The following is a 132,405-nucleotide window of genomic DNA, read 5'->3' on the forward strand; positions in this document are numbered from 1 at the left end:
ATTATATTATATTATATTATATTATATTATATTATATTATATTATATTATATTATATTATATTATATTATATTATATTATATTCTGGGCAGTACGGTGGCACACTGGGTAGCACAATCGCCTCAAAGCAAGCAGGTCGTTGGTTCGAGCCCCAGGTGGGTCAGTTGGCATTTCTGTGTGGAGTTAAGATAAATAAGGGACTGAGCCGAATGAATGAATATTTAGTGGTGGGCGATTCATTCTAAAATGAAACTTTGTTTTGACGTAATATATGTATAAACACACACAGAAAAAAAAAAACTTTTATTTTAATAATTTATCTTTAAATACATAATGAATTATTATATTTACTTCATACTTATCAAAATTCTATCAGAAAGGTTTGAGTTTAAGCTGAAATTCTTTAGAAACTGAGAAAAACCTTTGCTCATCATTTAATCTCACTCACTCTGAGCAGATTTAGCATCTTATGGTGATGTATGCTGAATCAAAGCTAAAGTATTCTTCTACAAACGCATGAATGGCGGTGCACATGAAGCACTACATCCCGTCTGAGGAAATCAGTGAACACTTTGATTCAAAGGCAAAATACAGCCTTTCATCTGCTGGTACAAGTGTATAAAGCGTGTTCACTTTTCACCCAATCTACTTTTTACTGACAAGTGATTTTTATAAGCGTCTGTCAATGTTTTAATCTGGGCATTTCATAAATTTTTTTTTCCAGCTCTATTTCAGAGGGTGCCACAGCGGAATGAACCACCAACTATTCCAGCATATGTTTTACGCAGCGGATGCGCTTCCAGGTTTATGTACAGTAAGTGACGCTGAAGTGAAGATTCATGGTTCAGTGCTGAAAAAGAAACGATACAAATTGATAAAGTGCAACAAATAAGGTGCATTTCAGTATTAGTGTTTGAAGTGTATTCAATATGACACTTTTTGAAAAGAACAAACAACATGGTGGCAAATTGGTTAGTACTGTTGCCTCACGGCATGAAGGTCACTGGTTCGAGTCCCGGCTGGGCCAGTTGTGGAGTTTGCATGTTCTCCCTGTGTTGGCATGGGTTTCTTCCTGGTGCTCCGGTTTCCCCCACAATCCAAAAACATGTGCTATAGGTGAATTGAATAAACTAAATTGGCCATAAATTGTGTGTGAATGAGAAAAAGTGTATGGGTGTTTTCCAGTACTGCGTAAAACATATGCTAGAATAGTTGGTGGTTTATTCCGCTGTGGCGACCACTGATAAATATGGGACTAAGATGAAGTAAAATGAATAACAGTGCATAAATAATGATGAAACTAAAAGATTCCAATTTATATTTTGGTGCTAAAAATATACATTGCATCCGCACTGGTATTGTAGAGTTATTTTACTGTTCACCTGCACAGGAAAAATGCGGAGTTCCACACAATTCATTCATGTTGTCCCAACACAAATCGATTAAGTTAACTTAAATTACATATTAAGATAAATTGATTGATTTATACATTAACCTTTCACCGTTAATTGTCGGTTTAATTTGTTATAGTTCTTTCTTACACTCCTTTGATTGGTCAAGCGCTCAACAGAAAGGGCTGCGAATGGCTCTTGTGCGATGCGCTCTCCATAGATGAGTGATAAACGGCAGCGGCGATCACAACTGATCCATGATATACACGGTGGAGAAAACTCTGCAGACAAGCGCTCGTGTCTGTATCCAGGAGTATCACTGTAACAGCCAAGAGGAGAGGAAAAGCACCAGCTGGTCAAACGGCTACAATGGGAGAGAGAGAGAGAGAGAGAGAGAGAGAGAAATTTACTTTCATTCTCTCAATTGCAGTGAAATAGGGGCTTCTGCTGTAAGTGTCAGTGAAAGACTGTCCAGCAAACACACACGCAGTGAAATTGTGCACAGTTTCTGCGTTTTTAAGAAGTTGGAGCGCTCGCCTCCCTCGCCATAGTAAGCTACGGTGATATATCGCTTATGAGATAATTGACGTCAGTACATAATAACCGGTTATGATTATTACTGAACTGATACCGAATTGTTCGCGTCTGCATCGCGCTGCACCGAAGAAACAAATCATTTTGACACCCCTGTGGCCGTTTAAGCTGAGAGACATCAAAAGCAGGATGAAAACTTTGTGAACCGATCGCTTCCTTTCTCTCTCTCACCAAACTCTTAAAGGGGAATGTCACCCCGTCACTTTCAGCTCAAAACTCTTAAAGGGGAAGAACAACAAGAACAACTTGTGAATTCTGTCATATGTATGAATGTATGCGCCACACCCCTTGTGTTTTCTATTTGTGTTTGTGAGGATTTGCAACACATTTGCTGTCAAACCGATGATGATGTTTTCTTAATTTGCTGCTGATTTTCTATTTGCATGTGTTTTCTTAAGTTATGGTGCATTGGGCTCTCTCAGCCACTGTAGTTCGTTCTGGATAATTACATGATTTTTAAAGACTTTTTTCTCACTTGATTAATTACTTAATGTGTATGAATTTGTAAGAACTCATTTGTATTTAAATTTGTACAAATTAAGGTGTATTGAACAGAAAACAGGTGGCGCAGTGGGTAGCACGATCGCCTTACAGCAAGAAGGTCGCTGGTTCGGGCCTTGGCTTAGTCAGTTGGCATTTCTGTGTGGAGTTTGCATGTTCTCCCCATGTTCGCGTGGGTTTCCTCTGAGTTCTTTGGTTTCCCCCAGAAGTCTAAAGACATGTGGTATAAGTGAAAGGGGTAGGCTAAATTGTCTGTAGTGTATGTGTGCGAATGTGTGTGGATGCTTCCCAGTGATGGGTTGCAGCTGGAAGGGCATCCACTGCATAAAACAAATGCTGGATTAGTTGGCAGTTCATTCCACTGTTGCGACCCCTGATTAATAAAGGCACTAAGCTGAAAAAGGCAAGGCAGTGGCGCAGTAGGTAGTGCTGTCGCCTCACAGCAAAAAGGTCGCTGGGTTGCTGGTTCGAACCTCGGCTCAGTTGCCGTTTCTGTGTGGAGTTTGCCTTCGTGTGGGTTTCCTGCGGGTGCTCCGGTTTCCCCCACAGTCCAAAGACATGCGGTACAGGTGAATCGGGTAGGCTAAATTGTTCGTAGTGTGTGAATGTGTGTGTGGATGTTTCCCAGAGATGGGTTGTGGCTGTAAGGGGCATGCGCTGCGTAAAAACTTGCTGGATAAGTTGGCGGTTCATTCCGCTGTGGCGACCCCGGATTAATAAAGGGACTTAACCGACAAGAAAATGAATGAATGAATGAATGAATAAGCTGAAAAAAAGAGTGATTAAACATAAAACAATTAAGTTGTTCCCAAAAACACTAATGAATTGTGTCGTTTCGATTCATTTTAAATAAGTAGTTTGAACAAGTCATTATTAGAGTCTGCAAAGTCTTGTCTTAAAGATGAACCGAGAAAGACAGAAGAAATAAAGGATGAAATGCTCTTCCCCTCAAAGCCCCTCCACCCGCTTTTCCTGTCATTAAAGTGAATTGATCAGCAGTGCAGGCACATCCAATCCGTAAGTGCTTGTGTGACGGAGACCGCCGCTTTCGGCCAGAGCAGCATCTTTCTGCTAAAACATCTCTGTGCAAGTCAAAGGCTCAGCACTTCCACCCTAAATCTTGTCAGAGAAATGCAGCGCTTTCGGGGCTTGGAAGTGCTGATGGTGTCGATGCACGTCCGCGGATGTGACCGCTCTATCTCTTCCTCCAACACCACGCCATCCATCTGCTTCTGCAGGCTGAAACTGGGATTCATTCGAATTTTCAACTCCATCCATTTATGAAATGACATTCACTATGCTAAATTACATCACTCAGTATTGATTCTCACGTCTCTTTGGTGTGGGGGTGAATTGAGTGCTTCTGCGCACTTAGTCAAGGACAAACTCAATCTGTTTTTACATGTGTGGCGGAAGAGTGACGGTATATTTGCTCTCGTCAAAATCAAGTAACATTTGAAGATTCCTTCTTGTTTTAAAGCAGTCAGTTTAGCATCCATATATTCACATTAGCACTGTCACCTCACAGCAAGAAATTTGCTGGTTCCAGTCCCGGCTGTGCCAGTTGCCTTTTCTGTGTGGGGTTTCCATGTTCTCCCCGCGTTGGCGTGGGTTTATTGGGTTAACTCAGGGGTGTCCAAAGTTTTTGGTCCGAGGGCCAGATAATAAAAAAAAAATGTTGTCCCGGGCCAAATTTTACACACATCACACAGACACGCATATATATATATATATATATATATATATATATATATGGATGGATGGATGAATGTATGGATGGATGGATGGATGGATGGATGGATAGATGGATGGATGGATAGATGGATAGATGTGTGTGTGTATATTATTATGGAATTATTTTATTTCATCATCCAACTGTGTTTCTAAAAAGACTTAAGTTTTTAAAAAACTTGAATCTTCTCTGGGCAAATTACAGTTGCAACACTCATCCTTTATAAATTCTCCTTCAGTGAAGGGTTTCCTGTGCTGTGTGATTAGCTGAGCTACCTCATAACTAGCCCACTGCAAAAAATGCTTTTCTTACTTGGATTTTTTTTGTCTTGTTTCGAGTCCAAATCTAAAAATTCTCAAATCAAGAAAAATTTTCTAGTCAAGCAAAACATATAGTCTTGTTTTGAGAAATAATATGCTTATATTAAGAGAGTTTTTCCTTAAAACAAGCAAATTAATCTGCCAATGGGGTAAACAAAATAATCTTAAGTCAAAAGGAAAAACAAGATTATTTTGCTTACCCCATTGGCAGATTAATTTGCTTGTTTTAAGGAAAAACTCTCTTAATATTAGCATATTATTTCTCAAAACAAATTAGAAAATTTTCCTTTATTTAAGATTTTTTAGATATTTGGACTTGAAACAAGACAAAAAATATAAATAAAAAAAGCATTTTTTGCAGTGCAGTTTAGAATTTTCTTGCACTTTATTAGCACAAAAAAACTGCTGTTGTTGAGCTGATAGGGCAGCTGCTAATTGTTTTACTTTTTGATCTCATTCGCCAAAATGTGATTATCAATTATGTTTCCTTCAGTTTGGTCGGTTAGTTTTACATCATAACAAGAAGTGCTGCCTAATTGAAGGCATGTAATACCGACACCCGGTGGTTATTTATTGAATTACGTTCATTTTTGTATAGCGGGCCAGTTTCTATTAATATTTATAAAAAGCCTCGCGGGCCACCACAAAACTAAATGCGGGCCACAGATGGCCCGCGGGCCGTAGTTTGGACACCCCTGGGTTAACTAAATTGGCCTTGGTGTATAAGTGTGTGCGTGAATGGGTGTGTATGGGTGTTTCCCAGTACTGGGTTGCAGCTGAAAGGCCATCCGCTGCTTAAAACATATGCTGGAATAGTTGGCAGTTCATTCCGCTGTGGCGACCCCTGATTATTAAAGGGACTAAGCTGAAAAGAAAATGAATGAATGAATAAACATCCTAAGTAGGTAGTTTTATGATGTTTTGAGCTTATATTTGAGATTGTTCTGATTATTTCTATTGTCACTATTGTTGAGAAACATATGCTGATGAATTGTATTAAATGACTGCTGTAAACAACACAACATTAATAAATTGGAAACAATTATGGAAACTAGCTGTTAACCAGGTTACAGTTTGTTACTGTAACAGAGTTACTGTAACATTTAATGTTACCATTAAAATCACAGACATTTCTCTCTCTCTCTCTCTCTCTCTCTCTCTCTCTCTCTCTCAATTCAATTCAATTCAATAATTGCTTTATTGGCATGACAAATGTATAGCCAAAGCATTTATAAAGTTTACATTAAAAAGAGCATAATTATACGGTACATCCAGAAAGTATTCATAGAGCTTCTCTTTTTCCACATTGTTATGTTACAGACTTATTCCAAAATGGATTTAATTTCCACAAAATTCTACACACAATACCCCATAATGACAATGTAAAAAAATATCTTTTGTAAATAGTTGCAAATTTATTAAAAATAAAAAAAGCTGAAAATCACATGTACAGAAGTATTCACAACCTTTACCGTGAAGCTCTAAATTGAGCTCAGGTACGTTCTATTTCCACGAATCATTCATGAGATGTTTCAGCAGCTTCATTGAAGTTCACCCGTGGTCAATTCAGTTGATTGGACAAAATTTAAAAGGCATACACCTGTCTATATAAGGTCCCAGGGTTGACAGTGCATGTCAAAGCACAAACCAAGCATGAAGACAAAGGAATTGTCTGAAGACCTCTGAGACAGGATTGTCTCGAAGCACAAGGTTGGGGAAGGTTACAGAAAAATTTCTGCTGCTCTGAAAGTTTCAATGAGCACAGTGGCCTCCATCATCTGTAAGTGGAAGATGTTTGGAATAACCAGGACTTTTTCTAGTGCTGGCCGACCATCTAAGCTGAGTTATCGGGGGAGAAGGGCCTTAGTTAGGGAGGTGATCCATAACCCAACAGTCACTCTGTCTGAGCTCCAGCGTTCTTCTGTGAAGAGAGGAGAACCTTACAGAAGGACAACCATCTATGCAGCAATCCACCAATCAGGCCTGTATGATAGAGTGGCCAGACGGAAGCCACTCCTCACCTGGAATTTGCCAAAAGGCATCTGAAGGACTCTCAGACCATAAGAAAATAAATTCTCTGGTCTAATGAGACTAAAATTAAAAGCATTGGAGAGAATGCCAGGCGTTACGTTTGAAGAAAACCAGGCACCGCTCATCACCAGGCTAACACCATCCCTACAGTGAAGCATGGTGGTGGCAGCATCATGTTGTGGGGATGTTTTTCAGCAGCAGAAACTGGAAGGATAGAGTCAGGAAGACTAGTCAGGATAGAGGGAAAGATGAACGCAGCAATGTACAGAGACATCCTGAATGAAAACCTGCTTCAGAGTGCTCTTGAACTCAGCCTGGGGCGACGGTCATCTTTAAGCAGGACAATGACCAAAAGCGCACCGCCAAAATATCAATGGAGTGGCTTCACAACAACTCGGTGAATGTCCTTAAGTGGCCCAGCTAGAGCCCAGACCTAAATCCTATTGAATATCTCTGGAGAGATCTGAAAATGGCTGTACACCGTCGCTTCCCATTCAACCTGATAGAGCTTGAGAGGTACTGCAAAGAGGAATGGGTAAAAATTCCCAAAGACAGATGTGCCAAGCTTATGGCATCATATTCAAAAAGACTTGAGGCTGTAATTTCTGCCAAAGGTGCATCAACAAAGTATTGAGCAAAGGCTGTGACTAATTGATTTTTCAGGTTGTTTATTTTTAATAAATTTGCAACTATTTCAAGAACTCTTTTTGTCTCATTGTCATTATGGGGTATTGTGTGAAGAATTCTGAGGAAATACATGAATTTAATCCATTATGGAATAAGACTGTAGCATAAAAACATGTGGTAAAAGTGAAGCGCTTTAAATACTTTCCGGATGCATGTATGTATATATTTTTAAAAAACACAGTAAATAGTAGTATAGTATTATAATATATAGTATAATAATAATAATAATAATAATAATAATAATAATAATAATAATAATTTTCTGTCTCTCTCTCTTTCTCTCTCTCTCCTCTCTCAGTGTATTGTTGGCAAAGGCACTTCCAAATGAGGAGAGGTGGTTCCACTGGTGACGTGGGTCAGTCCAGCACTGCATTGCACCCAGACACACCCCACACAGAGCGAGACGCCGGACCACTGTGAGCCAGCTGTGCTGCAATGCCGCTTCAGAAAGGACTGGCACCGTCTGCTGCTTTAAAGTTCAGCAAGTTCATCCGCTTCATTCTGCCAAGCTCTTGATCTATGTGCTGAAATGCTCAATAATGCACTAAAGGAAACGGCTGAATAAAGGCATCATTTGTAGAGTGGCGTTAAAAGCAGTAAAATGCATTAAAGTAACAATGAGCTACAGTACGACTTGGAAAGTGTTGATGAAGAATAATATTATTGCACAGTATAACGGATAGAGCTTATGCATGCATAAACTGCTAACTGATTTGCTGAGAGTACAATTAATTACTTTTTTGGATTGCAAACGATCACAAGTGTGTTTGTTCTGCGCCATTTATTTTATAAACACTGTAAAATTGTTTGTACTTTTAACCCTCTGGTGAAATTCATACATTTTTGGCCTCCAATATAATCAAGTGAATTTTTTTACCTCATCAGAATAATGCAAAACTAAGTAAAGGTTTTGGAACATGGCATGTAAATATACACAGACACAAAATATTACATGCGATTTAAAAAGATTAAATGGCCCTAAAAAATAAATATTAATAATATTTTGTGTTATCAATTCATACTAATTTTGTCCAGCATAAAATGTTTGCACTCAGTTTGAGACTTGTTTAGATTTAAACTTGTTTGTGGCTCTGAAATTTTATTCCACAGTGATCACATTTCATATCACGTTTCAAAATAGCCTATTTGTGACTTTATTCATATTAAGAAACTTCTACAGCAACAACAAACACTTCTCTTCTCCCGAACATTCGACATTTACAATCATTAAAATGTGATATTCCTTTTTAATCAAAAAAGGGCTTATTGATATATTTTTTAGGACATTCAGGATGTCATTTAATCCTGTAAACTGATCCGAATTCATCAGCATATGTACACTCGCCGGCCACTTTATTAGGTACACCTGTCCAACTCCTTGTTTGATTTCTAATCACATCACAGCAACTCAATGCATTTAGGCATGTAGACATGGTCAAGACAAGTTCTGTGGGCAAAAAAGCCATGTGATGTTAGAGGTCAGAGGAGAATGGCCAGACTGGTTTGAGCTGATAGAAAGGCAACAGGAACTCAAATAAGCACTCGTTACAACCGAGGTCTGCAGAAGAGCATCTCTGCACGCACAACACGTCCAACCTTGAGACGGATGAGCTACAGTAGCAAAAGACCACACCGGGTGGCACTCCTGTCAGCAAAGAACTGGAAATTAAGGCTACAATTCACACAGGTTTACCAAAATTGTACAATAGAAGATTGGAGAAACGTTGCCTGGTCTGATGAGTCTCGAATTTTGCTGCGACATTTGGATGGTGGGGTCAAAATTTGGCATCAACAACATGAAAGCATGGATCCATCCTGCCTTGTATCAACGGTTCCAGTTGGTGGAGGTGATGTAATGGTGTGGGGGATATTTTCTTGGCACTCTTTGGGCTCATTAGTGCCAATTGAGTATTGTGTCAACACCACAGCCTACCTGAGTATTGTTGCTGACCATGTCCATCCCTTTATGTGGATATGAAAATATGATCATATCACCCCAATTTTATCCTCCTTACACTGGCTTACTGTTAAGTTTCGTATTGAATTTAAAATATTGTTTCTTACCTAAAAAGCTTTAAATATTCTAGCTCCTGTTTATCTAACCAACCTTCTGTCTCGCAACAATCCAACTCGCTCTTTAAGATCTCAAAACTCAGGGCTTCTGGTAGTAACTAGAATAGCAAAGTCGAGTAAAGGAGGTCGAGCCTTCTCATTTATGGCTCCTACACTCTGGAATAGCCTTTCTGATAACGTCTGAAGCTCAAACACACTCTCCCAATTCAAAACTAAATTAAAGACCTATCTGTGTAGTAGAGCAAAGATTCAGTGCATCACTTAGCGGGTTTCCACACAGGTTTCCTTCACAATTTATGTAAAGCTGCTTTGACACAATCTACATTGTAAAAGCACCATACAAATAAAGGGGAATTGAATTGAATTGAATATGTCCAAAGTGTGTCCATCTTCTGATGGCTACTTTCAGCAAGATAGCGCACCATGTCATAAAGTGTGAACCATCTCAGACTGATTTCTTGAACATGACAATGAGTTCCCTTTACTCAAATGGCCTCCATAGTCACCAGATCTCAATTCAATAAAGAACCTTTGGGATGTGATGGAATGGGGGTTCGCATCATGGATGTGCAGCCCACAAATCTCCAGCAACTGCGTGATGCTATCATGTCAATATGGACCAAAATCTCTGAGAAATATTTACAGTGCCTTGTTGAATCTATGCCATGAAGGATCAAGGCAACTCTAAAGGCAAAAGGGGATCCAACCCAGTACTAGTAAGGCGTACCTAATAAAGTGGCCGGTGAGTGTACATACATTGTGATTCACAAGTGTTTCCTGTTTATTTCTGGTTGAGAATTACATTATGGGATGTTGATTTCTGCTCTGTCAACTTTTGCTATTGAAAATGCAACTCTACAGTTTAACACTATGACTTTTATTGACATTTTAATTTGATATAATATAATGTATAAGAAATAATCTATAGAGAAATTAGTCTGTAAAATAACAGAAAATGTGCTGCCAGTTTATTACAAGGTGTTTGTTGTGTAATATACAACACCAACCCAGACAGTGTATCATTTTAACCTATTAAAAATGTTAATAAAAGTCACTTTTTTAAGCTTTTCAAGGTTAAAAGTTGTTGAAAGAAAGATCAAGATCCCATAATGCAATTAAAAACATATTAAAAGCATATCTTAATCAATCAAAATCACAAAATATGGAAAACTGTTAATTTGTGTAATGTATTTTATACATAAATGCATAAATAAAATAAATATAAAATCAAAAATAACCAATAAAGAGACAAAGCAAATCATGTAGTAAAGCAACAATCACTCAGAAACGAAAAACCAAAGTCGTCTTCAGCAATTGTACACAACACTGTCCATGACTGCACCATTTCATTTCAAACGTGAATAAGTCTTTCAGGGCATTTTAAAAATACTAATAAATTAATATTCAGGCTTTGTGTAACCACCTAAAAGCCGAAACCGCACCATCAATGCCTTATTGTACCCTTGCACTATTTTAACAGAGAAAGAGAGAAAGACTGCATATTCTGGGTGTTGCCTTTCAGGTCCTGTAGAGAGGCTAAAGGTCAGGTGACAGTGACGGTTTCTAGACAGAATGCAGCATCTATTGCACCAAATGCATGGTAAATTATTCACATGCAACCCAAGACTGGGCTGTTTAGTGGTTGCAGTGAAAGTCGTTGTAATATGGCGAGAGTGAGACAGCTGTCCTGATAGAGTATAATGAATATGATAATATAAGCTGCTGCATATGTTAAGGTTCTTCATCATTTTGGCTAAATAGTGTATATGTGTGTGTGAGAGAGTGTGTGTGTGTGGCCGCATGCACATTTGTGAGAGATTTATGTCCACTGCAGTAATGAAGTTACACTCGCTTCGTTCCTCAGCAGAAGCATTAAACACCTATAAGCTCTGCAGCAGCGGATGATACGCCTCACATGCACACACTCACAATGATCTTTAGTTTACTGCCATATTTGTGAATCTTTACTGTGATAAAATTGCCCATGTACATTATTGAGCTCACGCATGCTTTGCTGGTGGAAAAAATGGTAAGATATGAATGAATTATTGTGTAAGTAAACACATGATTGATGGCATTAATTTTCTAAAATATGTCCTAAATGTAGTTAATAAATAATATTAATAATAAAAATCATAGTTCTAATAATTATTAGTAATAATATTAGTAATTAGTAATATCTATATTATATATATATATATATATATATATATATATATATATATATATATATATATATATATATATTATAATATATATATATATTATAATATATATATATATATATATATATATATATATATATATATATATATATATATATATATATATATATATATATATATATGTATATATTATTATTATATATATATATATATATATATATATATATATATATATATATATATATATATATATATATATATATATATATATATATATATTCCAGTTTTATTATTGCTTTATTTAACGATTCAAAAAGTATAACAATACTTAAAAATAAATTGACACATATACTGTATCAAATATTATTATTATTATTATTATTATTCATTTAGATATAATTGTGAAATGAACTAAAGAAATAATAAATAAATATATCGAAATAAATATATAATTAATTTAATATTGATCATGTTTATAATTTTGAAAAAAAAATGTTTTTTAAGTATTTTTAAATAATTTCTGATAATAACAATTATTTAATAATTATCATGTTTATAATTTTTTAATTATAACATATTTTAATCATTTGTAATGATTATTCAAATTAGTTTAATAATTATGCTTATAATTAAAAAAATTATATATTTAAAATATTTGTTATCATTTTAATAATAACAACAATAAACATATTCATTTTTTATTTCATGTAATTTAAATAAATTGTAAAAATTATCATGTTTATAAATTAAATGAACTAAAAACATATATATTTTTATTTATTATTCAAATTATTATTATTATTCAAATTATATTATTATTATTCAAATAATAATAATTATTATTATTATTTTTATTATTATTATTATTATTATCATTCATTTTTATAATTATGTTAGTTTTCCAGAGGAAAACACACAAAAACAAAAATAATATAAACTAATGCTTACATTTTTTTCATGCATTATGAAATTTACATAAAAATAAATATGAAAACATATTTATATATAATTCACTTAATAATTATCATGTTTATAATTTTTACTTTTATACAAATATTTTTAAAAAGATTTGATAATTATTAAAATTAATTAATTATCCTGTTTATAAATGATAAAAAAACATCTAACCAATGACCTAAATATAAATATAATATATATATCATATATAATCATTATTAATTTCATGATTATTTTATTTTATATTTCTTTTTATAATTTTATTATTATAATTATTATTGTATTAGTACACACACAAAAATATTTATATATATATATATTATTTACATGAACTATGAAATTTAAGTAAGTAAATATGTACACAAATACATATATAATTCATATAATTTTAGTAAAAATATTTGTTATAATTTTTAAATAATTATTAAATAAATTTAATAATTATGTTTATAAATTAAATGAGCTAAAAATACTAATTTATATTTATTATTATTGATTTTATAATTTTTTTTAGTTTTTCATAAAGGCCCAGATCTTAAAACCATAAAAAACACAAACAAAAATAAATTATATAAATTAATGTAAATATAAATATTCATAGAAAAAGTGATCTTACATATTTAGCCACAGTACTAAAATAAATATTATACATTCTGCACATAAAAGACACTAAACTGCTTTCAAAAACATCCCTAGCTTTGTGAGCCCTCACTATTATGATGAGTCTTGCTATGACACCAATAGGTGGCGCTGTATGCAAACACACAGCAGATGGACAGCGGGACCCTGAGGACAGACATTGATTATCAGCAAACATTCCAGCATCATCTCTTCAAATGCTTGCTTCAGGGTCTGTGGATCGACAGAACTGCGATCAGATGATCAGCTATTGATTTGGTCTCCTGTTAGTGCTGCTGTGTACTGTTAGTGATGCTGTTAATAGTTCATTAGGGTGCAGATGTAGCCATCTGACTTTGCATCTCAAACTGATCAATACTACAGCAGTCATGTCACAAAAAAAGTAACATACCAATCAACATTAAGATGTGAAAATAAGAGTTAATCTAAAAAAAGTCAAAAGTCAACAGAGCAGAGATCAACATCCCATAATACAGTTTACAACCGTAAATAAACAAATAACATCTGCGAATCACAAAAAAACGGAAACATTATGCATTACCAGATATTTTTTACGGTCTACATAAAAGCATAACCTCTTTACTTTCATCTTTTTATATACAATTATTAGTGTGAAGAATATTTTGCTTGATTATTTTATATTATAAAGAACATTTTGCTGAAGGGAGAGATTTCATGGATGCTAAAAGTTCTTCATAGGAAAAGCATACATGTTGTGCAATATAAGATTTTTTTAACATAATATTCAGAATTAATATTCCGTTCTGCCTTCATTACTTTATTACATAGCAAATCTTCCCATAAGGCCAGTAAAATGTAAGTGCTGAGCAGTTAACGCTCCTCGTGAGAAATAAGGCTTTATTAAACAGACTTAACAATGTGCTGACGACATAATACAAATTCTGAAAGTTTATATGACTATGACTATGAAATCACATCTGAAAGAGAACGTTCTGGCAAGGTTGTCTTAAAGTTCTCTGGTCTTTATTGATGTTCCCGTGAACACAAGACCAACATATTCACTAACATTTTAGTTGGCCATTTATTAATGTTTCAAAACAATATCAAATGTTCCCTTAACAACAGGAAAACAGAAATCAGGGGAAAACGTTTCAAGTGTTGGTCCCACTTTATATTAAGTGTCCTTAACTACTATGTACTTACATAAAAAAATAAATACAATGTACTTACTGTGTTTATGATGTATTTGAGAACACTTGTGGTGCTTTTGAGTTGGGATAGAGGTTGGGTTATGGACAGGTTTGGTGGTATGGGTAGGTTTAAGGTGTAAGGGATGGTCAACAGTGTATTTATAAATGTAATTACAAAAGTTAATTAAAGATGTAAATACATACATGTATTTAATCAAGCATAAGTACACAATAAGTACATTGTAACAAACTATTAACTCCTGTGTAAGTACATACTAGTTAAGGCCACTTAATATAAAGTGGGACCCAAGAGTTAAAACAAAACTATTTTGTTGCTCTGTCTTTAGTCTTGAGAAATTATGGTTTTATGACAAATGTTTTGTGATCTATATCCCTCATTTCTGTGATTTATTCATTTTTTTAAATGGATTTATGTTCTTATATGTAATTTGTAACGTAACCTTTTTCAATTATTTTTCTGTTTGTTCATTGTCATAAGCAGTGGTGTAAAGAAACAAATTACAAATACTCAAATCACAGTGTGTAGTTTTTCTCAGGAATTATAATTTACCAAGTAGCTTTAAAAATGTGTACTTTTACTTTCCCTTGGGTACATTTTCAGCGCTGTATCGTCACTTTTACTTCACTACTTTCCTTCTAACTGCAGTCACTACTTAATTTTTTTCTTGTCATTGAAGTTTAGAAAAATCAGTCCTGTGATTCCTGTCCCATCAAATTGCATCATAATGTATTTCCTCAAGACATGTGCACTTTACACTGCAGCAGTTTGGAAGCATTAAAAGTGTCCAAAAGACGATGTTCAAAATCTTTACAGGCATTGACTTAGAGACTGTTTAGATGCATGTCACTGATGAGAAGATGACAGATGTTTACTGTATGATGACCGAAATGGCCTTAAACACCCAGCAGACACAAGACGTCAACAAGACATCAGATTAACATTGTAGCCCATTGTTATGAGAACGTTGCGTTTTGTTTGTAAGTGAAAATCGGGTTTACATCAGAACTCAACATCAGGCCAACGTCAATATCCAACGTCCAACCTAAAACCAACCAAATATCAACGTTTAATGATGTCACAGCTTGACGTTGTGTGGACGTTACCACTATGACGTCTATCAGACGTTGGATTTTGGTTGCCATTCCTGACAAATAAATGTCAGTATTTGATGTCAATATGACGCTGGTTTGCTCGACATTGGACTTTGGTCACTTTCTAACAACCTAAAATTAAACAAAATATCAACATCATTTGACATCAAAATTACATTGTCCTTAGACGCTGGCTAGCAATTTGGTCACCTGACATCACAACCTAAATCTAACCTAATATTAACATCATATGACATTGTGTGCCTGCTGGGCAATAACTAAATGCACTACAGAATGTTACGTTTACACACACATGCACAAATTACATGTAAATGCGTCAGCTTTTCACAGAGTATACTCACTACTCTTGAGTACTTTTGAAAGGTCTATACTTTGAGTAATTTTTACAACAGATACTTCTACTCTACTTGCAATACATTTTTGGGCAAGTAATAGTATGTTTAAGAGTACTTTTTTTAGTATGATTTTTCAGTACTCTTTCCACCACTGCATATAGCCCAAGTCTGATGCGGCCGAAAGCAGCAACACTTTCATTATGCCACAGTCTACCGCTTCCAGTACTTGATCACGCAGAAAAGAAGCAGCATTGTTTTATCAATAAATACATTGTAGTTTTCTGTTCAAATTCTGCTTTATGCAGTCTAAGTCTGTAACGTTTCGAATGAGAGTCAGAGAGGATCCAAATGCAAGTGACAATGTTTATTTGAATCTGACAATAAAACAAATAGTGCCAGGCTAGATGAACGCAGAACACAGGACAGGAACAGAACGGGGAAACCAGATCCAGACAAACTCCTCAGGGCCTGAGCACAGACAGCACAAACATAAGTGATAGTAACGAACTGACACAGACACACAAAAGCGTCGCACAGATATAGGCACCATGATGAGCCTCAGCTGGCGAACTAATCAGACCAACTGAGTGTCGTCATAACACGTGAGCATAACAAATCCACATGGACAACCAAAACAAAACAAACCCACGTGATCAAACATACACTCCGGAGAAGCGCACAAACCTGCAACCGTGACAAAGTCTAATAAAACACACAACATATTAAAGCGTATTTGGTGTTTCCCGGAAATGTTCTATAAAACCAAATCGAGGATGTGTTTCGTCATCAGCACATGCTCCATCTCACACTCTAAAAAAATAACTCAAGAGGTCTGTAACCACTACATAGTTTAATACATTATTGTAACTTAAAAATTCCAAAATGCTGATGGGAATAAAACTTGTAAGGTGCCAGAATAATTTTATTAACTGTTCAAAACATGAAAACATTGATAATTACATAAATTAAAAAATGCGGCTAATTTAAAGGTAAATATATCTGTCAGTTACTTTAATATTAATAATAATAATAATACATTTTATTTAAAGGCGCCTTTCTAGCAACTCAAGGACACCGTACAATCAAAGAGAATAGTAAAACAACAAGAGAAATAATAAAATATACACAGCAATAGAGCAAATAAAATCAAGTATTAAAAGCCATCTTAAATAATTGGGTTTTGAGTCTTGATTTGAACAGTGTGAGGGAGTCAATGTTTCTGATGGCAGGTGGTAGTGAGTTCCAAAGTCTCGGAGCAGAGCGGCTGAATGCTCTGTTGCCCATAGTTGAAAGGCGAGAAGAGGGAACAGACAAGTGGAGGGAGTAAGAAGATCGCAGGGTGAGAGAAGGAACAGAAATGTGGATGAGGGCAGACTAATATGGAGGGGCAAGATTGTGGATGGCTTTGAATGTTAACATCAAGATTTTAAAGTCGATTCGAAAATGAACAGGTGACCAATGAAGCTGCTGCAGGACAGGGGTGATGTGATGAGAAGAAGGGGTCCTGGTGATGATACCGGCAGCTGAGTTCTGGACCAACTGAAGCTTACAGAGAGATTTATGAGTGAGACCAAAGAGAAGAGAGTTGCAGTAATCTAAACGAGATGTGACAAGGCTATGAACGAGAACAGCAGTGGCATGAGGGGTAAGAGAAGGGCGGAGACGGTTAATGTTGAATAGGTGGAAGTAAGCAGAACGGGTGATGTTATTGATGTGAGAATCAAAGGATAGGGTGCTATCAAGGATGACACCCAGACTCTTAACCTGTTTAGAGGGATAAATGGAACTTTAAAACAATATTTAACTTGTGGCAACCCAAAGAAATTTTTCCACACTAATGGGGTTGTTTTGTATTTTTAAGTCCACACACTGATGTTTTTTACTATTTTTTATACTGATAATATGGGACAGTACATGTTTTTGTTTTGTATAACAATAAAAACCTGTGGTTTAATACAAAAAAAATGTACCGAAAAACAAAAATGTTGTTGTTAAATGGGTTTCTTACAAGCATGAACAGTAAATTTGAAAACAAACAAAAATGTATTCATTTACTTAAGGTTCTAAACTTTAAAAAATCCATGTAATTAAGTACATGGCTGTTTCTCAATACCAAGTACGCAAAGTTCGGACTTGCGTCCTTGGAAGTTCAGACTTGCCAAGTTCAGACTTGGAAGAACGAACTCCCGAGGACGCGAGGACACAAATCAGGTTTATTTAAGAAAATGTACATATATATTCATATAAATGTTAATTCAAATGAGTTATTATACACGTGTCTTTGATTATAAGATTTTTTCAACCCAAGCTCATTCTGGAAACGTAGCCCCGCGGACGTTTCTGGAGACCGCGATTTACGTGGCCGGAGGTACGTAAAGGCCTCGTTTGTTTTTTTTCGAGCGAACGCTGCGGGGCGGTGTGGCGCCGCTCCGCCCCTCCTCTTCGCGCTCGCCAGGCGACGGCTCGCCTCCGAGTGGAGGGCTTTCCCGATGCAATCAGTTTGTCCGCTTAGCTCACAGCGTTGCGTCGGCGGAGCGGAGGCCCCGGAGGAGGAGCCGGAGCCGGCCGCAGTGGACGACGACCGGGATTGAGTCTGGGGAACAGCAGGTTCCGGAAATCAGGTAAGACGAAAAACGGAATCCGAAAAATAAGGGCGAGAACGCGGCGGGATCCGAAAACGCGGTCAAAATCGAAGACAAGGGCTTTTGCTTTTTTTTTCCGATCCGGCGGCTTTTCGCGCGAGAACAACACGGGCACGGGCGCGAACGCCGCGCGATCCCGAGAGTTGCCCGCCCGAGACGCGAAAAAGCGCGCACACCGGCATCTTGCGGATCCGCGAAAACAAAAAACGCTCGAATACGTACCTCCCGGCACGTAAAACGCTGTCCGCAGAAACGTCTGCGGGGCTACGTTTCCACAATGAGCCAGGGTTGGATTTATTAAACTACAATAATAATACACACAATAAGAAATAAATACATACACGATAAGAAATAAAGATTACGTCAAACAATTTGGTAAAAGACAAACAGCGAACAACACGGTAACATAATTAAAGACAATTATAAACGGTAACAAAATAACAATGCCAAAATAATACACCTGAGAACAAATAATAGATTTATAAGACAAAAAACTGTCCGTTAGATATTCACAAGATGTATTAAATATCATGTTTTAACTACAATGGAGTGATGAGGTCCAGCGGTATGTCCGAGATGGCCTAGCCGAAGTAAAGCTGCTCTGGCGGGGGAGCTGACGACGAAGCTCCCGCTGGCAGGCTGGGAGTCAGAGTCCGCATAAGTTGAGCCACATCGTTAAAGAAGCGCTATCTTTGTGAATAAACTGCCGATTCGAGTTTAAAACAACTACATTCTCGCCTGAAAAACTCGTAGAACTTTATTTTGTGACACAGTAAAGGAATATTTTTAAAACTGTGCGGGTTTCCTCCTCCGCCATTAGCGCTAGCTGGTTACGCTGCAATGCATTTTGGGATACCTGAGCTTCACAAAATGCACAAGTCACCTCTCGAAGCATCTTTTGTGAAAACCGCAGAGCAAGTACACATCCAGGAATTTCATCTGTACTTGGCAAGATGTGAACTTTGAATTGGAACAGTACTTTGGCGACGGTTGATGGCGTTTCACGAGGACACAAGAACGCAAGTACAGACAAGAACGCATATTGAGAAACAGCCCATAACACAGGATTTGTTTTCAATTTTAATAAAAAAAATTGAAACAACTTACTTTTTTTGAGTACTCAACTCAAATTTGAGGTTTTTGCTATGTAAAAATGCCTCTGAAGAGGTAAAGATTTGGCTAACATAACAAGTTTGTTGTCTGACTTCATTTTGTTAGATGTTGTCGTAATTTGAATATATTAATGCAAGCTGTTGCGTCAATTTTAATTATTTATTTTTTTGTATAACAATATTTTTTAGAGTGCACTAAATAAAATTGCTTATTTCTCTGGATTTGAACATTCTTCTAAACATTTGGAATAATGCAAGTCAGCTAAATATTTAACAGTGTTCTGGTGATTAGTGGATATGTTCATTTTAAAAATCATACTTATTGTGCCTTTAAAACACACACACACACACACACACACACACACACACACAGGCTCTGTAAATGACACACGGACATCCCGTCTGATTTTGAGTATTAATCCTCCTTTAGTTAGCCGGTCAGTCGTGTGCTGCAAAAGGGCGGAGCTCCTGATTTACACCCAGCATTGTGTGAACGACCAGAGGGAAGACTGCGTGTGAGTCTGCAGGAAAAACAGTGCTGGAGAGCAAAAAAAAACAGTGCTGTAGAGCTGCTGACAGGCTGATCCTGAGAGCCTGCTGGGTTTTCCAGTGAGAAATGCAAAACTCAGAACACCTCAAAGTGTGTCTTTACCCTGACGAGCACCCGTCAAGCAAACCTACTATAAATAGACGACATCTAACATTAAAATGATCCACATATATTATTATCTAGCAGCACTTTGTTTTCTCTGCTCCAGTGCACACATATCGTGTACTACTCTCTGTCTTACATTCCCGTTTGTTTGCTACAGTAATCGAGCTCGGTGCCTGTCTCTCTGGATCTGACTCAGCATCTCTGCATCCCGCTATTGGCACTCGGCCTGGGTTGAAACATCAACCGGCGCACTGTCTAAGCACCCAAAAGCATGACTGTGCAATTTTATAACCGGCAAAAAGCAACTTTGTTAGGCCTTACAATTACATTGGAGCGTCTAATGTTCCACTGCGGCAGGCGATTCCCTATCACGCAATCTGAGAGCACAGTTACTAGAGATGATGCAAAAACAATAATACACAAGGACTGAATACAATTTATAATTACGTGTAATTTTGAAGCAGCATAACCACAGCAAAGCATTCAATTCATTTAAATGTGATTTTAATACAACAACAAAAATGCAGTGTCAAAATTAAAGTGAAACATTCCCAGCAGGCACAGGACGTCAACTTGACATCAGATTATTGTGGGATGTTGCATTGTGTGTGAAAAGAAAAATCGGTCGGACATTAGAACCCAATGTTAGGCTGAAGTCAATGTCCAACATCGGACATATGTTGCATTTTGGTCACTTTCCAACGCAACCTAAAAACAACCAAATATTAACATCTAATGATGTTACAGCTTGACGTTGAGTGAACGTTATCAATATGACGTCTATCAGAACTTGGATTTCGGTTGCCATACCTGATGAATAAATGTAAGTATTTGATGTCGATAAAATGTTGGATTAGGATGTTGGCTTGCACAAGACTTTTGTCACTTTCCAACGCAACCTAAAAACAACCAAATATCAACGTCTAATGATGTTACAGCTTGACATTACCACTATGACGTCTATCAGACATTGGATTTTAGTTGCCATACCTGACGAATAAATGTCCAGTATTTGACGTCAATATGACAATGGTTTAAGATGTTGGCTCGACATTGGATTTTGGTCACTTTCCAACGCAATCTAAAAACAACTAAATATCAATATCTTATGATGTTACATCTTGACGTTGTGTAGATAATACCACTATGACGTCTATCAGACATTGGATTTTAGTTGCCATATCTGATGAATAAATGTCAGTATTTGACGTGAAATATGACGTTGGTTTAAGATGTTGGCTGGACGTTGGACTTCGGTCACTTTCCAACGCAACCTAAAACAACCAAATATCAACGTCTAATGATAATACAGCTTGACGTTGAGTGAACGTTTTCAATATGACATCTATCAGACATTGGATTTTGGTTGCCATACCTGACGAATAAATGTAATATTTGACGTCAATATAACGTTTGATTAAGATGCTGGCTCGACGTTAGACTTTTGACACTTTTCAACACAACCTAAAAACAACCAAATATCAACGTCTAATGATGTTACAGCTTGACATTGAGTGGACATAACCACTATGACGTCTATCAGACATTGGATTTTAGTTGCCATGCCTGACGAATAAATGTCCAGTATTTGACGTCAATATGACAATGGTTTAAGATGTTGGCTCGACATTGGACTTTGGTCACTTTCCAACACAACTTAAAATCAAACAAATATCAATGTCTAATGATGTTATAGCTTGACGTTGAGTGAACGTTTTCAATATGACGTCTATCAGACATTGGATTTTGGTTGCCATACCTGACGAATAAATGTCAGTATTTCACGTCAAAATGACATTGGTTTAAGATGTTGGCTCGACATTGGATTTTGGTCACTTTCCAACGCAACCTAAAAACAACCAAATATCAACGTCTAATGATATTACAGCTTCACATTGAGTGGATGTTACCACTATGACTTCTATTAGATGTTATATTTTGGTTACCATACCTGACAATTAAATGTCCAGAATTTGACGTCAATATGATGTTGGTTTAAGATGTTGGCCCGATGTTGGACTTTGGTCACTTTCCAATGCAACCTAAAAACAATCAAATATCAACGTCTAATGATGTCACAGCTTGACTTTGTGTAGACGTTACCACTATGATGTCAATCAGACATTGGATTTTGGTTGCCATACCTGACGAATAAATGTCAGTATTTGATGTCAATATGACGTTGGTTTAAGATGTTGGCTCGACAATGGATTTTGGTCACTTTCCAACATAACAAAATATCAACATCATTTCACGTCATTATTGGATGTCAAAATAAAATTGTCCTTAGACTCTGATGACCTAAATCTAACCTAATATTACCATATTATGTGTGGTGCCTGCTGGGTTTATCGAAGGGGAGGATATTTTTAAAATACACTTATTCGACATGTCCTTATTAAAGTAATGCAAATAAGGATCATTCATTCATTCATTTTCCTTTAGCTTAGCCTAAAGTACATTTTGAGGAGTAAAAACGGCCCGTGAATTTTAAAGCTTCTTTCTGGACATTCAATGCCAATAAATCACCTTTATTTTTAAGTGATAAATTCCGTTTTTTAATATGTCATCAAATGATTACAACATTGGCTCATTCTGAAAAATTACCCCTATATACATTTCTGGAGATCGAGAATTATGTAGCCAGAAGTACGTATGGCTGCATTTAGTCTTTAAAACAGACATTACAGGGCGGTATGATGCTGTTACTTCCAGCGCTTACCAGCTGACCGCTTACCTCCGTACGGACGGCTTTCCCGCTGTTACCAGTTTGTCCAGTTGCTCGACATATAAGCCTGAGGACTTGAGACACAGAAAGGAGCTGACCATGACGACGGGGATCGAGTCCGTTGAAGAACGATTCTAGAAAGCAGTTAAGACAAAACAGAAGCCAAAAAATAAGTAAATATCAGAAATAACAAAATATAAAACAACAGAAATAACAAAAATCAGATGAGGGCTTTTCTTTTTCTGGATTGCTTTATAAAACACTGTCAGCTGGGTTTAGGAAAGTGGGTGGGCAGGTCAATTTGTGCTTTTAAAACACTATTGGTTGGGTTTAGGGAAAAAGGAGGGTGGGGGTATCAGTCAGTTGGTCAGTCAGTAGATCAGTCAGTTGACAGCGGCTTCTAGTGGATCTACATGAGAATAGCAGGTGTGAATGCCACTCGCGAGAGATATTCGAGATCTCAAAAAGCGTACACAGCGACCTCTGGTGTATTCGCAAAAATAAAAACTGCAAAAAAAGTAGCTTTTGGGATGTATTTTGCGCTCTCCAGAAATGCATATAGGGATACGTAATCAAAATGAGCCTGAGTTGAATGCACTGAATAGATCTACCACTAGTTTGGCCATCTGTAATTTAATTGAACAAATGATTGTCAACACTTCTACTTAATGTTAACAGACCTGTCATGATAAGGATTTTTTGTTGTTATATATTGTCACAGAAATTGTTGTGATAAGTGATATTATTGTAATTTTGAGATCAATTTATGTCACTGATTATATATAATGACTATATAACAGGATAATAATACAAATACCCATACACACATTAAAATACTTATCATTCTTAAAGTTATTTAGATTCAATAATTTGATGTTAAAGGGTAAATTTCCTATTATAAATAGTATTAAAAGTCCTATTAGGTAAATGCCCAATTATAAACTTTGACACCAGTGAGGTAGAATGTAAATGTCATTGTAAAATGGCTTCAGCGTTACTTGTGAATTTGTAAAATATATATTGCAACAACAAAAATGATTGAGGTCATTTCCAAGTATTGTACGATAAGTCAATATAGTGATTATTGTGACAGACCTAAATGTACAGTCGGTTTTTTTTTTGGTATTGTTTTGATGTCTCATTGAATATCCTCAAATCTAGATTTAAGCGTCACTTTCCTCTCCTGATGGTCAGATTTATTTTTTCTATTGATTATCTATGATTTGTATTGATCTAGCCTTTCTGAAAAAGCTTCTCGTAACCTCTAACATGCACAGTAGCTCATTTCCCATAATGCATCCCTCATGATGGCTAATATATGGTTAAATATTTAAAATGAGTTTCTGAGGTATTATTAAACACCAGCTTTACTTTCATAATCATATTACTATAACATCTTAAGAGATCTGCACCCAGCTGACCTTCTTTTGAGATACATTTGCATTAGTATTCAAGATACATTTAAAAGTCCTTTGGGTGCATCCTTATGGAGAATTAATTATTATTTTAAGACTTTTATTATGCCTCAAACCAAAATGGCTCCCGTGTGATCTGTAAAATTAATTAGAAAACTTCTTATAACCTTGGTACTTTGCTGCATTATTGAACCTTCCTGACAACAGTGGCCAGATCCTCACTGCATCAGCTGAAGCTGACAGCCGATTGGCTGCTTCATCTTGGCATGTGCACAAATACAATATTGTCCACTTCTAGAAAAGCTAAACATTGTCTTCCTTCCCATATAAAGTGATCAGTTGCATATAGTGGAGATAATTTAATTTTCATATTTGTATATACACTGTTATAATCTAGCAATGATATCTGTGTCCAGCTTTTCTATAACTCATTTGATCATAAGCCATTTTATTCAATCAAATATAAAATCATAGCACTCATAGAAAGATTTGCTGCTGCTGTGATCAAATATCTTAAGACAAATAAAGTTGGTTGGTATCACTTTATTTTGATGGTCCCTTTAACATTAAATTTAAATTACACTGCATCTACATGCTAACTAATTGTCATTAGAATATACGTAGACTGTTAGGCTGGGTTTAGGGTTTGGGTTAGTGTACTTGTAAAGTTTTTTATAGTCATTTAAAGGAGCAACATGAGTAGATATTAGGCAGACAGTCTGTCTAGTAGTCAGTCTAGTAATTACCATGCAACTTAAAATCAAGAAAAAGTGCAGCAGGGACCATCAAAATAAAGTCGTACTACACTGAAAAAAAATTGTTCAAAGATGATTCCTTGGATTGACTCAATTTTTTTTTACATTAACTGTTTGTAAACAATTTATTTGTGTTGAATTTAAACAAACAAATTTAGTTGAACAATATTAAACTTAATTTGTTTGTTTAAATTCAACACAAATAAATTGTTTGCAACAGTTCTGCATGCAACACTTTTTTCAGTGATAGCTGCAGTTGAGGATGGGTAGATGGTAGTGTTCATGTGTCCTACATGCTTTAAAAATGTGTCTTTGCACTGTAAAATCCAAAAGGATAAGCCATTTGAGGAAACTGATTGAAATAAACCATTTAAATTCAAAAACGAATCCTAATGAGTTCTGTGAACTTAATCCATATGAGTATATGAAGCAATTTAAGCACAGTAAAACCCAATAAATGAAGAGAACTCAAATCAACTGAGTACTGTAAACCCCAATAAGTTAAGGCAACTCAAACCATTTGAGGAAACCAATGGCTACAAACCATTTGAAAATCTGATCTATATGAGTATTGAGAACTTACACAGAGTTCAAAACTCTTTTCAAATGAGTAGAATTAACCTTCAGTATATTTTAGTTAACTACACTCGTTTCAGTTGATAAAGTTGACTGTTGGGTTTTACAGTGTGGTTGAGTTTTAATCATACAATATTTATTCTGATGCTTTTGAATCTTGCACCTAACAAAAATCCTTATTTACAGCTAAAGAAAATTAAAATACTGAACTAATAAAAACATACAGTTGAAGTCAAATAATATTAGCCCCCCTGAATTATTAGTCCCCTGTTTATTTTTTCCCCAATTTCTGTTCAACAGAGAACAGATTTTTTCTTAACTTAATAGTTTTAAGAACTCATCTCTAATAACCGGTTTATTTTATCTTTGCCATGATGACAGTAAATAATATTTGACTAGATATTTTTCAAGACACTTCTATACAGCTTAAAGTGACTTTTAAAAACTTAACTAGGTTAATTAGGTTAAATAGGCAGGTTAGGGTAATTAGGCAAGATATTGTATAAGGATGGTTTGTTCTGTAGACTATCAAAAAAATAATTAGCTTAAAGGGGCTATTAATTTTGTCCCTAAAATGGCTTTTAAAAAAAATAAAAACTGCTTTCATTCTAGCCAAAATAAAACAAACAAGACTTTCTTCAAAAGAAAACTGTGAAAATGTCCTTGCTCTGTTCAACATCGTTTGGGAAATATATTAAAAAAAAAGGAGAGAAAAAAAATCAAAGGGGAGGCTAATAATTCTGACTTCAACTGTATAAATTATTAATAAAAATGAACATAAACTAGCAAATTTCTCTCTAAAAACTAAATAAAACTCACTGAATTGGAAAACAAAAAGTCAAAACGAAATAAGAACTAAAACTGCGCTCAATAATTGATTAAATAAACACTCACTCACTTTCATTTAGATTATTCCCAGCTTTATCCGGGGTCACCACAGTGGAATAAACCATCAATTACTCTGGCATAGGGTCTAAACAGCGGATGCCCTTATAGCCGCAACCCAGAACTGAGAGGACAACCATCAGTGCTGAGAAACACTCACACACTCTCACAAACATACACTGCATCCAATTTAGTTTATTCAATTCACCTATAGCGCATGTCATTGCACTATGAGGGGAAACTACAGGACACCGGATATCTGGGGGCCCCAAATAAATATCTAGAAGTATAAACTATACCTTCCCAGTGATGGGTTGCAGAAGGAAGGGCATCCGCTGCGTAAAACATATGCTGGCTAAGTTGGCGGTTCATTCTGCTGTGGCGACCCCAGATTAATAAAGGGACTAAGCCAAAAAGAAAATGAATGAATGAATAAATTATACCTCTAAACTATATATAACATCGTTTTCTACCATATTTTGTATGGTGAGAGTTAAATAAATACAATTTTAACATGATTAAATATTATTTAATAAGCAATCAAAAATAATAATATTATAATAATGTAATGTTATGTAATAATAATAATAATAATACAAAATAAAATATCCATCATGGAGCAGTACAGCAGTCAAATTTACAACAACAAAAAAAATCATTATTTTTAGTTGTAAATTTATTTTAAGAAAACTAATCATTTAAAATGTAGATTAGTTTAAAAGAAGATTTAGTGATATATAAAACAGCAATATAAATAGAATATAAATAAAAATAGAAAGGGTGCATTTCAGGAATTGGCCCATATGGCTGGAATTGCTCAGGGCCCCAAAACTACTAAATCTGCCCCTGCACTTAAATCCCCAGCATGGACCGTGCCACACTTTAAGCTAGACTTGATTGCAGGGATGAAAGGGGATGAAGAGAAATGGAAGAGTGAACAGGTAGGTAGGTTGATCGGACGTCTTATTATGATGCCCAAATACTCAGAGTTGGGGTATTGTCTCTGTAATATTGTGGTAGAGTGATTACCCACTGATTCAAGGAGGGAAGAAAGGGTTATCATGATTGTTAATGGGAAGCAAGGAACCTGGGGGAGGGAGGGTGGGTTCAAGAGAATGAGAAAAACAATCGTGCTGGTCTGCCTTAAATAAGTTTTAGGGAGGAGGTGATTGGTTAAGGAGGCAAAGTGAGGTGTGGTCCCACTGCCAACCCTTTGTTAACAAGTTAACTTAAGTTTTTTACAAATTTAAGTGGATTGAACATAAAACAATTAAGTTGTAGCAAAAAAACAGGAATTGTGTTGTTTCAGTTTAAATAAGTAACTTGAACAAACAGTAAACATCTGAATTATAATATTTTGCATGTTGTGTACATTATGAAAACAGATCAATTTACTTTTATATACATTTAAAAAGCTTTCCAAATTGATTAATTGAAATAGCTCGATGTATATGTTGTTTAGTGTGTAAGAAATATGTTCGATTTGTCAATTACCTTCACCTCATCATAAAAAATCTATACTCATTTGCATTTTAAGTGCAATAAGTCTGACTTTGCATAAGTTTGTGTGGTTAAAATTAGTTTATTAAGAAAGAATGTTGCAATTGCAAGGAATTTTATCAAAGGACAAGGCAATTATGCCATAAACAGGGGCGGATTTAAACAATAAGCGAGGTAAGCAGCCACATAGGACCCCGGGGAATAGGGGGCCCCGAACAATGCCAAGAAGCCTATATTAATCATATAGCTTTTTCTTTGTAGATATTTGCCATCACATGTTGTTAATCTGTCTATAACCATTAAGATTTCAATGTTATTACTTATTTTAAAAACCTGGGACACAATGAATAGTGGAACTTTACTTTTATCTTTTTCATTTTACATTAAGAATATAAAGGTTCCACTTGAAATATATTTAGAAACATGCTGTTTATTTACAAAAGACAAAAAAAAATTATATATATATATATATATATATATATATATATATATATATATATATATATATATATATATATATATATATATATATATATATATAGACAATGAGAGTTTGTTGAGTTTCAATGCTGGGGCCCCATACATGGAATTGCTTAGGACCCCCAAATCACTAAGTCCACCCCTGACCATAAATTACAACATGTCTTTGCTGAACTGCGTTGCTTAATAATAGACAGACAACACAATAGTTTTGCAACAAAGGTTTATAATGCATTTTAAAATACAGTAAGTAAAATAAAATGTTTTAAATAGCAAACATATGTCAAAAAACACCCCTTTTAATTAAATAAGTAAAGTTTTGGTGTGCAGGAGACATTTTCATCAAAAACATTTGCATAATGTTACTCCAAACTTTGTTTACTGAGAGCTTCAATCATGCAGATGAAGAGCGCAACTATACTGTCCTGCTGCAATGCATTAGGGTCTGCAGAAAATGCAGCAAGTGCACTAAACAACATGCAATGCAGAAAGTCACAGCTTGTTAACTTCACCTTTTATACAATTTTAAAAGACTTCGACCATCGCGGGGCATTGAGGTGAATTGCTGAACACCCCAACGACCCCGTGCTTCTCCTCCGTCTTCATCGATTTTCCGAGGGGAGGGTGGTGCTCGTGCCTCGTTGACAAAGTAAGAGCGCGTATAAATACAACGGGACAGAACGCAACTATGCCCTCACCACACCACCAATTCACAAGCACCATTCACCATGGACATGATGAGCTCCTCCCGCCGAAGGGCTCTGGAGACACGGAGTATACGCCCGCCGACATCCACCGTGCGCTCGTGGGCTAAAAGCAGCCCTCTGTCGTTCAAAAGAACCACGAATGTGTCTTCCTCCAGAGCCGCGTACAGCCCCGCCGTGCTCGCGTCTCCTGACGGGTTCGAGCTGAGCGCGGCACTCAATGGAGATCCGGTGCGCAATAACGAGAAGGAGCAGCTCCAGGGGCTCAACGACCGCTTCGCCAGCTACATCGACAAGGTTCGCTTCCTCGAGGAGCAAAACAAGCAGCTTGAGGCGGAGATTCAAGCGCTAAAGCAGCAGAAACTGTCGCAGTCTCTGCAGACCGATGCGTACGACCGCGAGCTCCAAGACCTGCGCTGCGCCCTGGAGCAGCTCCACAAGGAGAAGGCGCAGATCCTGCTGGACACCGACCATATGGACGAGGATCTCCAGCGGATCCGAGAGCGCTACGAAGATGAATCCCGGCTCAGAGAGCACATGGATGCTGCGATCCGAGGCATGAAGAAAGACAAAGACGACTCGGTTCTCATGAAGATGGACCTGGAGAGGAAAGTTCAGGCGCTCGTGGACGAAATGGACTTCTTGCGGCAGAACCACGAGGAGGAGATCAGCGAGCTTCTAGCTCAGCTTCAAGCCGCGCAGGTGCCGGTGGTGGAGATGAGGGACCTCCAGAAGACCGACATCACCTCTGCGCTCCGGGATATCCGCGCGCAGCTGGACGGGCTGTCCTCCAAGAACCTCCAGCAGGCTGAAGAAGTGTTCAAGTGCCGCTACGCCATGCTGACGGACGCCGCGGAACAGAACAAGGATGCTATAAAGTCCATACGGGACGAGATCGGGGACTACCGCCGTCAGATCCAAGGCAAGAGCGTCGAACTGGAGGCTCTTCGAGGCACCAAAGATTCACTGGAGAGGCAGCTGCATGACATCGAGGACCGCCATAACACCGACGTGTCCAGTTATCAGGTCAGTTCCTCAACCAATACTTTAATAAGAATTGAAACATGGAAATATTAAACTAATCCGGTCACGCAAATGCTGTTTAACTCTCTATAATATAACTTTATGTTATGGCATGATTTATATTATATTAAATCTGACAGAAAGAAACTAACAAAATAAACTCAAACAAGAAATCTCGCTGCACCACCGTGATGTAATACACAATATTTACGCGCCGAGTACATGTGAAATGATGACGTTTGAAAGTATTGATGCGGTTTTCTTGATTTGGAAAATGATCTTATTATTAAGGTTTATTCATTTGTTGATCTAATGTCCTTGATGAAAGCAAAAGCACATGGCATTGTTGCAAAACAGACTGCGTCACTGATACCTAAAAATGCTGCCTACGAGGTTTTGAAACGTAGCCATTATTTCACAGGTGGTTTGCGCAATGCGTGCGTAATTATGCGCAACGTGCAGTGCGCATCCTTACTTTTTACGACTGCTGCAGATTTCAGTTCAGAAATCTGTTGAATTATTTTAAAGCAGATCTGCTCAAGATCGTCATAGTGTGTTGCTGCACTTAATGAAAACATTTACTCAAAGAAAGTCTGTCAATGTTACAAATGCCAAAGAAATGTACTTCATCTGCTTTAACAGGAAATGATTCACCAATTGGAAAACGATCTAAAAGGAACGAAATGGGAAATGGCTCGTCATCTCCGGGAATATCAGGATCTGCTCAACGTCAAGATGGCACTGGATGCAGAAATAGCCGCTTACAGGTAGAGTTGTCCACAATATTCTACTTATTTGCATCTCATGCATTTGATTTCTGACAAAACATCTCTATTTAATTTAGGAAACTGCTGGAAGGTGAGGAGACTCGCTTCTGCGCCGCCGTAACCGCATTTGCCTACAGCCAGCCAAAAACCTCAAAGGTCAAGCATAAAATAGTGGAGGAGATCATCGAGGAGACCAAAGGAGAAAGCGACATCGATGATGATCTGGCAGAGGTGGCAAAAGAGGTGGCAGAAGAGGCGGAAGAGGAAGAGAAGGAGGAAGAGGAGGAGACTGTTGCTGCCAGTCAGGCCAAAGTGAGTTCAGCCGCTCCCGAAGGAGAAGAAGAGGAAGAAGAAGAAGGAGGAGATGAGGAAGAAGAAGCAGAAGAAGGAGAAGCTGCTGCTGAGGAGGAAGAAGAGGAAGACGAGGAAGGAGAGGAGGAAGAGGAGCCACAAGTGGAAGTGATCGAAGAGACCGAGCTGTGCGGTGAGAAATCTCCAACATCAGAGAAAGAGGGCAGCGAAAAAGAAGAAGAGGAAGATGAAGGTAAAGGAGAGGAGAAGGAAGATGAGGATGAGAAAGAAGACACCAAATCTGAAGGAGAAGGAGAGAAGAAAGAGGAATCAGGAGGAGAAGAAGAGAAGAAAGAAGAATCAGGAGGAGAAGAAGAGAAGAAAGAGGAATCAGGAGGAGAAGAAGAGAAGAAAGAGGAATCAGGAGGAGAAGAAGAGAAGAAAGAGGAATCAGCTGGAGAAGAAGCTAAGGCTGATTCAGAGAAGGACGACAAGAAAAGCGACACAGAAGAAGATGAAAAGAAATCACCTGTAAGTGAGGAGAAAGCTGAAAGTCCAGCGGAGGAAAAGAAGCAGGACGAAAAGCAAGTCGACAAGGTAGTCGTAGCCAACAATAAAGAAGAAGCCAGTCCAAAAGAAGAAGTCCAAACCAGAACGGTGGAAACCATCACCAACGGAGACAAAGAAACCAAAGCAGAACCAGAGAAGGAGGAGAAGAAGCCTGAAGAAAAGCCTCAGGAGAAAAAGAAAGTGGCCAAAAAGGTGGAGAAAGTGGCTCCGCAGGTGAAGAAGGAGATCAAGGGAAAAGACTGACGCGAGTGACTCTGCCAGGGAATTAGTTATAATCAATTGTTAGGCATAATTCTATTTGATGCAAAATGTGAACAAACCCCCAACCCGAGCGGCGTTTGATGCAGCTAGCCAATATAATTGCATGCGTGTTGAATGACTGACTTGCATGTGTGGTTTTGGTGGTGACGTAGCCACGCTGAGCCGCTGCGTCTGAAACAGAATTAAAGCGCATTTGCATTAAAGTGCGAGTACATTAGGCTGCTAATGAAGGCGAGAGGTTTTACAGCGATGCCAGTTCATCGGCGGTTCTCTTGGCAATAATGGTGCTACTTCAATATCATCATTCGCAGGCACACTTTGAGCAGAAACTCCAGTTATATATGATGTCTTTCTAATATACTTCTTGCCTTAAGACGTAATGCACTGAATCAACGAGAAGAGTCGGGTTGTTAACACACAAACAGCTGTTAACAGAGATACTGTGAAAGCTACTGTAAAGTTGCTGCTCTTTGCAATATCACCTCAATCAATAAAAGCTCATCAAGTCCTTACAAAGCTACTCGTGTCTTTGTATTTATGCTACTCTACAGCAGGGGTTCCCAAAGTTCAGCCCACGACCCCCAAAATAACAATGTCAGTGACTCACGAGGTGGTTATAAATGTACAAACTTTGCACACACAACTAAAGGCCATTCATTCATTTCAAAACACTGCTAGTTTAGAAAAATCACATTAAAAACCCTTATATTTTAAGATGTTGTTTATTGCTGCTCAGTAACCAAATAATATGAAACAAAATAATAATAAAAAACAAACAATCGTCCATTTCTCTTTGGACTTAAAAATAAGTGAAAAAAGTTTTGGCATTTAAACGCAAGTAATAATTTTACACTGAAAATAAATGTCAATAAATAAAATTTAAATAAATAAATTTAAAATGAACAAAAAAGAATTAATTTTAAATAAAAAAAATAAAACTAATTATAATAAATAAATAAATAAAAAGTTATTAAATTAATATAAAATTAATCAATTCAAATAAATAAATTATATGTAAATAATTAAAAATAAATGAAATTATATAAATAAAAAATTGCAAATGAATAAATTTAAAATAAATTAATAAATAAATTAAAAATATATTTGTATTTATGCTATTCGACACCAGGGGTTCCCAAAGTTCAGCCCACGACCCCCAAAATAACAATGTCATTAACTCACGAGGTGGTTATAAATGTACAAACTTTGCACACACAACTAAAGGCCAATATAAACATGAGCATATTGACAACACAAACATGCAACAGTCTTATAACCATATTTGTTTATAGTCATTTATTAATATAACTTAATATTAATCTCAAATATCATATTTGAATGTATTAGAGTGCCATAATGCAGTGTTTCTCAACCACGTCCCTGGAGGACCACCAACTCCATACATTGTCAATGTCTCCTTAACCAAATACATCTGATTCAGATCATCAGCTCATTAGCAGAGACTGATATACCTATAATGGGTGTGAGAGCCAAAGGTGACATGCAGTGTTGGTGGTCCTTCAGGAACGTGGTTGAGAAACACTGCCATTAAAGCTGTCAGACCCCCTACCTTCAAATTAATCTGCTGCAGCTGACACTATTGCTGTATGTAGGGATGCAATGATTATAGATATTGGTTGAGCGATTATAGTCTGAAGAATATTCACAGTTATTACGATTATTATGTATTCATTCATTTCAAAACACTGCTAGTTTAGAAAAATCACATTAAAAACCCTTATATTTTAAGATGTTGTTTATTGCTGCTCAGTAACCAAATAATATGAAACAAAATAATAATGAAAAACAAACAATCGCCCATTTCTCTTTGGACTTAAAAATAAGTGAAAAAAGTTTTGGCATTTAAACGCAAGTAATAATTTTACACTGAAAATAAATGTCAATAAATAAAATTTGAATAAATAAATTTAAAATGAACAAAAAATAATTAATTTTAAATAAATAAATAAAAATAATTATAATAAATAAATAAATAAAAAAGTTTATAAATTAATATAAAAATTAATTAATTAAAATAAATTAATTAAATGTAAATAATTAAAAATAAATGAAATTATATAAATAAAAAATTGTTAATGAATTAATTTAAAATAAATTAATTAATTAATTAAAAATATATTCGTATTTATGCTACTCTACAGCAGGGGTTCCCAAAGTTCAGCCCACGACCCCCAAAATAACAATGTCAGTGACTCACGAGGTGGTTATAAATGTACAAACTTTGCACACACAACTAAAGGCCAATATAAACATGAGCATAATGACAACACAAACATGCAACAGTCTTATAACCATATTTGTTTATAGTCATTTATTAATATAACTTAATATTAATCTCAAATATCATATTTGAATGTATTAGAGTGCCATAATGCAGTGTTTCTCAACCACGTCCCTGGAGGACCACCAACTCCATACATTGTCAATGTCTCCTTAACCAAATACATCTGATTCAGATCATCAGCTCATTAGCAGAGACTGATATACCTGTAATGGGTGTGAGAGCCAAAGGTGACATGCAGTGTTGGTGGTCCTTCAGGAACGTGGTTGAGAAACACTGCCATTAAAGCTGTCAGACCCCCTACCTTCAAATTAATCTGCTGCAGCTGACACTATTGCTGTATGTAGGGATGCAATGATTATAGATTTTGGTTGTGCGATTATAGTCTGAGGAATAATCACAGTTGTTACGATTATTATGTATTCCTTCATTTCAAAACACTGCTAGTTTAGAAAAATCACATTAAAAACCCTTATATTTTAAGATGTTGTTTATTGCTGCTCAGTAACCAAATAATATGAAACAAAATAATAATAAAAAACAAACAATCGCCCATTTCTCTTTGGACTTAAAAATAAGTGAAAAAAGTTTTGACATTTAAACGCAAGTAATATTTTCACACTGAAAATAAATGTCAATAAATAAAATTTAAATAAATAAATTTAAAATGAACAAAAAATTATTAATTTTAAATAAATAAAATAAAACTAATTATAATAAATAAATAAATAAAAAGTTAATAAATTAATATAAAAATTAATCAGTAAAAAAATATAAATAAATGTAAATAATTAAAAATAAATGAAATTATATAAATAAAAAATTGTAAATGAATTAATTTAAAATAAATTAATAAATAAATTTAAAATATATTTGTATTTATGCTACTCAACAGCAGGGGTTCCCAAAGTTCAGCCCACGACCCCCAAAATAACAATGTCATTAACTCACGAGGTGGTTATAAATGTACAAACTTTGCACAAACAACTAAAGGCCAATATAAACATGAGCATAATGACAACACAAACATGCAACAGTCTTATAACCATATTTGTTTATAGTCATTTATTAATATAACTTAATATTAATCTCAAATATCATATTTTAATGTATTAGAGTGCCATTATGCAGTGTTTCTCAACCACGTTCCTGGAGGACCACCAACTCCATACATTGTCAATGTCTCCTTAACCAAATACATCTGATTCAGATCATCAGCTCATTAGCAGAGACTGATATACCTGTAATGGGTGTGACAGACAAAGGAGACATCTAAAACATGCAGGGTTGGGGGTCCTTTAGGATTGTGGTGGACAAACACTGTCATCAAAGTTGTCAGAAAGTTTAACCTGGCCCCTTAAAATCAACCTGCTGGAGCTGACAATAATTGTAGTGTGATCTAAACACCCCAGGGGTCACAATCCAACAGAACAAAATAAAAAATTGAAAGGCTGATATATCACACACACACACACACACACACACACACACACACACACACACACACACACACACACACACACACACACACACACATACATACATACATATATATATATATATATATATATATATATATATATATATATACGACAGGTTGCAAAAAAGGCCGGTTGCAATAGCAAACATGTCATGTTGTGCTGTAGGATGCCAAAATCAAAAGTCCAAAAATAGAAAACTTAAATTTTACCGTACACCACACTGCTTTTAATGCCAACCACATATGTCTTGGCTAACAGCCATCAGAAGAGCTGAATGGAGTGAGGACCTAATTAAAAATGCTGGACTCTGCAGTTCTCATGTTATATAAGGTAAGTTCACGCTATGCTAAATCATACACATTACTCATTTTTTATTGCAGCAATGATTTCAGCAAAAACAGTTAAATATGGTGAATTAAACAGCGGACACTAAATTCTTAGAATGAAATGGAAAAATGTAAGTTCACATACCCTGCCGTACAGATGCAGTTCACTGTCAGAATGAAGTTGTTTTGCTTGTTGATGATTACCCAGACCTTGTATAGCTCTGTCTTCTTTGCTTGTCCTTGACAAAGCAGAACCTCGGTTTTTAGCACTACAAAGTTTGGAATCTGGTCCTCATGGAACATTATTTCTTGCACACGACCACACAGAACTCAATTGTTGACATCCAAAAACTTGTAGGCCTTTAACTTCTCTCTTGTAAAATCACTTGGAGTTTCAATGAGATTGTATATTTCAGGCTGGATGCTTGGCCATTTCATCTTATCCAATATCCATTGGAAGGGTGCTATCGCAGATGGACCTGTCAGACGAACGCCGCTCACTTTAATGTTAATTTAGCAGAATAGCTGTGCTTATAACTAGGTGACGAGCTGTTATAATACACTGAAAGCATTATGTAAATAAGATATAAAATATGTAATCAATATAACTTATTGATATCTTTAATAACAAACAACAAACTCTGTACCGCATCGGATGTCATTGCCTCGATGTAAATGCTAGCGCCCCCGTTTTTTTTTCTGCCACCTCGCTGCGCGCGCAATCTGAGTGTTTACAAAGTGGTAATTCACCTATAGCACATGTCTTTGGATTGTGGGGGAAACCAGAGCACCTGGAGGAAACCCACGTGAACACGGGAGAACTTGCAAACTCATCACAGAAATGCCAACCGGCCCAGCTGGGACTCGAACCACTGACCTTCCTGCTGTGAGGCAACAGTGCTAACCACTGAGCCACTATGTCACCCATCCAAAAACATTATTTAATAATAAACTGATACAAAAAAAGGTGTCATCCCTCCTCATAAGAAAGACCTTGACTTCACTTGGACGCCAAGACGAATAGTTTCTTTTTCCACGTGTGCAAATGAAGAGAATGACAATTAGACCGGAAAAGTGAAGCATGGCCAATCTCACAAGTGTTTCATCACGGCGTGGACATTAATCACATTCTTCCCCCAGACTAGACCACTCTGTCTAACAGATCTCCATTAGTGTGACTAGCCGTCACTGTGTGGCTCTCAATTAAGGTAATGGAGAACATGTGCAGCAGCTCTCCAGCCAAGCCCTCTGGCTCATCAGGTAACTGAATTTGTGCAAAGGGATGTCGCTGAAGAGGCAATAATTGGATTTGCATGCTAAAAAACACTAATTGTGCTATACAGATGACAAATCGATACAGATTTGTGGTGATCACTGGGTAAGGCTGATGAGGGAGGACCACATCTGGACAGGTTTATCCAAAACAGAAACAACAAACCTACATGTTACCCATCCGGATTTTAGGCACTGTGCAAATACAGGGTAAAAAAGTTGGTTTGATATTTGCACATTGGGACTTTCTCCTTAATATTATATTTTCAGAAAAGTGTTATTAGCAAATTCTAAATAGAAAAGTCATTTTAGCAGCCAAAGACTATAAAAAGGAGATCATTGCTCACAGCCATTAAAATATTGCCAATGTCAGGCCCATAGCCAGGGGGGCTTGGATGGTTCAGAGACTCACCCCACACTGATAAAAGGTCTATAACTTGTCTTATTTGTCTTATTTCAACTTCTATCCCATCATAGATTGTGAAAACCCAGCAAATAAGGCTTTTATTGAATGCAAACAATTATTTATTACGAGTCCAACATCCAGCTGTGCAAGAAAACATACAAAATTACAAAAGTGAAGTCATCTTTTACTACAAGTAGCCCAACTTTTATCCTGAATCTTTGACCTTAAGAAAAAATACAGATAAAAAGGTTTGAAGCACCAAAAGTGGCCCATATTAACATTTTCTTATACTTATTAGGCTATTTTTGTTATCCTTAAACTTTTAAAATGTTTTTTTTTTCAGAAAACACTACATTATAAATATTATTCATTCATTCATTTTCTTTTTGACTTACAGTAGTCCCTTTATTAATCTTGGGTCGCCACAGCAGAATGAACTGCTTATTTATCCAGCATACGTTTCAAGCAGCGGATGCCCTTCCAGCGCTCAACCCATCACTGGGAAACATCCATACACACTGATTCACACACATACACTATGGACAATTTAGTCAACCAAATTCACCTATACATGTCTTTGGACTTGTGAGGGAAACAGGTTGCACCCAGAGGAAACCCACGCCAACACGGAGAGAACATGCAAACTCCACACAGAAATGCCAACTGACCCAGCTGAGGCTCGAATCAGCAACTTTCTTGCTGTAAGGCGATTGCGCTACCCACTGTGCCACCCACTGCGCCACCATGACGCCCTATTAATATTGTTATGTTTTAATTTTTTATTATTCAAATGGCCAAATTCTGACTGAGGAAAGTTGAATGTGCTGGCCAGTTTATTTGCCCAATAAATGACAACAGGCTAGTTTTGTTTTGTTTTTCATTTAAAACTTCAACTCCTTTTTTAAAAGATGATGCAATAAATTTGTAATTAAAAATAAGTATTTTATTCATATTTCTTCATTCTATGTATTGAGCAAATGTTTTTGGTACCTCAAAAAGTAGATTTATGATGACTATCTGAAAAGCTAATCCAGCTAAAATAGTCCTTAGCATATCACTAAAATGCAGTATTTAAGACTCAAAATTCTATAGAAAATGAGGCGAATAACTGCAAAAAACGTGCACTTTTTGAGAAAAAAAAAGATCCACCCTTTTGTCAGGCATAGCTACACTGAATGTTGTTTTGGAGTCATACCAGCATGCTATGTTTCTGACCGAATGTTCAAAGTAGCGTGCTAAACAGTAGGGACAGCGTCACTCAAGGATTGTGTGATTATAAAACCAATACTGTGCAGTACTCACCTCATGTCTACGTGCATGGATGAGGAAATGAGCTGTGCTTTTTTTTTGTCCTGAGTCTGTCGTTCAAGTGCTGAATGGGCACAAAAAAAGTCACGTGAAATCACTCTAGTGAATCGCTTTAGCTGAGCTTTGAGGTTTCTTGCATAATATTGATTACAGCTGTCATGAATAAATAATCAATGCACAGCACTACACTGCTTCTTAATTCAAGATTTAGAGCATCTTAGTGAAAATGCAAAGCGTAAACCGTGCATTTTACTGTATGTACGGTATACGAAACATATATTGTGTACAGTATGTATTGTAAAGGATAACCTAATTAAATATTATGTTGAATGGGGATACCACATCTCACAATGCAGTACACGCGACCTTTTATTACCGGTTTTACAAACGAGGTTGAAGTCCAGTTAAAGAACTTTACCCTTTACTTTTTTCATACCTTTATGAGTTTCTTTCTTCTGTTGAACACAAAAAATAAAAAAAACAATGGAATTCAGAGGTTACATGTTTTCAGCTTCAAGATAGCTCCAACCACCTCCAGCTTGACTAGTTGGATCAGCTGTGTTTGATTAGGGTTTGAGCAAAACTGTGCAGAGCTGTGGCCCTCCGGTAATCAAGTTTGAGAACTACAGTAGGGGTGTTTAAACTCGGTCCTGGAGGGCCAGTGTCCTACTGAATTTAGCTCCAACTTGCTTTAACATACCTGCCAGGAAGTTTCTAGTACAAGGGAGCCCAAACTCCTGGAGGTCCAGTGTCCTGCAAAGATTAGTTCCAACCCCAATCAGACGCACCTGGGCCAGATAAAGCTCTTACTAGGCTTTCTAGAAAAATCTGTGCAGGTGTGTTGAGGCAAGTTGGAGCTAAAATCTGTAGGACACCAGCCCTCCAGAACCGAGTTTGGACACGGCAGTTCTAGTGTATCTGATAAGACAGGGGTGTCAAACTCAATTCCTGGAGGGCTGAAGCCCTGCACAGTTTAGTTCCAACCCTGCTCCAACACACTTACCTGTAGGTTTCAAACAAGCCTGAAGGACTCAATTAGTTTGATCAAGTGTGTTTAATTAGGGTTGGAACTAAACTGTGCAGACCTGCGGCCCTTTTGGAACTGAGTTTGACACCTGTGTGATAAGAGTTTGATTAGCTAGTTCAGATGTGTTTGATTGGGGTTGAAGCTAAACACTCCAGGACACCAGCCCTCCAGGACTGAGTTTGGACACCCCTGGCTTACAGCATGGTTAGCTTAGCATAGCATAGCTAACAGAAAAAAACATCAACAAAACAAAAGTTCAAGGAGGTTTGTCAAGTTTTTATTAGTAGGCAATGAACCTTTCTTTGAGGATTTGTTCTAAGGCATTTTGAATAAGCACACTTGTGTTATCATAGGCAGTTAATTGGTAGATAAATGCTGAAGGCATACTGACACAATGCTCAAATAATTATATAATTTGCATTTTAATAAATAAACACAATCAAACCAACACAATCCCTGCCAAGCGCAAACATAAGGCATGTATTCATGCATAGGCTACTCTGGCTCTGGGTGCTCCCTATGGATGCGTTTATTATTCTTGTTTTGTGTACATTATTGTTTGCTGTTTGAACAGAATCTGAAATCAAGCATTAGGGCACAGTGAAGTTGAAGTTGACAAGGTTTGAACACCTATAGCTAGCACCAGGGGGTTTGGTTCAGGATGTTTACTTCTCTTTTGGCTTGGCTTTCTCAGCTTTGCTATCTTTCTCCTCTCCTCCTTTCTTTTTTTCCTCTTCTTTTCCAGCATCATCCTTCTCAGCCTCATCTTCTTCACCTTCATCACCCTCTTCTCCTCCTTCCTCCTTTCCCTCTTCCTCTTCTCCTTCCTCTTCCTGTTCTCCTTCTTCCTCTCCTCCTTCTTCACCACCTTCCTCCCCTGTGAAAGAGTCAACAGAGAACAAATGTCACAAGTGGGTGTGTGCAAAATTGAATTGAAGCCTTATATATTAAGTATATGATCCTCACCCTCTTCTTTTTCCTCTTCTTCTTTTTCTTCTTCCTCTTCCTCCTCCTTCTCACCCTCTTCTTCTTCCTCCTCCTTCTCTTCTTCTCCCTCCTCTGCTTCCTCTTGCTGTTCCTCCTCCTCTTCCTCCTCCTCTTCTTTCTCAGGACTTGCCTCAGCCTCCTGCGCCTGGGTGGCTTCTATGATCTCATATGGTGAGGCAGAGTAACTCATCAGTCTGGTTCCCAATAGATAGGGGGCGCCAGAGGTCAGGCTTGCCTGAACTGAGAATACAGGACGACCAAAAGAAGGAGTGGCAGCAATGGAGGGAGAAAACACACTAGAGATTCCACCAATGCCGCCCACGTTAAAGCGGGTTTCTTCTCCTTCTAGAAGCTTCCTGTTGGAAGTAGAAAAAAAGTTTAATTCAGATTTGGAGGGGGGTTGTTTAATTTATGTAAAATCTCTATTAAATCAACCTATGTTTAGATTTTATAATGTTATTTATCGCCCTTCAATTGTAGTTGTGTGCATTACTAACCTGTAGGCAGCAATCTCAATATCCAAGGCCATTTTCACATTAAGAAGGTCCTGATATTCTTTAAGATAACGTGCCATTTCACTCTTCATTGTCCTTAGTTCATTCTCCAGGTCACCGATAGTATCCTGTCCAGACAAAAGTGTGTAGTAAATAGCCTTTATGTAGTAGGGCATGAAACTAGCAACATCAAGGTCAAGGGTTTGATTCCTAAGGAAAGCAAAAACTACTTAAATTTGTATTATAAATTTAATGGATTTATTTAAACAGAAACATTGGCCAAATACATAAATTTAAATTAAATGTGAATTCTGACCTGTAAGGCAGCGATCTCTGCACTCTGCTTCTCCTCGACTTCTTGAAGTTGCCTCTCCAGAGCTTGGTTCAGTCCCTGACATGCCTCAATCTCTAGATCTCGAGCTTTCAGAAGGCGACGGTACTCCCCAGCCTCATCTTTCGCCGTGCGGATGTTCTCCGTGTGTTTAGCCGTGTCTTCCGCCATTGTGCTCACCTTCCCGCGGAACCACTCCTCAGCGGCCTGGATGTTCTGCTGAGCCAGGCGCTCGTACTGACCTCTGATGTCTCGGAGAGCCACAGAGAGGTCCGGTTTTGCCACTTCCATCTCCACTGACACTTGGGCGGTGTACTGCACCTGAGCTTGAAGCTCTGCGATTTCACTTTCATGCAGCCTCTTGAGGAAGGCCAACTCATCCAGCAAGGTGTCAGCACGTTTTTCAAGCTCAGAGCGGGCCAATGCCGCCTCATCCACTCCCTTTCTGGCATCCATCATCCGGCCTTCAGCTTCCTCACGGGCAAGAACTTCTTCTTCATAGCGACTCTGCAAGGCCTTAAGTGCCTCTTCCAATCGGTCACGCCTTTCTTGAGCAGCTTGGCGCTCCCTGCGGGCCTCATCTACCGCCGCACGAAGTTCCCTTGCCTCTTGTTCATACAGACCCCGGAGTCGGGAAGGTTCACAGTGCCTCTGGCGCAGCAAGAGCAGCTCTGACTCCAGTGCACGATTTTGGAGCTCCAAGCCATGTACGCGCTCAATGAAGCTGACAAAGCGATCGTTGAGGTCTTGAAGCTGGGCTCGCTCCTGGGTCCGCACTTGTTTAAACTCTGAGCTCAGCTGAGTGGCCTGGCTCAGTTCCATATCTGCAGAGGCAGCAGAAAGATGCAGACCCGCACCAGAGGAGAGAACAGAAGCACGGGATGGGGATGAATAGGTCGAATAGACAGAACGAGAGCGACTGCTTCCTCCACCAAAGGGTGTCCCGCTACGCACCACAATCCGCCTGCGCTGCACAGACGGGAGATAAGGGTTGTAACTCATTGAGCTCATGATGAATGAAGAGAGAAGAGAACAGAGACGGTTTCCGCAGTGCTGCTGCTGCTGAAGAGAGAGAGATCTGCGAGGATGTACAGCACTGGCAAGGCTTTTTATAGCAGGCGGTGAGACTCTGACGCAGAGCTTTTTACTGACAGCGTGAATCGATTACCTTCAGTTCTGCTGGGATGGGTTCTCGGAGAGTAGAGGAGGAATTACAAAAATGGATTGGCATTGAAATGCAAGAGAGAGAGAGAGAGAGTGAGAGAGAAAGCGAGAGAGAGAGAGAGAGAGAGAGAGAGAGAGAGAGGGAGAGAGAAAGAGAGAGAGCACAACCAAAAGGCCAATGAGGACAAAGATTTCAAGAGCGTATGAGTACATAATTCATCATGTTTGGCTGTTACACTGCACAGTGCCAATAGAGGACAAACACAACAAAGAGCCAATACATTTTCCCCTTTTGTATAAGTTTCCAGAAAGTCTGTTTGGTTTAAAGAATGTTTCTAGTTATGAGATGAAAAGTTTGCATATCTGCAAACTCTTCATTGTTTGCTTGTGCAGTCTTTCAATTTTTCAGTGGTCTGTACATCTATTTCCAGCAGTACAGAGCATTAAAATCTCTCAGCCACTCATTCCTCTACACGGTATATCAACAAACTGGATATAAACACTAACAGAAGCACTAACACAAGTAAATGCTTCTCTCTAGTGGTGGTCAAAGGTATTGTAAAATTCCATTAGCGTCCCTCAGACAAAATGCAGAGTCATCATTGAGCAATCAGAAAACTACAGATCAAAGCAATAATAATCTGTATACACAGTGATGTCTATATTATAAAACATGCCTTCTTTAACAGCATTTTTTCCAGTTTATATTCTTTTGCCATTAAGAAATGTCAGATTGTTGCAGCCAGTCAATTTTCCTAGCACGAGCTGTAAAATATTTTATACAGAAATAACCTAATATTTACATAATTACATATGACATATTAAAAATGCATTCTTTATGTATAAGATATTTATTTAGAGTTTTTTTCAACAGTAAAAAAAAACAACACAAAGCAATAAACACAAATAAACTTAGGGTTGGGGGGATATAAGGGTTAGAGCAGGGATGTCAAACTCAATTCCTGGAGGGCCGCAGCCCTGCAGAGATTAGTTCCAACCCTGCTCCAACACACTTACCAGTAGGTTTCAAACAAGCCTCAAGGACTCAATTAGTTTGATCAGGTGTGTTTAAATAGGGTTTAAACTAAACTGTGCAGGGCTGCGGCCCTCCAGGAACTGAGTTTGACATCCCTGGGTTAGAGTGTTCTACAAAATACATACTTGCAAGGAATATTTTGTGTATTACTAATACACTACTACTAGTATGAGTGTGTATAGATGATGGCTTGCAGCTGGAAGGGCATCCGCCGTGTAAAACATTTGCTGGATAAATTGGCGGCTCATTCTGCTGTGGCGACCTCTGATGAATAACTGTACGTTCACACCGAAAGCGGCGAGAGCGTCAAAGTAGCCGGAAGTCATTCATTTTCAATGAGAGCCGGCGGCGATACGCGGCGATAAGCGGCGAGGAGCAGCGCGGCGCGTCTTCGCCGGCGTGAGCGTCGAGGAGAGTTGAAATGAAGTCAACTTTATGGTAATGAGCTATGACGCGGTTCGGCGGCAAGCAATCAGAATGAAGACGTCCATCGCTTGATAGCAGTTCAGAGAACACAGACCTGTGAACTTTGGTTCCGACCACAGTTGTTCCCAAGGGTTTGATTATTGCGGTCGCTGGATTTCCAATTATTTACAATTTTTCCTACAGGAACATGCATTAAATAAGTTACTGGCGAGTTACTGATGTTCATTAATGTTATATATTGTGACAGTACAAAACAGTACTGCTGCTTCAGGATATTTCAGACATATGGACACATATTAGATAAATAGATTAAAGCCACACGCAACTTGATCTTCCATTGTTGTATGAATTTGATAAGAAGTGCGCAACATTTTCACGCTAGAAACATGTTTTATGCAGGAATGTAACTGATATGCTGCAACGGCTCCTTTAAATATGAGATCAATGTAGCGAGTTTTGAAGCTCTCGCCGCAGGAGCTGAAGGCAGAGAGCGTTGTCGTCAGGGCGGCCAGAGCGACCTTGGACACTCTCGCCGCTTTCGGTGTGAACGTACGGTAAAGGGACTAAAGCCTGGTTTATACTTCTGCGTCAAGTGACCTGCATAACCCACGGTGCATGCAACACCTGTAGTTGTGCATTTATACTTCTGCGCGCTGTGTCTGTTGGTCTGCATTAACACTTCCAAAACGCTAGTTGGCAGTGAGGTGTAAATGTTCCTCTGTGTCGAGTTTCTTCGCTGCTGTTTTACTTTTTCTGAACATTTTCTAGATGTACAAGTGGCTCAAACTCGCTCATTTTGAAGCAGGAACTGGCGGACGTGCAACAACTTTAACTATGAGGTAAACACAAAACAAAACTTTCCATCCGGAGTTCCTTCACGGGACTCCACACTTGTAAACAATCGCTCCATTGGGCTCGCGCCATTCGCGTGGCTCTTGGTCCCGCCCAGACTCGTCAGCGCTACCAAGCCGACCAATCACAGAGCTTGCGCTACGCGTTGTTGCGACATGTAGTTAAATTTTTTGAGAGGTGCACGTCAGTGACGCCGACGGCCACGGCGAAGGGCTATTCGTCAACGCCGTAGCATACCCGTGCGTTTGACGCAGAAGTATAAATCAGCCTTAAGCCAAAAAGAAAATGACTGAATGTAGTTTTTACGCTAACATGCAGTGGTTTTGCATAAAGGGTTAATGTAAATAATGTAAGATGGAAACACTAATAATGACTAATAAACACATTACACTCACATGACTCCATTATGCTTGCCTTGTTTGTAACTGTTGGTTACTAGGTCACCAATACTATAACAAGCCACTCTAACTTGAGGTAAAAGCAGCTACTTTGCAATGGGGAACTTTCTTTTTTTTTTTAATTTGGAAAGATTTGCTTCACATTAGGATGGAAACCCCGCTATTGACACTGAACCATAAACAGAAAATCCAGCATAGAGTGGTTCAGTGAACTTGGCATTAAACGTGTGTATGTGTGTGAGTGTGTGTTCATCAGAGACACTGTAGAAAGACAGGATTCCAGCCGGCCTGTCCAGATACACTGCTATTCTGTTTGAGGAGTCTGAATGGACAAGTATGTCTATACTCCTATAATCGTGCCAAGCACTGTATCGATCCGGAGTACAGAAAAGACCCCAGGACTTTTCGTTCCACCCAAATCTGCAGTCACTCCCACCTTTTTTTCGGATTCCTTTATATGCCACTGCAGCATTTACCCCCCGACTCCACTCAGCCTCCCAGTAGCAACGATCAGACAAAGTTTCTTTACACAGCACCTGCTCATAGTGCTCAAATCTGTCTGGATGATCAGGATAGGGCTGCTCATCTACCACACGCATCACCATTCTGTTTCTCTCTGAAAGAGTGAGGCGAGTGTTTGCTGTGTCTGGATCTAGACTGAGACAGCAGGAATCTGCACATAAGAAGAGAGAGAGGACAACAAATACAGTTCTGTCATTGTAATATTTCATGGCTATAACATCTCATTACATGGCATAATACTTATATTTCATCCATTATTTGTGTATTTAAACGTTTTAAATGACAAATAATTTTGGTAGGGGATTTTTGCCATTAATAAGGAATCAATAACATCTCAGATACCATAATAAAGGATTTGAAAATGAAGGAAGGTATTTTTCATGACACTTCTATACAGCTTAAAGTGACATTTAAAGGCTTAAATAGGTTAATTAGGATAACTAGGCAGGTTAGGGTAATTAGGCAAGTTATTGTATAACAATGGTTTGTTCTGTAGACTATTGATAAAAAAATTAGCTTAAAGGGGCTAATAATTTTGACCTTAAAATGGTGTTTGAAAAATTAAAAACTGCTTTTACTCTAGCCGAAATAAAACAAATAAGACTTTCTCCAGAAGAAAAAATATTATCAGACATACTGTGAAAATGTCCTTGCTCTGATAAACATCATTTGGCAAATATTTAAAAAAGAAGAAAAAAATCAAAGAGGGGCTAATAATTCTGACTTCAACTGTATATTTAAGCAAATGTTTATATTTTATCTAAACATAGAAAGCCTAAATAAATTATATACAGTTGTAGTGAGAAGTTTACATACTCTCAATATGCTCCTGAATGTCATATAAATACTCTTTTTTTGAACAGCGTGAGTGTGTGTTTGTATGTAGAGATGAACAGATAACCTACATTTCTGTAATCCTGGTGTGATCCTGAACTCTCCACAATAGCTGAAACTAAAATATGAGACATGTATGAATGAAGCAGGAAAATGAAATGAGATGTATTTTAAACAAAACTACAGATTATTAAAAACGTAAACAGGAACTTTTAACAGGGTGAAACACATAGCAAACATGCTTTTAAAGTCCACATGAACTGGAAGTTGCAGAGACTTTTATTGCAGTGTGTTGATGTACTTCCAACGTAAACTGAATATTGAGTGAGGAACGGGGTTTTCTTTTGCAGATCAATATTGGGGTTTATTTTGCCCTCCCCCTAGAGCTGGACACGCCCACTTTCCTGACTTTTTCCAAAGTAGAGATGTGAAAAAAACCCTGCTGAAACAAGGGGGTTTCATGGCCCTTTAAACAGCCACTTAAGAGCTAAAATGTGCTGTCCACATATGGGCTATTAAAGCCCTAGGACAGAGATAGGGAAACTATGGGCATATGTGGCTCTTTGACCAAAAACATGTGGCTCTCCAGCCGTTTCTCTTCAATAATATTGAAAATTTTTAAAAGTTGAATTGTTATAGTGTTTTCTACAGCAAAATGAACAAGAACTTAGTTTACAATATGCTGTGGTTTAACTTGAATTGTGACACCAATAAAGGGAAAGCAACTTACATTTCTATGGTAAGCTCGCGTATGTAAATTTAAACAGCATTCATTAGTGGCGATGGCGAAAAGAAAAAAAAAATAGACAAATTCCCTTTGTTCATATATTGTAATGCGTTATATTTGTTTATTAATAAATATAGGTTTTGTTATTTACAAACCGCTAATGGCTCTTTAAAAAAATACATTGAAAAAAGACTGGCAATGTGAGCTAGCAAAATAAATATTGTAAATGTTGCTTTCTTTCCCAGGGATGGGTTGCGGCTGGAAGGGCATCCGCTGTGTAAAAACGTGCTGGATAAGTTGGCGGTTCATTCCGCTGTGGCGACCCCGGATTAATAAAGAAACTAAGCAGAAAAGAAAATGAATGAATGTTGCTTACAAGCAAACTTTAAAGCTCTAAACACAAACTTACTTTATTTTTTCCAGTTTGAGGTCTGGATTGTTCTGTAGAGCTGAAAGCATTTCAACGCCTGCTTCTCCCGGATGATTGTAGCTGAGGTCCAGAACTTTCAGGTGCGACGTATTTAAACTGACAGCTGAAGCCAGAAAACCACAGCCTTCCTCCGTCACCATACACCCAGACAATCTACACAGATGATAAAATGAGACTGAATTTATTTTTGTGCATTAACACCTCTACTAGCATAAGCAGCATTAGGCAGAAACAATGACTTTTTCAATGTAATCAAAGTTTCAACACTAAAGCCTAGAATAATTGATCTATGAGAACAGGAAGAAAATGTTTTGTCACTCTTGCTTACCTGAGTACCTGAAGCTGACAGTTGGGACTCTTCAATCCAGCACATATAAGCTTCACACCAGTATCCTGCAGATCATTATTACTCAGATCCAGCTCTATGAGGGACGAATCTGATGATTGCAGAGCTGACGCCACAATGTCACAACACTGATCAGTGATATTACAGCCGGCAAGACTAAAAGAGAATAAAGACTGTTTCAGTTTATGCACCTGCAATGATTTTGTACACTGTAAATAACAATTATTTGATTTTACTTTTGTAAAAAAGTGAGTAAACCCTTTGCTTTCATAGCAATTATTTGACTTTACTTTAAAAAAGTAAAAAATTGTTGCTTTTAAAGTGATTATTTGACTTTAAAAACCGAGTAAACGTGTTGCTTTTAATGCGATGAGTTGACTTTAAATTCGATTAGTTGAGTTTTCTTTTTTTATTAGATAAATGTTACTTTTAAAGGTATTAGTTGACTTTTCTTTAAAGGTGTGAGTAAGCTCATTGCTTTTAAAGTGGTTAGTTGACTTTACTTTTTAAAAAGTGAGTAAACCAGTAGTTTTTATTAACCTTATTCTAAAATGCGGAAGTGCGCCTGTTTTCGCGATTGTTTTAGAACTTCCGATTCAGTCGCCTATGGGAGAAATGACTAGGAATAATAAACGGCAGAAAACGGTCAAACTACTTGCTCTACAAACAAACGTTTGCATGACTATACAGACCAAGTAGAATAATATAATAAGAAAATATCAGTTTGCAACATCAAACAGCGAAAAGAGCAGTTTTTAACGTCTAAAAATGAATGGAAGTGAATGAGACCGGAAGTCTCGAACCAAAAACATTCTAATCGCTGCACCCGCTCGTCTGCGAAGAATAAGGTGAATAGTGATTAACTCACTTTTAATAAGTGACTGAACTTGTTGCTTTTAATCTTATTAGTTGACTTTGAAAGCAATTAGTTGATTTGCGTTTTAAAAATATGAATTAAATCTGTTGCTTTTAAAGATATTAGCTGACCTTTTGTTAAAAATGTGTATAAGCTCATTGAATTTAAAGTGATTAGTTGACTTTACTTTTACATAAGGGAGTAAACTAGTTGCTTTTAAAGATATTGGTTGACTTTTAATAAGTGGGTGTGTCTGTTGTTGTTAAAGTCATGACATTAGTTGATTTTACCATAAAAAAATTGAGTAAACTTGTTGATTTGAATGTGATAGGTTGACTTTTAATTCGATTAGTTGAGTCTTCTTTTTTAATTAATTAAATCTCTTACTTTTAAAGGTATTGGTTGACTTTTCTTTAAAAGTGTGAAAAAGCCCATTGCATCTAAAGTGATTAGTTGACTTTACTTTTAAAAAAGGGTGTAAACTAGTTGCTTTTAAAGCGAATAGTGGGCTTTTAATAAGTGAGTAGATCTGTTGTTTTTAAAAAGATAATTTTTTTGACTTTACCTTAAAAAGTGAGTAAACTTGTTGCTTTTAATGTGATTAGTTGACTTTTAATTCGATTAGTTGAGTATTTCTTTTCAAAAAGTGAATTAAGTATTGCTTTTTAAGCTATTAGTTGACTTTTCTTTAAAAAATGTGAGTCTACCCATTGCTTTTAATGTTATTAGTTGACTTTACTTTTAAAAAAGCATGTAAACCTGTTGCTTTTATAGCGATTAGTTGACTTCACTTTAAAAAGTGTGTAAACACGTTGCTTTTAAAGCAAATAGTTGACTTTATTTAAAAAAAATTGTAAATCTATTGCCTTTAAAGCGATTACTTGACTTTGCTTTTAAAAATTGCCGTTTATGCAATTAGTTGACTTTACTTTAAAAAAGTGAGTGAAACATTTCAGGGTCTCTGCAGATATCATAATGTCAAATTTAAGACCTTTTACGACTTTTTTAAGACCATTAAGTGTTAAATTTAAGACCTATATCGCAATATCAAAAACACGCGAGAGAAAATATAAAAGCACAAAATTAGGGGTAAAATAAAGTTATTTAAATTGAACAGTACTAAAGTCAGGTTAAATGCACCATTGAACTACAGAAAAAAACAAACATCTTAATGCAGATTTATACTTTCACCTGGCACCGCATCGCACAACTCACGAAACGGATTAAGGCTTTTTTACTTGACACGTTCACCATTGAGATTTTTTTTTTTAAATGACAGGGGCCGGTCCAAAAAACAGAAAGTAAAATCAGACGAATAAAAAGATAATCATTATCACTAAAGATGTTTTTGGGGGCCTCTTTTTTTGTTTTAACAAACTTATCCCTCAGGTTTTCCAAAGTTTTAAACAAACCCTCCTCCTTTCCCATGGCTGTTAGAATTTCTAGCCAATAATTATTGGTCATTCTGGCAAGCAGAAATGTAACTGTGATAGAAAATAGGTAAAAACTTGATTAGGTATTATAGTCTACTGTACTATTCACTCTTCAAATAAATCCAACTATCAATCCCATTTTATCACTAAAACAAAGTGTACTAGTGTCTGCCGCATGGTGTTTTGTAAAGTACTTCAATTACTCTTTTGTGGTAATAGTATAGTTGCTATGGTAACACAACAAGTGTATTAAAAACAAAAAACAAACGCACTGAGTTTAATATCAGAAAGCTGATTGGCTATTGCAAGTTGTCCTTTTTGTAGTTGTAATACCGCAAATTACAATTGGACTAGTGAAATAAAGAACTACAACACCCCAAAAACCTAGCAACAACAACAAAAAGAATTTAAATGAGCATTAGATGTAGCGTTACATGGACATCGCAAAAATAAGACCTGTGCAAAAATATTTAAGACCTAGAACAGCAAATTTAAGACTTTTTAAAGCCATAAATTTAGATTTTTTTATTTAAGACTTTTTAACACTTTTTAAGACCCCGCGGGGACCCTGCATATTAAAGAAATTAGTCAACTTTACTTATGAACGTGAGTAAAACTGTTGCCTTAAAATTATTAAAAGAACAGAATTGTAAAACTAAGCTAATTCAACTCAAAGGTTCTAACTTGCAATGGATTTACTCACTTTTTTAAGTCAACTTGTCACGTTTAAGGCAACAGGTTTACTCACCATTTAAAAAAAAAGCAACTAAATGCTTTTTACAGATAATACGTAAATTCAAAGAGACACTCACAGTGCTTTTCTGCAGTTCATTACTGCCGGCAGCAGTCTTCTCCGTCCCTCATCTGACGTGTTGTATTTTCGGAGATCCAGCTCCTCCAGCACCTCCTCTGACATCTGGAGCATGTAGGCGATCGCCGAGCAGTGAGCAGGAGAGAGTTTATTCTCTGAGTGTTTGTCGGATTTCAGAAACTCCAGAATCTCTCTGGACAGGGTTTGATCCTTTATCTCCAGCAGACAGAGGAACAGATTGATGGATCGGTCAGCTAAAATCCCCTGCTCGTGTTTGATTTTCTCTTTAATGTAAGCTGCGATTGTCCTGATGCTCTCTGAGCTCTTCTCCGTATGCCTCAGGAGACCCTGTAGGAGTCTTTGATTGGACTCCAGTGAGATACCCAGCAGAAAGCGCAAGAACAGATCCAGGTGTCCATTCTCACTCTGAAGAGCTGCGTCTACCACTCCCTTATAAAAATTTGAGAGCAAATCAAACACTTTCAGAGCCTCTGAAGTGTCGTTTACAAAGCAGTGAAAGATGTAAAACGCAGCGAGAAACTCCTGAAAGCTCAGATGTATGAAGCAGTAGACTTTCTGATGATGAATCACAGACTCCAACCTGAAGATCTCAGTGAGCATCCCAGAATTCACTGAGCTCTCTGTAACATCTATGCCATGCTCTCCTAGGTCCTCCTCGTAAAATGTCACATTGCCCTTCATCAGCTGTTTGAAGGCCAGATCAGCAAGTTTCAAGATCACATCTTTGCTGGACTGTAGAAGCTCTTCTGGATTTCTCTGATCATTCTCAGCATACTTCTGGTTCTTTATTTTAGTCTGGATGAGCAGGAAATGAATGTACATTTCAGTCAGAGTTTGAGGAATTTCAGCATTGAGATCATCTTCCAGGACGTTCTGTAGAACCGTTGCTGAAATCCAACAGAAGACCGGTATGTGGCACATGATGTGGAGGCTTCTTGATCTTCTGATGTGTGAGATGATTCTGCTGGCTTGATGCTCGTCTCTGATTCTCTTCCTGAAATATTCCTCCTTCTGAGGCTGACTGAACCCTTGGATTTCTGTCAGACGGTTGACGTATTTTGAAGGGATCTGACTGGCTGCAGCTGGTCTGGTGGTGATCCAGATTAGGGCAGAGGGAAGCAGATCTCCTCGGATGAGGTTTGACATCAACACGCTCAGTGATGTAGACTCGTTCACATCACTGACTTTCCGAGCATCTGAAAACGTAAGTGGGATTCTGCTTTCATCCAAACCGTCAAAGATGAACAAAACATTATACTGTTCAAAAACGATTGAATCCAGATGTTGAAGTTCAGGATGAAAGTCCTGCAGAAGTTTTCGAAGACTGTACTCATGATCTTTAATCAAGTTCAGCTCTCGGAATGAAAGCACAAACAAAAAATCCACATCCCGATTGGCTTTTCCCTCAGTCCAGTCCAGGATAAACTTCTGAACAGAGACTGTTTTTCCAATTCCAGCAATGCCGTTCGTTAAAACGGTCTTGACTTTGTCTTGTGTATAATTCTTAGATTCTGGAAAAGGCATGAAGATGTCATTGCAATTGATTGGAGTTTCCTGAAGCGTCTTGAACCCTTTCTCCATCTGTAAGATCTCATGTTCCTCATTCACAGTTTCACTCACTCCCTCTATGATGAAGAGTTGTGTGTAGATCTGGTTCAGGGATGTTTTATTCTTTCGCAACTGATTTCCTTCAAACAAACTCTCATACTTCCTGTTCATGCTGGTTTTGTGTTTCTCTATGAGCAGATCAACAGCTAAAGTGTGGCATGGAGCAGGATCAGTAGCCTGGATGTAAGCATCTCTCTTCGCACTGAAGAAACACCAAAGAGAAACATTTCTTTGCTAATAGTGTTAAAGTATTCAGGTTAGACTGCAAATAGATCTCAAACAAGAAAAAAAAATGAATGAATAAAAAAACTAAACGCAGAGGGTAGCATGTTCACCTCACAGCAAGAAGGTCGCTGGTTTGAGCCTCAGCTGGTTCAGTTGATGTTTCTGTGTGAAGTTTGCATGTTCTCCCCAAGTTCGCATGGGTTTCCTCCGTGTGCTCCGGTTTCCCCCACAAGTCCAAAAGACATGCGCTATAGGTGTCAGGGTTCTGCCACTCTGGTCTTGTAAATTCTTGTTTTGGTGGCAGAGCTCGGACACTACCCATGTCTGGTCCTGTTTCTGTCTCTGTGTGCGCGCGCGCCGTCGTGGGTGTACGCAGAGTGTGCGCGCTCCTGCTTGACGCGGCCGCGCGCGCTCTGCGCCCCTCAGACGCGTGCGCTCTTGTACTCGTGTTTGTGTTTTCGTCTGTCAGCAGCGTGGTGTTTCATTCCCAGCGTCTCAGTCTTGTTGGTTTCGGTTTTGGTCGGCACTGGGATGAAGCATGCACGCTGCGTGTGTGAGCGCACGGTGAGTGTTTTCATTCATCGTGTGCTTGTGTCTTGCGTCAAAGCACGTGGCTCGGTGTTTACATTGTGGTCACGTGCTTTTGTCGTGTGCTTCAGTGTTGTGTTATGTGAGCGCATGGCTTGTATTGTCTCTCTGTGTCATGCGCTCTCCCGTCTATTGTCTAGTCCCACCCTCCTTGTTTACTCATTATTAGTTTGTCATGTTCACCTGTGTGTCAATTTACTTTTTGCTTTATAATCCCCCTCATGTTTTCAGTCCTTTGCCAGTTCGTCGTCAATATTACTCTGTCTTGTTGTCTCCAGTCCTGTTTTGTCCTGCCAGTCCTGTCAAGTTTTTTTTTGCCTTTTTATTCATGTTTTCCCCTTCGGGGTAGTTTTGTTTTGCCTTTTATTTTTATTTGTAGTTTATAATAAATAATCCTACATTTTTCTGCAATTGGGTCTTCACTCCTTTTTTCCCTCACCGACCGTGACAATAGGTGAATTGGTTAGGCTAAACTGTACTTAGTTTATGTGTGTGAATGAGTAAGTATGGATGTTTCCCAGTGATGGGTTGCAGCTGGAAGAGCATCCGCTGCGTAAAACATTTGCTGGATAAGTTGGCGGTTAATTCCGCTGTGGCGACCCCAGATTAAGAAAAGGACTGAGCCAAAAAGAAAATGATTAAATGAAAAAAAAAAAAAAAAGCACACTCTATTAACATTTACTTACTCCCAGGTCCATTTATATCGAAGTTGTTATTTAGCCGCACGACATTGGTGTTTTGTAACATCTAGTTTTTTTTGAGGTGAGTTGTTAGCCCAACGCTCAACCCGTAATCTAGAGGACCAGGATATACACTTCGGACAATTTAATTTACTTAATTCACCTACAGCATATGTCTTTAAACTGTGAGGGAAACCGGAGAACATGCAAACTCCAAACAGAAATGGCAACTGACCCAGCCAGGGTTTGAACCAGCGACCTCCTTGCTGTGAGGCACCAGCGTTACCCAATGTGCACCATGTTGCCCCTTGTTAACATTTGCATAACTTAAAAAATTCATTGTAAAAAAAAAAAATCTGTAAAATTTAGATGTAAAAAATAACAGATAGCTGTAAAAAATACAATAGAAAAGTAAAATGAATGTTATTTTTGTATATTTTTGGTAAACTACTGAATTTCATCAGCCCAAAAAATTGTCAACAAACAGTATATATGTAAAGGTTGTCGCCAAAGAAAGTGAAGAGAGGGGGGCAGGGGGTGTTGGGGGGTGGGGCGTTCGCGGATGAAACGGACGTAAGTAAGTGAAGAGCGAGGGTTGGAAGGGGGGAGGGGGGTGTCGTGGACGAAAGTAAAGTAGGGGGGGGGTGTTGTCATAGAGGAGGGGGATCGGTATAATGAGTAAAATAAATGATCCGAATCCGGTTTGTTCCGACACAAATTAAGCTCTGTTTATCGTATATATGAAGGAATCCTGCTAATAACTGTAGCATTTTGGAGTTTCTTACAGTTAATTTTTTTGTACATTTTTGCAGGATTACAGCAGTAATGCGGTTGTGTACCGGTCTGTTGTGGTGAATAAGGAGCTGAGCCGAAAGGCAAAGCTCTTGATTTACCGGTAAATCTACGTTAATACTCTCACCAATGGTCATGAGCTTTGTATCATGACTAAAAGGACAAGATCTAGGATTCAAGCGGATTCTGCAGTCAAAAATTAACAAAAATGGATAGGGTGAGGAGCTCTGACAACCGGAGGAGCTCGGAGTAGAGCCGCTGCTCCTTCACATCGAGAGACGTCAGCTGAGGTGGCTCAGGCATCTGTTTCGGATGCCTCCTGGACGCCTACCTAGGGAGGTGTTCCAGGCATGTCCCACTGGGAGGAGGCCAGTGGTGAAATGGGTAGGCTAAATTGTGAGTGTGTGTGAGAATGTGTGTGTGGATGTTTTCCAGAGATGGGTTGCGGCTTGAAGGGCATCAGCTGCGTAAAAACTAGCTGGATAAGTTTTTTTTTTTTTTTGATACTGTAGTAGATTCTAGTCTTACCTGGGGGCGAAGGTCACCGACCCACCACTAAATTTAAAAGGAAGATCCATGGAGCTGGTGCTCTTCACAGAGGCACAGCTGGCTTTTGGAGAAACGTCTGTAATGCGATTCCTTAAAACAAAAATCAGCACAGGAAATGTAATTATTTACTGAAGGCGTTTTATTAATTAATGACATTTATTAACAGACTGCACCAGTGGAAACTCTCCTCAATTAACACAATTTAAATAAACTGTGAAATATGATGTACAAAAATACTAATAGTAGTGTTCTTTTCTTTGGAATTTCAGAAAAACATTAATAACCAAGCCACATTACAGATTCATGGAAAATGAGCTGCAGTATACACACATGCTCTTTAACAATCACACTAGAAACCCTGGCAGAATTTTACACTCCCATGTGCACTAACATGAGGATAGTAAATCTGTCCTTATTTACAGGTTTTATAGAGCATATTTGTAAGTAAGTTAGCCTTACTCGACAGATTCATCACTGACTTCAGGAGTTTCTGCTGGGTTTCTGGGTTGTGGAGATACTGCTTTTCGTCTCTTCTCATTTTCTTCCATAACCTTTAAAAGGTTACATCTAGTGTCAGTCACAGAAGGCCCAAATAAAAACTACATATTGTTCTATTTTCCAGCGGATTTTACATACGACTAGCAACATTTCAAACCAGACAGCAAAATTTAGGACGTATTTAAAGACTTTAACGTTTAAAACTAATTTATTAATTCAGATTTTAAGCCACTGAACATACAAAACAACATTGCTAAACTAGAACAAGGATATAGCAGCATTATAACAAACTAATTATAAGAAATTAGATTAACAACTCCACTTATATTCGCACATTCAGACTTTTTCCTTTATAATATAATGTCAAAAAAGTATTCCTTGCAAATTGGCAATGCAGTGGCGCAGCAGGTAGTGCTGTCACCTCACAGCAAGAAGGTCGCTGCCCAGATAGCAAAATACACTCGGGCCAGTTCCGGCTAGATTGTCGCCTGCCGGAGACTTACCCCTCGGCCCAACTTCGGCTGCCGGACTCGGGCCGGATGACTGTGGACTCACTGCCCGATTCCGGCCCGAATCAAGCGGGCCAGATGCAGCGGCCGTAAGCGAGCCGACGCTGCGCATCCGCGCCGAAATCGGCGCGAGGGTAATGTGCGCTGCGGCCCGGAGCTGGCGCGACTCCGTATTTATACACCTTATAAAACCTTTTGGTATTACATTGGTACTTGATATATGGTATTACAACCATTTGAATTTATATAACAGCAAACACAGGCTATAATGTAAACACAAAGTGAAAGCACTGCGTTTAACCTTTGAATAAAGTGCAAACTGCATACACATTCTGTAACGAAAATAATCAGACAAATGACAAAATAAATAAATGTTAAACGTTTATTGATTGCAAGAAAGAAATAGTACTAAAATTTTATAAATAATTTGTAGTGCACAAGAATATCAATATAAAAACAACAATAAAACAACACAATAAAGACACACAGAAAGATTTAAACAAAAAATCTAAAAATTACACACAAACACAGATGTTTTTAAAACAACCCTGTTTTCCCAATAGACTTGAATTAAAAATTTGTAAAAAAACAGCTAAATTTTATATAAACCTAAATATAGAAACCAATTTAAGATATAGCAAGAAACATCTTAAAAATACCAATGACAATCCGTAAAATATCCAAGTCAAACTTGTGAAAAGTACTGCAGAATTCTGAAGAAACATCTTGAAACATTTTTTAATAAAACATTAAAATAATAATAAACAAACAAAAAAAAAATAAAAAATATATATATTATATATAATTGCAGAAGTATAAAGTCAAACTTATTTTGAAATAAACTTGAACAAAATCAATTGCACAAACAGCAAGACATGAGTGAGATGATTATACATTTCATATATATACACGTCTTGTGCAATTTTATATTTATAATTTTATTTGTATTACGTTTATTAAAAATGTATCAAGATGTTTCTTCAGAATTTGGCGCACACACATACATACATACATACCATACATATACACACACACACACACACATATATATATATATACACACATATATATATATATATATATATATATATATATATATATATATAAATGCAAATGAAAGAAACAAATTGTTCAAGTATCAGGGAACATCCTAATACACTTAAAATGTTGTTTAAAAAATAAAACAAAATAGTGATGTAGACATTTGACACATTAGCTTTCTCTTCTTTCTTCCTCCATCCCTGTCAGGGGCAAGTTGTAGCTACCTTGTAATGCATTTTTCCACTTCTTTATCAGTGGTGTGGTATGGACATTTGTCCTCACTTTATCTGCGATTAAAAGATAAACAGATAATTAGTAGTGAACAAGTACTAATGTAAAAAAAAGAAAAAAGTAGGAAAAAAGTAGGCTACCTACGAAGCAAAAAAAAAAAAAAAACAATAAAAAAAAACAAATAAACTTAAAACACTTTGAAATTAGCAAGAGCTTGAACTTACCAGTTTCTTCATTTGTTCGGGCTGCTCCTTTAGTTGATTTTCAAGCTTTTCCAAATCAAATTGGCCAAAGGAAGGTCAAATGTGTTCACATCTGGAATTTCATCACGTCTGTTTTGGTTTTGTGAGAATCAGGCCCAGCTGCTGCTTTATGACGTTGCATGATTTTAAAACTTCAGTCAGTCGTGCTAAAAAAGAAAAATAACAGATTAGTATAAAATCAACCTGTAGCTTATTCTCATACAACTTCTGTAAATACAACAGTGGGTTAGTCACTGCTGATATTCTCTAGTTGATCTTTACTTTCTAGCTGCATTAAACCTTAACAAATTTAGTGATGTCTTCAATTCTTACAAAAACATCACGAGATGCAATAAGTTCTGTCTTGATCTCAAACTGCACTAGAACAAAGACTGTAAATGTTCATAGGTGTACTGCAGGAGTGTCCAAACTTTTTGGGCCGAGGGCCAGATGCAAAAAAACAAACGTTATCGCGAGCCAAATTTTACATACAATACACAGACACGTGTATATATATATATATATATATATATATATATATGTGTATATATATATATATATATATATATATATATATATATATATATATATATATATATATATATATATATATATATATATATAAATACAGTTGAAGTCAGAATTGTTAGCCCCCCTAAATTATTAGCCACGTTTATTTTTTCCCCAATTTCTGTTTAACGGAGAGTTAAACATTTTTTTCCACACATTTCTAAACATATTAGTTTTAGTAACTCATTTCTAATAACTGATTTATTTTATCTTTGCCATGATGACAGTAAATAATATTTGACTAGATATTTTTAAGACATTTCTATACAGCTTAAAGTGACATTTAAAGGCTTAACTAGGTTAATCAAGTTAACTAGTCAAGTTAAGGTAATTAGGCAAGTTATTTTATAACAATGGTTTGTTCTGAAGACTTAAGGGGCTAATAATTTTGACCTTAAAAAAATTAAACCGCTTTTTATTCTAGCCGAAATAAAACATAAGTCTTTCTCCAAAAGAAAAAATATTATCAGACATACTGTAAAAATGTTCTTGCTCTGTTAAACATCATTTGGGAAATATTTAAAAAAGAAGAAATAAATCAATGAGGGGCTAATAATTCAGACTTCAACTGTGTGTAGATAGATAGACAGACAGACAGACAGACAGACAGACAGATAGATAGATAGATCATAACAAGAACTGCTGCTTAATTGAATGCATGTAATAGCGAAACCCGGTGGTTATTTATTGAATTACGTTCATTTTTGTATAGCGGGCCAGATTCTATTGATATTTATAAAAACCCTCGCGGGCCGCAGATGCCGTAGTTTGGACACGCCTGGTGTACTGGAATGTACAGTATCTGTGCATCTTGATGGTGGTCTTAAGATTTCTGCCATAGTCATTGTTGGTGATGGTACTTGTGGTGCTGCATTGATTTCTGAAATCTTCATACCTGCCTTTTATCCAGCCTCTTTGTTCCAAGTAATTTTTCTTCATCACGGTATAGATGTGTCTATACTGTCCCTTAATCAGATACATTTACAAAACAAAACATCACTTTAGTATAGTGCCAGGGCAAAACTCACAGGTTGTAATAGATCAATGACAATGTTGACAGTATGTGTTTAAAATAATTGCAAACAAACCTGTTCTGTCTTTAGATGTATGACAGGCGATCATCATCCTCCTCTGTCCTCTGTCGAGCTTCCTCATATGCATCTATAATAAAACATCACATTGTTGTTAACCTCCCGTAAAGAAAAGTTCAAATCCTGAAATACTATCAAAGTTAATTAATGCATATAATACCTATAGTGTAAATAATCAGTACACAGAAGGTTGCACAAGATTTATTCGGAGATTCATGCAGAGTGACAGCCTTATAAATCTGAGACATAGATTTGTAAGATGGTCAAGCACATGCATTATTCTGTACCCATGAAGATTAACCTACCATTGTGAAAAATGTTTGATGATAGCCAATAACAATAAACCATTTCAGCTGTTTGTGAAGCAATTAGTAATGTAATATCTGAAAAGCTCAATCTATGTTGAAAATGTATCAGCAGTTTACAGCTTATAATGGACTTTTAGCACACAACTATAACATGCCTATTCACGTTCAAAAGAGTGTGCTATTGACTTCTTTGGTCGTGATGTGCTGCAAAATGATCTCACTAACCTTTGTTAAACAAGAACAATAAGACTTAACCAACAAATATTGTTACCCATTCATTTAAATCAGAATTTATCACTGTCAACAACATAAAAAAAACATCAAAATCTGCTTTAAGACGTTCAGTTTTACATTAACTGAACATTACAGCTTGAACAAAAGATATAATTGATTCACATAGGCTAAAACATATGAATTAAAGTGTACACTAATATATTTCTCTTGGATAATTTAAAGAGAATAGTAAACAGTCGAGTTTCGATCATTTTTCGTGACTAACTGCATAAACAAGATAAACAATAATATTTTATTAATCCAAAACAATTAGTTTTTATTTACACATAATCACAGAATTAATACTTTTGGATAAGTATACGCCTGTACAATGATTTTTTTCAACATCCACGGTACTTTATAATGTTAAATCAGGAAAAAACACGTTTTGCCATGTTAATTAATGGATTCGTCTACAGAAACTTTCTTTAACGCAAAGTAAGCATACACACAAATTCGTTTCATGTTTCTTTAAAATAATTAAAATAGTTTTCAGTTACTACACACGTTACAATCTAACATTGTGTAAAAGGAAAAGGAACTTTCAGACGTGTTTGTAACTGTTAGCGTTAGCATACATTAGCTCCAGTCGTGTTTCTTAAAGCAAGTTACATTTCGTATCAAACTGTTTTAAAGTACTAAACGCTGTTACAACCAAACACCGTGGAAATGTTTTAAGCTCTAAATTCGCTAATTATACAGAACACAAGCAGTAAAAAGCTTACCTTTCTGACCGGACTCCACGTGAGATTTTTTAAAAACCAAACCTTTTCTTCTTGTGATCTTCGTGCCATGGTGGTTGACAACCAGCTTTTTGGAGCATTACCGCCACCGTCTGGATTGGAGTTTGGATCAGGAATTTAGTAACGCATGTGTTTATTATGAAACCAACTTCTGCTTAAAAAAAACAGTCAGCACAGGAGCGTGCTATCTCAAAAATAAGCGAATTTTTCATAGTTTTTCTCTAGATGACATGTATAATCTATTTATAAATAATATTGTTTTGTTTGCGTCTAAACATTGCGACCATCCACACTAAATATTCTTTTTTTTTTTTTTTTTTTTTTGCTATCGTACCATGAATATTTTCTCAAATTATCATTAAACGTGGAGCTAACAGATTACTAGATAAAATAAGAACTTAATCAGTTGCCATCAGCCGAGTCCTTGCCAGAAGCGGCCAGGACTCTACAGACAGACTCGGGCCGGATATGGTTGACCGGAATCGGGCCAGTGCTTTACAGCCGCATCACAACCGCATGTGCGCGAGCGAGCTGCGGCCCGCACTCGGCCCGGATAACACTCGCCGATGCCGAGTCGGAGCCGGAGGCGCCGGAGGGCAGCCGAGCTCGGGCCGATTACTGCCTGCTATCTGGGTGGTTCAATCCTCTGCGGGGTCAGTTGGCATTGCTGTGTGGAGTTTGCATGTTCTCCCTGCGTTGGCGTGGGTTTCCCCCACAGTCCAAAGACATACAATACAGGTGAATTTGGTAGGCTAAATTGTTTGTAGTGTATGAGTTTGAATGAGTGTGTATGGATGTTTCCCAGAGATGGGTTGGAAGTGCATCCGCTGCGTAAAACATGTGGTGGATAAGTTGCCGGTTTATTCCGCTGTGGCAACCCCAGATTAATAAAGGGACCAACTTAAGCCGAAAGGAAAATGACTGAATTACTTGCAAATTCTAAACATTTATCAGCCAATGACTATCAAAGTCCAAAATTGTTCAGTCAAATAAGTAGTGCTAATGTTGTTTTACAGTCATATTTACATGTTTTTCAGACCGAATATTCAAAGTACCATGGTACACAAGGGAGCATGTTAAATGTTGTCACTGAACGAATGTGCGAATACAAAACCACCTTTACCTCAATATGTTGCCTCAGTTATTGCTAATGCTACTTTACATATTTAAAATTACGCAGTATAACGTTACATTATATACAATATATACACTATATATAAGATATTAGTTATACATTATACAAATGTATATAAGAACTCGTAAAAAGCGAAACAAACATTTGAATCAGTCAGAGTAACGTTAGCTAGGCTAAGTTACATCTCTCTCATGCAACGTTATATCAGGTGAGGTAAAACAGATTTCAGCGTAAATATGTAACGTTAAGCTAAATATTTATATTTTTAAAGAATATTAATTTCAGATTCTAACTGAAAACACGACCTTACCTCAGAGAAACGCAGTCAGGCCGATGGTTTTCACGCCTTTGTTCCCGTTAGTTTTTACTTTCCGTTTTGGTTTAAACTGTCCATTTTCTTCTAGGCGGGGCACCCTGAATGACGTGGAGCTTGAAGGATGTCGACATCTTCTTGTCAAGGTCTGAAATTTGATACTTCTAATACAATAAGTTGAATTGGATTAAACACTATTAAACATGAAAATAAAATATGGTATATAATCCCAAACCTTATTTTTAAAAAGGTCTATGATATAGAGTTTCTTTTAAAGTGTGACTTGGACATTAAACTCCCATTCAGTTATCTATTTTTCACAGGCAGTCTCTTTTATGTTGGATTCTTCTATACAAACACAATTTTTCACCCCATAAACAATTGGAATAATAAAACTGTCAGATATAAAAACAAATCAATTTTCTATAATATTTGGGTTCAAAAATATATTTTATTGGTATCACAGTTATTAAACAATGAAGGATATTTACTGACTTATAATCACGAGATTAAAGTATTTGATGCAATACCAGCAGGCCTGGCAAGGCTTTTGCAGGGTTACAGTGAACCAAATAAACTAACAGTTAAAAAAGGCTTTAAAAATATGGAGGACAAAACCTGCGAAAACAATAAATAAATAAATAAATACGCAAATAAATACATGAATGAATAAATGATTACACAAATTCCTGCATAAATATACAAATAAATAAATAAATAAATATGCAAATAAATAAAATTTTTTATATATAAATCTAAAAATTCTTGCATAAATAAATATATAAACAATTAATAGTGCAGTTCTATATATGGCATATTTATTTATTTATTGTTTTATTTATGCAGGAATTTATACATTTACTTACTTATTTATTTGTGTTTATTTATTTGTTTTGTAGGTTTTGCCCTCCTTATAAAAACAACTGAAATTCGTAAATTATATATTTTTCTTGAATGTGTGATGTATATATCTTCTCTGTATCTTTTTTTATTATATATATATATATATATATATATATATATATATATATATATATATATATATATATATATATATATATATATATATATATAATATATAATAATATATAATTATTAGCCCACCAGTTTGTTTTTTCCCCAATTTCTGTTTAATGGAGAGAAAAAAATTCTACACATTTTCAAACATTTTAGTTTTAATAACTCATTTCTAATAACTGATTTATTTTATTTTTGCCATGATGACAGTAAATAGTATTTGACTAGATTTTAAAGGATTTGAAAATGAAGGAAGGTATTTTTCAAGACACTTCTATACAGCTTAAAGTGACATTTAAAGGCTTAACTAGGGTAATTGGGTTAACTAGGCAGGTTAGAGTAATTAGGCAAGTTATTGTATAATGATGGTTTGTTCTGTAGATTATCAAAAATAGCTTAATGGGGCTAATAATTTGACCTTAAAATGGTGTTTAAAAAATTAAAAAATGCTTTTATTCTAGCCAAAATAAAACAAATAAGACTTTCTCCAAAAGAAAAATATTATCAGACATACTGTGAACATTTACTTGTTCTGTTAAACAACATTTGGGAAATACTTAAAAAGAAAAGAAAATCCAAAGGGAGGCTAATAATTCTGACTTCAACTGAATATTTATTTTTCTTCAATTTTCTTCTTTATACTGTACTGTGATTGTATATTTTCGCATTATTCATTAAAAATATCTCATCTTCATGTTCTTTGTAAATTCTACAGCCACAAATGTACAGTTAAGAATTTAGTAATTATTTAAATCTAATTTCAGTATCCGAAAATAAGAAAATAAGCAGAACTATGTCTATTTATGTGCTGTAATTAACTCTTAAATGTTTTAACCTCAAGTTAATGTTCATTATTATTTATTTTTCTGTCTTACTCTCTCTTTGTATCCTTTTTCAGTTGACAATTTATGCCATTAATGTTGTGCATTGAATATAGATTATTGTTTACATGTATTTTAGTTGCATTAATAAAAATAATAAAAAACATCTTTAATCTGAGCTTGACTTGTAAATGCCGGTTTAGCTTTTTCAATGTGTATTGTTTGATTTAAAATTCTTTCTCTTTCCTATTTTCCATTTCATTGTTGAGAATGCCATTACTTTGTTGATAGTTATACTTTAATAGCCTATTGCAGTGGTGTCCAAACTCAGTCCTGGAGGAACCTGCAAAGTTCCAACCCCAATAAGACACACCTTGGCTACCTAATCAAGCTCCAGACTTTCTAGAAACATCAGTGCAGGTGTCTTGAGGCAAGTTGGAGCTGAATTCTGCAGAACACCAGCCCTTCCAGGATCAATTTTGGGCACCCCTTGCCTATGTGAACACTTGTATATACCGTTTTTGACCATTAGCCAATAATTAAACAACTATTCTATGCTAATTGGTCACAGACCCTAATCAAACACACCTATCAAGGTCTTTAGCCATGAAAGACTCAAATATAGAGAAACAGTAAAAAAAAAAAATCAAGCCCTAATAAGAGTTTTTTCATTAATATTTGCTAACCCTTTGACCCAGGGGTGCAAAATTACAACATTGATATATATAAAAGTTTCAAGTCAACAAATATTGAACCATGCATTTATCTACATAGTAATTCACATATTATTTTACCTACTCAAATGTTTATAGTTTCAATAAAAACTCGACTAATTTGTCAAGGCCTCCTTCCATGTGAATCAAATTGCTAATAACAACAACTTATTTTAACATATATCCAGACGCCATTCATTAAATCAATGAAAGCAAAGGGATTTAATTCACATTAAGTGTGGCTTGAGACTTCAACAGGATGACACAACCATGAAGCATAGAAGACGAATCATATATTATTATGATATATTCGCACTATACAATGCAAGTCAAACATTTCTTAAATATTCCCAACTACATAGTTGATCTTGTTAAGGCACATCCAGTACATCACACAGCAAACTAATAATGCAAAACGGTTCCAAAACAATAGTACAATGCACATCCGGCAGTGATGCTGAGAGTAATATTAAAGATTCATCTGTAAACAATCATCACTTTTCGTACTGAAAGATAAACTACAATACGAACAGAAAATTACCTGATAACGTGTAATAATACAGCAAGATTACTGTCATTTTGGCACAGAAAACACCATTTCATGACACTTATTTACATATTTAAGGAGACAGTTCACCTGAAAAATCAAACAATATTTACTCAACTTGTTCCAAACCGGTTTGAGTTTCTTCTGTTGAACACAAAAGTTTACCCTAATAAAAGACATTTGCTGTTTATTCAAACTATTTATTTAATATGAGCTGAACCAACACTACTTGTGTTAAGTTTTTTTGGGGACAACTTAAATGTTTTATGTTCAATCCAATTAAACTTGTAATGATTAAGTCAACTTAATCCATTTGTGTTGGGACAACATGTAGAAATTGTGTGGAACCCTGCATTTTTTACCGTGTATTGTTCTACTCATTTACCTTCAATGTTTTCATACAGCACAGGGGTCAAATGTTGTTGTGTTTGTTTGTGCTGCACAAATAAATAAATGACAATTCAATTTGAATGAATGAGGGAAACCTGTAACCGTTGATTTCATGTATTTTTTCCTACAACGGATGTTAATGTCCACAGGTTTCCAATATTTTACCAAATATCTTCTGTTGTGCTCAAAAGAAAAAACAAAAACTAAATAAAAAGTAATATTAAAATAAAATCTAGAACCACTCAAGCATGACTACCCTGTTCCTGGAGGCAGACCATATTTTTGTTTTTATATTAAAATAAAATACTTAACCCACCGGTCCTAATGCACCTAACCCGCTTTGAGCTGGGATTGAATCGGCGATTCTTTGTATGAGTCAGTTGCTCTAACAAGAAGTCTAAAGACCATTACCTCTAGTGTCTGTCACTAGAGCACCTTTAGAGGTCAGAATAATGAGGTTTACCTGCATAGCACTTCGCTAGCTGGCCTCTGTTACATATATATAATATTAAAATAAAAATCCAGTACCACCCAAGGATGACTAAACTAGTGTGTCCCAACCCTGTTCTAGGAGGCACACCGTATTTTTTTTTTTGTATATTAAATAAAATAAATGTAACCCACCGGTCCTACTGCACCTAACCCGCTCTGAGCTGGAATTGAACCTCCGATTCTTTGTATGGGAGTCAGTTGCTCTAACAAGGAGGCTTAAGACCATGGCCTGTCACTAGAGCACCTTTAGAGGTCAGAGGAGTGAGGTTTACCTGCATAACACTTCACTAGCTGGCCTCCGTTACACTTACGCCCCTAAACCTCACTCCCATCCCGGACGAGCCCCAATGTGTAACCCACTGGTCCTACTGCACCCAACCCGCTGTGAACGGGGATCGAACCTGAGATTCTTTGTATGGGAGTCGATTGCTCTAACAAGAAGTCTAAAGACCATGGCATCTAGCATCTGTCACTAGAGCACCTTTAGAGGTCAGAGGAGTGAGGTTTACCTGCATTCACTAGCTGGCCTCCATTACACTCACACCCCTAAACCTCACTCCCATTCCGGACTTGCACCCATGTGTAACCCACCGGTCCTTCTGTACCCAACCCACTCTGAGCTGGAATCGAACCGCCGATTCTTTTTAAGGAAGACTGTTGCTTTAACAAGAAGTCAAAAGATCATGGCCTCTAGCATCTGTCGCTGGTGCACCTTTAGAGGTCAGAGGAGTAAGGTTTACCTGCATAGCACTTCACTAGCTGGCCTCCGTTACACTCACCTCGCTAAACTTCACTCCTAACTCGGACGAGCCCCCTCGTGTAACCCACTGGTCCTACTGCACCCAACCTGCTCTGAACTGGGATCGAACCTGCGATTCTTTGTATAGGATTCGGTTGCTCTAACAAGAAGTGTAAAGACCATGGCCTCTAGCATCTGTCGCTAGAGCACATTTAGAGGTCAGAGGAATGAGGTTTACCTGCATTCACTAGCTGGCCTCCATTACACTCACACCCCTAAACCTCACTCCCATTCCGGACTTGCACCCATGTGTAACCCACCGGTCCTACTGCACCCAACCCGCTCTGAGCTGGAATCGAACCGGCGATTCTTTGTATGGAAGACGGTTGCTCTAACAAGAAGTCTGAAGTCCATGGCCTCTAGCATCTTTCGCTAGTGCACCTTTAGAGGTCAGAGGAGTGAAGTCTACCTGCATAGCATTTTGCAAGCTGGCCTCCGTTACACTCCCCACGCTAAACCTCACTCCTATCCCGGACGAGCCCCCACGTGTAACCCACTGATCCTACCAAATCCAACCCGCTCTGAGCTGGGATCAAGCAGGCGATTCTTTGTATGGAAGTTGGTTGCTCTAAAAAGGAGGCTAAAGACCATGGCCTCTTGTCATCTGTTATATAATCATTATATATTCAGTGGCATAAAATGCTCTCAAAATGATAATAATATTGATTATCACCACAATTTCTGTGATAATCTATAACACAACAAAAATTCCTTATCGTGACAGGCCTAACACCAACAGTACACATTTTGAATGGCTGCTTTTTCTAACCCATTAACTTCAGGTTTTGGAGTCTCTTCTTGTGTTCTGATGAGTTGATTCAGCTCATCTTTGATTAGGGAGAGGTTAAAAGACAGTTGGTGTGCCTTCAGCAACAGGGTTGGGAAACACTGGACTAAATGATGCATAATTTTCATTTTTAAGCAAAGTGAACTATCCCCTTAATACTAGTTTCTCCCTTAGATCACTGATTATAGGAAACAAGCTTTAATAGTCGCTTTAATCTGAGATTTAATGGATTCAGTGCTCATTAAAGGCTCAATATTTACAAACACACACGCACAGGTTTGTATCTCAGTGTGAGGAGCCTCGAGGTTTAAATCGGTCCCATCCGGCTCTATTCTTCCAGCTGTTTTCAGGAAGCAGCAGGTCTTTCAATCTGTCTGGCAGTGGCAGGGCTTTGACCTTCTCCTCAAACGGCCAGGGCAGAAGACAGTTGCGGATCAGTCTCCTGCAAAGGCACCTGAGCGGCATGGGTTGGCTTTCTCGCTCCTCTAGTTTGCCGTAGAGCTCCAGCAGGGGCTCATGGATCGAGCCCTGCTCCAGCACAGGCAGTTGAGAGCGAGGAAAAAGAGGAGGGATGGCCGGAGAGCAGATCCTGGCTAAATCCAAAAGCACTTCGGCTTTGGCTAAAACATCCGCCACTTCTGCAGCATCAACAGCTTCACGGAGAGCTTCAGCAAGTCGGGTGAATATCAGCTGTGGTCCTGTCCAGTAGGAGGCGCTGTGGTGAGAGCAGACGAAGGAGGCACTGTGTTGGAGAAGGAGAACTGTTAGGGGAAAAAGCAGGTCGAAGTTTTCCAAGCTGGTGTAGGTGAGGGAATGCTCCCACACTTCCCCGTCGGTGGCGCTCAGGCAGCAGCTTGGACCAGCGCCGTGGCTGATCAGAAGATGTGCCACATGGGTACAGAAGTGGCCGATTTCTTTGGCATCCTCCACACTGCTCTCTAGAGCCTCCTTCACTAGGAAGGCCAGAGAAGACATAGGGGTCTCGCCGTCTTGTGTGGTCGCGTTCACATCTGCACCTGCATGGGATGGATTAGTGTACATTAACCCCTGTGTATTGTTTAAATTGACTACTCTTTCGTTATGTTCGGGGATGTTTTTGCCCCATTGACTTCCATTATAATAAAATGTTTTGATTGCAAAGCCATGACAGCACATAATCATGCATTCTTGATTGCTGCTGGTTTTCACTGATTACTGTTAATAATCTGTTGGTAGCAGTAACTCTTTAGATAGGTCTGTGCTAGACACGTTTCAGGCTTTTATAAGGAGTTCTATGGAGTAAAGCCGCAGATTATAGTGTGTGTGCATAAATACACTTACTGTTTACTGTTTACAGTGTTCTGAGAGCTGAGCAGCTAATTTAGATTTTCTCAAACATATCAAGGTACTGTAAGCGTGCAAAGGTCTCTCTCTCTCACACACACACAGACACACACACACATACACACACATACACACACAGACACACACACACACAGACACACACACAGACACACACACGCACGCACACGCACACACACACACACGCACACACACACACACGCGCACACACACGCGCACACACACGCGCACACACACGCGCACGCACACACACGCACGCACACACACGCACACGCGCACACACGCACACGCGCACACACGCACGCACACGCACGCACACGCACGCACACACACGCACACACACACAATAATACAATGAAGAACGCATGATTATATGCCATCTTTTCAATCAAAAGATGTCATTATAATTCAAGTCAATGGGGCAAAAACAGCCCTGGACAAAATGAAAGGGTAGTCAGTTTTTCCAGATTGTATTGCTGGGTTTTTTGCAAAAGAACTTTCCAAAAGTATGTCAAAATACCAAAAATCATTCCATTTTATTAAACACAGAGAAGGCTGTGGCCAAATTAAGACCCAGAGTTAGGGCTGGACAATAATTTGATAACAATATATCTCACAATAGATTTTCTTTTTTAAATAAAGGTGATATGATTTTTAACCCTATTTCCGGTATTTTGATATAAATTTATATATATATATATATATATATATATATATATATATATATATATATATATATACACACACACACACACACACACACACACACACACACACACACACACACATATATATATATATATATATATATATATATATATATATATATATATATATATATATATATATATATATATATATATAAGATCCTATACATTGTACCATTTGTCACTGAATGACATTTTATTTTTTTTAAAAGTTGTAAGAGCCTGGAGGTATTATAGACTTTGCCAATTCAGTTTGTAGACTTTTATAAAGTACAGACATCTATTGTGTGCATTCTTGGCAGTTTTTTCCTTGCTTTTTAAAATTGTCCACATCGATAGCGACCAAAATTAAGAAATATATCATGATATAAAATTTTTGCCATATCGTCCAGCCCTACCCAGATTGGATGAAAACATCCTCAACAGCACATAAGGGTTAATAAGATCACCGCAAAAATGCCAGTTCTGTCATCGTTTACCCACCATTCACTTGTTCCAAACCTTTAGGACTTTCTTTCTTCTGTTAAACATAAAAGAAGATATTTTTAAGAATGTAGGAAACTTGTAACCATCCACTTCCAAAGAATTAGTTTTTTGGAAGTTGATGGTTACAGGTTTTTAGCTTTCTTCAAAATATCTTCTTTTATGTTAAACTGAATAAAATACATTAAAGGGTTTAAACTATCCCTTTAAAGCACTATCAAAGTCTTTGTGAAATCTAAATTTACTATGTTTACTTTGCTAGAGCACATTGTTATTCTTTAGGTGAACAATTAATCTGTGAAAGTTAAAAAATGTATATTTGTTCTGGTAATCTAAGTTTTGTTTCATGATAAATGAAGCTGAATATATGATTGGAGAAAGTCAAAAATATGTATAGTGGGAGTCTTTATGTTGATATTTACAAGACAAAATATTCCTCAGTACATTTGATTCAATTAAGTATTAATAAGTAATCTCCCATTTTTTAAGTCTATAAATATATAAATTATACACAATTTAATACATTTATAAATATATATAGTTGAAGTCAGAATTATTAGCCCCCCATTTATATTTTTTTCTTTGATAAACATAATTTGGGAAATATTTTAAAGAGCAAAAGTATTTTTCACAGTGTGTCTGATAATATTTTTCCTTCTGGAGAAAGTCTTATTTGTTTTATTTCGGCTAGAATAAAAGCAGTTTAAAAAAAAAAAAAAACATTTTAGGGACAAAATTATTAGCCTCTTTAAGCATTATATTTTTTGATAGTCCACAGAACAAACCATCGTTATACAATAATACCCTAGTTAAGCCTTTAAATGTCCCTTTAATCTGAATAGAAGTGTCTTGGAAAATATCTAGTCAAATATTATTTACTGACATCATGGCAAAGATAAAATAAATCTGTTATTAGAGATGAGTTATTAAAACTATTATGTTTCGAAATGGGTCGGAAAAGTCTTCTCTCCGTTAAACAGAAATTGGGGAAAAAAAACAGGGGAGCTAATAATTCAGGGGGGCAACTAATTCTGACTTCAACTGTACATATATATATATATACAGTATACATACATTATATACATACATTATATATATATATATATATATATATATATATATATATATATATATATATATATATATATATAAAAATTATTAATCTACAATAAAAATTATGCAATTTATGGGTCATAATTCATAAATGTAATACCAAATTTTGAATAAATCTAAAACATTAAATATATATATATATATATATATATATATATATATATATATATATATATATATATATATTATATATATATATATATATATATATATATATATATATATATATATATATATATATATATATATATATATATATATATATGCGCACCACAGGTCATATGAAAAAAAAAAATAGATTTAAAATAATTAAACTTAATATAATACTACATATTTACAGCATATAAAGTACATTTTAAAACCTTTTCTCAGAGATGGGTTGCAGCAGGAAGGGCATCCGCTGCGTAAAACCTTTGCTGGGTAAGTTGGCAGTACATTCGGCTGTGGCGACCTCAGACTAATACAGAGACTAAGCCGAAAAGAAAATGAATGAATGAATTTCAAAAGCTTAATTGTGCGTTTGTATACACATACACAATATCTATTATGCATACAATAGTTAACAGTGGGCAACGCAGTGGCGCAGTAGGTAGTGCTGTCGCCTCACAGCAAGAAGGTCGATTGGTCGCTGGTTCGAGCCTCGGCTCAGTTGGCGATTCTGTGTGGAGTTTGCATGTTCTCCCTGCGTTCGCGTGGGTTTCCTCCGGGTGCTCTGGTTTCCCCCACAGTCCAAACAGTCACATGCGGTACAGGTGAATTGAGTAGGCTAAATTGTCCGTAGTGTATGAGTGTGTGTGTGTGGATGTTTAGCAGAGATGGGTTGCGGCTGGAAGGGCATCCGCTGCGTAAAAACGTGCTGGATAAGTTGGCGGTTCATTCCGCTGTGGTGACCACAGATTAATAAAGGGACTAAGCCGACAAGAAAATGAATGAATGAATGAGTAGTTAACAGCATAATTGTTATTTTTTGTGTGTGTATATATATATATTGAACACCATATTTGCTAAATAAAAAATAAACGTTTTCAAGTTTATTTTGCACAAAATATCTTAAATTAATATTTTATAGAAACTACCATTTTTGTCTGATGTACATCTATTATTGACATTTCTTAATATAATAAAATAAAGGGAAGCACCTCTTTCTAGAAGCAGCTGTATGTTGTCCATGTTTTTGACCGTGAGTCCATCGCTGCTGGCCAGAGCATGAAGCAGTGCTGTTTTTCCTGCAAAATTGCAAAGCAAGCATGTGCCAAACGACAGAGTAACAATCACATATAAACAGAGTAAGAAACCACAAATGTTCTATTTTGCTAGGTCGCTTAGATAAATCACCGTTCTTGTCTTTTGCATTCACATCAGCACCAAAATCCAGAAGCACACGGAGACACGGCAGCTTATCAGCCTCCTCACTGGCCAAGTCAATAGGGCTGCTTTCATGAATCTAATGCAAAGTAAAACACACTGAATGCATCAATACATGACTATTGTGCTACTTTATATAACATACAGCAGTCAACAAAAATAGAGAAATCAAGCACACAGAAACAGCTTGTATATTACAATTGAATTAAATGTGGTGTGATAAGGGTTGAATTACCAATACATCGCATTAAAATATAATTTGCAATCTACAGTAGTACATGAGACTAATAGTTTGTTTGCTTCTGCTTAAAATTCTGGTGGTACTTAATTTTTATTTTAACTTTATAAGGTAAAGTGCCATTTTGAACTAAATTGATTTGAATATTTATATATTACAATTTACAGTTGAAGTCAGAATTATTAGCCCCCCTGAATTATTAGACCCAGTTTATTTTTTTCCCCAATTTCTGTTTAACAGAGAGCAGATTTTGTTCAACACATTTCTAAACATAATAGTTTTAATAACTCATTTCTAATAACTGATTTATTTTATCTTTGCCATGATGACAGTAAATAATATTTGACTAGATATTTTTCAAGACACTTCTATACAGCTTAAAATGAAATTTAAAGGCTTACCTAGGTTAATTAGGGTAACTAGGACGTAGAGTTGCACAATTAATTGTTAAAAGATCGCGATCTCGATTCGACCCCCTAGACGATCTTAATCCAGCATTTCTACGATTCTGTCAATCATGTTTCAAGTTCAGAAGAGAAGAAAAGGCGGCTGCACGAGTCTTTTCATTGTTTCACACAAGTTGCTCAGTGACACCTCCAAATAAAGTTGAATGAGTCACATAATGTACTTGTAAGGTATAATTCACCTAATTATGTCATTTTTGTCTTTATATAATGATGTTTTCGCGGCCGGGAAAATCACACGTGACGTGAGCTGCTGACCGTGAGCCGTTATAGAGAGGGCGAGCGCGCTCTACTTAATAATAGACGCGCGCGTCTACTTTAGTGAACAGAACCTGCATAAGTTGCGAGTAAAATGTAATACATTTGTAAATAATGTTCTGTTTGTGGCACAGAGTGATCGTTTGGAAGCCGCGCGCGAAGTATGAACAAGTGCTTAGCAGTCAAAATGAAACCGAAAGTGTGCACTTCATTTAAATGATCATATCGCATTTTAGAATTATGATTACGGCAAGCATTTGAAATGTTTTTTCTTTCATAGTGAACCCACAGTTGTGCATGAAAATAAATGTTTACAATGTCAGTATAACTACTCTAGCCTATATATTGTTGAATATAATCTGATAATGGCAAATGTCTGATTTTACCAGTCAATAAAATTGTCTAATATGACAGAATGCAAGCATATATCTTAAACATAATAATTCAACATCAGTAAGTAGAAAATAATTTTTTATAAAAACCAGTAGACCTACACATAATATTATTATCGATGTTGTGCCATATGTTTGTTTTTACCATACCTTTATTTTACATCTACAGAATCGAGAAAATCGTGATCTTTATTTTAAGCAAAAAAATCGCGATTCTCATTTTAGCCAGAATCGTGCAGCTCTATTAGGACGGTTAGGGTAATTAGGCAAGTTATTGTGTAATGATGGTTTGTTCTGCAGACTAGAGAGAAAAAAAAAAAGGAAGCTTAAAGGGGCTAATAATTATGTGCTTAAAATGTTTTTTATTTATTTTTTGTTTTTTTTATAGCCGAAATAAAGCAATTTAGACTTTCTCCAGAAGAAAACATGTTATCAGATATGCTGTGAAAGATTCCTAGCTCTGGTAAAAATCATTTGGGAAATATTAAATAAATAAATAAATAAATAAAAATAAATAAAATAAAATAAATATATAATTCTGACTTTAACTGTACGTGTCTAAGTAATAGCTATTAACTTTTTTTTTTTGGTGGGGCCAGTGAAAATTTTGTGCAGGGCAAGTAAAAAATCTCAACCACTGGTCTGATCGGGCCAGTAGAAAAAATCCTTAGTGTTGAACCCTGTATTTCCTAAATATCTAAATATTTCTAAATTGAAATGTGAATATTATAATAGTATATACATTTTAACATATTGATATAATATATTATACATTTACAAATAATAATATATAATAAATATTCTTAAATTGTATGTGTGTGCATTTATAAATTTATCATGAATATACACAGTATGCACACGCAGTATATCAATAAAAACTTACATTTTGTACATTTTGGTCAGGATTAATCATTAAACACCACAAATAAAATGTATTAATTCTCACCCTGTCTCTTTTGTCAATATCAGCTCCACTCGAGATCAACATTCGCACCATGTCTGGTTTGTTTCTCAGTACTGCGATGTGTAAAGGGTTGTAGTACGATACAGGGTCTGAAAACAATAAGACAAAAATATAGATTTGTTTTCCATTATGGTTCCGGGGTGAGTTAGCAACATTGCTTTTAGCATCTACAATACACACCCTCAAAGTTGAGATCAGCTCCGTATCGTAGGAGCACCTGTGCGGCGCTCACTAAACCAAACTCAGCCACTCGAAACAGAGAGTAACTGATTCCCTGCATGAAGACGGGAGACTGCGCCTCTCTGTCCAGCAGCTCGGCCAGAGCCACAGACACGCTTTCCTCTTCATCTTGCCTGTGAAATAAAGAAAAACAAAACATGATTCACAGAAATGTGGAAAAAAATGTATGCAGTTTATGTCCCTTCATCTCTGTAGCGTGAAACTGTGAAAATTTTATTGTTGCATTATCCATCTACAGTTGAAGTCAGAATTAAGTTAATATTTATATTATGATTAATTAATTTAGGTAAGTTAGGCAATTTATTGAAATTAGGCAAGTGATGTATAACAATGCTTTGTTTCGTAGACAATTGGAAAAAAATATATTGGTTAAGAAAGTTAATAATATTGAACATTAAAATGGATTTTAAAAATGTAAAACTGCTTTTATTGTAGATTAAATCAAACAAATAAGACTCTCCAGAAGAAAAAAATATTAAAGGAAATACTGTGAAAAATACCTTGACCTGTTAAACATCATTTGGGAATTATTTTAAAAAGAAAAAAGAAATAAATCACTTTTAAACAAACAAACAAAAAAACATTTTTCTTTTTTAAATATGTGTATTTTTATTTTTACATAAAATTTTTCTTCTGGATAAAGTCTTTTGTTTAGCTTGGCTGAAGTAAAAATAATTACTTACAATTAAAAAAAACAAATGCTAAACTCAAAATAATTAGCCAAGAAATCAAAGCTAACCAATCTTGATTTTGTTAGCTCACATTGCTAGTTTTGTGGTGGACAATTCATCTGTGCATGTCATTAAGTGACTTTTTTTTTGCCCTTCTAATCTTTAACAAAGACTGTAGAATACACAAGACGTTTCACTCATATAGTTTTGAATGGGGGAAAAGTGTTTTGTGGTCAACAAACACACTGGAATCTCACAGACATAATAAATATATCCACGTAAAGCTTGAAATCTGTACTTTTAAATGAGCCAACTACACTTGAAAACAAACTTTTTTTGGTTTTGGGATCTGTATGAAACGAACGCGAGGTCTAGTCCGTCCTGTCAAACGCACATCACATGACAGCAACTACTCAAACACCCACAAATTAGTAAAGAGTCGCTGTCATTTCTGAAGTTAGACTTGTTGAACTTTAAAACTTCAAAATGTAGTTGAAACCTGATTAGCTTAAGATACTTTTTAAAATTAAACTTTAAATAATTTCAAGTAACATAAAAATATGAATTTGTCATATATATTTGTACAGAGTATTGCTCTAACTGTGGAGCTGCATATTTCTTTACGGTTTATGACAGAAGGTCAAACTCGGGCGGCAACCCAACACAGTTTAGGTTTAACCCTGCTTCAATTCAATTAAGCCGCTGTCTTACTGCACTTTTCAACCCATAGACTTCCATTCATACGCATGCGAATGCGATAGACCAGAAAAGCAAGCTCCTGCGCCAAGATTTTACAGTTTGCTGCATTGGAAACTTCAAGCTTGGTGAACTCCACCTGCGAAATCGTATCAGTTGACTGCGTGAGACCATTTATTCATTCATTTTCTTCTCGGCTTAGTCCCTTTATTCATCTGGGGTCACCACAGCGGAATGGACCGACAACGTATCCAGCATATGTTTTATGCAGCAGATGCCCTTCCAGCTGCAACCCATCACTGGGAAACATCCATACACACTCATTCACACACACATACACTACGGACAATTTAGCCAAACCAATTCACCTGTACCGCATGTCTTTGAAACAGGAGCACCTGGAGGAAAATCACACGAATGCAGGGAGAACATGCAAACTCCACACATAAACGCCAACTGAGCCAGCCTCGAACCAGCGACATTCTTGTTGTGATGCGACAGCACTACCTACTGCGTCGCCCTGCTTGACACCAATCAAGGATCAAAACATGTTCTCTCTGTACAGAAATTTAAAATAAGGATTAATCGCTCTCTTTTTAAAATGTCTAATCATCTTGTTTAATCCCACCCCTTTTTGCATGTTCAAACTCTAGTGTGATCGCACCATTAAACTGCAGTCACACTCCAGTTTGAGCTTGCGAAATTCTGTTATACAGCGATGAGAAAAGAGGTGGGATTAAATAAGATGATTAGACATTAAAAAAAAAAGCGAGCGAGCGAGCGAGCGATTGCTCCAAATTTTACATTTCTGTCCAGAGAGGTAATGTTTTAATCCTCGATTGGTATTACACTGTCCAATGATTTAGTTTCGCAGGTCAGAGAACACCAAGCTTGAACTTTCCAGTGCAGCGATCTGTGAAACTTGTCTCGCTAGCTTGCGTTTCCAGTCTGACGCATTCGCGTGGGTATGAATAGAAGTCTATGTCGAGAAAAGTGCAGTGTGACCGCAGCTTTAGCAGTAGGTGTCAAACAAGCCTGAAGAACTCAAATGGTATGATCAGGTGTGTTTAATTAGAGTTGGAACTAAACTGTGCAGAGCTGCGGCGGAGTTTGACATCCCTGGGCTGGGTCCGAAACCGCCTACTACTCAGTAGGTACTGCATTTGAATTTAAACGTTCTATTTGGCCGTTAGACAAGTACGTTCTATACAGTATGAATGTGAAAAGTATGAAAGGATTTCGGACGTACTACATCCGCCATTTTGTCATGGTCACGTGACCATCTTGCGTCAGTTGCGTCGCTTTACTCCCATTCATGAATTCGCTCGCGGGGCATCGTGGGATAGCGCAGCGTGCATGTGCTGCACACTCTAGAATGCGCACTCCATATATAGTATGGAAATATGCGGTTTCAGACGCAGCCCTGGTCTATGATTTCTATGGCAGGGGTGCTCAGCCCTATTCCTAAAGGTTTACTTTCCTGCAGATTTCAGCTGCAACCTTGATCAAACACACCTGTATTTAATTAACAAGTGCTCCTTCACATCCTACCTAATTTGATTATCTGTGTTTGACCAGGGTTGGAGCTGAACTCTCCATGGAGGTAGATCTCCAGGAGCAGGGTTGAGCCCATCTGCCATAGGAATCAAAGACCAGGGGTGTCAAACTCAGTTCCTGGAGGGCCGCAGCTCTGCACAGTTTAGTTCCAACTCTAATTAAACACACTATGTGAGCTGCTGACCTGCGCTGGTTTTCTCCGTCTGTCCCCAGCACACAAAGCACCGCGTCCACCAGTGGCTGATACTCGTAAACAATCCTCCTGAAGCCATGGAGGAAAGGCATGTTCGGGTCCTGCTGACTCACAGTCTCTTCTCGCTGGAAAACAGCACAGATATGCAAATATCAACATGTTGCCATTCAGGAAAGCACACCATAATATAATTTATTGTAAAGCATAACAGCTTAATAAGACATATCAATGTGATAAACCGCGTTATATGGGATATTCTACCAGAAACATACATGAACTGTCCCTGAAATAAAAACATAAACACACACACACACACACACACACTCTCTTAAAGGAGCTGCATCCCATTTTTACTCGTTACAGACACTTGTTGACTGACTGTTTACACAAAAAGCGTGTGCTTGTACGGGCGTGACATGGAGCTGATCCGCGAATCGCAGCATATTATGACGATGACCAATCAGAGTCACTTGAGGGCGGGCCTTTCAGAAGAACTAGGATATATATCAGTCGTTTTCATGTTAGCTGAGTAGCTGTATGTAATCAAAGTGAGATTTATGAAAAAATAACACGATTTCCTTCAAGTGAAATATGAGCACACATTGCTTTGCATCTTATTAACACAACCAAGCCTTAAAATTACATTCTGAACCACCCCTTTGAAAACATGAGATTATAAATAAATTCAACAATAATTAAATAATACAAATATATAATTCAAATACATTTACAACTGTCGCATGTTTCAGTCAGTCCTGTCACATTTGCACTAGATTTACAATATAATGCGTGCAATACACCTCTGATGTTAATATGACTTAAAGGAAGTGACCTAATTTGATGCAGGAGAAGCTGACAGTGATCAAGAATGCATTCTATCATTGAATTATATGATTTTGTGTATGTTTTCGTATGGTTGTTTTGAGGATGACAAGTGTAATCAGGCCCCGTCACATTTTATAAGTGTAAATGTACGTTTTTGGTAGAATGTCCCATTCATTAGACATTATGGAACACTCTAAAATGCTTAACATTTCTTTATGTACCTAAACATCAACCAGAGAAACCAAAATATTTTGTCAAACATTACTTGAATAAAACACTAACTACTCTGAAAAGATTAATAGTAGTTTTGACAGTAATTTGCGTTAATTACAAGAAAATTTTGATAGAAATTTAATTTATTAATAAAGACAACAAAGCAAAATAGCACACACAGTCTCAGTCAAGCATCACATCTTAACCAACAATAAAAATATCAGCCCTAAAACAAAGAATATAAGACTACACAGGTTTCTGTCATTGAGGTAAAGTTGGTTTTATACTCGCACATTCGTTCAGTGACTTGTAACATGCTCCCTCTATTGTTAACCATGGTACTTTGAATATTCTGTCTGAAATAAAGTTAGTTTTGCATTTGATATTCATTAGACATTTGGTTTCAAACCAATTCAATTCTTTGCTCCTGCTATTGTTTGAGTCAAAACTATGTCAAACGGACATATGTGCCTTTTATGTTGCTTAGGCAAGGTTTTTGAATTAAAAAAATAAAATAAAATTAACCGTATCAAATTATACAACACAACTAGTACCAAAATGTTCAGAAAAACATCATGGTTATTGCACAGGAGTCTGTTTTTTTGGAATTAGGCCTTTATTTATTTTAATATATTTTTCAATAGTTTTAAAATGTTTAACAAAATGTAATAATCTTTTAAACTCTCACACCATTTCAAATAAAATAATCAAATCAACTCTAATAGTCTAAATATTATTCTCTATGATGCAAAATACCTGCTTTTTTTTTACAGTTTTTTTTGTTGTTGTTTTTATATACAGTACTGAATTTATATTTTCAGTATACTGGATATATTGTAAATGCTTAAATGAATTAAACTCTGACACTATTTGGATAAAGAAATTAAATCAACTGTAAAATTGTCTAAATGTTATTCTCTCTGTTGCACAAGACCTGTTTTTTTTAGTCATGCATTTGTTGTTTTTATATACAGTAATGAATCCATATTTTCAGTATATCAGATATACTTTAAATGCTTAAGTTAAGTAAACTATGACACAATTTGAGATAAAGAAATCAAATCAACTCTTAAATAGTCTAAATATTATTCTCTGATGAAGAAGCTTTGCTTTTTACAGTTATGTCTTTATTGTTTTTATATACAGTACTAAATACATATTTTAGTATATCGGATACACTGTAAACACTTACATAAACTCTGACACTATTTAAAATAAAGGAATCAAAGCAACACTAAAATGATCTAAATATTATTCTCTATGATGTACAAGACCTGTTTTTTTACAGTTATGCCTTTGTTGTTTTTATATACAGTACTGAATCCATATTTTCAGTATGTTGGATACATTGTAAAAGCTTAAATGAATTAAACTCTGACACTATTTGAGATAAAGGAATCAAATCAACTCAAAAATTGTCTATATATTATTCTCTATGATGCATAAGACCTGTTTATTTCAGTTATGCCTTTGTTGTATTTATATACAGTCATGAATCCATATTTTCAGTATATCAGATACACTGTAAATGCTAAAAAAGCTAATTAAACTGACGACACAATTTGAGAGAAAGAAAAAAAAAACTCTAAAATTGTCTAAATATTATTCTCTATGATACATTTGCTTTTTACAGTTATGTCTTTGTTGTTTTATAACCCCACCCATTGACTTGTGTCCTCTGTAGTGGACATTGCTTTCCATGAATTTTCTTTGAGCTACTCTGTCAAGTCCTGTTGTACTGTTCAGAGGACATCCTGGGCTTTCTAGTGATATGTAATTTGATTGGCTGGCATGCTAGGAACCACATCTTACACTGCATCCCAGATGGCCGACATACAAAAAAAGCACATTTTATGGGAAGGAGAGAGGTATATAAAAGTTTGCTTTTTAAATTATTTTTAATATTATTATTACATATATATTTGTTTATTAAAGTGTCAGGAACAATACATTTAGATTCCAAAGCAGTTAACTTGTTTGTGTTTCAAAATATCATCCTTTTTTAAATGTCCACTATAGTGGACAACAGGACCATCTTAATGTAATTAATGACTGCATGTTGTAGGAGGCAGAACTGAAGCAGAGAGGATTCTTTATAAGATAGTTGAGGGAGACTCTGACATAGAGTCTGACAATCAGACAATTAGAGAATGACAATCACTCAGTTTTAAATCGCTTTTATGTTAAATTTGTTTTGGATTAACGTCACTTCTTTTTTTTGTTTTTGTTTTGTTTTTGAGTTTGGCTCTCTTTCAGACTAAACTGTTTCAGGAATTTCAATACGAAAGGAAAAAATGGCTTTTGTTTTGTTACATTAATATCGGATTATTATCCCTTTACAGCCATATCCTGTACAGTTTTGTTGTCTGAGTGGCGGTCAATTTGTACTAAATTGGTCCTGTGGTCAACTACAGTGGACATGCTGTAAAATTAAAAATAAAAACAAAAAGTAAAAACTCTAAATTGTAAATTTAGAAAGAAAAAAAGAAAAAAAATTCTTCGGGTCTCAGAAGGATATACAGTACTGAATTCATAATTTCAGTATATTGGATACACAAACACTTAAATGAATCGAACTCTGACACTATTTGAGATAAAGAAATTAAATCAACTCAAAATTGTCTAAATATAATTCTTTTAGATTTTTACAATTTTGTCTTTGTTGTTTTTATATACAGTACTGAATCCATATTTTCAGTATTTCGGATACACTTAAACACTAAAATAAATTAAACTCTGACACCATTTGAAATAAAAGACCAAATCAACTCAAAAACTGTCTAAATATTATTCTCTATGATGCACAAGACCTGTTTTTTACAGTTATGAATACGCGTTGTTTTTATATACAGTAATGAATCCATATTTTCAGCAAATCAGATACACCTAAATGCTTAAATGAATTAAACTGACACCAAGTTATTTGAGATAAAGGAATCAAATCAAAGTTTTTTTTTTAAATATTACTCACTATGACGCACAAGAGCTGTTTTTTATAGATATGGATTTCATATGGTCACTTTTATTTAGTTTTTTTTATTGAAATATTAAGCCTTGTGCAACATAAAGGGCTCATATTTATGCCCATTTGACATAGTTTTGACTCAAACAATAGCAGGAGCAAATAATTGAGTTGGTTTGAAACCAAATGTCTAATGAATGTCAAAACTAACTTAACCACAGTCTGATACCGGCATGCAAGTATGACTTCAAAACAACATTAGCACTATTTATTTGATGGTGAACAGTGTTGTTCTTTGATAGTCATTGGCTGATAATATGATTTCCCTATTTTAAATTTGCAAACAATACTTTTCTAAAATTATAATATTAAGAAGAAAGCGCGAATGTGTGAATATTAAACCAATTTTGACTTACCTCAGTACATTAGAGTCCATTGAAGACCTCAACTGCTTAATAACAATGAACAATCAATCTGTTAAACCGTGTAATAAATTAGAAATTATACATACATAATATACTCTATATATTTACGGTGTATGTATAAGTAACATTCCTCTTCAAGTGTTTAAATAATGCACATTCACGTCAGAGGTTCAGTTTATCAGATGTAACGTTACCACACCTCTAAAAAGAGCGGCCAATTTGACTGCTAGCATAGTTAGCATCACAATGTTGACTAATATTTAACACTTAGTACGATATATTTACAATTAAACCGCCTAATGTAATAGAACATAAACCTAGAATACAAATTTATTCATTCTGTTAGATTCATATTGTTGGATGTTCAATGTGGTGGGCTCTAGTTGTTTGCAAGCTGTTTACCTTTTACTATTATGATTAACGGCTAATCCGAAATTCGAGGTTCCTCATTTTCCCCACATATATGTTATGCGTTTAAATATTCAGGTCACAAATGTAATACTCGTCTATTCTACTGTTTGATATTACATTTTTCTTACCCACTGTAGAACCGGAAGTAATTCTTCCCACATGTTACCTTCAAAATAAAAGTACGTCGGGGAAAGTGTTGCAAAATAAAAGCGTTCCATTAAAACAAAATCAACGAAATTCATTCATTCATTTTCTTTTCGGCTTAGTCCCTTTATTAATCTGGGGTCGCTACAGCGGAATGAACCGCCAACTTATCCAGCATATGTTTTACGCAGGGGATGCCCTTCCAGCTGCACCCATCTCTGGGAAACATCCACACACACTCTTTCATACTCATACACTAAGGACAATTTAGCCTACCCAATTCACCTGTGTCGCATGTCTTTGGATTTGTGGGGGAATCTACGAAATTTAAGTATCATCAAATGTTTGACAGATTAATAAGGATTTATTTTTATAGCCAATAATGTGTGTATGAAAATAGAAAACTACTAAACATGCCTAATATTTAGCTGCAAATCAGTATGTTTGCTGGTTTTATTGTTACATTTAAGACTTTAAAAGTTATCTCTAAAGATATATTAATCAGAAGCATTGACTTATTTATTTTCTAAAAAAAATATCAGTTTAAATAATTGTGCTACAAAACACTGAAACATAAATACAATGATCTATTTACATGTACACTCACCGGCCACTTTATTAGGTAAACCTTACTAGTACCGGGTTAGGCCCTTTTTTGCATTCAGAACTGCCTTAATCATTCGTGGCATAGTTTCAACAATGTACTAGAAACATCCTTCAGAGATTTCGGTCCATTTTGACATGAAAGCATCACACTGTTGCTGCAGATTTATCCGCTGCACATCCATGATGCAAATCTCCTTTTCCACTACATCCCAAAGGTGCTCAATTGGATTGAGAACTGGAGACTGTGGAGGCCGTTTGAGTATGGTGAACTTATTATCATGTTCAAGAAACCAGTCTGCGATGACTCGCGCTTTATGACATGGTGCGTTATCCTCCTGGAAGTAGCCAGCATGTTGTTGTCGCCAAATTCTGACCCTAGCAAAAATCGAGACTCATCAGACCAGGCAACGTTTTTTAAATCTTCAATTGTCCAATTTTGGTGAGCCTGTGCCAGTGGTAGCCTCAGTGTCCCGTTCTTAGCTAACAGGAGTGGCAGTGTGGTCTTCTGCTGCTGTAGCCCATCTGCCTCAAGGGTGCTCTTCTGCAGACCTCGGTTGTAACGAGTAGTTATTTGAGTTACAGTTGTCTTTCTATCAGCTGGAACCAGTCTAGCCATTCTCCTCTGACATCAACAAGGCATTTACGCCCACAGAACTGCCACTCACTGGTAATTTTCTATTTTTCAGACCATTCTCTGTAAACCCTAGAGATGATTGTGCGTGAAAATCCCTGTAGATCAGCAGTTTCTGAAATACTCAAACCAGCCTGTCTGCCACCAACAACCATGCCACATTCAAAATCAATTAAATCACTTTTCTTCCCCATTCTGATGCTCGGTTTAAACTGCAGCATCTTGACCATGTCTAAATGCATTGAGTTGCTGCGATGAGATTGGCTGATTAGAAATTTGCGTTAACGAGCAGTTGAACAGGTGTTCCCAATATAGTGGCCAGTGAGTGTATATACAAATTCACAAGATTTAATTCCTCAGTATTAAAAAAAATAAAAAATCATTACTAATGTTTTTGCTTTATTTATTTATTTATTTATTTTTAAATTGACCCAAAGGAAACTTTTCCACAGATGGGTTGCAGCCGGAAGAGGATCCACTGCGTAAAACATATGCTGGATAAGTTGGCGGTTCATTCTGCTGTGGCGAACCCAGATTAATAAAGGGACTAAGCCGAAAAGAAAATTAATGAATGAATAAATAAATCAGATGTAATATTATAACAAACATATGCCAATGGTCTTAGGAAAATCAACTTAATTAACATGTCATTTTCGCTAAATGAGAACTTCGCATTTACTACCATAACGCTCAATTTAAGACTTTCTGCTCTAATTTAAGAACATCTTAAAGCCTTAAATTGTGAACGGTGTGTGAACTAACACCTTTACGATCCACATAAACCCTGGTATTATCAATAATATCCAAAGTTAACAGTTAATTTATCCTTTAGTTTCAAAATCTTGTATGATGTATCCACACAATGTAAAAACTCTTCTGATGTGAAATCCAAGGAACAGGTAGAAAGACCCAAGTTAAGCTAGTGTGATTACATTTATTAAGTTCAACAAGGCATAAATACAGTAGTGTTATTGTGCAAGCGAACAAAACTTCAGTCTCCAACGTCCTCATTCTCACACACTTACTCAAAAGACACACGACGGTGAATAAAGTATTATATTATTAACATCTCCTCTCTTTTAAGTTACACATTTATGACCACAAAGCACAGTAGCGCACACAGTCTCAGTCGAGCATCACATCTTAACCAACAATAAAAATATCAGCCCTAAAACAAAGATATAAGACAACACCGGTTTCTTACATTGAGGTCAAGTCGGTTTTATATTCGCACATTCGTTCAGAGACAACTTGTGGCACTGTCTCTATATTGTTTATTACGCTACTTTGAATATTCGGTCTGAAATGCCATGTAAACACGACTTCAAAACAACATTAGCTCTATTTATTTGAGTGTGAATATCTTCTGATAGTCTTTGACTGCGAATATGACTTCCCTATTTAGGGATATATTTCTGAAATGATATGATAAAGGAGAAAGTCTGAATGTGTGAATATAAAACCAGCTTTACCTCAATGTCTCCTTCATGGTCCACATGATTTAAACGGTCGTCGCACGTTTACAGTAGGAGTTTCATTGCACGTGATTAAAGCCAGCCTGCATGGAAGTTACTGTTAGCGAAAGCTTTATTTGTCATGTTTACTTCTGCTCTCGTCTCCAGATTATCACCATCCCGGAGGCGTCAGAGGAGGCCAGAAGGCTTTCGTCGCAGTTGAAGCTCACGTCCAGAACGGGCCCGCTGTGACCCTGCAGCTTGTTTACGATGGCCTTAGTGTTGCGCTCCACGTCGAAAAAGTAAACGCATGCATCCTCGCTGCCAGTGACTGTATAAGAGGGAACAGGAGAAATGAGTTACTATAGTCTTGATACAAAACCACAGATAGTTCATGTAAATCAAGTCATTCATTGTTCATTATTGTTCATTCATCTTATCATGTTAAATCACAGTGCATTGACTAATGTTAAAGGTTCAGGACACCCTGGAGAACTTTTTTTTTATATATTAACAGATTTGTGTGTGTTGAGCATCAGATAAGGCAATGTTAGCACCTGTCCGCTTTAATTGTGGGGAAAACTGGATAATTTTAAGCTTTTGTCAGCTAATTTCAGCTTCCGGGTTTAAAATGATTTTTAGGGCGGGATCAAAATCTGCGACGTAGCAAAGGCCTGCAAGTGCAATGATGACGCGTCGGTTTCTCATTATTATTCATAGCGGAGTTTTCTTATCCTATGAGAAGAGCCGGCTGCTTAATTATTCATGAGACCTGCCAGAGTCAAGCCCGAGCTGTGAGACACGGACCCCCACGGCACACAGTATTTAGCCATTCATAAAGGCTTATGTGTGTTTGTTTCCATGATCCACAGGGTTTGTTGCATGTTTTTCCCCGCGATCTTGTTAGGGCTGATCATACAGCAAAGCTGTGTGTGTGCTGCAAGCATTTTTGTCGAGAGAACAGCACGAGAATTAGAGAATGGCAGACGCTGTCTTTTATCAGGAGTTCGTTCACATTCAGACACATCACTGTGCTGCTGTGTTTGCCTAAATCCGCCAGATTACCAGCAGGGCTAATGGTTAAAATAGACAGGTCAGGAGACCTGCTGCACTGAGTCTGCTGGATACGGGGATTGAGGGAGAAGTCCTCATTTATAGGGTTTACATGAACACACTTATCTTTATAATGATATAAAATGTGGTTATGTGTATATGAAATTACGAATAACAAATGTAGCAGGGCATTAAATCACTGTTCATTTCTTTGCATTTTAACTTTGTAAACTATAAACTCATGCGTCTCCTCACGGTTTGTCTCAGTTTGTGAGCTAACTGACAACAAAGTTGTTCGCTCACGTTCTCCCCTGCTGGCTACGCCCACTCCTGCCCGATGCTCGCGGAGCTCCACGCCCATTAATCATGCATCTTTTGAAAAAATTCTGAAGTAGACTTTAACCGAAAGTGGGGGGTGTCATGGCCCTTTAACTAGAATGCATTTGAAGTTTAATAATGCACTAGTAAATGCTGACCTACGATAAATAAATGCTGTGCATACACTCACTGGCCACTTTATTAGGTACAACTGCTTGTTTACACAAATTTCTAATCAGCCAATCACATGGCAGCAACTTAATGCATTGAGGCATGTAGACATGGTCAAGAGGCTCTGCTGCAGTTCAAACTGAGCATCAGAATGGGAAAGGAAGGTGATTTAAGTGACTTTGAACGTGGCATGGTTGTTGGTGCCAGACGGGCCGGTCTGAGTATTTCAGAAACTGCTGATCTACTGGGATTGGTCCGGAAAATAGGAAATATCCAGTTAGTGGCATTCTGTGGGCAAAAATGCCTTGTTGATGCCGGAGCGGAATGGCCAGACTGGTTTATGCTGATAGAAAGGCAACAGGAGCTCAAATAACCACTTGTTACAACTGAGGTCTGCAGAAAAGCATCTCTGAACACGTCCAACCTTGAGGCAGATGGGCTACAGCAGCAGAAGACCACACCGGGTGCCACTCCTGTCAGCTAAGAACAGGAAACTGAGGCTACAATTCACACAGAGTCCCCAAAATTGGACAACAGAAGATTAGAGAAACCTTGCTGGTCTTATGAGTCTCGATTTCTGCTGCAACATTCGGATGGTAGGGTCAGAATTTGGCATCAACAACATGAAAGCATTGTTCCATCCTTCAGGCTGGTGGTGTTGATGTAATGGTGTGGGGGGTGTTTTCTTGGCACACTTTGGGCCCATTAGTAGTTATTGAGCATTGTGTCAAAGCCACAGCCTACCTGAGTATTGTTGCTGACTATGTCCATCTCTCTATGATCACAGTGTACCCATCTGCTGATGGCTACTTCCAGCAGGATAACATATTAAGTCATTAACGTGAATTAGGCATGGGCCGGTTTAAGATTCTGACGGGATAGGTGCAGTATGTGATTGTCTTCAGAAATGTTTTGCTGTGCTAGTCTCTTCACATTCCAATAGCAATGATTAAAGTAAATGATCTGAATGTATTTATATGTATTTTTATATTTTGGGTAATGCATAAAACTAAAAAATGTTCAGCCAATTAAATAGTCATAATTTCGATAGGAAGCTCAAACTGTCTGTCAGCAAATGCAGCTTTGAACAACTGCGCAGCCATTTGTATGTAGCTCCGCCGACCTGCGCGTTCATGAGAGAGAGCAAGATCGGCAAAAACCTGCTGAATCAAAACTTTTTTAAAAACTGAATTTATATAGGAGAAAGGATGACACCATGGCTGAGTGATTTCTCATAGACAGGTTATGTTCTGTTTTAAAACAATTTTAGCTTCACGCAAAGCAGATTTTGCTGTTACAAAATGGGTTATATCTTGACAGAAGTGTTGTTCAGCCACAAAAATCTTCCGGTGAAAGATTGATAAGACAATTTTCAGTTTCATAAGGGACCTTTTTACAGCATCTATAATGTAGATTTTAATTAGTTTAACAACTTAACACAAGTAAATTCTGCTATTCCACCTAGTCTTTCCCTATATTAATTACCATAAAACTCTAAATACTCGCTCTGAAACAGCATGTCAGTTTGGCTTAGTAATGAGTGTAATTCCTGCACGCCGCTGGACAAGCACTAGTAGCTTTTAACACATGGGAGAAGGTTCTTCTGCTGTCATCTTTAAGGTGCGCGTGCTCCTGTTTCAGAAGGCATTTCCTATAAATTTTTCTTCTTCTGGAGAAAGGCATTTTGTTTTATTTCAGCTAGAATAAAAGCAGGTTTAAATATTTGGAAACCTATAATAGCTCGATATTATTAGCCCCTTTAAGCAATATATATATGTTTGATTGTGTGCAGAAGAAACTACTGTTATACAATGACTTATCTATTTACCCAAATTAAGCCTTTGAATGTCACTGAAACTAGTATCTTGAAGAATATCTATAAATATAATGTGTAAAATATAATGTGCTGTCATCATAGCAAAGATAAAAGTAATCAGTTTTTAGAGATTAGTTATTAAATCTGTTGTTTAAACTGTGCTTTAAGCATCTTCACTGTATTTTTGATTTTTTGTTATTGATTAATAATAAAAACAGTCGGCAGCAGCAGGAATATCGCATGCTCACTTTAAGAATAGTGCGGCTCTGATATGGTTTCTCTTTCTCGTGTCTTTTGATTCTCAACTTGTTAGTTTATTACACAAATGAGGGTTAATATGAATAATCACTAAACACCGCGCTCTCACACAAATGTGCATGTATTTGACCATTAAAGCGCTCACATTAAGATCGCGTTAGATGTGTGTGTGCTCTGCTGTCTGAGGCTAAGCGCGGCGCGCGCAAACACACACTCACGCTACCTGTCCGAGGCCAGACACGGCGCGCACACACACAACAGCACGTGCTCTTTTACGCTTTTAAAATTATGAATGATGCGCATCCCGTGCTGCAAAAGTTACATTACAGCTCATGCTTTTAGTCATTTTCACGTGGAACTGAGCTTTGCAGAGGCAAAGAGTTTTCACAAGTGTACAACTGGAAAGGAGGCGGTACGTAATAATCGTTTATCTCGATTAATGGTTTTTCATAATCGTTAAAAGCCGAAATTGAAATCGGATTTTCGATTATGCCCTACTAAATGTAGGGCCCTACTAAATGCCCTACTAAATGCACTACAGAATGTTACGTTTACACACACAGACTTTCACAGTGTAATACTCACTACTCTTGAGTACTTTTAAAAGGGCTACATTTTACTCATACTTTGACTAATAAACAAATACTTTAACTGTACTTGCACTACATTTTTGGGCAAGTAATGGTTATTTTACTTGAGTATGGTTTTTGAGTACACGTTCTACCTCTGGTCAAATATTATGTACTGTCATCATGGCAAAAATAAATGAAATCAGTTATTAGAAATTAGAAGTTATTGAAACTATTTTGTTTAGAAATGTTAAATCTCTGTTAAACAGAAATTGGGAAACAAAATATAACATAAGGGAAGTTTACTTATAAAATAATTTAGAGAGGATCACGTGCTTTTGATTGCTATCGGCTGGATCAGCATTATCCAATTCTCAATGCTCCAATCAGATGACTCCTAAGCTACTACAAATACCTAATATTTCAGTCTATTCTATCTAGTTACCTATCTGTCCATATAAATATACTTCTTTTTAACTTTTAATCTGCACCACGGCCCGCGGCAGCTTTCTCCTATGCTGTTTCCTTAACCTGCAAGTCTTTGTTTTACAAATTCTAAAGAATGTCTGCTTCTCAAGTCATTCATGTATTTTAGGATGCACTCGGTCAGAAGACTATCGCATGAGATATGACATTGTGTTTTTGATCGTCTGCATGATGTAGGCTTATAGAGACAATAATATTTATACAATATGATTATAATAATATTTATACATGACCAAACTAGTGTGCAACTTAAGCAACTTTTTTTTTACATTTAGTTTTGTAGTTCGGGCCCAAACAAATATTTGTTGCATTTTTTTAATTGTTAAGGTTCATTTGATTGACAATGTAAAATCTTTTAGCTACGTTTGATGTTTCATTGTTGAGTTAAACATTTTTTTAAGGGTATCCGATACATTGCTTTTATTATTTGTCTTTACTTTATTAATCAACAATAACTGTGCATCAGCAGGCAGTTTTTATGTTCATTATTTATTAGGCTCCCTCAAAACACACAGGCACACACAAGAACACAAGATGGACTTCCTGTGTGGATTATCATTTTATTATAATAATAAATAAAAAAAATTAAGTTTTTATTTTGCCAACTCTTGTTATTTAATATAAATGGCTTTTGTGCTTTTATAGAATGGGAGTTGGTAAACATTTTTAAGGGCGTGCACAGATGGTGAGCATTTTGATTGATGTAGTGGGCCGCTCAAGCCCAAAGTGCCAGGGCTGATTTTTTTGTTCCAGTTTTCTTTATTGGCATCGATTGTTTTAAAATTCAATTGGCATTAACAGGCCTGTGTTTTTATTTCTGTAATAAATATGGCTGTCAAGCAGGATCTTGATGGTTTATTGTGGGTATGTTGTTTATATGAAGAAATCCGTGTTACAAGTTAAACAAAAATTCTAATAAACAATTATATTTTGAATTTAAATAGTTTTTTGTCTTGCGTTTACATTAATTTTACATTGGAATAGCCAAAATGACAAGTTTCAGTCTTTAAAATGCGATTAATCACGATTATTTTTTTTTTTTAAGTGTGATTAATTAGTTAATTTATTTTAATCGATTGACAGCACTACTTATAATTAATCATCAGCTAAGTGTGAACTCTTGAATATAAATTTAAAAGGAGTGTTAATAATTCTGACCTCGACTGTATATCCTGACTTGAATCTACCCTTTTATCATCAAAGCATTAATAAACATATGAATATCACAACAACTCAAAATTAAGATCATGCAGGTTTATGAATGAAGATCTCGATCTTTTTACACTCTTACCAACACAGGCTCCCTGCCTGAAGGACATGAGAGGACAGAAGATGCTGTGCAGAGGTTGGGATCCGTGTTGAATGGGAAAACTCCTCTTTAGCTGTAGAGTCCCTTCATTATCTACAACCCTGTCAAAAGCAGATTTACACCGATCAACAATCGCCTAAACTGATAGAATGAGATAATCTGGAGAGTTTTACCTGTAGAGCAGTAGTTTGTTAACACAAGCGTTGACGAGCAGCGATGGATCGCGAGCCTCTCGACTGATCCAGGAACGAGCAGAGATACTGGAGATAGAGCTGCCTTCATTCACCACCAGCCTTTTAGCTTTGGTCAGCTTTCCTACGGTTGTAAAATGCAACATTAATGAGAATACATAAAGATTCAGGGCTTTCATGGTTATGAAATGTGGCTGATGACTATTTGTCTAAGATATAATTGCAATTATAGTGATTAATAGTCTGTTTTGGGGTGCATACAGAGATCTAATACACGGTCAAATATAAACATATACTGTATGTAAAATTACAGTTGATATATTTGCACATATTTGTCATTTATAATAATTGAAAATGGATACAAAAACTGCTATTTTCTGCAATATTTTGAAATATATATTGTACACGCATGATATATATTATAAATATGTATATATTTTTTGATTTGTGTGAAATCCAACTCGCATGTTAAATATGTAATTTGCATACAGTATCATATATATCAGATTTCTATATGAGGGCTCAGCTGAGCTTTTTATGTAGATATTGAAAAAACGGTTTAGAAATTATTGTGATTATTTTATACACACATATATATAGTGCATCTGAAAAGTATTCATATCGCTTCACTTTTTCACATTTTGTTATTTTACAGCTTATTCCACAATGGATTAAATTCATTTATTTCCTCAACATTCTACACACAATACCCCATAATGACAATGTGAAAAGAGTTTTTTTGAAATTGTTGCAAATTTATAAAAAAAAAAAAAACCCTGAAAAAATCACATGTACAGAAGTATTCACAGCCTTTGCCATGAAGCTCTAAATTGAGCTCAGGTTCATTCTGTTTCCACTAATTGGAGTTCACCTGTGGTCAATTCAGTCAATTCAGTGGATTGGACATTATTTAAAAGGGCATACGCCCATCTATATAAGGTCCCAGGGTTGACAGTGCAATTCAAAGCACAAACTAAGCATGTAGACAAAGCAATTGTCTATAGACCTCCGAGACAAGGTTGTCTCGAGGCACAAGGTTGTAAAAGGTTACAGAAAAATTTCTGCTGCTCTGAAAGTTTCAATGAGCACAGTGGCCTCCTTCTTCCGTAAATGGAAGATGTTTGGAACCACAAGGACTTTTTCTAGAGCTGGCCGGCCATATTAGCTGAGATATCAGGGGAGAAGGGCCCTAGTCAGAGAGGTGATCAATACACGATGGTCACTCTGTCTGAGCTCCAGCGTTCTTCTGTGGATAGAGGAGAACCTTAAAGGACAACCACCAATCAGGCCTGTGTGGTAGAGTAAGACGGAAGCAACTCCCCGACTGGAATTTGCCAAAAGGCATCTGAAGGACTCTCAGACCATAAGAAACTAAATTCTCTGGTCTGATGAGACTAAAATTGAACTTTTTGGAGTAAATGCCAGGCGTTACGTTTGGGGAAAAAACCATACACCACTCATCACCAGGCTAATACCATCCCTACAGTGAAGCATGGTGGTGGCAGCATCATGCTGTGGGGATGTTTTTCAGCAGCAGGAACTGGAAGACTAGTCAGGATAGAGGGAAAGATGAATGCAGCAATGTACAGAGACATCCTGAATGAAAACCTGCTTCAGAGTGCTCTTGACCTCAGACTGGGGACACGTTCGTCTTTAAGCAGGATAATGACCTAAAGCACACTGCCAGAACATCAATGGAGAGGCTTCACAACAACTCGGTGAATGCCCTTCAGTGGCCCAGCCAGAGCCCAGACCTAAATCCTATTGAACATCTCTGGAGAGATCTGAAAATCGCTGTACACTGTCGCTTCTCATTCAACCTGATGGAGGTTGAGAGGTACTGCAAAAAGGAATGGGCAAAAATTCCAGATGAGTCAACGCTGTAATTGCTGCAAAAGGTGCATCAACAAAATATTAAGCAAATATAAATAAAACCTCTCTGTTCGCATTGTCATTATGGGGTATTGTGTGTAGAATTTAGCAAATAAATTAATTTAATCCATTTTGAAATAGGGCTGTAAATATACATAAAAAATGTGGATAAAGTGAAGCTCTATGAATACTTTCCGGATGCACTGCATGCACATATTTGTAATTCTAATGATTAAAAATGATTACGCAACCTGCCATTTTTGCAATATTTTCAAATATATTGAATATTTACATGTACAACATATATATTTTTATATCTGTGAAATCAAAACATGAACTTGCATGTTAAGTTAAATATGTGATTTGCATATTTAAACATCTATCAGAATTCTAAATGGAGGCTCTGTCAAACTTTCTGTGTTCTTAGGTATATTAAAATGGTTTAGAAAGTATTGTGATTATTTACATGTACATTCAGTCATTTAGCAGATGCTTTTATCGGCTTACAATTATATATTTAAACGCACCAGCTGAAACTCACATATATTTTAACAGATTTGGGCAGATTTGTAATTCAAATGATTCAAAATTAATATGCAACCTGACATTTTTGCAATATTTTCAAATATATACTGAATATTTACATGTACGACATATATATATTTCTTTATCTGTTAAAGCTAAACATTGACTTTCTATATGGGGGCTCTGTCAAACTTTTTCTGTACTTGGGTATTTTAAAAAAGTTTTAGAAATAGGTTTAGAAATTATTGTGATTATTTAAACATATATGTGCATATTTCTAATTTAAATTAGAAATTAAAAATGAATATGCAACCTGCCTTTTCTGCAATAATTTAAATATATATTAAATATATATTAAATATATATAAATATATATATATATATATATATATATATATATATATATATATATATATATATAAAATATATTTCCTTGTACAACATATATACTTTTATATTTGTGAAATCCAAACATGAACTTGCATGTTAAATATGTGATTTGCATGTATTACCATATAGCCGATTTCTATATAGACCCTATGCAAAGCTTTTTGTGTACTTTACATTATTTAAAAAATGATTGCGATTAATTGACTATTTTGTAAATGAATTTGTAAATGAAGTTGTAAATTTGTGTAAATAGTCAATTTGCACCTTTAAATATGTAAGTAATTTACTGTATTCTGTAAATGTTAGAAACAATTACAACAAATTGACCTAAAAAACAAAATGGCGAGCGCACACACACACACGCACACACACGTGCATTATTGACATGCATAAAAGCATAAAAACATTGTATTATCTTTAGGCAATTAGCTTTTTTCTCAGCAAAGAGTTGATGGCATTGCTTGTATTTGAAGTACTTAAATTAAAGTTGCTAGTAGAGAGATCTAAAGCATCTAAAAACACTTTATTTTGATTTCACAGGGATTTTAAATAAATCACATCTCTGTACCTGTTGCCATGTCAAAGAGGAAAGAGAAAATGCTTCCCCTGTCATCACCAGCCCACAGGATTCTCCCCGGAGCATCAAACGACAGAGAAAGCACTCGGCCGGTGAGTTTGCTGGAGCCTCCTTTCACTTTCTTCCCAGTGGAGATGTTCACCACCTGCAGGTGCTGTTTACTGTTGCCAACCTGGGGACAGAAAGACATTCACAGCTCTCTCTTCTGTGGGTCTTGGTTAAAAATGAACTCAGAAATGTTTATTTTTGATCAAGCACTAGAGAAATGTTTTAGGTTACCAGTGCACACTGTACATAAGATTTCTTTAGTTACATGCATTGAATAGACTGTTTCACTGAGAAATAAAAATTTAATATTAGAATGATATATTATATCACTTTCAACTTATCATATACATGGGTCTAATGTCAAATCTGTAAACTTATAGCATTCAGTTTTTATTGTTGTGTCTTCTTTTTAAAAACGTTTTGAAAATTGTAGTTATTTTTTTTTTACTACAAATGTATTTATTTTTATTATATTTTTCAAAAATGTTAAGGTCTACGTTGCATTTTATACAATTTATTTATTTGTGTTAATTTTTTTCTTAACTAGGAGTGGGATGGAGTAAGGAGGGTTTTAATTTTGCTATCGTAACAGAGGCCAGCTAGTAAAGTGCTGTAAAGGTAACCATCACTCCTTTAAACCCCGAAAAGGTGCTTTAGCGACAGACGCCATGGACATGGTCTTTAGCCGCCTTGTTAGAGCAACAAACTCCCATGCAGAGAGTCACCGGTTCGATCCAGCTTGGAGCGGGTTGGGGGTGTAGGACCGGCGGGGTACCACTACAGTATTTGCTATTGTGTTCTAAATCTTTCCAACAATTGCTTTACATTTAACATTGCTATTTTCTGTAGAAAATTCGATAAACATTTAAAAAACATATTTATTATGTTAAACATATATGTTTTAATTTAACTGTGGTATCAAGCGGCAACCTCCCGCTCTCTCTCAGGAAGCCAATACGGAAGTAACTAAAACTGCAATTCATCCAAAATTCCGCTAGTCCTGGCCGCTCCTGGCTCCAAAACAGAGCAAATTTTAATTGAGCCCACTGTTAGAATGGCCAACTTTACAGCAGAAAAAAAAAGGTGTTTACAGCCCGGTACAAAAAAAGATTTTGGTTAATACAGCTAATATTACCCTTCATGACAACTGTGAGGTGGGTGAATTTTTTTAGAACTCATCCGTTTCCCTTATATTAAGTTATATAAAGTTTGCATAATTAAGGGCGTGGCCACTTGAGTGACAGCTAGGTCTCGTTGGTCGCCGTCACGTCACCTCAGCTGAATCCTGCAGATTAGCCACTGAACTCGGCGTATTTATCGTATTTCTGTGTTGTTTTATGTGGCTTTACACAGTCAACTGCCTTTTAGACTTGTTTCCTACACTTATTTGAAGGAATGTCATGCTGAGTGCACTTAATTGTGCTCACAAACCATTCACGTGGCCTCCGTTTCCCATGTGAGTAAAGTTCTATACTTATATACCATCTCTATACATGTATTCGTTTTATTTAAGATCATTTATCGTTTTTATTTATATTTAGATCTGTAATGCACTCCAGAATCTGACAGATTGATTAGCTGTGGGCTCTAGAACAGTCATCTGAAGCGTTATCATACAGTTTTATGCTGGATTTCATCAATAGTCTTACATTAACTAACACAGACTATATCTGAAGTGTTTGGAAGTAATTTGCGTTTTCCTCCTGTTGAAAAACGTCATAAGAACAATGTTTAGTGGCTCAATGTATTACCGCAGTGTTTTTAAAAGCCTAAACACTTTATTGATATAGTGTACAACCAAGCACAAGTGGTCAGAATACAAACGAGTCACAGGTGATAAAGTATTAAACGTTCTCCCAAAGTAAAGTGTGTCTGAACCAGGTCCATGCAAACTGTCAGCAGGTGTCTGTAGCTCCGCTCACTCTCCGCCTCTTTGCCCTTGTTTGGTATCCCGCCGTGGGTGTGATGACGCGTGAACAAAATGGCGACGGTTGGCCGCGCCTACTTGTGGCTTCTTTTGCGCTCTTTAGAAACCTATGGGTGACGTCACGGACACTACGTCCATATATTTTACAGTCTATGTGTGGTATATATATATATATATGTGGAATACCCCCTCAAGAGATTTTCGATCTTTGATATGTAACCCTTAACAGAACTTTGCATGGCAGGATCTAAACAAACTGGATTTTGGAAAACTGGAAAAAGTGGATTCTGACACGCCCTTAATGCTTTTGCACCCTGCGCTTTGGACTTTGCACCTGGATCATCAAAATAGAGCCCTAATAGTGTTGTGTAGCATAAGCTTTGTATAATAGCATAGGCGGATACAAATATATGCAATGACAAATTGCTAGAAATGAAAGTTAATCTAGAATGCACATTATAAGCAAACCAGAAAAGGTGAATAAAGTAGAAATGTTATCATCGAATACATTTTTTTGTGTATGCATATTTTGCTGTAACGTTTCATATCAAATGTCATTCAGATATGCATTCACAGGTGGCTCACCGCCGTTGTGAGGCTGGCAGATAAGCAGCATTACTCATTTCTCCATTCAAAGTACACTTTTTTTGGCTTGCAGCATGAGCTAATTTCACACTCTAATAGGATTACTGAAAAGACTGATGGTATTTGTTACCGCAGTGTTTCATGTGGACTCACCACAGTCAGGTTGTTGTTCATGGGCTGAAAAGTGCAGCACAGCAGCTCACTGCCCTCAGGGTCGACCACCTCCCGGATGCAGCGTCCATCTTCGGTGTTCCAGATTCGCAGAGTGCCATCTTTTGAAGTGGACACAATGATATCATTGCTCAGCGACCAAGCGAAGTCGGTCACAGGCCCAGCGTGGCCCTTCAGAGTCACCTTTACAGTTGGAGGAGGCGGAGACAGAGTCATGATTGACAACGTCCCATCCAATGAGCAGCAGGCGAGGAGGTGTTTATCGTCATTAGCAAACTGCAAACGGGGAACTGAGGAGATGAATAAGTCAAAAATGTTAATGATCAAATTTAACAAGAGATTGCTGCATTTCTACAGGTTAGTGGGTTTGACAAACCACCTGTAGAAACACTCACAAAATTAGGATGACTTCTTTCCCTAAACTAAAACAGCATGTTACAAAAATCCATGTCTTCAATTATAGCATATCACAATTATTGTTTTTGCATATGCAATCCTTAACCGTATCCTCTTAGAAATAGATTATAAAAATCTGATAGAAAAATGCTAATCATGATCGCTAAATTCTGATAATGCTGTTATAGACTATTTCAGGCAGCATTTTATTTTAAGGAGCTTTTTTTTACATATGCTGTAGAGCTGCTGGATTATGGGAAAAATCAATATCACAATTATTCGCCCTCCTGTGAAGTTTTTTCAAGTATTTTTTTTTACAGTTTTTCCTATAATATTTTTTCTTATAGAGAAAGTCTTATTTGTTTTATTTTGGCTAAAATAAAAGCAGGTTTAAATATTTTTAGGTCTATTTTAAGGTCAATATTATTAGCCCATTGTCTGCAGAAGAAACTATTGTTATACAAAGACTTGCCTTATTGCCCTACTTAAGCCTTTGAATCGTACTCTAATCTGATTAATAATATCTTGAAAAATATCTATTAAAATATAATATACTGTCATCATGACAAAGATAAAAATAAATCAGTTATTAGAAATGCGTTAATAAAGCTATTATGTTTAGAAATGGGTTGAAAAACAATCTTTCCATTAAATAGAAACTTGGGGAAACGGGCTCATAATTCAGCAGGGCTAGTAATTCTGACTTTAATATAAACAGTTATTTTCCTCCCAGTGAATAAGGAAAGGGAAATAAATACAATAGAATAAAAATAGGAAACAAACTGTGCTTTAAGCATCTTCACTGCAAGTAAAAAACTTTAATTTTAGCTACAAAAGTCCTTCAGTCAAGAGCAGGAATATCGCCTGCTGTCACTTTAAGAGCAGTATGATTTATGACTTTCACATGTCTTTTGATTCTCAAATTGTTTGTTATTACACAAATGAGGATTAATATGAATAACCCCTAAACACTGCGTTTTGACATGAACTTGCATGTATTTGACCATCAAAGCGCTCAAATTAAGATGACTTTAGATGTGTGTGCTCTGCTTGTCTCTGAGGCTGAGGTTGAGATTGTTGGTCATTTTTGGGTTAAAACTGTTAATGTTTATGAGTGGGAGAAAAAAAAAATCAACCTTGTTCTCTCTTCTAGGTGCCGTTATAAGTCTCATGCTTTTTTTTTCCTTTCTTTGAAAGTCTCGATAACACTATTGTTGAGTTTTTCTTTTATTATTTGAGCAACTGGGAATGCAAAAAATGAATCTGTTGTACTATCCCCTTCACTGCCCTCTAAGATTACCCAACTATGACTGCTTTTACTCCTGAGTAACAAGAAAAAAGGTATGTTATTCAGAACTGCATGCTAAAAATTCTAAACTATGTGCATACTAACCCTAACCATACAGTAATTACTTGCAATGAATTAATCTTAACCAGTAGATAAATAAACGGTTAAGCTGTAATGTTGATACCCTTAAAATAAAGTGAAATCAATTTTAGTTGCACACAACCCTAATTTTCATCAACAGTTTACTCACCGGCAGAGTCGACATGCTGGTCAAAGATGTGGTGCATGCCAGCAAATGCGTAGTTCTCACTGAGAGTGGTGTCGCCTGCCATTGCCCGACTGGCTTCCGCCACTGAGGTGGGCACCAGGCTTCCTGGAGGCCTGGCAACGAAGATTAAACCATGTAAAATGCATTGATCATTGGTAAAACAAAGGGTTTTTCACCAAAATAACAAAAGTCTTTCTAGGTTTTTTTGTGTAGGCTTGTATTTTACAGATGCCTCTGTTAATGTTTTCAATCAATTATATTTGAGTCACCAAATATTTGAGTCACCAAAAATTCAAAAGTGTAAAATAAAATAAAGCATTTTTGTTCTATAGAGAGTCACCACTTATCCTTTTAATGAGCTTTTTTTTTTTTTTGGTTGAGCAGTTTTAATCACAGATTTTCTACAAAGTATGTTTTATACTGTAAACTCCCAAACATTTTTGGTCACATCAATAACGCATGTTTATTTCCTCAATTTAAAATATAAAATATGCTTACAGATTGATATTTTTCTGATCCCATAACTCTGTGGTTATTTGTTTTGGATAATATAAACAGATGTTTCAAAATAATGTTAAAGGGGTGGTCCAGAGTTTGTTTTTAAGGCTTGGTTGGGTTTATAAAATGCAAAGCAATGCTTATAAATCACGTTATTTTTTCATATATCTTACTTTGATTAAATACAGCTGCTTAGCAAACATGAAAACGACTGTCATATTTTCTTGTTCCTCCGCAAGTCTTGCCCTCAAGAGGCTCTAATTGGTCAGCTAACATAATGTGCTGTGATTCACAGATGGACTCTACATCATGCCCCTATAAGCACGCACTTTTTGTGCTGTATAAACAGCTGTATCAGTTTGCCTGAATCAGACAGAATATGAAGAGCGCACAGCAGAACCTCACGCTTGCTCTCTAAAACAAAACCTGACAAGTGCTTTTCACATATATTCGGAATAAGGATGTGTAAGTAATATGAAACATTCACATATCTTAAGCAAGTTTGTTATGAAATGTAGAAAGCAGGGAAAGCGGCCGCATAGAGAGACACTGCAGCGCTGCTAAAGATTGGGGATGTTTAGAGTGGTTTGACTGATTAATATGAATATGTAGCTAAATTTTTAGTGGTGCCAAACAGCATTTCCCATTGTTTATATCCTTGTTTACGTCCTCTATACAGCATACTATTAACGCTAGTGCACGTAATTGATCAAATTTAACAAATAAAAATACTTACAGGTTGTGGCTCACAATCCACAGCTTCGTTGGTTGCAGGAGTTTTTAGCCGAATCCAGCACTGAACTGAGAGAGATTCTGGAAGCTGTCCTTTGTCAAATGCTAGAGCTATATCTATTTTATAATTCTCTGTTGTGACCTTTGAAAGCCCAAATACAGAAAAAGAAGAAGCTCTGTGGAAATAGCAGCGCTTGGATAGGAACCAGAAGCCTTTGTGATCTCACTAGCCTGGATGTATTTTTTTGTAGTCACCAAACTTTGTTTGCTCTAGGCTTTGCTAAGCTAACTCTGTAAAAGCCAATGTCTCCCTTTGCATTGATCTTTGAGCGCATTACATTCAGAGATGTTGTTTATGTTCACAAAGCTACATTACACATCAACTAAAGTTTAAAATATGATATCGCAGTAGACCACCCATTGAACATCTACTTTCTATGTGAATTTATGTCTTGGTTTTACGGTCACATCCATAACTTTGGAATAGCTCGTTGTGCTGGATCATCTACTAAATAATAGTATTTAGAATCCATAAGTTAATGCCTAGTAATTTAGCTTCTTTTAAATTGTTGTTGCCATAGAAACATTCTGACAGTTAGAATAAGTTAATTGCCTCATTTAAAAAAGAACACCCTACAAGAAGACATTCCAATCCACTCATCCTGTGATCATCTGTGGAAGCAATAGCCCCTTTCACACAGTGCTACCGGTAAATATCCGGAAAATTTCCGGAACTACTTTACCGGTATATTCAAAAAAGCGCTGTTCACACAGGCGAGGACGTTACGGAAATTTTCCGGAAAAGACCGTTCACACATCCATTCCAAAATACCGGTAAATTCTGACATCATTCAACACAAATGAGCTTTAAACGGCTGCGCTTGTATTAGTAAACATTTGACTAAATTACAAACTCTGTGGATGATCAATATTGTGAACAACTTTCGCAGGATCACTTTCTCATGTCGAGATGTTCATAATATGTGCGTGTGCAGGCGCTCACAGGCTGTTTCATAGGCGCACGCAAAGCTTAAAGGTAAACAAACAACGGCTTATCATAAGCATCTCATCGATGATTATTTACACAGTTGGCATTAAGAAGAACATATAAACGTGATCTGACTAACTTCTAGCAGCTAAATGTGTCTGGAAAAATATTCAAAGGTTTTTATTCTCACAAACCGCGCGGACGTGAATGCGTCTGACTGTTGTGATTGGCTAAAGGAGACGTCTCACGTCAGCACGTTCTAGACGTGCACGCGCTTATTACGGTAATCTTCCTTCTGCATTCACACAGCGCAGCATTCCGGCAAATTGCCGGTAATGTTACAACTTCTCTTTCCGGAAAATAGCCAGAACGAATTTACCGGTATTTTCAAAAAGGACCTGTTCACACATACAAGCTTTCCGGAAAATTGCCGGCAATTTTCCGGAAAGGTCTGTATGTGTGAAAGGGGCTATTGTCTGTAAGTTTATTTTCTGTTTGTAATTATATTCGATCTCAAATATTATTGTTATGTACATAAATAACTATAGCTCATTTTATGTCCATCTTTTTACATATTTTCACTCTATTTCAACATACTCAATTTGGCTTGGAATAAACCAGCATTCTTCCACAATCTCACGTGTTGGAAAGAGTTTATCGATCTGTCTAACTTTGGGAAGAGAGACGCCGGAGTGAGGGCAGAGCACTCGTATTTAATTACATTCAATGTAAGCCTTTTTAAATAAGATTTTTAACTCAATATAAATAATGCAAAATGTGTCTGTTTCAAGCAGCAAAACATTTGATGATGATCGAGATGCCACCTCAACCTCATTTTTATCCATGTAAAACAACAAGTGTTTGTGGGGTTTACCTTTCATCATACACCGCTCTGTTCATCTGGGCCTGCAACTGGTATGAACCACGGCTTACTGATCTCCGGTGGCCTCTGGCACCCTGAGCCCTGGGATCCTCCTCAAAGTCCTACAGAAACACGGAAAAAAAGAATAAAAAAAGACCAAGAAAGGAGGAAACCAAGGCAAGGGAGGTTTTAAGGGTGATTTTTGAGTTTAGCACTACAACAGCAACATAAAGCCCGTCATGCATAATAGAGCTCGCAATCTACATGCACTGCAGCTCTCACACGACACAATGACCTGGATCTGGATTGCTATTTATATCTGGGACTATAAAGATATTTTAATCTTTCCCTCTGGCTGTATTTTTGTAGGGGCTTAATACAGCCCGGAACTCCTAATTTTTGTTTCTCAACCCCCTTTTTTTTTTCTGAATGCACCTAACCTCCATGCGATCCAGTGTGGTGCGGGAACTGCGCACACTGCTGGCTCTGAAGCTGCTCTGCTCTGACAGAGGCCCGTAACGCAGGGCGAGCAACTGACTGCGCAGACGCAGATACTGCCTGCGCAGCCCCGGCTCAAAGCCACACTTGGCATTCTCGCGGAGCAGCTGGCTGCGCCGGCGGATGTACTGCGTGCGGAACTGGGGGAACGTAGGTGTGCGGTAAGCATTGTACCTGAGGGAAAAAGGCAGAGACACATAATTAGACACTACAGATGTAAAAAATGTATGCAATGAAAGACTTCAGGGAGACGTTGCACATACCTTGCGTCCACTGCCAGCACCTGCTGCCAAACAGCAGCCATGAGATCCACAAACACAGAGAGATGCAGGAAACACAAGGGCTACAGGAAAACACAAAAAAAAAAATAATAAATAAATAAAAGTTGTATATGTCATTAGAAAAAAAAAAAAAAAAAAAAAAAATATATATATATATATATATATATATATATATATATATATATATATCATTACATAGATTACATAAAAACTAAATAAGCCTAAAACATAAAGCAATAAATATTGATAACCTAATTAATTAGAGCTGTGAACCTACACTAGTCTCAAGGTTCGGTTCGGTTACGATTATCATGCCATCGATTCGGTTCAATTCGATATTTCGGTGCATCACGGTGCATTGACGGTGCTTTCCATACACAGTTTTATATTTTCTTCACAGCAGCATTTCTTGTATTAAAATGTATGAATATATTTATATTTATATACTATTTGTAATACAATTTTGTCATTTAATACAAACAGTCAGATATATAAACTGTAACTTTAAACAAAACGAGCATTTAGCAAATAATATAAACAAATATAAATATCCAGCTCAATTTCTGATCCTTGTCTAGTTCTACACCCCTTTGATTAGTCACACCCTCAAAAAAAAACGGTGGCGATTGGCTCTTGCGCGCTGCCTTCTTCACAGATGAGTGATACTGATAAGCGGCTGGCGGCAGCGGCGATCTCACAGCTGATGTATGATTGACACGGTGGAGAAAACTCTGCAGACACGCGCTCGTTTCTGTATGCAAAAGTAATGCTGTAAAACAGCCGAGAAGAGAAGAAAAGCCACGCCAGCAGGTCAAATGGGCCACTGTGTGTGTGTGAGAAAGAGAGAGAGAGAGACAGAGCAAAAGAGAGAGAAATGGAGTAGGCTACTTTCATTCTCTCTATCTCAGTGAAATAGGGGCTATTGTTGTATATGTCAGTGAAAGACTGATCCAGCAAACACACACAGTGAAGTTGTGCACAGTTTATGAGTTTTAAGTAGTTAAAGTGCTGTAAATACTCACGATCGCCTCCCTCGCGACAGAGCGCATATGAAGTAAATGACGTCAGTAATAACCAGTTATGATTATTACTGAACCGATACCAAATTGTCCGCTGCTGAATCGCAGTGCACCGAAGAAACGATTAATTTTGACACCCCTAATATATATATATATATATATATATATATATATATATATATATACACACACATATACACACACACACTGCACAATATATCATTTCAGCATCGACATGGCAATGTGATCATTTGCAATCCGCTTGTTAAGTGTGACGTCACGCGAAGCGGCTTCCGAGTCCAAGCACTCTATTCAACTGAATGGGGAGACTCATGAAATGGGAATAATAAACGTTTACAAAGTGATTTAATGCTTTTGAAAATCACGATCGCAGTATATATGTCCATGCCCAATATCCGATGGCCAGAAAGTGATTCATTTTTTTTTATAAATTGTTACATTTTTGGTATTTGTTATGCAGCAAGCCCAGAGATTGTTGTGTACACTATGTTTTTATATAAAATGAACTTTAATGTGTGATAGGAATAAAACGTGATCCTAAATGAATGATTTCTCCACTCAAATGAATGGCGGCTTGGACCCGGAAACAGTATTACATTCGTCACAAACACGTCACCACTTAACAAGCGGATAGTCACATTGCAGAATATATGCAATGTTGAGTTTGTATTATATTTCATCATTTGCATGTTTTACTCATTTGCTCATTTCATCATTTGCATGTTTTACTACCTGTGATTGTATAATGATTTAAAAGCATTTAGGTATAAGAAATATTTGTGACCTTAACCACAAATAATTGTATTGAATTATCTTAATTTTTATCATTCCTATACTGTACTTGAATATAGTTACAGCAATATATTAAACACTTTTTTCATTTGTATCTTTTTCTTGGTTGTATTTATAGATTGATATGCATTAAAATACTCACAACACATGCAAATACAGATATGCACTGCAAATAGCACAGACCACAAAGAAAATGTGTCAGGGGACCCCAAAAAGTTTATAGATTGTTTATTAGATTTTATAGAGATGCAAATAGTAAACATTAATTCATCAATCTCTGACTAAACATGTGCATGAAAATACTCACAACATATACAAATACAGAAATGAACTGCAAATAGCACAGACAAAAACGAAAATGTGTCGGGGAACCCCAAACAAATTATAAATTGTTTATTAGATTTTATGGAGACGCATTTCCATTGCAGTATCATCCCAATTGATCTAACTTTATAAATTCTTTTCAAATAGAGATATTAAGTCATCTGGTGAAATTGTATTCATATTGCAATATATACCCAAAATAAAAAATATCGCAATGTTACATTTTTTCCAATATCCTGCAGCCCATATCAGAAAATTAAAGAATGAATATATACACACACCCTTTGATTTTTTTTTTTTTTTCTTAAATATTTCCTAAATGATGTTTAACAGAGCCAGGAAATTTTCACAGTATGTCTGATAATATCTTTTCTTTTGGAGAAAGTCTTAATTGTTTTATTTTGACTAGAATTAAAGCAGTTTTTAATTAATTTATTTTTTTAATTTTGGGATGAAATTATTAGCTCCTTTAGGGTAATTATTTTCCAATAGTCTACGGAACAAACCATCATTATACAATAACTTGCCTATTTACCCTAACCTGCCTAGTTAACCTAATTAACCTAGTTAAGCCTTAAAACTTTACTTTAAGCTGTATAGAAGTGTCTTGAAAAATGTCTAGTCAAATATTATGTGCTGTCATTATGACAAAGATAAAATAAATCAGTTATTAGAAATAAGTTTTTAAAACTATTATGCTTAGAAATGTGCCGAAACAATCTTCCCTCCGTTAAACAGAAATTGGGGGGAAAAAATAAACAGGGGGGCTAAAAACTTAGGGGGGTTAATATTTCTGACTTCAACAGTATATATATATATATATATATATATATATATATATATATATATATATATATATATATATATATATATATATAAGAAATCCATTTTAAATTATATTACATTATAAAGTAGTTCAAGATTACAAAATATTTGACTAAATTAAAAATTAACAGCTAATTTGCATAGTTATTTAATAACGCTAATTAATGACAGATATAACATTGTCACTTTAATATAACAATTTTTAGAACAAGTTTATATTTATTTTTCTTATTTTGGGTTATAAGGAAAATACGTCAATACCAAACAATAATATTTAACTTTCTTATTTCTGTCTTTAGAAGTCAGAATGAAAAGAATACATTAAATGAACGTGGACTAAAAACATTATTATTCCCAAAAATGACATGTTGGCTACTTGTTCTTATTTCTCCCACATACTATCACAATATAGCATGAATAACCAAACACGGTGTTTAACGTACATATACAACTACAAAATGATTCATATTAGTGCACGGGATGATCTTGTCATTTATTCTTCAATCAATGTTTTGACGCATTAGCCACAGTTAGCAAGAATGCTAATAACAACAGCTGTTATACTCCGCTTAACAACCACTATATAAACATGTCAGTTTGTCTGAGTCCACAATATTTAGTTAATAAACCTTTCAGAATGTTTATTTCTTATCGAAGAGTAATTTCAGTGTATGATTTGATATTTAAAGGACACCTACCGTGCAAGATTCTCACCGGTTCATGCTGTCTGAAGGATTGGCTTGATCACGTGACCGACCCGCCCTGACAGCAACTGATCTGCATATGACTGACGTCACTGCAGCGCGTGCACGAGGACTGGTTTATATATGATGTGTGTTGTGAAAGATGGACATCCTGTAAATATAATTGATGTTTACATGTACGTGCGGTAAAAACAGTGTTTTCGTTACATTTACACTAGCTTTAGTACATAAAGAATCTGAATCAGTTAATGAGCAAGGATCATCAAAACAATGTCTGTAGACTTCAAGTTCAACAGCATGACAGATGTTTTAGATGAAAGGCTCACATATAAACAGTGATGGAAAGACTACTGAAAAATCAAGTAAATCAAAATACTCAAGTAAAAGGACCATTACTTACTCAAAATGTAGTGCGAGTAAAGTAAAAGTATAAGTTTTACTCAAAGTATGAGTAAAAAGTAACCCTTTTAAAAGTATTTAGGAGTAGCGAGCATTTTTCTTAATTGTGTTTTAACAATACAATCATTTTAACCATAACGATGGATGACATCAAGTACAATGATAAACAAGAAAAAATATAAATAAGTAAATAAAATAATACTAAAGTAAAATAATAAAAGAACAGGCTACAGAGGAAAAACTATCATATAAATAATAAATAATGTTAAATATTCATTCATTCATTTTCTTTTCGGCTTAGTCCCTTTATTAATCTGGGGTCGCCACAGTGGAATGAAGCACCAACCCATCCAGCACGTTTTTTCGCAGCGGATGCCCTTCCAGCCAAAACCCATCCCTGGGAAACATCCACACACACACTCACCCACACACATACACTACAGACAACTCAGCCCACCCAATTCACCTGTACCGCATGTCTCTGGACTGTGGGGGAAACCAGAGCACCCGGAGGAAACCCACACGAACGCAGGGAGAACATGCAAACTCCCAACAGAAACGCCAACTGACCCAGCTGAGGCTCGAACCAGCAATCCTCTTGCAGTGAGGCGACATCACTACCTATTGCGCAACTGCGTGACCCAATATTTACAGTCACAAAGAAAATTCTGCAAATTAAGTAATGATGAAGGAAATTTACATTTGTGAATATATATTTACCCAATAAAATAAATAAATTGCCTATAAATTCTAAGTTATGTTTGTCAAAAAGATGAATAAATCAGACCAAAACACTTTAACTGATGCATTTACATGCAGTCTGTGCATGTACATGTGTAAATGTAACATTCTGTAGTGCATTTAGTGATTATTTGGTATTTTAGTCATCAGTAGGCATCCTTCATCTTCTCATCAATGGCATGCAGTCTAAACAGACTCTTGGTCATTGTGTGTAACAGTTTTAGACATCTTCTTGCACACTTTTAATGCTTCCAAAAGGTTTGCTGCACCTGTAAAGTGCCCATGTCATGTAGTTGTTCAGTATGATGCGATTTACTTTATACACTGTAAAAAGTGAAAACTTAAACAAATTACTTCGACTTGTTACAATTAAATGAATAAAGTTTGACAAACTTAATTTATGACAGTTTTCAGTATAAAACAAAAAAAAGTTATTTTAGGTGTAACAAGTTTTAGTAATTTGTTAAGGGTGGCGCAGTGGTGGAGTGGGTAGCACGTTTGCCTCACAGCAAGAAGGTTGCTGGGTCGCTGGATCGAACCTCGGCTCAGTTGGTATTTCTGTGAGGAGTTTGCGTGTGGTAAGACGTGCGGTACAGTTGAACTGGTTAGACTAAGTTGTCCGTAGTGTATGAGTGTGACAGGCCCAAATTACAGGCCGGCCGGAAGGTGTAAAAAAGTCGTTATCATATGGAACTTAATTGTTCCAAAAAAGAGCCGACCCCGCAATCATACAGGACAAAGGCCAAAGAAGAAGATACGTAATAGTAATTTATAAGAAGATAGTAATTTATTTAAGAAAACAAGAATGGAACATTATATACAGTACAAATTTTCACGAGCAAAGAGGTGAACTCAAATGCAGAAAAACAAAAGTCTTTAAGGAGTGGGTCTCAGAAAAAGTAAAAAAAAACAAAGTAACCCAGTTGGGTGAACACTGAGGAAGCACCAAGGAAAAATTCAGAAACAACAGCCGCTCACCGGAAGTCCTGGACACAAATACAGGGTGAGTAACAGAATGCTTCACACAAACACACAATTGACAACATACTATCAAACATGAAGGGAAATGACGTGCTATAAATAGGAAAAAAGGCAATGAGAGGCAGGTGGAATAAATTGGCTGAAGTAACATGTGCTCCTGTGACTGTAAATAAAAGCAGGTAAAAAGAGGTAATCTGTAACTATTAATGGTGAACAATACTTATACTTGCTATAAATGAAATACTATGACTTGTTACATTTAAAATAGCCAACTTAATATATTACTGAAAACTGTTATAAAAATAACTTTGTCAAACTTAATTCATTTAATTGTAACAAGTCAAAGAATTTTTTTTAAGTTTTTTACTTTTTAAGGTGTGCAGTTGAAGTCAGAATTATTTGCCCCCCTTTTAATTTTTTTTCTTTTTTTAAATATTTCCCAAATGATGTTTAACAGAGCAAGGAAATTTTCATGGGATGTCTGATAATATTTTTTTTCTGGAGAAAGTAATTTTTTTATTTCAACTATAACAATAGTTTTGAATTTTTTAAACACCATTTTACGGACAAAATTATTAGCCCCTTTAAGCAATTTTTTTTCGGTAGTCTACATAGCAAACCATCATTATACAATAACTTGCCTAATTACCATAACCTGCCTAGTTAAACCTTTAAATGTCACTTTAAGCTTGAAAAATATCCAGTCAAATATTTACTGTCATCATGGCAAAGATAAATTAAATCAGTCATTAGAAATGAGTTAGTAAAACTGTGTTGGGTGTTTCGGTTTTCCCCACTGCCAAAGACATGTGCTACAGGTGAATTGAATGAGCTAAATTGGCCGTAGTGTATATATAATGGCACTCCATTATCCAAGCTGGAAATATGATCTTTTAAAGTAACCAGTCTGACGCGACGAACTCATCCAAGTCGTTATATTCTTTTCTTGTGTTTATTTGTTCTTCAAAGCAGGAACAATCCTTTTCTTTATATAACGATACAATATGGAACGACGGTCAAAAACTGTATCACTCCGTCTCTTCCTCTCTTTACAACAAGGATATGACGTGATCAGTCATCAATAAGCAAAGGCATAATTAAAGCATGCAGTAATAATTTAAACATTATTTTGATTGTAGACAATATAAATGCAATAAACAAATAACAATAACTATACATAATATTTTACAACTTGCATAATAGATATGGCTCTAACATTCCGGCCCCAAATTGTATAGGAGCGAGACTATATCAATTACCACTTATTCTTTACAGAGCCATAAGTACTGAGTTCCCTTTTTTTTTTTTTGTCCTTTGCTTGTGGTTGCATTTATCAACTCAAATAGTCTCTTCTAACAAACAAAGCTTAGTAATAGGTCTTTCTAATGTATTGGTTCTTGTTTGCACCACAACACGTCTGACTATCCCCTTTGAGTCTGGCTTAGTCTTTATGATCCTGCCCATCAACCATGAGTTTCTTGGTGCAGAGTGATCCACTATCAGGACCACATCTCCTATTTGCAAGTTCCTGTGGGCCTTAGACCATTTTTGACGTTCTTGCAATTGAGGCAAATATTCGGCAGTCCATCTGGTCCAAAACAGATCTGAGAGATACTGCACTTGCTTCCAGCGCCTGCGTGCATAAAGATCCTCTTTTCTGAATATGCCTGGTGGCAGCATCGCTTGCGTTTTTAACAACAATAAGTGGTTTGGTGTCAGCGCATCCAGATCATTTGGATCATCTGATGACTTTGTGATCGGTCTGTCATTTACAATGGCCTCCACTTCGCATAAGACTGTTTGAAGACCTTCATCGTCTAAGTTTTGCTGCTTTAACACAGAGTTAAGCACTTTCCGTACTGTACGAATTTGCCTTTCCCACACACCTCCGTGGTGGGATGCTGCAGGTGGGTTAAAGATCCAGTCAATGCCCTTTTTGCTCATTGCATCTTGTATTTTGTTCTGATTTAGAGCTGCCATTGCTTCTCGCAGTTCTTTATCTGCACTTATAAAGTTAGTTCCCTGGTCTGAACGTATAACAGCAACCTGTCCTCTCCGACAGATAAAACGACGTAAGGCATTTATGCAAGAATCTGTGTCTAAAGAATGAGCTACTTCTATATGAATTGCTCGGACTGCAAGACATGTAAAAATAACGCCATATCTCTTAACCAGACTGCGGCCTCTTCTGATTTCCAAGGGTCCAAAAAAATCAATACCGACGTTGGTGAAGGGAGGCTTGTCCCCTACAACTCGATCCTCAGGCAAATCTGCCATCTTTTGTATTAGAGGCTTAGCATGCATCCGTCTGCATTTCGAGCATTGTGCTATGACTTTTCTAATTGCAGAATTTGATTTTGGAATCCAGTACTTTTGTCTCAATTTTGCCAACATATGGTTCCTACCACTATGTCCAAGCTCTTGATGTATGTGTTGAAGAATCAGAGTAGCAATGCGTAAGTCTTTAGACAAAATAACTGGATGCTTATTCTCTTCTGGCATTGCAGATTTATTTAATCTGCCTCCCACTCTCAAAACTCCATCCTGAAGCACTGGATCCAGCTTGTAAATAGGACTGTTCCTTTTAACTGGATGTTTATTTCTTAGCAAAGTTGTAATCTCCTCTGCAAACTTCTCTCTTTGAGCGAAACAAATTAATTCAGTCTCTGCTCTTTCTAACTCGTCCACAGTAAGAGCATCGCTCCACCAGTTTTCTTTGTAGTTTTGCATTTTTTGGATAAGCAAGATGTTGCGTTTACCCGGATTACTTTCCTTCTGATGAATTACATCTTTCAATTCCTTTCTTTTCTTTTGCTTGCACAGCAACACCTTTTTCAACCGCATAAACCAGGCTACTGCTCTTTTTAATTGATGCCACTTAGAGTAGTAGTCGATGAGTTGGTTAACAGCGTCCTTGCTCGTTTCCACGACTGCAGCATTGACTGAAGCACATTTTTTAACTTCAGTATCATCTTTATTGATTTTACCAATGTCAATTGGTCTTTCGGGCCATTCCTTTTCGTCTTTTAACAAGTAACTTGGTCCTTGTATCCAATTTTTACATCTGATGAATGCTTCTGCTTTCATGCCTCTGGAAGCATTGTCTGCAGGATTCAACTTTGAGTTTACGTACTTCCACTGATCTGCTGTTGTGCATTCTTGAATGACTGCTAAACGGTTAGCAACAAAAGTCTTAAATCGGGTGTTCTGATTCTCAATGTATTTCAACACAGTCATGCTATCTGTCCAAAACACTGATTTTTCCAAATTCAAGCACAGTTCTTGCTGCATCATTTTGTCGATTTTGACTGCCACAACCGCAGCCGTCAACTCCATTCTTGGAATTGTAATCTGTTTTAAAGGTGCCACCCTTGATTTAGCCATTAGAAAGGAACAGTGTCTTTCACCATTTTCATTCTTTATCATGATGTAAGTCACAGTACCATAACCTGCTTCACTCGCATCAGCAAAGTGATGCAGTTGAGCCATTTTTGTAGATCCAAAATTTACTGGTTTGATACATCTGGGCACTGCAAACTCAGAAAGCTGCTGTAAGTCCATAAGCCAATTGCTCCATTTTTGATTTTGATCATCATCTATTTCTTCATCCCAGCCTTTTTTATCTTTACATAGGTTCCTCAGTAGTTGTTTAGCTGGCAAGACGACAGGCGCTAAAAATCCAAGAGGGTCGTATATTGAGCTAACTACTGAGAGTATTCCTCGTCTAGTCGGTTGTTTTGATTGTATCTGTACTTTGAATGTGAACATGTCAGTTTCCGTGGACCACTGAACCCCTAGAGCTCTTTCCATTGGCAATATATTGTGATCCAAATCCAGGTCTTTGACTGCTTTAGCTCTGTCTTCAATGGGAATGCAAGACAAGACTGCTCTGCTGTTACTAATCCACTTTGTTAAGCGGAATCCACCACTAGAGCACAAGTTCCTGAGCTGCTCTGTTAAGACAATAGCATGATCCTCGGTAGGCACAGAGTTTAAGTAATCATCAACATAAAAGTTGTGCAATACTGTGTCTACTAGTTCTTGGGGAACGTTATGTCTGGCATCTTCCGCTGTTCTCTTGAGTGCATAGGATGCACAGCTCGGTGAAGATGTAGCTCCAAACAAATGTACAACCATCCTATACTCTACGAGGGGTTGTTCCAAATCACCCTCTGGCCACCATAAGAAGCGTAGAAGATCAGCATCCTTTTCTGGAACTTTTACTCTGTAAAACATAGACTCTATGTCTGCCATAAGAGCCACTGGTTCTTGTCTGAACCTAATCAAAACTCCTAGCAGAGAGTTAGTAAGATCAGGTCCCTGTAGCAGTTGCTTGTTTAAGGAGGTTCCCTTATAAGCTGCATTGCAATCAAAGACTACACGAAACTTGTGTTTTTTAGGATGGTATATCCCATGATGGGGAATATACCATACTCTGCCATCATTTCGGTTCAGTTGCTCCTTTGGAACTTGGACTGCATAACCTCTTGTTATGATATCCTTCATGAACCCTTTATAATCCTCATGCAATTCTGGGTTCAAACTCAGCTTTCTTTTCAAACTACTAGCACGCTGCTCTGCAACACTGTGGTTGTTTGACATTTTTACTTGTTCGTCTTTCAATGGCAATCCAATGCAGTAGCATCCATCCACTAATTGTGTTGACTTTTCAACAAGCTTCATAAACTGCTTGTCTTCCTTTGACATCTCCGGTTTGTCTTCACTGCAGCGTTCAGAAAATTCTGTATTATACTGTTGCACCAACAGTTGCTCGATACTCTCAACTGAAATTCTATTGACCGCCATGGCCGATGTTCCTTCCTTACTACTACAACAGTGATCTGTTTCTTGGCTGAGTCCATTTACTATCCAACCCACTGCTGTTTTTAATGCATATGGACCATTTCCTTTACTATTAATGACTTCCCAAGGTTCCAGTGCCTTAGGAATGTTGGTTCCTATCAACAAACCAATGTCTGCATTAATAGTAGGAAGGCTCACTTTACTCAGATAAGGCCATTTCTCTATGAGCTCTTGCGATGGAATGTTTTCTTTCTTCACTGGAATACTTTTCTGTGTATAAACTCTAGGAAGATCTATAAACTTCTTTTCTTCTAATCCACAGACTTCCAAATCAGAAACAATGTAGCTATCAACAAGCTTCTCTTGTCCCATCGTTCGGAGCAGTATTTTTGTTTTTCTTCCTCTAACATTTAACTGCTTCATCAACGTGTCAGTGCAAAATGTAGCTGAGCTACCTGGATCCATAAAAGCATAAGTTTCTAGAATTTTCTCACTTTTTTTGGATTTGACTTTTACTGCTACGATTGCAAGAATAGACTCACCCTCTCCGGCCCCAGTACAACCACATGATTCCTTTTCGAGTGAGAACAGAGGAGCGGAAATGCACTTTTCCTCCGTGCTACCTTCTTTTCTTTGCTTGTGTACTTCGTCATTCTTTTTATCAATGTGGAGTATACTTGGGTGTCTCTGTGAACATTGTTGGCATATCATCCTTTTTCTACAGTCTTTGCTAAGATGACCCAAAGTCAGACAGCCAAAGCATAAGCCTTTTGCCTTTAAAAAGTCAATTCTTTCTTTGGAAGAGCATTCTACAAACTTCGCACAGGATTCAAGTGGGTGGTTCTTCTGACAAAACAAACATGGTTTCTCAAATGCACTGGCAGTTGCAACTGGGGTTCTTTTTACAGGAGAGTTGGTTGTTTCCTTTCCAAGAGGATTAATGGCTGTTGCAAAGCTGCTACCCTTTGGTGGAATTCTATTCTTAATTTTGATATCGAAAGATGTGCTCTTTCCCTTTCCTTCAACAGATGAGCTTTGAATTTCTCCATACAATGGGTCCGTAACTACCTTAGCTTCTCTGTCTATAAAGTCCACAAGGTCTGCAAATCTTGCTCTCCTTCCACGTATTTCTTGAATTTCAAAAGCTTTACCTCTCCATTTCTCTTTCATTTTGAAGGGAAGCTTTGAAATAATAACCCTGATATTTGTGGGATTATCCATTTCGTCCATGTATTCAAGATCTTCCATGACATTTCGACATCCAATAAGAAAAAGTGCAAATGTTTTCAGTGCCTTTCCATCCTCTGTTTTTATGTGAGACCAATTCAGCACCTTATCTATATAGGCACTAGCTATTTTCAGCTCGTCACCAAACTCCTTGTGCAACAGATCCCATGCTTTCTTGTAGCCTTTATTAGGCTCCATATGAACACAGCTACGTACAAGATCTTTGGCCTCTCCACCAGTGTACTGCTCCAAATAATACAATTTGTCTCTGGCATTCTCTGTTTTGACATCAATAGCATGTTCAAATGCCCTGACAAAAGTTCTGTATTCCATCAAGTTTCCTGTGAATATTGGAATGTCTCTTTGGGGCAGATGTGACAAATTTTGCTGTTTAACAAACATTTCTGTAATGTCATTCTGTCGTTGCATCACTCTGTATAAATTACCTTCCAATTCCCCAGAACTTCTGTCTTTGTCAGGTTCTTTTTTGTTTTTAGTACTGTGGGTTCGCTGAGAAGGCTGTGATGTAATGTCTCTCTTACTCTGGCGTTCCTCCACAAGGGAAGAATCTTTTTGTTCATTTTTATGATGAATCTCTGTACTTTTCGATTGACATTCACTTTTATTTTCAATATCAAAGTCTTGTAATACTTTGAGCTTAGCAAAAGAAGCAGCGATTTCAGTATCCATCTCCAGCTGCTCTTGTTCTGCTTTCAATTTTGCCACTTCTTGTTCAATGAATTGTTTCTTTTTTAAAGCTGCAGCACGTGCTAATAATGCTGCATGTTCAGCTTCCTGTTTAAGGTGAGCGACAGAACTTGAACTGTGGCTGGATGCATTTGACTTTCGTCCAACAAGGGATCCATAATTCTTCTTGTGTCTTTTTGATGAAACAATTGAAACGCTGTCTTCAGGTCCAATGTTAAAAGCTTCTATCCCATCTTTGGTTGAAAGGATCCATTTTTGTGTCTGTTGCACAAACTCTTTAATGTATTCAGATTTCTGACAAAACCAATTATCATGATCAATTTTCCTTTCCTCCTCAGACAGGAGCTCTCCCAATTCTGTATTGAGGCTATTAAATTCTTTATTTAACTCTGAAAAGTTTTTCTGAAGTTTTTCCTCAACCTCATTCAAATTCTTGTCATCATCTTTCAAACTGTCTATTTCATTCATTAACTTGGTAATTTGGCCAAGTTTGGATCTTCTTTCCTTTATGAGATTTTGCAGCTTCAGATCAACCGCCTTCTGTGTTAGCTGAATTATTCTTTTTGGCCTGGCATCAGGGTTTTCCTCCCATTGTAAAGCGGTTGGCGCCACCCTGTGGCGAGAATCGGCACTGCAATGTGACGCATCATCATCTTCCATTTTGCTGATTCATCGAGCATTAACTTAAGCCCATAACAATAGAAAACAGACATAAAGTCTTTCCCACGACATGTAACATGTATCCAGAGAATTTTCAATCAGTAGGCCTACCTGGATAATATGTTCCAACTGACAGAATCACATGCCAGAACTTTTCAATGTCTCATATGCTCCGTGTGCGTCGTGCAATAATTAACGTGCATCCATGCGATCATTTAATCCTTTGAAGTTCACGATCCTCAATCAGACATCGTTAGCAAAAAAAATAATAATACTTTCCGTAAGATCTCTTAAGCATTCGTTTCTTAGGAGCAAAGTTTTTGACTAGATATAATGGCACTCCATTATCCAAGCTGGAAATATGATCTTTTAAAGTAACCAGTCTGACGCGACGAACTCATCCAAGTCGTTATATTCTTTTCTTGTGTTTATTTGTTCTTCAAAGCAGGAACAATCCTTTTCTTTATATAACGATACAATATGGAACGACGGTCAAAAACTGTATCACTCCGTCTCTTCCTCTCTTTACAACAAGGATATGACGTGATCAGTCATCAATAAGCAAAGGCATAATTAAAGCATGCAGTAATAATTTAAACATTATTTTGATTGTAGACAATATAAATGCAATAAACAAATAACAATAACTATACATAATATTTTACAACTTGCATAATAGATATGGCTCTAACAGTATATGTGGGAACGCAAGAGTGTGTGGGTGTTTCCCAATGTTGGGTTGCAGCCGGAAGAGCATCCGCTGCGTAAAACATGTGCTGAATAAATTGGCAGTTCATTCCGCCCTGTTTATTTTTCCCAAATTTCTGTTTAACGGAAAAAAGATATTTTCAACACATTTTTAATCATCATAGTTTTAATAACTCATCTCTAATAACTGATTTATTTTCTCTTTGTCATGAAAGACAAAAAAGATATTTTGCAAGACACTTCTATACAGCTTAAAGTGACATTTAAAGGCTTTACTAGGTTAACTAGGCAGGTTAGGGTAATTAGGCGAGTTATTGTATAACGATGGTTTGTTCTGTAGACTATCGGAAAAAATATATATAGCTTAAAACTATTAAAATATCAGTAAAAGTCACTCTGTTAAATTGTAAATTAGAATTTTCAACAACAAAAAAACTCTAAAAACTCTAAGAAAAGGAGTGTGATATTCAAAATCCAAATCAAAAACTATTTAAAATGATCAAAACTTCTGAAGTAGATGTGCATAAATTAATGTCCTGAATGTTGATTTAACAGGTAACAAGTACTGTGCTAATAATTTTCTCCTTAAAATGGTGTTTAAAATAACTGCTAATTAATTAAAAACTGCTTTTATTCTAGCCGAAATAAAACAAATAAGACTTTCTCCAGAAGAAAAAATATTATCAGACATACTGTGAACATTTCCTTGCTCTGTTAAACATCATTTGGAAAATATTTAAAAAAGAAAAAAAATTTAAAGGATGCTAATAATTCTGACTTCAACTGAATGTATATTATGTCAAAACAAACTTTTATTTTGGATGAAATTAATTGCATTAATTGCATTGCATTTAATAATAATAATAATAATAATAATAATAATAATAATAATAATAATAATATAATAAAAAATAATATAATAATAATAATAATAATAAAATGATTATTATTAATTATAATTATTTTAGAAGAAATATTATAAATATATATTTTAATCAGAAGATAGCAGATTTATTATAGCTACATGAAATTATCCAATATTTTTCATTTAAAAATGTTTATAGTGAAACTGTTTTATAGAAAAGTTTATTTTATTTAAAAATATTATTTAATGAAAAAAATGTTAATTAGTTATAAGTAATTTTTATTTTGATTTTATCGTTCTATAGGTTAGAAAAGTCTAAATATATATGCATATTCCTGTCAAAATATTTGACTGTATAATATTGCCAACCCTTTCATCATAATTAACGAGATAAAACTTTGTTTTGGTAAAACTGCACCACTTATTTTTTTGCATCTGTTGAGCTGCATCTTTGCCCTGAATATCAAAAAACAAATCCAAATAAAAAATGAGTAAATACATCAGCACTGAAAGAAAGGATGCAGGAGTGAACCATCAATCTGGTTTCAGCAAAAATAAAGGATTAACTGTACAAAAGATGCATGCACGGCCATGATTTCACCTGAGCTCAGCAGAGGCTGGTGCATGGACAGTGGTGAGGCTCAGCTGACGGGGCTCTTTGCTTGTTCCTGAAGCTCTTTCCCGAAGGGGCCCTGCAAACGGAGCCATTCAGTGGACGGGGCCATAAATGAGGCCCGCACCAGCCGCTCGGCACTGCTTATTCTAAGAGGACGCAAAAAACCTTGGAGCGCAGCCAACATGCCTGGAACAAAAGGTAGATATTGATACCACAGAATTTAAATATGCAGATTATTGATTGAAATGTGCACTGTAAATAAATACCCGTGAATTTTTTATATCTATGCTTTTGCTGCAACACCCCCCCACCCCACCCCCCCAAAAAAAGTTTGAGAACTTAATCTTTCTTCTAATAACTTTTAACCTTAAAAAGTTGAAAAAAGGTGAGTTTTATTAAAAAAAAATTTAATAGTTTAAAGAGAAATATAGTCTGGGATGATGCTTTATATTACACTACAAAAACTGCCAGTACATTCACAGACTTATATATTATTTCTTATACATTATATCATTTTAAACTATTAAAATGTCAGTAAAAGTCCCTCTGTTAAATTGTACATTTGAATTTTCAACACCAAAAACCTCTAAAAACTCAGAGAAAAGCATTTTTTGCAGTGTGATATCCAAAATTATCAGTCAAAAAAAGGAAGAAACTATTAAAGTAGATGTGCATAAATTAATGTCCTGCATGTTGATTTAACAGGTAACAAGGCGGACAAGAAATCCTCCACCAAGGTAAAACTAAAGAAAAGTTACACTTGCGTGATTCACAATGCCTGCTCACAGTGCAGCGATTGTCAGTATCACTTCAATTTTTTAAACACTTTTCTTTGAGATTGACTTTCGATTTTTTGCGTCCCCCTCCAGCAACCTCAGAGTCCTAAGGAGCAGCCGAAGAAAGGTGATCAGAAAGGAGATGACAGTAAAAAGCAAGGAGGTAAATACTGAAAACAGCACTGCAGGCAGTTCAGATGTACAGTTGAATTATTAGCCCCCCTTTTTTAAATATTTCCCAAATGGTGTTTAACAGAGCAAGAAAATTTTCACAGTAGGTCTGATAATATTTTTTCTTCTGGATAACGTCTTATTTGTTTTATTTTGGCTAGAATAAAAACAGTTTAAATTTTTTAAAAACCATTTTAAGGTCAAAATCATAAGCCCTTTTAAACGAGTTATTAAAACTATTATGTTTAGAAATGTGTTGAAAATCTTCTTCCGTTAAACAGAAATTGCGGAAAAAGATAAACGGGGGGGCTTATAATTCAACAGAGCTAATAATTCTGACTTCATCTGTAAATAAATGCATGAAATACAACCATAATGTCAAAACACTGCTTCAAATAATACCTGACAGCAACTTGCTGCTATAAATAAAGGGGTTTCACACTTAAATTGAAGAATAACCTTTATTTAGCAAAAATTAAGTTCTTAAAACTTTTTTCTTGAACATTTACTATAAGAACTATTACTATATTTACTTTTTCTGTTCACTATAAAGTTCTTAATTACTCAATAAGTACTCTGTAAGTGATTTTGTTACTTAAAATCTCCATATAAAAATAAACTCTTCATTAATTCATTCATTTCAGTCAAACAATGCCATTTAGCATTACAAAAAAATTGATACTTAAGTAGTTAAACATTATATACAAATGTATACAAAGGACTGTGTTTTAATGATCTAGGTGCAAAGTCTAAAGCGGAGGGTGCAAAAGCATTAAGGGCGTGTCCGAATTCGCTATTTTGAGGACGGAAAAATACGGTCTGCACATTATTCTTTTAATGAGTTATGGGTGTGCTTTGAGCATAACGTGCACTAAACCAATCAGAGTCTCATCTCCTATTACCCTTAAGAGTCAGTTGCATCACGCCATGGCACATTTGCAATTTACATGCCGGACTTTGTAAGTGGAAAAACGGAATGCTTCACAAGCGAGAAAACAGTTAAACAGACCATCTGCAGCAGGCATGTGCACAGATAGGGTACAACCTGTGCACATACCCTTTTTTTCTCTTTAAAGTCCCCCCTGGACGTTTGCAACCGTCAACCAGTCCACCAACTGTTTTTCAGCACATAAATCCCCCACCCACCCCCAAACTCTTCTGTTCGTGATTGTATTCCCCTACTGATTAAACAGAAAAAAGAATTGTCAGTTTTGATTTCATGGTCACTTCAGTTATTAAAATTAAATTAAATTAAATTAAATGCAGGACGACGCAGTGGCGCAGTAGGTAGTGCTGTCGCCTCACAGCAAAAAGGTTGCTGGGTCGCTGGTTCAAAACTCGGCTCAAATGGCGTTTATGTGTGGAGTTTGCATGTTCTCCCTGCGTTCGCGTGGGTTTCCTCTGGGTGCTCCGGTTTCCCCCACAGTCCAAAGAAATGCGGTACAGGTGAATTGGGTTGGCTAAACTGTCCATAGTGTATGAGTGTGTGTGTGTGTGTGTGTGGATGTTTCCCAGAGATGGGTTGCGGCTAGAAGGGCATCCGCTGCGTAAAACGTGCTGGATAAGTTGGCGGTTCATTCTGCTGTGGCGAACCTGGATTGATAAAGGGACTAAGCCGACAAAAAAATAAATGAATGAAAAATTAAATGCAAATTATAAGAAATAATGATGACAAATAAACAATAAAATAAATAAATAAATAAAAATAAATAAAATATAAAATTATATAATGTATATATATATATATATATATATATATATATATATATATATATATAAGGTAATAATAGATAAAAAATAATATTATTAAAATGAAGTAACGTTGAATAAAATAAATGAAATAAAAGTGCAACAGATTTATTTCAATGGAGTCTCAAAATTCAGAGTGAGAAAACAAAATACAACGTCTTGACACAAATGAGAAACGAGATTGCATACTACTGCCTATCTCTGAGGGACAGTTATATACACTCCCTGTAGCTATATTTCCAGTCATGATATCTGTCTATGTGTCTTCCCCTCGCAGGACAGCCGAAGGGAGAGAAGCAGTAATTTCCAGGCCTTCGTAAAGCTGGCTCTGGAGACTCTCCTGGGCTCCTGTCGACGCAAGCATGGGGGTCCCAGCGGCAGGCAGGGCTGAAGATTCAACAGCCTCCATGATTCGCCCATCACTAGACAGAGTTTGAGTCCGAAGTCTGTCCCTTCTGTCCCTCCACAGGGCCTCAGGCGTGAAAAACGCTGCTGATTGGCTCATTGGATGGCGAGACTCTGTGACCCCGCCCTCATCTGCCCACATTTGACTCCGCCCGTCTCATAGTTCGCAACTGTTGCTGTACATAAATGAGTTACAAATAAACATGATTTCATACACTTGCTTTAAATTTGGAGTTTCCGTTGATTTTGTTTGTTTGAGTGTTTGCTTATCACCGTATCCTAACAACACGCAAGATTCCAGCGACAAGCAATTTGGCTGTCTGCACCAAATGTGATGCCACATGACAGAAACATTTGCTTTTACAAAAGGATTTAACACACCAAGATCCAGACTATCCTGTGTTCCCCCGCATCCAAATTCCAACACTTCTGCCTTTCTGACTTTCATTTTCAAACCGCCGGCTATTTACGTTATTTTCAAGATCTGAGATTCAATTTAAACAATCTGCGAGAGGGTGCTCGCTGCAGAGCCATTTGAGGAGAGCTGAGCTCCAGCGAGGGGGAGCATGAGCTGTCGCTCCTCCTCCTGTAAGCTGTTTTAATGTGTACACCAACCCAACCCCTAACCCTACCCCCAGTGACATCACTCGTAGAAGAAGTGCAAAAAAGGTGGAGCTCAAGCTTAAGCTCCCCCTCTCTGGAGCTCAGCTCTCCTCAAATGGCTCTGCAGCGAGCACCACTTGCAATCTGCTGCTGCTGTTAGGCAATTATGGAGTCAATTCAGGGCCTTATACACTTGCAACATAAAAACAAAGTTTTGCAAACAAAACAATAATTTATTGAGCAAAAAATCATAAAGGGAAAATTCAGTTTTGGGGAAAATTTTATCTCGCAAACAAGAAGAACTGCAAATAAAAATGAAGCAGTAGAGAAACTGCTTAACTAAAATATTTGCCAAATAGATTTGCATTTATTATTATTTGCTCAATAATTTATTTTTCATTTGCAAAGCTTTGGTTTTAAATTTTATCATCATTCATTTTCGTTTTCGGCTTAGTACCTTATTTATCAGGGGTTGCCACAGTGGAATGAACTGCCAACTATTTCGGCATATGTTTTATGCAGGCGATGGCCTTCCAGCTGCAACCCAGTGCTAGGAAACACCCATACAGAAGAGAGGTCATACACTCATACAGTATGGCCAATTTAGTTCACCTACAGGCCCAATTCTCTCTTTGGCTCTTGGCGAAGGTGGACGCATTTCCTCCCGCTCCGTCCCATATCTCTCCTTGCTGGCTCCTCTTGACTTTATCTTATTCTATCTCTGAGGCTCTCCATGCCCAGCTATCCAAACGAATAAGGAATTATGGATTTGATCGAATGCTCTGAATGCAATTGACACCATCATCTCAATGAGAAGTTTGGGCTCGGGAGAGTCCACTTGTCCTGCGGGGACGTCTGCAGCTGGATACAAGATGGACGGGTGGGAGAAGGGGCGCGTCGTGTGCCTGGCTGCTCGATCTTTGGAGGATATTAAAGATATTTACCTATTCGGAACTTTAGGGTTTCTGCTGATGGGCTTATGCGGGCCCTGGGGTATCAGCGACTAATGAAAGAGGTCAGTTCTGCACAAAACCCCACCAGGCTGACCAGCTTGATTGAAACGCATATGGGTAGAATCGCAATTGCTCAGACTATAGCCCTACACCGCAAACTGGAAAACATCTGAGTAAAATTAGCGGCTCTGCAACAAGATTTGGCCAGATCTGGAGACGAGTGATGGACATTAAATATCTGTGAAATTGGCAGATTTTGACCCAAAGTTGAAGTATTTTCCTATCTTTCAGCTCCCTGTTTTCTTTTCTCCTGCCAGACGGCCTCGGCTGGAAAAAAAACAACTAGGCTTATCTCCTGGATAGCAAGATACGGAGACGCTCTGAAATTCCTGCTCCCTGTCAAGGACACCTGTTGGATTCTACAGGCTTACGCACAAACACATTCACAACCACAGATAAACAATCACCCCAGATCCCCTCATTCAAACGCCTTTGTGTGCTTTCTACCACTGGAGGGGGTAGGCGGTCTACGACCGGCGCCTCCATGGCTGCAGGACCAGGCGGCTGCCAGCCCTCATCGGACAACATCCATATCCCCTGTTCCCATCCCATTAGTTAATGTTGTGTCTTGTCTGTGTGCTTTCTTGTGCTGAATTGGGCTGTTTTTTCCTCCCTGTCTCACTTTGCTCTAATCAAGAGCAAGGTTAGAGGATGTTTTTTTCCCTTACACTCCTGATCTTACCTGCCTTTCTAAATGCTACCTCCTGTGACCTGTCTTCCCCTGGAAATTGTGATGTTTGTGTACGGTCCGGGGGGGGGGGGTTCAATTTCACTATGCGAAAGTGTATGTGACAAATAAAGGCCTGATTTGATTTGATTTGAATTCACCTACAGCGCTAACCACTGAGCTACTGTGTCGAATGTCATACCGTGTCATACCGCAGGTCTCTGTCATCGTATACTTCATTAAAGAAAATGCATTGAGTTCCACAAGCAATATTTGATGGAATGACCCAGATTTTTTGTCACAGCAGAAACATTTGTTATTCTGATCAAGAAAAAAAATCGCTTTAAAAATGACAGTATTTTTATTTAAAATGTGGAAGGAATGTCATCACACCCTTACAGAGTAATACAAATATTAAAAATTTACTCAAATCCACAGCTAATCAATTCAGCAAATCCAGAGAAAACTAAAAACGTTGGCAGTATGGTAGCTCAGTGGTTAGCACTGTCTCCTCACAGCAAGAAGGCCACTGGTTCGAGTCCCAGCTGAGCCAGTTGAAATTTTTGTGTGGAGTTTGCATGTTTTCACTGTGTTGGCGTGGGTTTCCTCCGGGTGCTCCAGTTTCCCCCACAGTCCAAACACATGCACTATAGGTGAATTGGATGAACTAAATTGGCTGCTGTGTGTATGTGTGTGTGAATGAGTGTGTATGGATGTTGCCCAGTACTGGGTTGAGGCTGAAAGGGCATCCACTGCGTAAAACATATACCATAGTTAAATAGGTGTAAATAAAAACAATACCCTTCAGAAATTATTCTAAAATAAGTGTTTATTTACTGCTATTATTAAATTTTTAATTCTTTGATTAATGAAAAGCTTCAAAATCTAGTTTAATTTGTAACCGAAATGTTTTGTAACATTATAAATGTCACTTTTGATCAACTTAATGTGTCCCAGTGCTGCATAAAGATGAAAAACTGTGAAAATTACAAACAAGCACACTTATTATTCATTCACAGTCAGGCACAGCGAGCCCAGGAGAATGAACTACAGAAAACAAATAGGCTCATATTTGTTTTTATTTTTTTTATGCCTGAATTTTTTATTTAGTCAACAATCATGCAATCATTTTTATAGCTAAATAATTATATATGTAATATACATCATACACATATCTTTTAAACACATTTCTAAAACATATTAGTTTTAATAACTCATTTTTAATAACTGGTTAATTTTATCTTTGCCATGATGACATTGATGACTTTTCAAAATACTATTTAGCTTAAAGTGACATTTAAAGGCTTAACTAGGTTAATTAGGCAAGCAGTGTTGGGGAAAGTTACTTTTAAAAGTAATGCATTGCAATATTGAGTTACTCCCCTAAAAAGCAACTAGTTGTTTTTGTTACTTTATAGCCCCTTTCACACATACAGACCTTTCCGGAAAATTACCAGCAATTTTCCGGAAAGGTGTGTATGTGTGAACAGGCCCTTTTTGAAAATACCGGTAAATTCGTTCTGGCTATTTTCCGGAAAAATAAGTTGCAAGATTATCGGTAATTTGCCGGAATGCTGCGCTGTGTGAATGCATAGACATATAAACTGTTGTAACCTAAAAATCTAAATTGCTTTAAAAAATCTAAATTTTCACAGCAGGAATATATTAATAATTACAACAAACTAAAAAATGCTAATAATTGAAAGATAAATATGTCTGTCAGTTAGTTTGAAACAATATTTAACTTGTAGGAACCCAAAGAAATTGAGTTAATAACTCCACATGGAGTTCTGGATTTCAAAGCTCCTCCCCCACTGAACAAGCAAGTGGCAAGTCCGGACAAGTTATAGGCAGACTGTTTGGCACAAGGGACATTTTAAGGAGTTTTATTTAATTTCCTAATTAATTTTCCCCCTTCCACTAGAGTGTTGGCTACTTCTGGTAAATACCGTTGATGTTAGCAGTGTTTTGGCAAAGTGATGACAATTGTCATCATTGGTGATCAGTCTACTTTGGAACCACAAGACGGAAATAATCATGGTTGAGGGCATCCGAATCCTAAATGCAATGGATATCTTAAGGTGCTGTGCTCTACTGATGGGCATAATATATGCTTTAAATCTCAAGGAACTTAAATTTACTTGTAAAAGTTTCTCGAACAAGATGGACTATAGCCCAGTGCAAAAGTAATGCATCTCAAGAACGTTATTTCATGAAGTCTCTTCTTATTTCAGAGTAGATTTTGCTCTTTATGTTGCACGTTATGTTGTGTGGTATTTTTGAGTCCACGCACTGATGATTTTATTTATTTTTTTGTCATTTTCCAAATTGTTTATATGAGACTGTACACATTTTTGTTTTGTAAAATACTGAAAAACTTTTTTAACATAAATATAATATTACTGGAAAGCAATAATGTTGTTGTTGAGTGAATTTTTCACAAGCAAGTAAAAGAACAGCAAATTTAAAAACATCCAAAAAAAATCAAACTTTTCAGCTATTAAATTTATTTGAGGTTCTAAACTTAAAATCTTGCATGTAAAATTATGGTAATTAAGTACATAACACTGTATTTATTTTACATTTTATAAAAAAAAACTAGTTGAAAAAAACCTAACTTTTAGAGTACTAAACTTAAAAAAGGGAGTGTATGCTATGTAAAAATGTCTCTGCTTAAAGAGGAAATGCTCATTTGGCTAACATAATAAAGATGCTGTCTGAACTTCAATTTTTTAGATGTTGCCGTAACTTGAATATATTGATGCAAACTGTTGTGTTAATTTTTTATGTTTGTTTGGTCAAAACAATATTTTTAGAGTGTATTAAAATGAATACATTTTTGCCTAAAGCAGCCCTACTAACATCTGGCCCAAGCAACATGCAGACCAAAAATAAATAGGGAATGAAAAAGCATGCGTGTAATTTTAAGCTGAGGCAGCAGAACTATACAATGCATCTGTGCCATGCAGAGAGCAAACAATTCTTTTACAGGAAGAGCACGTAGTCGCAATTAGATTAGGGGTTGAGTTCTGTACACAAAGCATATTACAATCACTATCGCACCACACAGTACTTCTGTTTCATGCAATGTCAGAAAACAGATTGTCGTTTCCTCCCTTGATGTAATGATTTCTGACAGATTGCGAGTGTGTCTGTGATCACATATGCAGAGCTACATATGCAAGACTGTCAGAGTCAGCCATTTATTTGCTGATGCACTTCAAAAAACATGTCATTCATATTTGATCTTATGTAATGCACATGCACTTAACATGGCCCTGTCATGTTATGGCCAGACCTTCAATAACTACATGTTTATGGAGACCCAAACGAACTGAGACTGTGAACCCCATATATTTTCTTAACTTAAAAAATTAAGTGAAGTTGACTAAACATAACTTAAAATTTAGCATTTTAGTCCCATCACTTAAAAATATGAGTTAATTTATGTACCATGAAAATGCATAAACTTAAAATTTCAAGTGTAGTGAGCTCAAAATCTTTATTAATCCTTTGAAAAAATAAGTCATTTTCACGAATGTTGACTGTAAAATTGTAATATGTGCAACCTTTTAAGTGCAAGGTCTTTTTTTTAAATTATAAAACAAATAGGTTCAGATATAATTATTCATCATAATGTGAATAAATGGCTCCTTATTCTTTATTTAAAATTTATGTAAACATTTGTTCATAGTATATTATTACACACACACACACACACACACACACACACACACACACACACACACACACACACACACACACACACACACACATATATATATATACATACATACATACATACATACATACATACATACATACATACATACATACATACATACATACATAAATACATACATACATACATATATATATATATATATATATATATATATATATATATATATATATATATATATATATATATATATATATATATATATATATATATATATATGTATACATATTGTTATCCATGGAATAATGGAAATAAAAATGCTGTTCAAATTGAACTACAGTGCACTAGAGGGCGCTAGTCAGACACCTGGAATGTATAATAGGTGAGTGGGTGAATAAAGAGATTCAGTCGTGATAGAGGGAAGGGAACACATGGATCCCTGCAGCTACTTCAAACTGTTTGTATTGTGAAGTCCTAGTTGGGAATCCTTGTGTTTTAAGCTCAGCCTAAGGACTTCCTTATTGTCCAGATAACTGAATGTTTGGATAACGTATTGGTATGCTGTCTCAATAAGATTTGACGTTTTAGATACTATCATTATGAAGTTTCATTCCTTAATTATCTGCAAATAGATCAACATATTTCAACACACTCAATGTCTTTTTACTCCGAATCAGTGACCAGCTTTTTTTATTTGTATATAATTAATTGAGTACTAAGTTTGGTGAACTGAACACTTTATAGTCTACATAGTCTACAAAACAGGCAAGTTAAATAAACATAAATATGCAAGTTTTGGGAAACTCCATTACTCAATTAAATTGGGGCAACGAGATTACTCAGTTAATTTAGTTCAGTCAACTTATTAGGGTTTTCAGTATATACACTGTAAAAAAATTACTAATTTTGATGGTAAAAAGGGTGACACAGTGGCTCAGTGGTTGGTACTGTTGCTTCACAGCAAGAAGGTCGCTGGTTCGAGTCCTGGCTGGGCCAGTTGGCGTTTCTGTGAGGAGTTTGCATGTTATCCCCTGTGTTGGCGTGGGTTTGCTCAGGTTTCCCCCACAGTCCAAACACATGCACTATAGGTGAATCGAACAAACTAAATTGGCCGTAGAGTATAAGTGTGTGTGTAAATTAGTATGTATAGGTGTTTCCCAGTACTGGGTTGCAGCTAGAAGAGCATCCACTAAGTAAAACATATGCTGGATAAGTTAGTGGTTCATTCCACTATGGCAACACCTGATGAATAAAGGGACTAAGCCGAAAGAAAATGAAATGCCTACTTACCCAGCCGGAGCTCAAACCAGCAACCTTCTTGCTGTGAGGTGATTATGCTACCCACTGCGCCACCGTGACGCCCCAGCTTATATATATCAGCATTAATATATATTAGCTTATACATATTAGTATGTTCATTTTATGACTTATCAATTCATGTTTATGGTTGTGCTTTTGTTACAAAGTTCTGATGTTACTTCAAAGCACTGGTGTATATGACTATAAATGAATGAAATACGGTAGTTTATCGTAAGATTTAAAAAGTGTTTTACGGTTGCTGAACAGCTTGGTGGCTTAGTGGTTAGCACTGTCACCTCACAGCAAGAAAATAGGGTCAGTTGGCATTTCTGTGTGGAGTTAACATGTTCTCCCTTTGTTGGCGTGGGTTTCTTCCAGGTGCTCAGGTTTCTCCCACAGTCTAAAGACATAAGGAGAATTGGATTAGCTAAATTAGCCATATAGTGTATGAGTGTGTGTGAATGAGTGTGTACGGATGTTTCCCAGTGATGGGTTGTGGCTGGAAGGGCATCCGCTGCGCAAAACAGTTAAAGTTAGAATTATTAGCCCCAGTTTTTTTCTCAAATTTCTGTTTAACGAAAAGATTTTGTTTAAAACATTTCTTAACATAATAGTTTTAATAACTAATTTCTAAAAACTGATTTGTTTTATCTTTGCCATGATGACAGTAAATAATATTTGACTGGATATTATTCAAGACACTTCTATACAGATTAAAGTGACATTTAAAGGCTTAACTAGGTTAATTTGGTTAACTAGGCAGGTTAGGGTAATTAGGCGAGTTATTGTATAATGATGGTTTGTTCTGTAGACTATCGAAAAAATATAGCTTAAAGGGGTAATGACCTTAAAATGGTGTTTAAAAGAATTAAAAACTGCTTTTATTCTAGCCGAAATAAAACAAATAACACTTTTTCCAGAAGAAAAAATATTATCAGACATAGTGTGAAAATTTCCTTGGTCTGTTAAAAATCATTTGGGAAATATTTAAAAAAGAAAGAAAAAAAATCAAAGAGTGGCTAATAATTCTGACTAAAGGGACTAAGCCGAAAAGAAAATGAATCTATAAAAATGTTTATAAATCTGTGATAACTTACAGTTTAAATGCAGATTTGTAAATAAACACTTCAAGGTAAAATAATATGGTAAGTAAGCACTTTGACAAATTGTAGAAAATATTTTTATTGCATCAAAAAGTGTGGTTACGATCACCATCTGAGAAGATTAGTGCTTAAAATGTCACTAAAATGCAGTATCTGAACCTCGTAATTTACTAAAAAATTAAGCAAATAACTGCAAAAAGGGAGATGCACGGGGGCTGGTTTGAGCCCAGGCTGGGTCTTTTGCATTTCTATGTGGAGTTTGCATGTTCTCCCAGTATTCGTGCGGGTT

The 132,405-nt window shown here is 36.6% G+C and overlaps 5 protein-coding genes and 3 long non-coding RNA genes across 23 annotated transcripts; 3 read left to right on the forward strand and 5 right to left on the reverse strand.

The window, feature by feature from the left end:
* Positions 1-272: 272 nt before the first annotated feature.
* LOC137496290 (uncharacterized) lies at positions 273-39,242 on the reverse strand. Its single transcript, XR_011016494.2, has 3 exons — positions 39,163-39,242; positions 22,856-22,980; positions 273-1,754 (listed from the first exon to the last, which is right to left on the reverse strand). It is a non-coding gene; the product is annotated as an uncharacterized lncRNA (long non-coding RNA).
* nefmb (neurofilament medium chain b) lies at positions 29,161-32,589 on the forward strand. The gene is made up of 3 exons (NM_001123280.1): positions 29,161-30,187; positions 30,827-30,951; positions 31,029-32,589. Exons 1-3 carry the CDS (start codon positions 29,186-29,188, stop codon positions 32,053-32,055), a joined length of 2,154 nt encoding a protein of 717 aa, NP_001116752.1. The 5' UTR covers positions 29,161-29,185; the 3' UTR covers positions 32,056-32,589.
* Positions 39,243-40,450: 1,208 nt separating the features above from the next.
* Positions 40,451-43,080, reverse strand: neflb (neurofilament light chain b). Its single transcript, NM_001039838.1, is given in 4 exon segments — positions 40,451-41,072; positions 41,162-41,538; positions 41,680-41,804; positions 41,993-43,080. Coding segments are annotated over 4 exon segments (1,740 nt in total). The 5' UTR covers positions 43,019-43,080; the 3' UTR covers positions 40,451-40,860.
* Positions 43,081-44,001: 921 nt separating this feature from the next.
* si:ch211-255g12.8 lies at positions 44,002-63,563 on the reverse strand. Of its 4 annotated transcripts, XR_012384075.1 has the most exons (9): positions 63,257-63,539; positions 56,765-56,856; positions 56,285-56,395; positions 51,844-53,673; positions 48,725-48,898; positions 48,376-48,549; positions 47,311-47,357; positions 45,974-46,556; positions 44,010-44,149 (listed from the first exon to the last, which is right to left on the reverse strand). XR_012384075.1 is itself a non-coding variant. In XM_068223095.2 (8 exons), the coding sequence occupies exons 2-8, from the start codon at positions 56,851-56,853 to the stop codon at positions 46,027-46,029; spliced, it is 2,955 nt and encodes a 984-aa protein (XP_068079196.1). In that variant the 5' UTR covers positions 56,854-56,856; positions 63,257-63,539; the 3' UTR covers positions 45,389-46,026. The 4 variants fall into 4 exon arrangements, 2 of the variants coding, with proteins under 2 accessions (XP_068079196.1, XP_009302019.1); XR_012384076.1 differs by lacking the exon at positions 56,765-56,856 and having other exon boundaries at positions 44,002-44,149; positions 63,257-63,563; XM_068223095.2 differs by lacking the exon at positions 44,010-44,149 and having other exon boundaries at positions 45,389-46,556.
* On the forward strand, positions 62,336-66,846 carry LOC141375577 (uncharacterized). The gene is made up of 3 exons (XR_012384084.1): positions 62,336-62,549; positions 63,351-63,405; positions 65,413-66,846. It is a non-coding gene; the product is annotated as an uncharacterized lncRNA (long non-coding RNA).
* asb6 (ankyrin repeat and SOCS box containing 6) lies at positions 66,084-84,522 on the reverse strand. Of its 13 annotated transcripts, none has more exon segments than NM_001020576.2 (8): positions 69,023-69,841; positions 73,609-73,695; positions 73,805-73,913; positions 76,133-76,239; positions 76,331-76,503; positions 79,499-79,632; positions 83,924-83,955; positions 84,472-84,522. In NM_001020576.2, coding segments are annotated over 6 exon segments (1,308 nt in total). In that variant the 5' UTR covers positions 79,600-79,632; positions 83,924-83,955; positions 84,472-84,522; the 3' UTR covers positions 69,023-69,110.
* A 2,116-nt stretch (positions 84,523-86,638) lies between these two features.
* Positions 86,639-108,972, reverse strand: wdr13 (WD repeat domain 13). The gene is given in 10 exon segments (NM_001023573.1): positions 86,639-87,509; positions 93,141-93,259; positions 93,332-93,473; positions 96,705-96,885; positions 99,427-99,734; positions 101,379-101,509; positions 104,489-104,598; positions 104,917-105,148; positions 105,238-105,317; positions 108,935-108,972. Coding segments are annotated over 9 exon segments (1,449 nt in total). The 5' UTR covers positions 105,279-105,317; positions 108,935-108,972; the 3' UTR covers positions 86,639-87,324.
* An 11,812-nt stretch (positions 108,973-120,784) lies between these two features.
* On the forward strand, positions 120,785-123,976 carry si:ch211-255g12.6. Its single transcript, NR_134975.1, has 4 exons — positions 120,785-120,846; positions 121,354-121,385; positions 121,518-121,587; positions 123,622-123,976. It is a non-coding gene; the product is annotated as a si:ch211-255g12.6 (long non-coding RNA).
* The last annotated feature ends 8,429 nt before the right edge of the window (positions 123,977-132,405 follow it).

Source organism: Danio rerio, chromosome 8 (assembly GCF_049306965.1).
Source record: "Danio rerio strain Tuebingen ecotype United States chromosome 8, GRCz12tu, whole genome shotgun sequence".
NCBI lineage: Eukaryota > Metazoa > Chordata > Actinopteri > Cypriniformes > Danionidae > Danio > Danio rerio.

Coding starts and splice junctions, on each gene's coding strand:
- nefmb (NM_001123280.1), top strand. CDS start 29,186: ATGGACATGATGAGCTCCTCCCGCCGAAGGGCTCTGGAGACACGGAGT. Junction 30,188..30,826: donor CCGACGTGTCCAGTTATCAG/GTCAGTTCCTCA, acceptor CTGCTTTAACAG/GAAATGATTCACCAATTGGA. Junction 30,952..31,028: donor GCAGAAATAGCCGCTTACAG/GTAGAGTTGTCC, acceptor TATTTAATTTAG/GAAACTGCTGGAAGGTGAGG.
- si:ch211-255g12.8 (XM_068223095.2), bottom strand. CDS start 56,853: ATGGAAGAAAATGAGAAGAGACGAAAAGCAGTATCTCCACAACCCAGA. Junction 56,396..56,764: donor GTCAGTGATGAATCTGTCGA/GTAAGGCTAACT, acceptor TTTTGTTTTAAG/GAATCGCATTACAGACGTTT. Junction 48,899..51,843: donor ATGAACTGCAGAAAAGCACT/GTGAGTGTCTCT, acceptor ATTCTCTTTTAG/TCTTGCCGGCTGTAATATCA.
- asb6 (XM_005166692.6), bottom strand. CDS start 79,599: ATGCCTTTCCTCCATGGCTTCAGGAGGATTGTTTACGAGTATCAGCCA. Junction 76,504..79,498: donor GACGGAGAAAACCAGCGCAG/GTCAGCAGCTCA, acceptor TTTATTTCACAG/GCAAGATGAAGAGGAAAGCG. Junction 76,240..76,330: donor AGCTGATCTCAACTTTGAGG/GTGTGTATTGTA, acceptor TATTGTTTTCAG/ACCCTGTATCGTACTACAAC.